Raw genomic sequence first — 124,993 nt, 5'->3', positions numbered from 1 at the left:
AGCTTTTAAGGGCACATCATGCAGGTCCTTTCACCAAATGTAACTGCAGGGCTGAAGGAAGAAAGTAGAGATGCTATCGCAACCTGCAACAATTTAAGTTTTCTCCAGGATCAAGACGGCTTTTCAGACATTCTGCAGCATAGACATAGGATTTTACTGCTTGCGTACAGGCAACTAAACTCTCAGGTTAGTGTGTCTAAGGAGCATTTGAGCAGATAGCTCAGTGTTTAACAGGTATCAGCCCTCGCTCTAGATTGTACACTCTCATCCCACTGCATTTTGGTAGCTGGATTTTCTTATGGAAGTGAAGGCCTGGCACTTGATTATTACTCACTTGAAGGCTGATTTTAGCAAAGAACTGTTAAATATGTTTTAATTAATAAGGTGCATTCATCAGAATAAAATTTTATTTATGCTCCATTAGGGTTCTCTGCTGTAGGAATTTGGCAGGCAAGATATATAACTTATGTTACACCAGTGCTACTAAAAGAAATGCCTTGCTGGGTCAAACCAAGGTCCACTGCGCCCATCATCCTGACCTGGGACCAATTTGATTTTCATAATATCCATGATGAATTTGCTACCAATACTGCTCTTTCCTATTTCTATAGCTCTGCTCGCGGTATGCAGCATTGTACAGTTGCACATAAGATGCAGTTCCTGCTTCGTGGAGCTTACAGTCTAGTCAATATGCATGAGATATATTTTCATTGGAAGCAGTGCAGGCAGATGTATTGCATCATTGTGAATAACCTGGAAACCAAAGCAATCAGAGGCTCTGCAGACTGGAGACTTTTAACTCTGGGATGCCATGATTTTGGTTTAATGACCCCTTTTGACAAAGGGCACGTCAGCAAAAAATCATATTTTTGTACAAATCTTTCTAGGGCTTGGCTTAATGCAAACTCAAAGAAAATGTGCCAATGTGGGGCCACTGGCTTATTATAAGCCAACGTCTATGCTTTATGGTGCATCTGAAGTTCTCTGTAGGCCTCCAGTTTAAAAAGTGTCTAGACCAAGTTCTGCTTAGCCCTCTAACCTCTCTAGGGTACAAATATATGGCTGACTGTCCACACAGGTCAATCAGTTCCAGAATACATTGCAATTAAAGCCAGAAAGTTACAAAAAATGTGCCGATAAGTATGGAACCCCCTTGTCAAGCTCTTTTTGAACAGATGCTGATAAGAACCTTGTTTTAAAAGCGTCAGTTTCATTTTAAGACAAGGTCAGGGCCACTTTAGAGAGGGAGAGCAGTCCTGTTGGTTATAATGCATGGAGATTTTAGCATTGCGGACCTTAAAGAGACGAGCAGCATAAACTGGCCCATCATGTAATTGCTCTTAGCCAAGAAATACAGAAATACTTGGTGTGCCTTTACAATCCCCCTGCACCCCCTCTGCCTTCCAAGTGAGTCACAGGCATCATTAGGAGAACCCAAATGTGTTAAAGGCTGAAAAGCAGCTTGGGAAGGCAGCATCTTAGGCTCTGCTTCAGGCTTGAAGGCCGATATGCTATCGTGCAGCTGGCTCCATAGAAATGAGCCCGTAGCACGTGGTTTCTGTGGCAGTGGCTCATTTACATATTACTGAAATCTTATTTACATGCAATTTGCAGCATGTATTTGCGATAAGGTCCGCAACAAGATTGCAGACTTTATTGGAAAAAAACTGCAGCTGGTTTCCTTGAAGAGTAATTTTTCTAATATTGAATTGCATGAATTTTCAGCTCACTAGAGCTTTAGCCCAGTCTTTGCACATGGCTTTGCAAATGCAAAATTACACAGTTTAAAACAGCAACGAGTATGCAGGAAATTTCACAAACACAATTATAACTGCTGTTTGCTGTTTTAACGTGCACAAATGCGTTTTTGAAGCTTAAGTCACAGTACATCACCCTAAACGGTTAGGGCCCGATATTCAGTAAGCTGGCAAGTTATCCTGCTGCTTCTCCTGGATATTCAGTGGGATGAACGTCCTGCTCGATATCCTTAATTAAAGTTATCCGGCTGCCTGTAGCCGGATACCTTTAAACCTAACCGGCTAGATTTTGACTATGTCCAATAAGGTTTAACGTTGTCCAGCCTTGTGTGGCCAGATAACCTGCCTCTTAACCAGATGTCTTCAAAAGACCTCAATAATACTCAAAGACAACCAGAAAATTGAACTGGAAAAGTATGTAACCTGGGAATAATTATAGATCCTGAAATCAATCTGAAACAACACATATCACTAAAAGTAAAGGAAGGTTATGCAAAGCTCATGGTACTCAGAAAACTTAAACCACTACTAACTCAGAATGACTTCCGAACAATTCTACAGGCACTAATTTTCTCTAGTACAGACTACTGCAATGCCCTTATGCTAGGACTACCTAATACGACATTAAGACCACTGCAAATACTTCAGAACACAGCAGCTAGAATACTAACCGGAAAAAGAAGGAGAGACCATATAACTGAAACCCTAGCAGAGTTACACTGGCTACCAATTGAACACAGAATTAAATACAAAACCCTATGCATCATTCACAAATTAATTTATGATGAGAAATCAGACTGGTTGAACACAGCATTACGGGTACACACTCCACACAGGAACCTCCGCTCAGCAGATAAAGCCCTCCTAACCATCCCATCAGTTAAAACAGCAAGACTGACACAAGTGAGAGAAAGAGCCCTATCACTAGCAGGACCCATAATCTGGAACTCAATGCCTCCAGAGATCAGACTACAAAGTGATTTCAAGGCATTCAAGAAAAGTTTAAAAACATGGCTTTTTAAACAAGCATTTTGCAAAGAGACGAGAGAATAGAGAGAAATTATTGAGGAAAGACAGAAAGGCACCAACACACAGTACTTAGAACATTACAGTAGATTAGTCTATGAACTCTACATTACAATAAGCATAACTATAATACTATGTGTGATAAAACCACCCGTGTAAGTACCTTGGAACAATTGGTCATGAATTACTTCGCTAAACAACTATGTACAATGATATATTGTAACCGAATCTTTGACAGCACCTGTTAGAATGTACTATAGTACACTTTCACCTACATGAAATATGTGCCTACATGTAAACCGTTACGATAGTATTTTACTTAGCAACGGTATAGAAAAGTTTTTAAATAAATACAAATAAATACCCGATTAAGTGGCCTCCTAGCCCGATTCCCAATCCCCCCCCCCCCCCCCCCCCCACACACACACACACACACCACCACCACCATTACTCTTTAAAAAAAAAAACCCACTTCTGGCTCTGCAAAGGAAAATGATTAATATTATTTCTTCCGCTCCCCCCATTCCATTTCTCTCCCCAGAAAATAATAAAATGAAAACAGGCTCCTTGCTAGCCACCCCCTCCCTCTCATTCATTTTCCAATCTGCAGGCCTGGAGCTACTCTCGATGGCATCAGACTGTGATCCCAGGCCTGCAAATGGGGGCATGAGTGAGGTGCTGGGGGGGGTGGGAGTGAGAACATGGGGAGAGGAAGGAATGGCTAGTTGGGGGAGGGGGGCTGTTTTAAATTTACTGTTTTCCAAGGAGGGATGGAGGAGACTGAGAAATATTGATAATTTCCCTCTTGGGTGGGAAGACTGCAGTTGAGAGATTTGTTAAACACAGGGGTGCCACTTAAGCAGAGCTGCTCTGAAGCGGGTCTATAGTCATCCGGCTTACTTAGCCATTATAATTAAAAATCGGCTAAGTTAGCTCCTCCCTGAAACTCCCCCCCCCCCCTTTTTTTTTAATCAGGCTAAAATCTAGCTGCCATGTGGTTCACTGCTCACAAGCTTTCCATTTAGATGGATAACTTGTGAGCCATCGGCCTAAATGGTTTTGAATATTGACCTGATGATTGCTGGAGGGAGGGGGGATCTTCAGTTTCTCTGGGAGAATGAGAGTGCTCTGCTTTTTACTTCCACACAGTACCCAATCTGTCCTTGAAAATTAGTTGCTCCTCTCCACTTCAGGGAGCCCCAGGGATGCAAAATGATGCTAATTAGTGCTCTATCAATCTCTGCTATTTATCTAAAAATACAGTATGGTGGGAGAGGAATGTCTGGGGCTATTATTTAAATGAGCAGCAGGGAATGACTGATTCTGAACTGCACCCTGTGGAGCTCAGTAAGTTTGGGACATTCATTAGCTCTGTTTTTGAAAGATCTTTAGCATCTCCCTACTCTACCTTCTGTAAAACTGGGGACAGCATAGTCTAGGGCACTGTCGAGCATTTTCTCTTGGGCTGGCTAGGTGGCTGGGATGTGCATTCTTTTCAAACAAATGAGGAGTCCAAACGAAAAAAGACCTTTTATTGGTTTGATTCGTTTTAGACAAAAACAAATCCATGGTAGCACCAAAAATTTTAGCGTTATCCATTTTGGGAAATAGTGCTCACTATGTTCGAACAGTACATGCTATTTGCAAATAGTATATGCTACACTATTCAGAAATAGTGTACACTGTTTCCCAAAATGAATAAAACATACACACACACACAAAAAGCCCCAATTCCATGAAACAAAATTTGGCCACAGCACCTCTTCCCCCCCCCCAACAAACTTAAACCCAAATGAAAATTTGAAAGCTGCACCCCCCCTACATAGGGATAGTGCTGCGTGCTGCCATGCAGAAGATCTGCGTTTCATGACTGGGTCTTATCTTCTGCTCCCTAGACCAGCCAGGCATGAGGATTCCACAGAAGCAGCCCATACAGAGCCCAGATTCTGTCATTGCTCAACAGTGGCACCTAGTGGGAAAACCTAGGGTCCATGTTGGCCAAGTTCTAGAGGAAGTCACAGTTTGTGGCCTCTGGCCAAAGCTGATTGTTGTAATGCCTTGAGAGTCGGTGAAGATGTACATGGGTCACAAGAGAAAACAAAGTCTGGCTGCACTACATTAGTGTTTCCTAAATCTAAAACCTAGAAATAAGTCAGTATGCCAATAATATAAGGTGATACCTTTTTATTGGACTACCTTAATTCATCACTTCATTAGCTTTCAGGAGTAAATACTCCTCTTATCAGGTCAAAACAAAATAAGCTGGTCAGAGCAAAAGCTGCTGTTGCCTGAGCTTACCAGTGAATGTCACACTGCATTACAAAGCTGGTGAGAAGGAGGAAAGTGTTAGCAGAGCGCTAAAGATGAGCAGAATTATGTCTGGTGTGGAGTTAAAATTCAAATCCTTGCAAAGCAGAATGGGTAAATTATAAAGGAAAGCATCAGTTTTGGTTGTCAAATCAACTGGTTATGGGGAAACATTTTGATCTAAAACTTTTACACTGAGAAAGAAATGTTAAACAGTGCAAATGATTTGATATCATGGTGGATACTCTCTGCCCTAGGGATATGCGCATGAATGGGTCCCAAACTTGAAAAAAGGTGAGGAACCACAGAGGTAAGTGCAAACAACATTAAACACTAGCCAAACACAGCTAATTTATATCAGATAAGCCAGTGCGTGCTAAAACCATTTAGTGTGCATAAAAACATTTAATGTGCGTTAAATAGCATACACTAAAATCCAAAAAGCAATCCACAATGAAAATTAAAATGAAAAACACTTTGCTAAAACATTGTGGCTTAACTGCTCCTTGCCTGCAGCTAAACACCAGTTCAAGGAAAACTGAAGAGATCTGACAACAGTACAGGTCTGCACTAGTGTGGAAATCATTTACGTTGTTGGTGGCATATACCTGTAGCTAATGAGCATATTCGTATGTACCAAAACGCATGGAACTCTCTCCTCCTCTCCCAATCTCAAAGTGAAGAAAACGTAAAAGTTACCTGGTAGGTGGTTGACCCAGAAAGGAAGCACGCGGCTGCTGTTGCTGACCAGGGAAAATCAGAGGGGTTCAGGAAATTTAGCCAGATGTCAGGAGCCTTTAATATATTAAAAAAAAGAAGAAAGACATTGAGAACCACTGCAATAACCAAATAAAATTATGGACTAAATGGTAATTGAGTCATAAGTAATTTTGAAAATCTTTTTGCATTCTTTCCACTAAGCTATATTTTGCTGTTGCATGAGTCTCATGCTCCATATACACAAAGCTTCCACTGCTTTTTATTGTGTATACAATGCAGTATCCGCTCTCTAAGACATGGAGATTTATTTTGCCAAGGACGATCAAAATACATTGAGTCAAGAGAGGAGGGTAAGAAATAGAAAATTAGACCCTTGTCATTAAGAATAATGAAAGAAAATAATTTATGTGCTATATTAGCTGGAATATATCAGATAAAATTTGGCTAATGTCCCAAGGTGTAGGCAGCATCTGGGCCTGAAGGCCTTAAAGTTGCATCACAGCTTTGAAGACTACACCATGAGAGATGAATTTCAAAGCATTCAAGCACCATTAAAGTTGATCGTCATGCCTAGATTGCCCTATCTGAAAACTGACCCACACATGCTCTTCCATAGCCTGTTTGCTGTTAGCTACACTGCAAGAAGGCATTTGCCAGAGGTGAGTTTACGTCAGGGGAGGAAAACAGCATGCACACACATATTTCCAAAGATACTAGTGCAATTGTATCCATCCCAGCTGCCCACATGAAAGACAGGAGCGCACTCTTACTGCACACTCTTTTTGCTAATTTTCAAAAAGAAACTAGCGGGCTCCTTTCCCTTTGAAAATTTGTGTAAAATACCTGCGCTAAAAGTGCCCATGTACTTTGAAAATTGATTTCTATCTGAGCATATCTGCAACTGCAGAGCGAGTACGTGGACCCATGAGCTCTACAGCAATGCACAGACATCAAAACATCTAATGACCCATCTGTAACAGGAAGAAGGTTAGTAATTTGGATTTATTTGAATTATTTCTGAATTAAAAAATATTTTTTCTGTCTCCTCAAAAGAATCTTTATTACAAAAAGTTGAAGAATCTGTGGAATGAGAAAAGGGCTCTTGGTTGGGGTATTGGTTAATGCAGTCCAGTTACAACGGGTGATGCATCACAGTGCATTTGAGATGAAGGACTGTTGGAATAACACCATGCATGCATAGGAGCTGACAGCTTACAATCAATATTGTGATCAGTGGTGCAAGAAGGAACATTATCACATCCCAGATATTACCCCTACATCTAGCATCAGCCTTAAGCATCTGCAGTAACAAGGCTATCTGAAGTGACAAGATCTATTATTCTTAACACAAACCTTGGGCTATCTCCTCTCCGAGAAAGGACTTCAAAATTAAACTTCGCCTTTGGATTGTAATAAAATAAATATATTCAAGTTTCAAAGGCACTTGGGAGATAAGAATTCAACCAATAAAGGCAAGACTGAAGCACCCAGAATTGAAGTTGTCATTCCTTGGGGTTTCCAGGTATCAGACGCCATTGAAGGTTATTAAAGCCTAAGCAATGACAGCAGCTGAAATGGGGAAAATTAAAATCTAGTGGCCATCATCACACAAGGTCTGACTGCTCGCCTTCCACACGGATCTGAGGCTTTCTTGAAGTATCAAGGAGCAGCCATGAAAACTCTAACAGTTAAGGGCTTGGCCTCAATCACGGAATGAACTTCCAGGAGTTGCAGCTGAATCGCAAACAAGGCAGGTGAGTTTTGCAGGCAGTGGCCGATCTGTGGCCCATTGGGGCGAGATGAGCTGATGGGTAAGGTCCTACCTAGATCACAATTTTTGGGAAATTGTGGCTTCCACACAATATAGGTTTTTACTACATTTGAAGCAGGGCCTTGGTGAGAGTTCTTCATCCTTTAAAAAGCACAACCAAGACCCATTTCCGAGTCTGGGCAGGATTTCTACAATCTGACTCTTCAGACCATATTTGCGGTACGAATGATTAGAAACGCCATTTTCATTCTCCCTCTCACTGTGCACCAGCTGAGCAGAGTTGCTCCTCATCACTATCAGGATAGTAGGGGGTATGCGTGCTAATTTTTTCCCTTTTATTTAGTTTTTTTTATTTTTCATTTTTCAGTTCATTTTTTTGTTTTGGTTCATTTATTTAAAACAGAAAATGAAAAAACATAATGAAATAAAAGATGGTGTCGAGTGCAGGGTAAAAATTTGTAACTTATCATTAAAATCATCCATTGTACCAGAAGACTGGAGGATAGCAAATGTAACCCCAATATTTAAAAAGGGCTCCAGGGGCGATCCGGGAAACTACAGACCGGTTAGCCTGACTTCAGTGCCAGGAAAAATAGTGGAAAGTGTTCTAAACATCAAAATCACAGAACATATAGAAAGACATGGTTTAATGGAACAAAGTCAGCATGGCTTTACCCAGGGCAAGTCTTGCCTCACAAATCTGCTTCACTTTTTTGAAGGAGTTAATAAACATGTGGATAAAGGTGAACCGGTAGATATAGTATACTTGGATTTTCAGAAGGCTTTTGACAAAGTTCCTCATGAGAGGCTTCTAGGAAAAGTAAAAAGTCATGGGATAGGTGGCGATGTCCTTTCGTGGATTGCAAACTGGCTAAAAGACAGGAAACAGAGAGTAGGATTAAATGGGCAATTTTCTCAGTGGAAGGGAGTGGACAGTGGAGTGCCTCAGGGATCTGTATTGGGACCCTTACTGTTCAATATATTTATAAATGATCTGGAAAGAAATACGACGAGTGAGATAATCAAATTTGCAGATGACACAAAATTGTTCAGAGTAGTTAAATCACAAGCAGATTGTGATAAATTGCAGGAAGACCTTGTGAGACTGGAAAATTGGGCATCCAAATGGCAGATGAAATTTAATGTGGATAAGTGCAAGGTGATGCATATAGGGAAAAATAACCCATGCTATAATTACACGATGTTGGGTTCCATATTAGGTGCTACAACCCAAGAAAGAGATCTAGGTGTCATAGTGGATAACACATTGAAATTGTCGGTTCAGTGTGCTGCGGCAGTCAAAAAAGCAAACAGAATGTTGGGAATTATTAGAAAAGGAATGATGAATAAAACGGAAAATGTCATAATGCCTCTGTATCGCTCCATGGTGAGACCGCACCTTGAATACTGTGTACAATTCTGGTCGCCGCATCTCAAAAAAGATATAATTGCGATGGAGAAGGTACAGAGAAGGGCTACCAAAATGATAAAGGGAATGGAACAACTCCCCTATGAGGAAAGACTAAAGAGGTTAGGACTTTTCAGCTTGGAGAAGAGACGACTGAGGGGGGATATGATAGAGGTGTTTAAAATCATGTGAGGTCTAGAACGGGTAGATGTGAATCGGTTATTTACTCTTTCGGATAGTAGAAAGACTAGGGGGCACTCCATGAAGTTAGCATGGGGCACATTTAAAACTAATCGGAGAAAGTTCTTTTTTACTCAACGCACAATTAAACTCTGGAATTTGTTGCCAGAGAATGTGGTTCGTGCAGTTAGTATAGCTGTGTTTAAAAAAGGATTGGATAAGTTCTTGGAGGAGAAGTCCATTACCTGCTATTAAGTTCACTTAGAGAATAGCCACTGCCATTAGCAATGGTTACATGGAATAGACTTAGTTTTTGGGTACTTGCCAGGTTCTTATGGCCTGGATTGGCCACTGTTGGAAACAGGATGCTGGGCTTGATGGACCCTTGGTCTGACCCAGTATGGCATTTTCTTATTTTCTTATGTTCTTACCCCACCAACATAAATATTAACAAATAAATATTAAACAAATACTAAACAAAATATATATATATATTTTCCAGGAGCCTCCCCTGCCTCTCCCCCATTCCTACAACCCCCTCAGACCCTCTCCCCAGTATCTTTCCCCATCCATTGGCTCCAAATAGGGAGGGAGCGATCCCCAGTTGCCTCTGCCCCACTGCTGCTAGTTTTCAAAATAGCACGGTGACCGAGGTTGGGGCCATTTACAGTAAAATGGCGCTGGCCTCAGGTTGCTGGTGCAGGAGCGCCTGGGGATAGCGCCTGCTCCGTTTGCAGCCAGCAGGTGGGGGTAACATATTGGGGGAGGCGGATAAGAGGAGCTCTGAGGAGCAGAAAGGGGCCTTGCATATATATATATTTTTTTTTAACCAAGCAAAAAGAAAGCAAATAAAATTCTATTCATTTTTCTTTTGTTTTCAAGCAAAAGGAAATGAAGCACAGTTTTGTGGCAAGCTCTGCTTTCGTTTCCAGCAAAAGCCCATTCCTATAGGATAACAGCCGCAGGTACAAGGACAACTTGGCTATATGAGTTAACGTATAGGTTGGGGGGGACGACAATGAACTGTCTGTGTAGGTGCAAAGCCCGTTCCTGCGTATGTTTCCTTTATAAATTGCCACGGAAAAACACAAGGATTTTGCATCTGCTTTCCATGCAGGTAAAATTCATTTGCAAAACTAAATCTAAAGTATGTGCAATCCCGTCTTAAAAATACCCCCCCACCTCCAACCGTGCTTCCCCTCAATCTGGCTACGCTCTGGAAGCCCGGGCACTGAGGAAGGGCCACGTTATCCACGTGAATTTCTTTGGTACTTGCTCTCCCCAGATCTGTTCTTGAGATATTTTTCGATAAGCAGCGTTTTGCTTTGGCAGACACAGGAGACGTCCTGGGAGGGAGGCAGTGTCCTGCTGAAGTCAAAGGGTTACGCTCACTTCCACGCCATTCCTCAATGATGATGATTGCAGGGTATCCTTAGGGGACCTTCATTTTCGGTTTTTTTTACTTTTTCCCAGGAATGTATCAGGATTTATTATGACAAGAACAAAAAGGGGGAGGAAATCAGGGATAAAATGGGAGTCATTATTATTCTGGGTAAACATCGGAGTTTATTATGATGGACGGCAGCCAGGACAATATTAAGCAGATTCACCCAGTCGGCACCATCCCTATTCTCTACTCCCATCCTGTACCTAGCATGTCCCTCTCTCTCTCCCCCCACCGCTGCAATAGCCCCAGGCTTCTCCTCCAGGAGCAGGTTCCTCAGGCTCCGCGCTCTGCACTTCTGCTTTTCTGTGGGGCCAGGGAGCCCGCTGGGAGGTGCTCCTGGCGGGCCTGGCGCACTTCAAACGCTGCACTGGTGGCATCAGGCCAGCAGGCGCTGCCTGGGGGGAGGAGCGGGAGACGGGTCTCCAAATGCCACATCAGCAACACTGGAAAGCGAGCACTATTGCTGGGGGGGGGGGGGGGGTGCTTTGATCTGCAGGTTCCAGCAGTTGCCGGAGGCCTTGAGACATGGCTGCTGCTGCTGCTGCTTTTTAATCAGCCAAAAGTGAGGGTGAAAATCAATTTAAACCCATTGTCAGTTATGGAAAAATCTGTGAATTTATGGGTGAAAATTGGGGTAAACAGAAATCAAAGGACCCTGTGTGTATCTATACTATAATCCTTGCCAGTAAGAACAGTTTAAAAAAAATAGTACCTTGTAGTAAGGCTGCCCTGCACTCCTGTGATATTCGCGTTTAGCTGCCTCTGAATCTAACTATGGAATTAGGGCCAAATCCCAGACACAAGCCATGACTGGGAAGCTGTCACTGCTTAATGTATTTAAACCCTAATTTATCGAGAGGTTTCCATAGGCTCAAAATGGAAGAAAACCTGTGACAAATCCAACCCCCATGTGCTTTTGATATCCTCCAGGCTGCGTCATTTCTGTTGTGCTGGCAGTGCAGGTCAAGTGATGCTTGGGGCTGTCAAATGCAATATCAATAAACTACTATTAAAACCGACATTTATTTACCTTCATATTAGCTGCGTGACCTTAATCTACCAAATGCTCTTGAAATTCAAGTGCTGAATAAGTAAAGAACTAGATGGCTCCTGAATCGTACGGGGCCGTGAGCTTGGTAATGCGGTCTATGGCGATAAACGGCCCTAAGCGAACGACGTCCTGTTCCGACGTCTTCAAGTAAAGTTTCTTTCATGTTTTTTGTTTTGTTTTTTTGGAGGAGAAGGCCCTGGCCTGCACAGAATAATTGAGTCACGACTCCCTAAAGTTTAGTAATCATTTAATCAGGACCGTGACATCCATTAGAATCATGGAATAAGTAGCTCATCCTTGATCCAAAGGCTTCCCCAAAGCTGACACGGAGCCTGGGGCAGTGCTGGGGGGCTCAGAACCCCAGACTCCCTGGGTCATAGCCCCGACAATGTGACAATAATCCTGCTGCATGCTGCCGGCCAGTGTCCCGTCGTGCGCGAGCGGAGATCACGCCTGCCCCATTGCTCACCACCCGCAGATGCAGTAAGATAGGTCTGGGGAGACTGGAGAAATAGGGTAAGGCCTGGAGCTGGGGGGGTGCGGTTTACATGTTTTATTTTTTTATTCTTTTGTTTTTGTTTTGCATTTGTTTTCACTTTGATGTTTATTTCATTTCAAGTAAATGAAACAAACCAAAATAAACTTCAAATCACAAGAAAACCCAATAAAGAAGATCAGAATAATGCAGAGCGAGGATGGCGCCCCCTGTTTGGTGTTGTAGGCAGTCACAATGGGCAGAACACGACTGGGCAGCCCTTCCCACCCCTGAACAGACAAAATGTCAGAGGTCTGCCTCTGAGTCCCAGGCCACCTCCTCTTAGGAATGGGGCAGGAGAGATTTTCTTAGGCGATAACAGATTGGAGGGGAAATGTTAAGAAGTTGTTTTTATAAGGAAAGTGCTTGATTCGACATTGCTGCATTCCAGCCTTTGTGCTCAGCTCCCTGAAAAGTAATAAAAAGGGGGCCTCCATATATTTCCACGACTGCCCAGCAGTCGTTTGAAAGGCATTAGACAAGTTAACAATACGAGGCAAAGCAGCAAGGAAGTGCATTTACCCGTTAATGTATTTTCTCTTGCTGAACACAGGTAGGGGCTGAGTGTTCTCCCCTGACAGGTTTTGCACCGAGGCCAAATGAGATCGGTTTATAGGAAACACAGCCACCACGCTAATGGCTGAACTGTTGTTGGGGGTCATCTGACATTGCTGCCCCAAGGCGATGGCAGGTAATGGTTGAGGAATGTCTCAAAAGAACCATGAAATTTACAAATTGCATTGATTTAAACAGCAGCGCAGCAATTGAACTAGTCAGCTAACATCTGGCGAGGACCTGCCGTTCTGAGGTGGCCTTGGGGCAAAGAACTTTGTCTTTCAAGTGCAATCTAATCTGTCATCCCCATTTATTCCCGTTATTTCCTGCCATTCTTTGGATTCTCACTCCCTGCAACAGAAAATATATATTTTTTTATATAACATTGTCTTGAGGACAATCTCCGTGCCCCAGCAGCAATAGTGATAGCTGGGGCTTAGACCTTTGATCATATTACTCCAGTCCTGCAGGAACTGCACTGGCTGCTGATCGAGTTCAGGCGGCTAATGCTGGTTTTCAAGTGCGCCACCTCTACAGGTGTGAGTGTGAGTGTGTGTGGGGGGGAGGGCGGTGTCAGTGAGTGACTGGAGGTCTAACCAGAACCCCAGGAGGGTTGCCTCATGGAGGGAGGGGGGAGGTTTCAGGCTGCATGGCCCTTTAAGAAACATTCCAGGGACGTCAAGGAGGCGGGTTAGTGTCTCGACGGCCCCGGGGGTCAGTTAGCTACAATTCCTGAGATTGCATTAGAATAACATGGCTTGCATTTTTTTTGAGGCAAACTACATTATTTTATTTGTACAGAATTACTTTTGCATTAACCGTTTGCATGCATTTAAATGTATTTATTTCATTTTATTTATATTCTGCTTTTCAGGCACATCAAACTGAATTACATTCATGCATGTAAATGCCTGCACATGTTATAAAATACGTTTCCCGCAAGTACATGTGAGCCGGATTTTAATGTCTGCACGCGCATATAGAGGCGGGTGGCCTCCACGCATGGAGAGGGGCGAATTTTAAAAGACAACGCGCGACGACGCAAGTAAGGGTTCCCCTATACCCCTACCTAACCTTCCTACCCTTTCCCTTCTCCTCCCCAACTCCTACCTAACCCCTTCCCTAGCTACTTATGGTTTTTTTGTATCGTTACTTACTGCTCCTCCGGCGCAGAAGTAACCTCCGCACACCGGCCAGCTGCCAGCATGCCTTTCCCTGGGACAGCGGCTAATGGTGCTGTCCCGGTCCGTTCCCCTCCTACCCCTTTTGCAGAGCCCGGCGCCTCTGTGTTACGCGCATGGCTGGGCCTGTTCTAAAATGCTTGCGGCTCTCGCACAAGGCCCAGCCGCACGCATAACCCCCATTTTTTATGCGCGCGGCCCTTTTAAAACCGGGCCTTCAGGGTACTTCTGAAAAACTAATGCATACAACCAAGCTTATATGTTCTCTATCTATTACAAAATCATGGCGAGAAAAATTTCAGATGAACTAATCATAATTTTACTTCTTATATTTCATTTCATCATCTTATTCTAAATCATGACTAAACTAACACGTCAGCATGACCCTAGCACTCATCGCAATTACATACCAGTGCAGCACATACAAGGAAACGCAGCATTATATCCATTTTCTACCACACATAATGAATTCTTCAACCTTGGCATAGTGGTATTATGCCTATCTAAGGATTGCTTAATCCTTCAGTATTTTACTTGGTGCAGGGATCAAGTATTGCAACAAATAATACATCTGGTTTTATGTAAGAAATAGTATTTAGAGCAAGAATAAGTAATAACCTTTTTACATTGAACAGAGAGATACAATAAAACCTTCTGACTTCAAACACCTTGACTCTATTACTACCACTGGCCTCCATATCTGTCCCAAACAGGTTTAAAACTTGTTAGCGTGCTGGCCCCCTCCGTCGCCGCTGAAGAGCCATTTCAGCCCTTGTCGTCATCTGTTTTAAGAACATAAGAGCATAAGCAAGGCCATGCTAGGTCCTATCAAGGTCCATCGAGCACAGCATCCCGTTTCTGACATTGGCCGATGTAAGTCGCAAGTACTGGGCAGGTCCCATAAAGTACATTTATTTCCTGTTACTCTTTCATAGGGATAACAATAGTTTTCCTTAGTCTAGCTGGCTAATAATATGTTATGGACTGTTCCTCTACGATTCTTACAAGACCAATCCTTCCTTTCATGCAGCGTCCCAGTCTTTGTTTCGGTCACGGAGAGAGAAGGATTCTGTGCAGGTTGCAATAGCTCTTATTGGGTCGATTTAAAAATTATACAGAAGCGATGATGCATGAGCTTTGGAGACCAATGTTGACCAGTTCCGCAGATGACACATTCTTCAGATATAGTCTCAAGACGCCCACACTACAAATCATCTTTGGGAAAAAATGGGTCATGTGCCCTGCAAGGAATCCAGCCAGACCTTTTCAAATACATGGCAAAGGTATCCAGGGCTCCGTTTAATTTTCAATCTCCTGTCCCATTTTTTTTTCTCTCTGACAGCATTCATTTGAGCTTCTAGGATTTCCATTTTCTTTTGAGGAATCCCAGCTTCAGCAACAGTGCCTGGCAATTTCCATAATAAAAAACGATAGACTCATCTGATGTCTAAATTTCTGCTTTTGTTTTTCCTTGACATCTTTTTGAGATACAAGTAAACGCAAGCAGTAAATATTTCCCTCGGAAAGTGTGAAGTTAGCTATTTCAGGATGATTTATTATTATACAAGCACCTTTGTAAAATGAGTAATTGGTAGACTACATAACATATATTAAGATCTATATTATTGTTAGGCTATCAATCTTAATACAACTCCATGCATGGATATAATCAATCCAGAAGCACAAGGCACCCCCATATAGCCTGGGGGTGAGAAGGCACAAATTATATACAGTAGCACCAAGCTGAGTTTCAATGGATTTGGCTAGGCAGCACCTTGTTAATTCTCCCTAGAGAATCGAGTGTCATGGCAGAATGGTATCCACAGTGATAAACTGTATGAGATTGCTCTCGGCTCTCTTCTTACCCCCCCCCCACCTCTTCCTTCTGCCTTCCCTTCCCACTCTTGGTGCCAGGAAGCTGACAGATTGATAGATGCCTTGCTTTGTGGATGTGCAGATCTGCGAATGTTGGATGTTTATATTTTAATGACAGGCATCTTCACTCTCCCTCATTAGTTCGGCTTTCATATCTGCAATGTGCGCAGATGGAGCAGGTTTTAGAGAGATGGAGGCCTTAAGTCTCAGGATGGACAGATCCAGGGAAGTTTAGACTGTCAGCAGATGATCTCAGTCTGAATACCTAATAACATATCAAAAAGAGATTTAGGCAAGCAATTTGCTGGTGCCACAGTGGCAGAGACCCATAATGGATGCAGCAGGGAACCTGCAGGAGGCCTATTGTTCCTCAGATGACCCATAAATCCTGAACATCACAGCAGGTCATCAACATGTTTAAGCGATTAGATTCATCATTTTTAGTGGGCCAACCACCCCCTCCCCCCTACACTCCCACCAGTTGAAAAATTAAAATTGGTTTGATGATAAAGGTACTCCCAGCAACTTCCTTGTGACTGTGTCTTCCTACATCTCCGCCAGGACTAGCAATTACCTCAACAGTAAACTGGCTTTCAGTGACAGTACAGAAAGCTCTTTACATTCACAGCACCTTGGAAATTCTCTGTACGGTGCTACCTATTGCACTGGATGCCACAGCTGAGGATGTCAGAGCTTGTTATAGGGTAGAGATGATGATGGGAAAACTGAAGTGTGGTATTACCAAACATCAGTCAGCTGGAGTCAGATTAAGACATAATGAGGCCCCATAGCATTACCAAAAATATGGAAAACTAGAACTTTAGAATGGTTTTATTTAGAGGCCATTCATAAACTTAGGTCCTACACTATAGCTTAATTAGGAGGTACCTAGCTGCTGGCAGAACTAGGATCAGAACTCAGGAAGCCTAAGCAACCAGCAAACTGATTGCACAACTGCGGTCTTAAGACGTTTTGCTGCATTTGAATAAAATCTCCTTTGTGCCCTTTTCCAAGCACACCTCAATTAGTTGCCTACATGTATTATATCTTACAAGCTCCAGAAAGAAACTCTGAGAGACTGAGATTGTACCCAACATGCCCTGCTTTATGAGAGAGTATCACTCCTGTCATGGTACTGTAAATGATAGTTGATAAAGACGAATTGGTCCATCCATTCTGTCCAATTGAGATTCTTCCTCTCTGGTTTTCTACCTCTTTAAGTAAATGAGCACACAAATTCCCATTCCTACAATGTCTCCTATCAGACTCCTCAACTCTGCTCCTACCATTAGCCCTCACCATCCATCCCAAGCATGTCCAATTCCAGACACCTCTGCTAGTAGAATACCCCTTCCTCTTTGATTCCCACGAAACAACGCACCTGAACACCAGGTGCCCTCCCATTCCACACTACTGAGCCCTCAATCAATCCACATAGCCACCAAGACCCATGAGGTTGTTATCCTAAACATCCGGTCTTCCTATGCTCATTAATGTTTGGGTTTTAAACACGGTCCCTCCATGCAGGTTACCCTACTCTTCTTGGAAGTTAGATGCAATTATACTGTGAGTCTCTGACCATTGGCTTGCACTTTCCCCTCATTCTCCCTCTAAAAGTACATAGGACTGCGCACTCAAGCACCTTCCCCCCCCCACCTGCCCTCACCACCGCACTCTGTCTGTCCCAGGCATGTTTAAATTCTTTCATTGATTTTGGTTGCCACTGCATCTGCCACCGCGCTCTCGGTAAGGAGGCATTTTGTCATGTCATGCTTCTTTTGTACCTTCCTCCCCTGCAACTTCATCTCATGACCTTAAATTTCCTTCCCAGCCTGTCAAATATTTGAGTCTTTCTGTCTTATTCCTCCATCGAGTACATTCTAAGTCTTTCTTTGCCTTGCAGGGCCTTGAATCATTTCAATAGTCCTTATGTGAACTGCCTCCATCATCAACGAGACAAGCAAACTCAGCAAAGAAGCCCAGTTCTAGTATGATGCTAGGGGAAAAAAAAAAGAATGAAAGGAAAACGTTCGTCACCACTAGGAAACAAATTGTTGGTAATTTTATTTATGTGCCCGAAAACAAGAGCAGCTGGTTTCAGAGATAAATGACCTATGCCAGCAAGCTAATCTACAACATGTGTTGGGGAAAGTCATTTTACTTCTGTGAACATCACCCGAGAGCCATTCCTCACCCTTTACCCCTAATGAATTGCACTTTAAGCAGCACTGCTGCTGATTTCAAGGCTTCTTTCTATCATAACCACATCTGCATATTCTGCTCCATTTACTGATAAATGCTTGTAATTTGTTTTTTGACGTGTCAGCAGTTTTTGCTGTGGATTTTTTTTTTTTCCTTATCTGTAATCTGCTTCTATTTTATGCTGTTTGTTTTTTAATTAGGTTTTTTGGTTTTTTTTAAAGAAGAAACAAACAAATCCATGCTTAATTAAAAATCAGTCATGCATCTAGGCAGCTGAATGTTCAATAACATAATTATTATGATGACGCAAATTGAAGGCAATCAATAAGAAAACCGGTGGTAAATTTTAGCCACTCTCTCTGGCAATACTTCTTCAGTTTGCTGGAAATATTAAAAAGTATTCTTTTTTTTTGAAATAGCGGTGTTAAGAATATGCAGATGAACCCTCCATCTCAAAAAAAAAAAAAAAAAAGGAAATCTTCATGTGCGCACTAGTTAAGATGTGGAAAATGTTGCCAGGGGAGGGGGTTCTGTCTCCGGATAGGCCAACTGGATTTGGGGTCAAATCCAAAGACTTTCCCCTTAGAATTTTCAAACTTGACAAAATCCAAAAATATCTTGAAGAGAAATTAAACCCTAGGACTTTTTGCTGTCTGGCACGACAGTTTGCTCCACCGGCCTTCACTGGGTAAGGCGCCATGAGGGGAACAGGTTTTTTTTTTTATATATCCTCCTCCCATCACAGTGGCGATCCTGGGCCCAGAACCATGATCCGTGCCCCCACTATAAAATCTGGCCAACATGGACCCTAAGTTTGGCTATTGAAGAATAGTAGAGACTCCTGCACCCCAGGAGCGCTGGATGAAGTCCTCTGCAGCACCTCCAGCCCTAGCCAGCCTGGGTACCAAGAAACGTGGCCTGGGAATTGAATCCAGGTCTTATTTTAAAGAAAAAATCTCGTCTGTCCCATTGCTCCCCCTCCTAATCTGGAAGATAACTTACACGAGAAACTTTTGGGGTCGATATTCAAAGGCATTTAGCCAGCTAAATGACAATTTTTTGAATACTGAGTCACTTACAGGGCTAAGTTTTAGACAGAAAAGTCATTATTGAGAGAGATCAGAGGTAAGATGTCGTCCTGGGAGGAAGCATGCTTAGATGCTGCTCGCACCTGGTTTCCTTGTGCCATGCGTCCCAGGAATGGAGAGCGAGAGATTTTTTTTATCCCTATTAGTTTAATTATTAGATGTGATGTGTCTGTTATTTTATCAGTATTCAGTAATTCTATTCATCATCTGTGTACGGAATCTGGCTTGTTGTGGTTTCCAGTTCAGTGTGTGTGTGTGTGAGAGAGGAAGCATATGTGTGGGTGAGAGACAGAGGAAGCACATCTGTGTCTCTCTCTCACATATACACGCTTCCTCTCTCTCTCTTTCTCACACACACACACACACACACACTCCCTCTGTCTCTCATCAAGCATGTATATGTATGTATGTGTGTGTGTGTGTGTGTGTGTGTGTGTGTCTGAGAGAGAGGGAGGGAGTATATATAGTGTGTGTGTGTGTGTGTGAGAGAGAGAAAGCATACGTGTGGGTGAGAGACAGAAGAAGTGTGTCTGTGTGTCTCTCTCACATATACACGCTTCCTCTATCTCTCTTTCTCACACACACACACACTCCCTCTGTCTCTCATCAAGCATGTATATGTATGTGTGTGTGTGTGTGTCTGAGAGAGAGGGAGTATATATTTTGTGTGTGTGTGTTTGTCCCCGGCTATGATAATCTTAGAATGACAAATAAGGGGAAAGGAAGATTTTTTAAATCCTTATTAGTTTAATTGTTGGGTGTTATTTGACGTGTCTGCTGTTTTGAAATATTTTATCAATGTTTAGGACATTTTAAAATTATATACGGGGGGGGGGGGGGGGGGGGGGTGCCAAAGGAAGTATCTGCCCCTAGAGCCAAATACTTTAAGTCCACCACTGCTTAACGGGTTTCCTAAACAAGAGCCATTGCAAAGGAGAACTTGCTTGCCTGGTATAGGAAGCTTGGTATTTGAAAACAAGACGTTTTATCGATCAGCTGGCTTCAGACGCATCGCTCCGAAAGATTCAGGAACATCGGCTGAATGGGAAGCAAGCCAGGGATGTGCATTCGTTTCAAAAACAATGGAAAAGTTTAACCAAATTTCCTGTTTTGTTTCCATTTGTTTTTAAAACAAAAGAAACATGAATGAAATTGTGTTTGTTTTTGTTTGTTTCATTTCTATAAAATACTTCCAGGTCTCGCCCTGTAGAGGAAAATTTCTTCACAGGATAGGAGCAGTCTCTTGAGTCTGGCCAGAACATTTTGGACAGCAAAAAGTAACAATGGTGCTGGCCTCAGTCTGCCGGTGCCATTTGAAATAGCTGCATCAGGTGGGCAGGTGTGACCAGAGATCACTCCTGCCCTATGAAGACATTTTCAACTACAGGGTAAGAGGCTCCAGGGTAGAGGGAGGAAGAATAGGGAAGGGGCCTGGGAGTGGGTTTTTTTTCCTAACTACAAACTCGATATTATTTTTTTTGTTTTCTTTAATTTTCTTTTTGGTTTTTTTTTTGGTTTTTTTCATTTTAAGGAAACAAAAATAAAAAAAAAAAACAAATGAAACAAAAAAAATAAAACATAAAGGAGGAAAAAGTAAAAAGACAAAAATGTCTAGCAATTGCCCTATAGCTGGTCACAGAAGGGATGAGCAGTAGCTAAGCACTGCAATGACCTCTGCCCTCATTACCCTGGATAGTGTAGACCATTGGCGTCAGCCACAAAGACAAAATGACTAACAAGGGATTTCATAGCAAACAATGAAGCTGGGAGAGTGCCTAAAAATGGCTTCTTTTGCCCCTCTCTTTAATCCAACTCTCAACATCAGCTCATAGATTCTCTAGTGCAAAACCTTTCTCTGATCTTAATGCAGGGTGACCTTGCAGCCAGTTGGGTATTCAGAATATCTGCAATGAATACGCATACAGTATATCTGCATATAGCAGGTCTCCAATTTATGAAAATTTGTCTCATGCAGATATCCTGAAAACTTGACAGGACAGATTTGGGATGCCATTGGTTTTATAATATTTAGGCCTCTAGATGCAAATGCAGTGTGGGTATGAGCTCCGGAAGCTGCCCCCTCCTCCCGGTGATGAAGGGATTCATGAGCCAGTCACACACGGGTGGGTCCAACTGCTGAGATTACAAATGTCAAAACACAAGTTGCAGTGTAATTTCTTTTCATTTATACTTTGCATTTTTTTTTTATGTGTCTGTAGATATGCTTTGTTATATATATTTACACATGCACACATACTGTCAATGTCATGAAATGACTTACGATATCAAAGACCAGGGGAAGCTGTCAACAGGAGGTAACCCACTATGTGATCCTCCAAGACACGTCTCCCTGCAATGAAAAAAAATACTTCTGCATCAAAACATTCACAGTAACAGCAAACTCTAGCCACGCTACTCCTACCCAGGTTTACCTCAGGCTTGGGCGGTCCTCTCATCCCATCTTGTCGGAACCATGGGATGTTTTACGCAAACCGCAGTGAAGACAAAATTGCATGGAAGTTGGCGGTATACAAGTTTTAAATAAATAAATAAAACAAACTCCAGCAGTGACGCCCTTACTAGAATGATATTCTTCCTTGCGTTTCATCCCACTGTTCAAAGCTTTCACACTCTTTAACTTTCATCTCCCAAGTGAAGAGAAGTGAATCCACAGACCAGCCTGCACAATCACTCATTTCTCAGACTGCAGGAAGCCGGACGTATATTACCATCCACTGGGAATACCAGAGAAGTGATGGGCCGAAGGGACAAGAAGCAAGAAAAATGACACTCATTCGTCAGAAGAGAAAATGTTTGCTTTTCGGCACATAGATCATCTATCAACAGTAGATTTTCTGGCTTGTGCCTTCGCTTCGTGATTTACGGTCCCTCTCATATGCACCACAAAAGGTCTTTGGCCTTAGATGGATTTTGACCTTCCCACCTCAGTGGTGGGCTTTCCGGGATGGCAGCTTAGGCTTTGAAAGACAGGTCACACCTGTCATTTAAAAGCCCATTCCCTCCCCTCCCCCACACACACACACCATGTCCTGCAGATGAGCAGACTGTGAGCCCATGTAACAAGCATGGCAATGCACTGCTGCAATGTATAAAAGCTTAGCCTCCTCCAGTGTCTTCTGTGCTGGAGCCGGCCTGCTAAGGTCACCCTGACAGAAGTATGGAATAAAGAGCAGCCCCGGTCCCGCAAATGATTAAACTTCGTGGCTTTGCTTCTGACCTTATAATACACTGGGGCTTACGGTACCTACAGGGTCTTGCCACAGACATTCCTTCGCCTATTTTGAGATAGCTGAAAAGATGCAGAGCAGGATTTGTGTGGCCATTTGCACCAACTAGAAATAAGATTGTCTGGGTGGCTCCATGTGTGGGATGTGCTCCTTTTACGATGATGAGTTTCAGAGACATCCTGTTACATGTCATCACAACAGAAGCTCACCGTAGAGGCTATGGAGCAGAGTCCTAGTAAAGACTTTTTAAAATTGTATTTTATCATTTACTTGCTTCTTTGTCTAGGATTTTGCTTTGTGATTTCTATTTTATGTTCACTTCTGTAATTTTTTTGACTTTTGCTTTACATTGTCCTTAACCCAGGCAGCTATGCCCCTATCCTGGTTTCAGAAGATCCAGACTGGTGAAGTCTGGGGATTTTCTGTTCACAAACCCTATATTGTTCTGCAGGGGCAGAGGTTTGATGAAACAAGACTTGGCCTTGGAGGTGAGTCCAGGGTTGGTATTCCTCATCACTGGTGATATACGGCGGGTTAAGATATCTCCAAAGGAGCTTTCTGTTTGCCACAGACCCTGAATCAGGATCAGATGTCGTCGATGAGGTGGACATGCAGCTGTATTGTTGCTTGCCTTGTCTGCACCAAATATTTGGTTTAGGAGTCAAAGTCCCACACAAGTAATATCTTGGAGTAAGGAATTGATAATTTTATAAGTACATCTGCTATTGCATTGTCCAATAGAATGTTTTGTCTGAATTGTTTCTAATGTGTCACTCTCTGTCTAAATATTATGTATTCTGTACTAACACCCCCCCCCCCCCCTTTTCATGGCATCAATAACTGTAATTTACATATGCACTGTATAAGGCACATTAAAAAAAAAAAAACCAAGGAAACTATAATACTCAAATGATTGCGCAAGACTGCGGATCAATACTGGCTCATAAAACCAAACCCAAAAGAGTGGCCCCCAGGGCATTGGAAATTGAAATGCACTGATCTGTTTAACGAGGACTACTTCACAGCTCACAGTCATTGCAGCTTCTCTCCACCCTACCCTTTTCTACTTTTAATGAACTGATAATCGATTTGCTTGGTAATTTTCCTATTAAAGTGTTCTCTGCTTACAGGGTTAACCCAAACTGGCAATGGAGCACATGAAAAAATTGGTTATAAAAGAACAGAGAATATACAGATCTAAGCTTATTGCTATGGGGGAAAATATAACTAGATTATGATTGATGTATTTTAGGGAAGAATGATTTCTGGGCATAATTAAATTATAGGAACCATTTAAAAGGAAAATCCAAATAAAAGCAATGTCATTAAACTGTGCCCTTGAAGGTCAGCCATGCTGGAGACATTCGTTGTGATGGGGACAGAGATAATCTCTTTGTCATACCTATCGCGTTTGCCAAGTTTGACATAATTTGCCTTGTAGATGTCTGAACCTGGAAAAGAAACAGATCACGCAGCACTGAAGCAGTAAATGCCCGGGAGAAAACCACGTACTTCCCCATCCACCCAGGAATTAGGTTAAATTCTGGCAGCCAGGAATGTGAAACTAGAGAAGAGACAGATTCTCGAGGAGCACACGGTAAGGACGTCTCTCACAGATCTCTTCTGTATGACTGCATCACTCCACTTCTGAATGCAGTCTTACAACCCAGCCCTGCTGCCTAGGAAAATCATTTTCCTTATGGAAGAATATCTCTTCCTGTTCCTCCTGGAAGGTGGAGGAGGAAAGCACGCCATGCCATGTGCTTTAGGGGTGGCTGCTATGGTATGCGGGGGTTTTTTTCTAACAAAAAAAATTAACAAAATGTATTGGTTTCTCTTGCATTTCATCTTCAGAATGAAATGAGAGGAAACAGGACATTTTGTTGAAATTCCTATTTTGTTTCAAACAAAAGACTACGTGTGTCAGTGACATTTTTGTATAGCACGCGTAACGACCATTGAGTGCAAGCTATTGCAACTGGAGCATGGACAAACAAAACTAAACTGAAGGCAATAACATTCTCAAGCAAAGTTTTCAATCATAATATTCACGTCTTCTAAGCACCCAAGTGCTCAGTCTGTTTGGCAGTTTCACCTGATGGTAGATCACAGACATCAGATGGACACAATCTCTACATAACGCATTTGTGCTTTACTGCATAGAAGAATGCCTAAAAATGAGTTGATGGCTATAGGTTATAAAAGTACTCTTTCAAAAGTGGTTGGCTATGTCTGATTTTCTCCTCATACATTCACACTCACATATATTTCCAAAGTCCTAACCTACTGGAAGACTCAAAAATGAAATGGCTAATTTACTGTCAGTGCAGCTTTCTTGCTAGCCAAATGCTGTTTTATACAGGGCTGTTCCTCTACACGTAGCCACCTCAAGTTAACGTGGCAAAAGATTTCTCATCCAGGAGGCAGACGCTGGACACAGTGCTGGTGAAGGCCTTGTTTATCATTTGATTTTGAAAATGATGTATGGCAATGTTGCACCATCTAGTGGATAAAACCAGGAAAAAAAAACACCCCAGCCATATATTCACTAGGGTGGAAGAGGCCTTCTTTGACTTGAAATGAATAAAATTGGGACTTGAACCAGTGAACTGAACAGACACACACTGGGATTCACAACTCCATCTCATACACACACTTACAGGAGTGTAATGCAAATTATTCAGTATGGGAAATCATATGCAAGGCAAAAAACAAACATACTGGGAAGCACTTGACTGGATCATCTAGGCAAAGGGTGGCCAGAGTAATTGTCTAGGAACCAAAGAAAATAGGGTTCAAATCTGGCTTCTCTCATGACTTCTTGTGTACTGGGTAAGTCACTTTTATAAGAATAACGTTCATAGGCCTGCATGCGGCCCCATATACACATGTATATATGGGCACATGGAAAGCTACTACAGTATCTGGTCCATGCAGATAATATAATATACATCCACCCCAAATTAGAAGACAACAGACAAGTCTGATATTAGAAGGTGTAAAATTGCATTTATAAGTTGCCTAATGTATTCACATAAATATCTTATAAATAGCAACTTATGCATGTACCTAGACCGCCCCTTTTGTGCACAGGAAAATGTGCACACAAAACTGAAAATATGCATGCAGTTTTGATGTTTATAAAATAGCAAGTACGCGAATGCAAGCCACTTACATGCATATGTGTTAGATTTTCACATGTAACCTTTAGAAAATTAACTCATTAGAATGAAAGCCCTCTGGAGAAGATACTTGCTGTACATGTATGTAATTTGGAGGAGCATGTTATATAAATACTGAAACAAATAGTTTACAGTATACTTTATTCATAGGCAGCATTTAAGCTTTCCTTTAAAATAACTTTTTTGATCCAATCATGGCAGTGATAGTCTTCAACTAGGAGCCATGTGTGAAGGCTACTTTTGAAACTCTGAAATCATGAGCTCTAAATCCAGCACTAGCTGCCACCATTAGGGATATGCAGCCTTTTTTTGTGTGTTTGTTTTAGGTCATTTGTTTTTTGGCCTATTTTCTAATCAAATTTCATTTTCTGAATGAGGGCTCAGATTTTCCAATTACTCATGTCATAAAATAGCACAGGCAAAAGTAGGTGCGTCATTACGCAGCGTGCGTACTTTTAACCAAACAGGTGCAAGAATACTCACTCAGAAGCGTGAGTTATATACGTAACACACGTGCACACCCACAGGAAATGCATGGGAGAAACACATTTTAACTGCATTTCTTCTTCTTTGCTTAAGATTTCTAAATGGACAATTTTGGGTGGGATTCCAAGAAAAAGCCCCCAAGGAAACAAAACTAATCATGACATGTCCTCAAAAGTCAGGACAAATATGGTATTCAAGCATGACTAACACATAAATGTAGCAGATTATATACATCTACCTACCTATATACACACACACAGAGAAAGAGAGCGCAGTCTTGGAGAAATAATAGCACACCCCTCCACATAATATTGAGCACAGTTAGGAAATTTGCTATTTAGAATCACATTTATTTGTTGACTTTCACCAGAAAAGGTTTTACAGTGGATTAGCATTCCATGGACCTTTTAACCAGTGATGGTCACGCCAGGTCACAGGGACTTGCTTCCATTTACCCACTGGGAAAAAGTGGAAGATGGAGGCTGCCACTGTCCCTAATTCGATACCTTTTCTGTTTAGAAAATTTCCACTGCTTTTAACCCGTGCGCCAACGGAAACGAAGTTCGTGCATCTAAGATACTTTTGGCACCAGCATTTTTTTGTTATGTGGTTCCATACGTCTCTCTCTTAGGGCTGTTCTATCATGATCAACGCACACTTGGGAGCGAGCGCAGCAGCACCAGTAGGGACTTGCCCAAGGTCACACCTAGTGTCAGTGGATTTCTGGTTTCCTAATCCATGATTTTAATTGTTAGATTACCTACACTCTCTGATTGCTAGTTTGCAAAGTATGACCAGGTGCTGGTAAGGGACAAAAATGTTAGGGTGTGCCAGGAGTGGTATTTCCAGTTTGAATAAAAGAGAGATAATAATCTGTCTGTACAAATTGGTGAGACCGCACCTGGAGTAGGCAGTACAATGTTGGAGACGCCATCTCATAAAGATATCGATAAAGGCTGGCCACAGATGATGCAGAGTCCGAAACCTTAAACCCTATGAAATAAGGCTGGACCTGAACGTTTACCTTAGGAAAGGAGGGGGGATGGGGAGGGGACTATAATAGACATTCAAATACCTCAAAGGTATAAATGCATAAGCAGCAAGCAGGAGGACCTTGCAAGACTTGAAGATTGGGCATCCAAATGGCAGATGAAATTTAATGTGGACAAGTGCAAGGTGATGCACATAGGGAAAAATAACCATTGCTGTAGTTACACGATGTTAAGTTCCATATTAGGAGCTACCACCCAGGAAAAAGATCTAGGCATCATAGTAGATAATACTTTAAAATTGTTGGCTCAGTGTGCTGCAGCAGTCAAAAAGGCAAACAGAATGTTAGGAATTATTAGGAAGGGAATGGTTAATAGAACAGAAAATGTCATAATGCCTCTATATCGCTCCATGGTGAGACCGCACCTTGAATACTGTGTACAATTCTGGTCGCCGCATCTCAAAAAAGATATAGTTGCGATGGAGAAGGTACAGAGAAGGGCAACCAAAATGATAAAGGGGATGGAACAGCTCCCCTATGAGGAAAGGCTGAAGAGGTTAGGTCTGTTCAGCTTGGAGAAGAGACGGCTGAGGGGGGATATGATAGAGGTCTTTAAGATCATGAGAGGTCTTGAACGAGTAGATGTGACTCGGTTATTTTCACTTTCGAATAATAGAAGGACTAGGGGGCATTCCATGAAGTTAGCAAGTAGCACATTTAAGACTAATCGGAGAAAATTCTTTTTCACGCAACGTACAATAAAGCTCTGGAATTTGTTGCCAGAGGATGTGGTTAGTGCAGTTAGTGTAGCTGGGTTCAAAAAAGGTTTGGATAAGTTCTTGGAGGAGAAGTCCATTAATGGCTATTAATCAATTTTACTTAGGGAATAGCCACTGCTATTAATTGCATCAGTAGCATGGGATCTTCTTAGTGTTTGGGTAATTGCCAGGTTCTTGTGGCCTGGTTTTGGCTTCTGTTGGAAACAGGATGCTGGGTTTGATGGACCCTTGGTCTGACCCAGTATGGCATTTTCTTATGTTCTTATGTTCTTAGCAACTGCAGAGGTGAGAGAAACTGGTCTGGAGTTCCCAGCCTCCTCTGCCCTCCACTTTTGTGAAGAATGGAGATCATCATCCAGTCATGGTTTTACATACACCAAAAACAAAAAGGTCCAATAAATATATATATTTACATTTGCTAACAGTTCTATTTGCTCTGCTTGCACAAGGCAGTCAGCCAAATGTGCAACTAATGAATGCACAAAAATCTTTACAGTGAGAACCTCACTAAACAAATCCCACCAATATTATTAGAAAACTACAATTGCACATTTTGTACTCCTACTAAAACAGGATGCACATCACCTGATCTGCAGTAAAATAGTGCAGTGAAACGCCAGCCTCAGGATTTCTAATTGCCAATGTCTGCACTAAAATAAATACACCCAAGTAATTAACTACAGCTAATGCAAGTTTAAAAGCTAAAGGGAATATTCCCACTAATTTAGGAAGCCATAAGGTCCACCCCTTTTCACCCCACATGGCACAATTGCAGCCCGCCACCAAACACCACAGCACACTTTGTTCGTTGGTATAACAGGGCTGCAGCTTTATTGCATATTTGTGTGTGTGACATTATAGGCCTCGAGCCAGTTCCGATTTTCTCCACTATGGAGACCTCTCCTTCCTCTCCTACCCCACAGCCTGCCATCTGGGACCAGCCAGACCATGGTAGCGGTTGCTGCGGCCCATCCAGAAGCAGACCGCACCCCCCACAAGTGATACTTGAAGGCTGATATGAGCCGTGCTCGTCGCACACATAAGCCGTGCATGCAGAAGACGTCCACCTGCCGATTCTCTGTATGGCTCTCCCCTTTGGCAGACTCCAGCGCACAGCCTCTGATGCTGCTCCTATTCGGAAGGACTGCGTCCCAAAGGCGCTCGGGATCCAGAGAGAGCGCTACCGACTGGTGCCGCCACTGTCATTCTTCGCCGATACCATCAGTTCACCAAGGCGGAGAGCCCCGGAGAATGCTAGGGAGAAGGCCGGACGGAAGAGCGTCGCTTCGAATGCAGGCCAGCACCTTACTGGGGGCTCCTCCCAGGCTGTCACAGTATCTCATGCGTGACTGGGCGCCTGCTGTCCCAGCGGGCTTCTTTGTTTGCCTGGCCCTTAAATAGTTTCTTGATGATAAAACTCCTATAGGGGTCACCCCAGCCCAAAGCTTTTGTAAAAACGGTGAAACCAGCCACCCATGTGCCACCGTTCCTCTGGCCGAGCCCCGTCTCCTAGCCTGCATGGTATAATTTACTCACACGCTTTCTCTAGCACCTGTCACTGCTCCCACCCCTGCGCCCTTAGGGAACCGTACATGACGTTGAATCCTCACTTGTACGTCTTCCATGTCGCCAGGGGAGACCGCTGTGCTCAGTAGGTCCCAGAGTACTAACGGTCCTCCGGTACTGGTGTGCTCCTCACGCTTGCTCTGGGAGACCGCTGTGCTCAGTAGGTCCCAGAGTACTAACGGTCCTCCGGTACTGGTGTGCTCCTCACGCTTGCTCTGGGAGCCAGCTGTGCTCAGTAGGTCCCAGAGTACTAACGGTCCTCCGGTACTGGTGTGCTCCTCACGCTTGCTCTGGGAGCCAGCTGTGCTCAGTAGGTCCCAGAGTACTAACGGTCCTCCGGTACCGGTGTGCTCCTCACGCTTGCTCTGGGAGCCAGCTGTGCTCAGTAGGTCCCAGAGTACTAACGGTCCTCCGGTACCGGTGTGCTCCTCACGCTTGCTCTGGGAGCCAGCTGTGCTCAGTAGGTCCCAGAGTACTAACGGTCCTCCGGTACCGGTGTGCTCCTCACTCTTGCTCTGGGAGCCAGCTGTGCTCAGTAGGTCCCAGAGTACTAACGGTCCTCCGGTACCGGTGTGCTCCTCACTCTTGCTCTGGGAGCCAGCTGTGCTCAGTAGGTCCCAGAGTACTAACGGTCCTCCGGTACCGGTGTGCTCCTCACTCTTGCTCTGGGAGCCAGCTGTGCTCAGTAGGTCCCAGAGTACTAACGGTCCTCCGGTACCGGTGTGCTCCTCACTCTTGCTCTGGGAGCCAGCTGTGCTCAGTAGGTCCCAGAGTACTAACGGTCCTCCGGTACCGGTGTGCTCCTCACTCTTGCTCTGGGAGCCAGCTGTGCTCAGTAGGTCCCAGAGTACTAACGGTCCTCCGGTACCGGTGTGCTCCTCACTCTTGCTCTGGGAGCCAGCTGTGCTCAGTAGGTCCCAGAGTACTAACGGTCCTCCGGTACTGGTGTGCTCCTCACTCTTGCTCTGGGAGCCAGCTGTGCTCAGTAGGTCCCAGAGTACTAACGGTCCTCCGGTACCGGTGTGCTCCTCACTCTTGCTCTGGGAGCCAGCTGTGCTCAGTAGGTCCCAGAGTACTAACGGTCCTCCGGTACCGGTGTGCTCCTCACGCTTGCTCTGGGAGCCAGCTGCCTGTAAAGCGACCGCTTAAAGTGGAAGAGAGCATCAGCTATACCGTTTCATTCCCCTGGCCTATACCGGGCCCCTGTTTAGATTTAAACAGTGAAGCGCAAACTCCTTGAGTAATGTGGTAACTTGCCTACACTTAAGTGCCTGCTTGTTGATCACCTCCACCACACCCAGGTTGTCACACCAGACCACCACCCTCTGGTTGGCCAATTTTGGGCCCCATATGGCCGGGAACAATTCCAAGAAGGCAATGCTCTTAGTCACACCTGCTTCAAACCGGCTTGTGGGCCAGGGGGCTGCACACCATCCCCCTGCCAGTAGACACCAAAAACACTTTCCAACCCCAACCCCCCCCCCCCCCCCGAGGCATGCGAGAACAGCTCTAGATCCTTGCTGGGTATCGGTGGCGCCTGCCAGATGGAGACCCCCATTGTACTCTCCTAGAAAGGACCCCCCCAAATCTGCAGATTCTCCCAAATACATTGTGATATCCAGATGTGATGACGACGCTGCCAAACTCCCACACCTTGGAAATTGCCATTCTGGGCAGGAAGATCCTGCCCATGGGAACCACTCTGCCCATGCAAAACTTAGATGACCAATCAGGGATTGCATCTGCCTTGAGGTCACCTTTTTTTGCTGCCGCCTCGGTCTGAACCAAGTTCCTCAGCTCCCCAAGCTTGCTGCTGGGTAGGCGAGAGTCTAATTCCTACCCTAAAAATGTTAGAGCCGTGGAGGGGGCCTTCCAGTTTTCCCTTTGCCACAGGAACACCAGAGTCCTCTGTGGCTGCCTGGAAGGAGTGCAACACCTCTCTGATAAGGCCGGGCCTACGGAAAAGAAATCGTCAACATTCCCAGCAATCTGCGCCGTCACCCAATGAGCAAAGGTACTGAAAGCCTCAGAGTATGCAGATGAGATCGAGCAGCCCGTGGGGGATGCACTTATCCACATTACACTGTCCCCGAAACTGGAAGCCCAGGAGATGGAAACCGTCGGGGTGAACAGGTGGTGGCCGGATGGCTGACTCGATGGCCGCCTTCACCTCTCACAAGGTTCACTGCTCTGTCAAAGGAAGCATGCTTGACTGAGCGTGAACTCGTGGGGCGAAAGGTCATTAAGCAAGCATGTCATACCCAGAAGGGGAATCAGTTATGAATGAGCCTAAACTTGCCTGGCTCCTTCTTGGGTACCATGGCTCGTGGGGAAACAATCAGGTTCGCACTTGGAGGGCCAGAGAATGGGCCGGCAATCTGGCCCGATCGCAGCTCCACATTTATATTGCCCTTTAAAGCGCCCTGCAGATGGTGCACTGCGGGAAGGGGTGCAGTGAGAGGGGATCCATAGGGAATTACACATCCACTTCTATAAGATGCCAGCCATGGGGTCATGCTCTGGCCTGGCCTTTCTTTCTGTGGCGGCATGGGAAGGGGGTGCACTTCCACCCCTTCCCCGCACTGGGACCGGGATCTGCCGGGGGAGAAATGAGTGTAGACCCTCCCGCTGGATATTCCTCGTCCCTACTTGACCTGCAGAAGGAAGTAACCTCCTTTTCAAGTGTCCGTGTCTTGAATGGGGGGTGGGTCAGGATGGCTGCCCAGTGCTGATTAGCCAGCCAAGGTGGTTTTGCTCAGTGATGTTGGGGCCCCTGTGAGTGGGGGAACATTTCCACTATTTTTTATCTGCTACTGCAGAGGGGCTGCTACAGCTGTGACCCTGCTCGCTCCTTGCCCAATGCCCTCTCAAGCCACAGGGACTACAAGGGGGACATGAGGTATAGGGAGATTGTAATCCTGCTCTGTAGAACCATGAAGGAGTAATACTAAATCATGCCCCTCTCCCCCGGCTCGGTGGCGTGGCTGTGCTCCTATCTCAGCTGCCCTCAGTACTGCAATGCTGTATCCCTCCATTCGTAGCACTAGGACCCAGGTGAAGCTGGGTCTGAGGGGCAGAGCTGGCCGAGGCTGCTGTTGTACCGTGAGATGAGCTCTCTCCCAGTTGCCTGAGATGCATAGTGCTAGGACACCAGAGACATCCCTATGTGTCAGGGAAAGGGGCTGCAGAGCTGGGAGCTGGAGGTAGCAGGAGCAAGGGATGTAACACAGTGGCTTGTCTGAAGGCAGATTGCAGGGAGGCTTGATCGCCTGATCGTGGGGCTCAGGGATGCATGCACGCTCGCATGCTCGCAGTGGCGGGTGCCTCCGCCTGAGCAGTTCTGTACCTGGGTGTGCCCACAGAGAGCGGTGGGATCAGAAGAGGGGGCTCAGAGAGTCGAACCACTGCCTGGAGGGATCAGTGTTGGGATGAAGGGCGGAGGGGGCAGGTGCAGGGCCCACTGCTCGCAGCTCTGAACAGCTCAGCAAGGGAAAAGACAATGTGCTGGCCAGAGGGGAAGGCAGCGGCCAGGGTAACGAGGGAGTCCCCAAGGGAGGAAGAACGGGGGGGGGGGGGGGGAATCCTGAATAAGGGAGGGGAAGGAGAGGGAGGGGCAGCCAAGGAAGGGGCTGAACCTGCCGAGCTTACACATGGCGAGCCCAGGGGAACCAGACTCAGCCAGCAGGAAAAGAGAGTGAGTCACCTGGTATATCCCCCAGCTGTCCAGCCTTCACCTGCAGACCCCACCCCAGACCTTCCCTCCCTGTTGAGCCTTTTAAAATCAGCTTCATGGTGCTGCCCCAAGAACACACACACACACAGAGGTCCAATACCAAATTTAGAAACAAATTAGAGATATATACCCTGCAGATGAAGGGAGGAGGGAGAGCCCCTATCCCCTCATCAGGTGGGCTATAGCGCCCTAGTTTCGCCTGCCCAGGACTCTGGCCTTCAGGGGGGCGGGGGGGGGGGGGGGGGTTCTCCTTCACATTACTATAACTGTAAAATATAAATAGAAGAACATAAGAAATTGCCATGCTGGGTCAGACCAAGGGTCCATCAAGCCCAGCGTCCTGTTTCCAACAGAGGCCAAACCAGGCCCACAAGAACCTGGCAAGTACCCAAACACTAAGAAGATCCCATGCTACTGATGCAATTAATAGCAGTGGCTATTCCCTAAGTAAAATTGATTAATAGCCATTAATGGACTTCTCCTCCAAGAACTTATCCAAACCTTTTTTGAACCCAGCTACACTAACTGCACTAACCACATCCTCTGGCAACAAATTCCAGAGCTTTATTGTGCGTTGAGTGAAAAATAATTTTCTCCGATTAGTCTTAAATGTGCTACTTGCTAACTTCATGGAGTGCCCCCTAGTCCTTCTATTATTCGAAAGAGTAAATAACCAAGTCACATCTACTCGTTCAAGACCTCTCATGATCTTAAACACCTCTATCATATCCCCCCTCAGCCGTCTCTTCTCCAAGCTGAACAGCCCTAACCTCTTCAGCCTTTCCTCATAGGGGAGCTGTTCCATCCCCTTTATCATTTTGGTTGCCCTTCTCTGTATCTTCTCCATCGCAACTATATCTTTTTTGAGATGCGGCGACCAGAATTATACACAGTATTCAAGGTGCAGTCTCACCATGGAGCGATACAGAGGCATTATGACATTTTCCGTTTTATTAACCATTCCCTTCCTAATAATTCCCAACATTCTGTTTGCTTTTTTGACTGCTGCAGCACACTGAGCTGACGATTTTAAAGTATTATCCACTATGATGTCTAGATCTTTTTCCTGGGTGGTAGCTCCTAATATGGAATCTAACATCGTGTAACTACAGCAAGGGTTATTTTTCCCTATATGCAACACCTTGCACTTGTCCACATTAAATTTCATCTGCCATTTGGATGCCCAATCTTCCAGTCTTGCAAGGTCTTCCTGTAATGAACCACAATCTGCTTGTGATTTAACTACTCTGAATAATTTTGTATCAGCTGCAAATTTGATAACCTCACTCGTCGTATTCCTTTCCAGATTATTTATATATATATTCAAAAGCACCGGTCCAAGTACAGATCCCTGAGGCACTCCACTGTTTACCCTTTTCCACTGAGAAAATTGACCATTTAATTCTACTCTCTTTTTCCTGCTTTTAACCAGTTTGTAATCCATAGGTTTTTATTTGCTGCACGAAGCAACTATTTAAGAGCTGCTACGTGCACATTGTGTGTTTTGTTGTTAAAATTCTAGTCGCTATTTGCTTGGAGCTTTTACATCAATATATTAATTTATGGAATGAAATCTGGGTTCAGCCTGATAAATATTCCGACAAGTAAATGAATCTCTACCAAATAATGGAATCAGGAAGTAAAATAGCTGAAGGGATTCATATTTATTCAAGATCAAACAAGGTAACCCTAAAAGTAAATTAATTATTAAGGTGAGAAAACCTATCTTCTCAACAGAGATACCATATCATATTCATATAAACGTTTTCAAAAATATCTTACTCGGTATTCCATATATCAACTTTTAATAAGACATACAAACATACATAAATGCTGACTACAATTTGTACACAATTATCAATTTAATTAACTTTATACAAAATTGTTAATTTAATACAAAATATTGCACAATTTTATGATTGCCAAACAAACATATTTTCAAGTGTATGTAAGACCCACATGTATATTCGTATACTTAACATAAGAACATAAGATATGCAATACTGGGTCAGACCAAGGGTCCCATCAAGCTCAGCATCCTGTTTCCAACAGTGGCCAATCCAAGTCACAAGTACCTGGCAAATACCCAAATATTAAATAGATCTCAAGTTACTCTTGCTTATTAATTAATAGCAATTTATGGATTTTTCCTCTAGGAACTTATCCAAATCTTTTTTTAAACCCAGTTACACTAACTGCCGAACCACATCCTCTGGCAATGAATTCCAGGGCTTAACTATGCGCTGAGTGAAAAAGAATTTCTTCGATTTGTTTTAAATGAGCTACTTGCTAACTTCATGGAGTACCCCCTAGTCCTTCTATTATCTGAAAGAGTAAATAAACGATTTACATTAACCTGTTCAAGTCCTTTTATGATTTTATTTTTTTATTTATTTAGATTTTGTAACTTCTATCATATTCCCCCCCTCAGTCATCTCTTCTCCAAACTGAAAGCAGAGTTGCTTACCTGTAACAGGTGCTCTCCCAGGACAGCAGGATGTTAGTCCTCACAAAACCGTTGGGTTCGCTTTCGTTTTGTTTTTTTTGGTCGTACTTTTGCTATAAAACGAGACTGAAGGGGGACCCCGTGTGGCAGCAGGGTTAGTGGCATGCTGGGCATGCTCAGTGTGCCAGTCAAAATTCTAAAAACTTTGACAAAAGTATTCCGTGACAGGGCGCCATCTGATGATGTCACCCATCTGTGAGGACTACCATCCTGCTTGCCCTGGGAGAACAGTTGCAACCTCTTTAACCTTTCCTCATAGGGGAGCCTTTCCATGTCCCTTATTTTGGTTGCCCTTCTCTGCACTTTCTCCAGTGCAACTGTATCTTTTTTTGAAATGTGGCATCAGAATTGCACACAGTATTCAAGATGCGGTCTTAGCATGGAGCAATACAGAGTAATTATGACATCCGCCATTTTATTCATCATTTCCTTCCTAATAGTTCCTAACATTGTTTGCTTTTTTGATTGGCACAGCACACTGAGCTGACGATTTCAATGTACTATCTACTATGATGCCTAGATGTCTGTCCTGCGAGGTAACTACGAAGATAGAACCTAACATTGTGTAACTACAGCAAGGGTTATTTTTCCCTCTATGCATCACCTTGCACTTGTCTTCATTAAATTCCATCTGCCAAATCTTCCAGTCTGACAAGGTCCTCCTGCAATTTATCACAATCTGCTTAAGATTTAACTACTTTGCATAATTTTGTGTCATCCACAAATTTGATCACCTCACAACATATAAAATCCTCTCATAACCTGACCCTATTCCCTACACTCATGCATCCACACAACCACCATTAAAATCCCTCTTTCATCTATATACACATACACACACACACCCCTCACATTATACACACTAAAAAAAATGTTTAAATCCATTTCTACTCATATATAACCCTTATCACATCTAATTCGCACATTGTTCAAACCAAACTGATATACCATCAATCGAAAAAGTTTAAATTGTATCACCAGCTCCTCATGCTTGTGATGATTCACATCAGAAACCCTCAACATTGCCGGGCTCTCTCACCCTGAACTCCAAATTAATTCACATCAAACCCTCTGTGTTCCAGGGCTATTCCCTTAGGTGTCAACGTTGTCAGTACGTTCACCGCACAAACCAGTTCACAATTAGATGTGCCAAATCTCGGAGCACCACTCCCAAATACATTTAACCTTAACAATTTTGTATAAAGTCGATTACATTGATAATTGTGCACAAACTGTAGTCAGCTTTGATGTATGTTTGTTTGTCTTATTCAAGACTGATATATGAAAATCCTAGCAAGATATTTTTTTAAATGTTTGTATGACTAGGATATGGTATCTCTCTTCAATGGCATTGTACTCAGGATCAGACATTCATGGACTTGTGAATATTTAATGCAACCGACAGGAGCAGCACCTCCTATTACCTCTAGCATTACTTCCAGTACAAACCTCCTAACACTTCAAACAGATTTTCTCCAGGGTACTGATCGTTTAAAAATAAATTCAAAAGCATTGTTAATCCCACCTGTATTCACTCATTTGTTTCAAATAGCATGCCACAAGCATGTAATTAAACCCTGAGATTTAGCTTAAGGACCTGTTACCCTGCTTTTGTGTGGGAAAGAGCTGGGAATGGATGGTGCAGGCGGGCACCCTACTGGGCCGGGCAGCTGCTTCCTCTGACTCCCTTCAGTCCTGGAAGTTTGGCAGTAAAATTCCCCCGTCTCTTGGTCCGGCTTTTCACAGGGAAATGTGGCCTTCCTGCTAGGACCACTTTGCATCGCGCTGCATGGAGCTGCACACCGCCATCAGCATTTAATCCTGGGGAAACAAATTGGGGAGAAGCAGCCCCGCAGTTTTTCCTTGCTTAAGTATTAAAATGCAAGACTACAAACGATCAAAGCAGAACTGAATCGTCCCCATACTTCTGCGAGCTTCTTCTTCCATAAACTGCCCAGGAAAATCTTCAGTCTGTATGTCTTAGTACAGAGATCCTGTTGGAAGTGTGAATTTCGAACATTTTTTAATTCATTTTTTGGCCCTTTTTTCCCCCCTCAATTTTCCCTTTTCTTCGCTGAGGAAATAATCTAACTTTTTTGTTTTAATAACAAACCCTTGTAATTCTTGCTGGTATGTATGAAATAAATGTGCTTCGACACAGTGGGTTTTCTTAATTTTTTTTATATTCCACCTGTCAATACTTCTGCATAAAACACGGTAGAAAGTGCTCCTGGCTGCTCGGATTTTACGTACTGAACTTTTCCAGATTTGCTGTTTTTAAATGTCAGTGAATCAGTCGATCTTCTGCATCTTCCCTTGGAAAGAGCAATGCCAGAGTTAGACAGTGCGGATTCACTGAAGTAACAGCTCCAAAACCAAATGCGATTTCAGACAAGTCTTTACTGATTTCCTTCAGAGAATGCGGTTTGCTCTGGTACATGTAGGACAATGAGAAAAAAAAAAGGCTTTAATTAGCCCATAGGGCAGGGAAGCAGGTGATTATACTTGCTAATTAGGCAGTATCCAATGTACTCTGCCTGGGACGTGCCAATCAAAGTAGGTGGACGTATATAGCTTTAGATCTGCTGGGACTGTCAGACAATTCCTGCATGCAGTCGCTCATCAAGGCTGGGTGGGTTTTTCACCAGATCTGACAGCCGTCTGAAGCCGCTGACCCACCAGAGCAGCGCAGATGGAGAAGCTGTGCGGGCAGAGCAGCAACTTCAGCACCACGAACAGCTCCGCCCTGCAGCCGCTGCCGCCGCACTACGCTGGGGGCTACCAGCCCTGCGACTCCCGGGAGGGCAAGGTGCTGGTGCCAGCCCTCATGGTGGGGATCTGCTTGGCCGGCTTTGCGGGAAACCTGTGCGTGATCGGCATCCTCCTCCACCACGCCAAGAAAGGCAAGCCCTCGCTGATCCACTCCCTGATCCTGAACCTCAGCCTGGCGGACCTTTTCCTCCTGGCCTTCGCGGTCCCCTTCCGGGCAGCGGCTTACTCGCGAACCTCTTGGAACCTGGGCTGGTTCGTTTGCAAGACGTCCGACTGGTTTGTTCACAGCTGCCTGGGGGCTAAAAGCGTTACCATTGCCATCGTGGCTAAGGCTTGCTTCATGTACGCCAGCGACCCAAGCAAGCAAGTCAACATGAAGCACCAAACTATTCTTGCAGTGCTGGTCCCGGTTTGGCTGGTGGCTGTCGTTTTACCCCTGCCAGAATGGTTCTTTACTACCACAAAGAAGATAGAGGGTACAACTGTGTGCATCTCAGACATCCCAACCTATGCCCACGAGCTCATGTCAGCTTTTGTGAAATTTTACCCCTTCCTCGTTTTTTGCATTCCTTTCCTACTGGCTTTCTTTTATTTTTGGAAGGCTTATGCTCAGTGCCAACGCAGAGGGACCAAAACCCAAAACCTAAGAAATCAGATCAGATCCAGAAGGCTCACCATAATGTTACTAAGCGTGACGGTGACATTTTCCATCATGTGGCTTCCCGAATGGATATCTTGGCTATGGATTTGGCACCCACATCAATTTGGTCCTTCACCGCCGCAAGCATTTACTGCCGCAGCTCAGCTTCTTATGTTTGCCATCTCGTCAGTAAACCCACTGATCTTCTTGGTTATGTCGGAAGAATTTAGGGAAGGTTTTAAAGGCCTCTGGAAAAGACTAGCCTCGAAAAAGTCCGCGGCCACGCCAGACAGCCCCAAAACCCAGCACGAGCACTCTGAAGCTCTCCCAGAGTCCGACCACTCGCAGGGGCAGCCAACGCAGCCGACGCCTACTCCAGAAGCTGAACTTCCGTGCTCCCCGCCTAGCCCCGGCAGCCCAGAAAACAAGAAGGAAATGCCTGTCCTTCCAGATGTGGAGCAGTTTTGGCACGAGAGAGAAACCCTCCCATCTGATCCAGACAACGATCCTACGCCTTGGGAACACCAAGATCAAGAAACAGTAGGTTGCAATAAATAAAACCTCCTACAGAGATATTCAGATCCCATATTGAAAAAACGGTAGCAAAGTAAATTGTATTTGTCAGTAAAGATTGGTTACTTGCAGGCCTTGTAAGGATTATATTGTACTAATTCAAACTTGTCAATAATGTTGCTGTACATTTTTTAAACAACTGTATAATTGTGACCAGAGGTATGCACTTTAATTTCTGTACGATGGTGTAATGCTTTCTAGCAGTGTTCAGACATTTTGTGAATGTCTTAATATTTGAAATATTTTAACTGCTAGCACAACTAAGAGTTGTGCAGTTTATCTAACCAAAGGAATATCGGGCACCTTTAAACACAGAGACTGCTTCACGCCTGTACTGCCATAACTTCTCTGCAGAGATATTGCTACAAGGACTATGTCACAAAGCAAAACAGTCTTACCCTTAAAAGATTAAGTATATTATCTTCCAAGGCTGTAACTTTCAAATACCAATCCAGACTGTACATATGTTTTGCTAGTCTGAAATGTTTTGCTTTACTTTGAACAATGCCTGCCAAGCATACTGAATTATTTTTCACCTGTGAAGAATAAACAAAAAAAGTCCTAAAGTTTGTTTTGCTTGCTTACAATGCAGAATTCAATCTTTTAAGCATAGGGAAAGGGCACCCACTGCTTTTTTCTCCAAATAGCAGGTTTTGCTGAATTTTACCTAAGAGAAAGCAGCAATTCTCTCGTCGTGGGATTGCAAGTAGTTGTCGTGGGATAAGGCTTCCCTGCCTAAGAAGATAGCAGAACCTTACTGCAGTTTCATGTTGGTTGACCTTGCCATTTTTTGGTGAAACATCTGTAGAACAAGCCCAGCTATAAATTTAATTCACTAGACAAGGAGGTGGATGGATGCCATAGGGCAAAAACTTAAGTAATTTTATTTTGAGATTGACCTGTTAAATGATAATTTATTTCAAAAAGGCTGGTTATGGCGATCTTTAAAATAGCCTGAAATATAAAGGACAATTTTCAACACCATTTACGTGGGTAAATACCGATTGCATAAATCGTCTGTCTGAAAAATCACCCGCCATAGTGGAGCAACGCGCACACGTTTAGCCGTATTCAGAGGCAGCGATGCAGGGGCATTTTGTTTGGGGGAAGAAAATAAAGCACAAGAATTGCATTTTCAAATCTCATGTTATTTTCCATTCAAAAAATACCCACAGAAAAAAAGCAGGTACGACTAAGTTTCAAAGTGAAAGAACAACTGCATTTTTTGCTCTGAAAAATGGAGCAACGTTGTGCACGAGAAAAAGTACCTGTAGACTTTGCCCCAAAGCATGGTTTGAAAATTGCCCCATAATGTACAGCAAAATCAGCAAACCATATAATTCGCCAAATAACCAAAAGCCGAGATACTTGCTGCAGAGGTAGGGTTCACAGACACCATGGGGGAAGGGAGTCATAGTCATTGCACAACAGCACCACCTAGTGGTCAGCTTTAGGACCCTAAGATTGCAGGTCCCAGGAAAGAGCCCTGCTGTGTGGCCCCCAGCCTAAGACTGCCCAGACAAATATAAGTTCGGGGGGAAAAATCCCTCAGTAGTTGCAAGTGAAGGCTCATGGGACTGATCCAAGCCCCAGTTACCACTGAGCTTTTTCTTCTGTGGACAGAGAATGAGGGAAAAGCCTTAGTGAATCAGGTCCAGTGTTTGTACATTTCATATCCCAATCAAGTATTCATTCATACAGGTTTTGTTGAGATGGAAGGTCTGGATTTAAGCACTTTCTTACGAACTGTATCGAAATACCTGCTAAAGAGAGAGAGGAGCATGTACTTCTGAAAAATATCGAAACTGGATGCCATTTTGGTACCTTGACAAACAGATTAGGAACTGCTCAACAGAAAGAAGTAAGAGAAACTACTCTCAGCAATTAAAAGTATCTAAAACCTGTGTCATACTCAGAAATATTTTATCCAGTCCTAGCTACAAAAAATAAACTACATTCATCATCCACTGTTCGAGCTAAATATATAAGGCACATTTTCAACGTTTCTGTTGGCATCTGCCATGGTTTAAGCTAGCACCGGCACGGGATTTTAATATAATGAATCTGCTTCTTCAAACATTCACCATTCATGTATAAAAAGGTTGGTTTATTGTAGTTCAAATACATAAACTGAACACTTCCAACGTTTTCAAAATGAAACTTTAGAAACACAAGTTTAACATTCAGACAGGAGTATACCGTTTTACAAGAGTTACCCAGCAGGGCAATTCACTGTCTAATACAGAAATCAATGAAGGATCACTTCATGGCGAATAGAAATGCATTTGTACAACCGTGCAGTGCTCGGTAACCCCTGGTTTACCTAATATACCCAATTCTGAGCAACAGTGAAAGGATAAATATTCTCTAGAGCAAACCCACCAGGACTGTCTACCATTCAGAGCAGATACTCCAATGGATCCAGGTGGCATTTGGTTCCTGCAGTCTTCACCTTTAAACAGTGGGCACTACAATACTTCAGCAGTTGTTTCTTTCCCTTGTACACTTACTTCGACCTTGGCTTCTCTGTAGCACTTCACTTGCTTAGCTAAAAGCAGGAAAAGTTAACAAACCCTTAGGCCTCAATTCTGTGAAATTCAAAACGAAGGAGCCATGTACAGGACTGAGATTTTAGTAGGACAGGGATAAAAAAAAAAAAATCCCCTGTGCCAACCGAAATCTCTCAGGAATTTGGCAGAATTCAGGTCCAAGGACTCCTAGAAAAAGCCACGAGTCTCAACGTTCTAGCGTTTGTACTACACCTTGCGTCAGGAATCTGAAATCACAGATTAGCATGTTAAGTGTTTATGCGGGTCATGCTACACAAAGAAAGGCATAAACATTTTAAAAGGCCTCTCTGCACAGAGAGGATGTTCATAAATCCTGCTTCTTTCGCTGCCGCACAGTTTGCTTTGTTTCACTTGTGATTTTCTTTTCTTTTTTATAAGTTGGATTACTATAATGCACATGTAAAAACCTGACAGGTGACTCATGCAAGGATTTTAAATTAACACGCATCCTTCTTGCGTTCTGAGTATTTCACAGGTTATTTTGTTGATCGTCTGGTAGGCTCTGATGCTGTGGGGGGCGGAGGGGGACCCCGACGGTCCAGGTCATCTACGTATGACACAATGAGTTTGCGTCTTTCCTCAGGCACACAGTCAAGTACCAGGTAACGCTTGTCATTCTGTAAAATCTTCTCAACGTCTTTCAGGTGCTGGTCTGACTCCTGGACTAATTTTTTAGATCTAAAACAAAAGCATAGAAATTTTACACCAAAACCCTCCCCATTTTCCTATCCACTGGCAGAGATACCATCAAGCTGCAAGGAGACAATGAGAGGTTTGTTTTCTGGTGAAGATGCTTCTTTTGATCCAGCAATTTCTCCTTGCTCTCTAGGGCTTCTAAGCAAAATCAGAAACAGGGCTGGGATCTGGATCCATGAGTCTTCATTTGCACCTGTCTGAGGATTGTCTTCCCTTACGTTATATCTGTTCCCCTAAACCCCCTACAGTCTGGGGTCCTGGACCAGGGGCCATGCACCAGGACTCCTTCCAGAACCTTAAAATCATGGGCTCTGAATCTGGCCACCAGATGTCATCCTTAAGCGATGGCAATGATTCTCTACTTTCCCCTGGGTCTGTGAACGCTGCCTCCACAGCACCCCCTGCCAACCCAGCGATCAAACCAGGAACCTTCTGGATGGTAGCACGCAACACTGCCACTGAGCTACTGGGTCAGCGTGAAGATGCATTTTTGTCATTTTACTAAAGGAAATCACATTGAGACTTTGCTCTCTTATGCAAGGCAAACTAGCGCATACAGTACAGATGCTACCAAAATCACTGGATACGAGGAGAAAATGAAAAGCAACTTCTAAATATTACAGGTAGGCACGGTCAAATCGCATTTCCATGAGGTAGAACTCAACATACCTGTAGGTTATAAATTTGGTCTCTTTCAAAAGCGTCCTGAAATCAGCTTTGGCGGTAATATATTTGTCTTTAATGTAGTCCTCAAACTCTTTCTGCTTTTTCTGTACAGAATACAAGAGGAATAGTTTATAAAAATGACTTGCAAATTCAGGACAACCCCCACTTGAACTCTCTGGAGCCTACCACGGATTTCAGTCATTGATACACGAAGGGAGGGAGACGGCACTGAGCAAAGGCTACCCTATGAATTTGGGTATAATTATAATGAAGACCTGGACTTATTTTCACCATATTTCACAAACAGGAAATAAACACCCCCCAAACTATATTATCCATTTTAAACACAATTACAGGGGTCAGGCGTAGACTGGTTTCAAGTCTCTGGGTCTGTCAAGGTCAGCAGGGTCACACAGTTGGTTAAGTTGAAAGAAGCTTTATTATAGTTGTACGATAAGGCAGAGTTCAATGATAAAGAAATACGTTAGCGGTCCCCGTCCCCCGGCACAGACCGCGTTTCGACAAACTGCATCGGAAGGGGCCAGATCAAACAGTCACTGTGCTCACTGAATTTAGTAACGAAGCATTTTCAGGGATTTGTACACACGGACTTGCAAAACGGAGCTTATCAAATATTTACAAGCAGCGGCTTTAGAGAGCAGCATCCGTGTCGGGGGATCGCTAATGTATTTCTTTATCGCTGAACTCTGCCTTATACAACTATAATAAAACTTCCTGAGAAGTGGTGGACGTAAGCTTTGATTCCTGACCTCCTATACTGCATCCACTTAGTGGTTTGGATTTCACCACCTACTTGGGTGCCTACGTTGAAAGAAGGCCAGAGACCCTCTCTCTATAGGGTAATCCAGAGGAAGGTGGAAAAAAAATCCCTGCATCTGCAGTCAATTTCTATAGCAATGAAAAAAATCCCCTCCCGGCTCCAGATATGACAAATGGCTCTGAACTGGCACTTTTCCTACTGTTTAGCTGTATCATAATTATCCACTCGTATCCTAATTTCGTCTGCCAGTGTTTGGTGTGAAAAGGAACCTGAAATGCTTGAAGAGGGAGAGGGAAGAAATAACAGGAGAAAAGCCAAAACAAAACAGAGTAATCTTTTCCCCAGACCCCTTGTTTTTCTTTAGCTCCACTCTCTAGACCAGGGGTGCTCAAACTTGTCCTACGGGCCCCCCCCCCCCCTCCCCCAAGCCGGGCGGTTTTTCAGGATATCCCTAATGAATATGCATGAGAAATATTCGCATACACAGGAGGTGGTGCATGCAAATAAACCTCATGCATATTCATTAGGGATATCCTGAAAACCCGACTGGCTGGGGGGTCCAACAGGACCAGTTTGAGCACCCCTGCACTAGACTGTCTGCCTGGGCAACTCTGGGTTCTCCTCTCTGTCTCCTCCAAGAATATTGCCTCAATATATCAGCCATCACCTTCTCTGCCTTCTCAGGATGGAGATTGTCACCTCTGTGGTCTGCCAGAGCCCTGCTAGCCCCATCAGATAGGACACTCAAAGACTAACGTCTTTCAACGTGAGCCACCGAGGTCAGCACCTTAAATATAGCACACTTTTAAAAAGAATACACATCTGCTTAAGGTAATATTACTGCAGAGACCAGAGGATGTTAACAATTTCCCTGCATATTCACCAGAAATTAGCATTGCAAAGCTGCCTCTTACCTTTTCACTGGAGGAAAACTTAATGCATCGTGGATCTTCCTTAATTATTTTCTTAACTTCTTTCCAAGTTGATGTTAAGGTAATCTTAAACATGTAAGAGGAAAAAAAAAAGAAAATTCTGTGTTACAGAAGAGGTGATGCGTATGACGAGAGCAGACACTGCCTCTCTAGAAATAAAGAGGAGTATTTTCAAAGGAACTTCTGCAAGTCAAGTTAGTGCATTAATGGCAGCAAGGACCCATTGGATAATTGCACAACCGATACACATGTAAAATTACTCACATACACACACTGCATTACACATGGGGGTAACCTGCACAGAGCTAGGCAGGCTGGATGGACCACTCTGGTCTTTTTCTGCCATTTACTATGTTACTATGAAAGGCACTCCAGAGAATGAGGTCTAGGTGGGGTTGGCACTTAAACAAAGTTTTCTGAATTTTTTTTTTTTATATAAAGTATGCATGTAGAGTCTCTTGGCAAAACCCCATTAAGCAGGTATAACTGTGCGCTTGCAGTTTTGCCAAATAATTTGCAGAACGGACTTATATGTACAAGTCTGCTTTGAAAACTGATGTAACTTGTGTGCACATCTGCTGGTTAACTTATCGCGATGTTACGACGTTAACCCTTACGTGAGCAGAAACCTAAAAAAGCAGGATAATATTTATTTATTTATTTGTAACTTTTATATACCGAGGTTCAATTAACAAGATTAATTATCGCTTCGGTTTACATTACACAGACATGCAAATACATACTGCAATATCTGAGCACTTCCTGAGCAATCTCTCTCTGTTCCACAAACTCCTCCTGAAGCAACTTCAGGAACTCAGGTATTAGTAAACAAGTCAAAGGTTTAAAAAAAACCAAAACAAGGCCGAGGGTAAAACATTTTACTTTTTGGGTTGAGGCAGCAGACAACAGGGTTATATTTAGGGCTTCCGATTTTCAATTAAAACTGAAAAATTCCGATAAAACATTCCTGATGGGGAAATTGGATTTTTCGGATTTAACCAAAAACCATGGAGGTGCTCTGACATCATCATCCAGCCACTGCAGTCCAGAGGTGGCATCCTGCAATGGCCACATGACATCATCAGAGTGGGACCAAAAAGAATACTCCATCCTGCCACTGCCCAAAGAGAGGGGGAGGCCCCGAGTGTGTGCGTGTGAGAGAGAGAGAGTGTATAATAGAATAATGCTGTGTGTCCTCTCTCACACACACACACGTTTGTGACAGAAAGGATACACAGCCTGCCACCAGCCCTGAAGCCACACACAGCTTGCCACCACCTCCACCTTTTCTAGCCACGCACACCCTGCCACTTACTCGACCCACAAACATACTCATACCCTTCCAGTCCCCTCAGCTACATACACACCCGTCACGCTCACCCTAATGACGTACACACACAGCGTGTAAATATTTTAAGATAAATCTCGTGTGATGAAAACTTTAACAAACATCTATTTTTAGTACCTGCCACATACACCTAATTGCCTGAAAAACAAACCCTTAAATCTGCAATTCATAAACCCCTAGGATCAGAAATCCTAGTTATATTATAGTGTGCTTGTCTGAACACAAATGGAATGGCTTCCATGTTTCACCTCTCTAGCAAGACCTTGCTGTATATGAATCCCTTCTCCCACACACACACAGAATGGAAGACATTTTTCAAATGATCCCCTTTCCTTGTTCATCTTATAAATCACTTTAGAAAGTAATGGAAAAGACACAAAAACAGAGAAGGCACCAGCAGCAAACTGGCCAATATAGCCAAAACATTTCCAAACTTCAAGTGCAGAAGCTGAAGCTTGAGGGCTGGGGAGAGAGAGATCTGCGTAAGACTCACCGCTGAGGTCTCGTCCAAGAGTTGCCGAAAGTGTTCCCGCTTCTTTTTGCTAAGTGCTTCAATGTGCTCGTTAAAAAGTTTTTCTTTTTCTTCTCTTTCTAGCAGGGAGCCTGACTCCCACCGATGATCCTTTCTTAGTGTCCTCCTGGTATCAGACCAGGAAACATCTGAAGATCGGACCTGACCAAGACAAGCAGAGGGATTACAAGCTAAGTCTGAGCTCCCAGCTTCACCAGGACTTGTTTTAAGAAGGGGGTCGGCAGGTAAGTACAGCACTGTCTAAAAGTGATCTGCTCCTGTGGAATGAATGCCTTTGCACATCATGCAAGATATTATCATGATGGCAGTAGGCTATGCACAGCCTCTGAGAATATAAACTGATTTTCACCGAGGATTAGGCATGGTCACATACTCTTCTTGTTTTCTCTCTCCATTTTTGGTATGCTTTGTAAAAATGAAATTATTATTAAGCACATTTCAAAATATCTCATTACTGATCAGGCGCAGCCCAGGTATGAAACAGGTACATAAGATCCTTAGGGCTAGGTCAACACTACAGCCAGGCATCAAATATTCTCTGCAGGACAGTGGGCAGAATGGATGAGACAGGTACGTTTAATCTGTCATCAATTAACATGCTTACAAGAATCCATGAATACTGTTAGTAAGGTATTCAGCCCCAAAAAAGCACTATTTTATTACACACACACACATAACCAGGAACACATGTAATAGCATAAAGATTAGAAGCATTCAAGCAGATTAAACAGTAAAATAAAGTCATTACCATATCAGACAGCAAAGCCTTGAAATTCTGGATGGCTTCCTCGCGCTTATGCTGCTCTCGTTCTCGGTCAATCTCCTTGGTCTGCTCGGAGCGGGCTTTCTGAACCTCTCTCTCTCGCTCCCGCAAACTCGCCTCGATGCGGGCTTGTCTTTCCAGCTCCTTCTCTTTCTCAGAGTCTAAATTCTAGCACAGGGAGAACATTTGATTTTCCATTACCTCACTGCTTATGATAGCATGGTTTCAGATCAGATGCTGAAGACCCACCCCGTACCTTCACTATTTTTTCAATGTACTGCTTGAAAAGATCTTCCCTCAGCGATGAGCCCTCTACTGCTTTATAGCGGGGATCACCCTCTACTTTGTCCTTCACTTTGCTCCAGCGCGACTGACTATCCAAATGGTGATTAGACAGCAAGTCAAAGAAATCCAATTTCACCTACATTCCAAAAGATGACAAAGAGAAGACATTGTGATGTCGGGGAAAAAAAAAGACCGCTGCATCTAAATGTCTGAAACATGAAAAACAACTCACTTACCTCACAGGACAACTGTACACATTCTATACTTTAAAACAGGATTTTGAATCTAGGGCAGGATAACCTCTAAAGTCTAGCCAGGTTCTGGGGGGAGATCAGTACTGCCTACCGTGACATGTGGGGGTCTATGGTGTATGTATGCCCCTGAGATAGATACTGGGAAATACCACGGTCAGGATAAAGAAACTACAAAAACCTGAGACAACCTTCTCGCAGGATAATTCAAAAGTAGTAACATATGCTAATGGCAAGCTGTATTCAGGGCTCTTCAAACAGGTCAAGCATTTAGCGCCAACATTAACATTTAATAGGTTCAGTATATGGAATATGCATGACTGTATCACCCTAGGATTCCAGCCAGAATAGCATTTGTTATTTATATTGTGTGGCAAGATTTATATAATTCTCTCTTTCAGACTTGTTTATGTCATTAAAGGAAATGCTCTGAACACATTTGCTGATTTAAATTTCTACGTTGGAAAACACCATCTAGCTTTCTTTGCAGTTTCTATTAAACTTGGGAGTCAAATTACATTTGAAGAAAAATATTTAGGACAAGTAAAAAAAAATAAATCTACATATTGTGGAAATCTATGGACTGGACGCAGAGCAGAAAATCAATTTTGGATCACAATCTAAAACTCTGCACAGAAATTGAGATATGAGATTAAGAGGACAGCAGTTTAAGACTGAATAAAAAGAATCCAAAACATCTGCAAGCTAAATAAGTCTCTGGATGTGTACTTAATTATTGCATAATTCTACTTTGTGGGAAACCGTTTCAGTGGATATTTTTGGGGGGTGAAGGGGGTACTCAAACATTGCTACAAAAGGTTTTATTATAAAGAAAATGTTTTCTTCAGTTTGGGCTTTGGACATGTACATTTACAGGCATGTAGAGGGGTTTTAATTTAACAATTAATATGCAGGGGATGCCCATGGTCTGATGAGGGACACTCTGCGAAGCTGGCCTTTAACATTTCAGGAACATAAGGAAGCCAGTTGTGTACCATCCGTCTTTGTGTGCTCCTAAATCCTAAATAAAGAGCTCAAATGTCTACATATATCCCAATTACAACTCTGTGCTAAATTTTACCCTCGTTTAAATACGAGATCAGGTTATGTCCAGAAATACATCACAATGAAGAAAGGTGTAATTTCATGTTAGATAAAAAAAAGATTAGTCTGTGAAGATTAAAACTAAATGTGTGGCAGCCCTTCCAAATTCTTGTTAAACTGTGGATGGTAAGTGATGAAGCCAACATTCAGCTTCTGATAGAAAGTAAATCATTGTACGTGCACTGCTGGACAATAAGATGGCACACGAGACTATGGATTAGAGAAAAGGGTCTGATTATTTATTGATAATATAATATAAAGCTATGAGCTTTTCACCTATCTAGAACATCCCAGATCACAAATTTATATCTACAGCAACTTCTGTGTCAGAGAGAGAACAAGATAAACATAAGTTGTGTGCGTTTGCCAATCTTCCTAAAAGTCTGGAAGTCGTGTGGTTCTTGGCTCAGAAGGGAACGAGAATGTAATTAGACATAACTAACCTGCGACGGCTAACTTTTGATGGTGAACTCCCCACTTGCCTTACAAGGCACAGACTGAAGGCTAATGCCGATGGGGACTTGCAATATGCAACCACCTTGGTTTCCCTCCTTGATCTGTTAATTTTTTGCCTTTTTAGAGGGCCACGGTCATGACTTCTTACCATCCCATCCCCCACCCCCGTCCCGGTGAGAAGTCTCCCCCAAGGGCCAATATCAATTATACCTCCTAGATGGAGGTGTTTGAGGAAACAGGGTCCATGTTTTAGCCCTAAAGGCAAAGTGTGCACCATACTGGACGTAAAACGTAAAGAGACACTCCTGAACTATACTCTCCCATCCTCCAGCTTACAAGTGACCTGACTTCCTGGGTTAACTGTGCAAGAAGTCAGTGCTCTTTATTTGCATCTGTGTAATCACCTTCATCATGCAGAACACAAACATTTTACTTTCTCTTTTTAATGCAGCAAAGTGAAAAGGTTTGTACTACTATCAAATAAAAACATGCAGGCACTATTAAAACATGAAGCTTTCTAAGCCAAGAAAAAGAGTTCGTCATCAAATAAATCTAGAATACCAGTACGGTATGTAACAATTTCTGAATGTTACCCATTCTCTTGGGATGTGGAATAAAATAAATCTAGCCAGGTCTTGATAATAAAGCAGAGGCCTGCAATATCTGCATCACGTTTTTAGATCAAAAATGGAATTGGAAAAAAAGATCAAAAGAGCAGCAAAAAGATGCTGGCGATCTGGGCTGATTTCCAGTTGGATCTTTAAGAGAAACAAAGCTTTGTGTTCTTTACTTAATGCGGATTGCATCTATAGCACAGGAATCTTTAAAAGATGGATGCCTTATATGATTAAAAAAAAAAGTCACAAAATATGAGTAAGTATTAAAATATATTGGCTTCTGTCCTACCCCTCTCTAATTGTGTTGAGACTTGGATTTCTCCATCTAGGCAAGCTCTGGATCAGGTGACCATCATCACCCAGGATTGTCGTCTTCAAACCACGAGAATAGGGGCCACCTCTTTTGCTAATTTCAGCTCACATGGTGCCGCAGCACGTGGAAACTAATGGGGCGTTTCAGCTTGGCCCGCATGATGTCAAGCTGAGGCGCCCCGCACGCATGCACAGACATTAGCACGGAAAGTGCTAGAAACTATTTAAAAAGGAGAAGAAAATCTCGGCCTAGCATGTCTATCAGAAAGCTGCAGCTGGGTTCTTGAGGGCTGCAACGCCAATGTGAAGCAGGGTTTTCTTTAGGGCAAGCAAACTCGAATTAGGATTCATTTTAAAAGTTATTTCTTCCTTTGGTGATGCATATCGTAATAGTTTTGAACTATACCTCTGCCTGGGATGAGAGAAAGAAAAGCTACTTGGAAGGGGGCATTTTAACCTAGCCAATTTTATTTAAGGGTTTTGCTACCGTATAATACGTATTTTGAAGATATATATTTCAGTAAACATGTGTGTGTACTATTACATTCTAGCAGTGGCTTTTCAGTAGGTGATAATCCATTCAATAGGAAATCAATAAACATAGAATTATGACTGTTAGGAAAAAAAAATCTCTATTCTGATTCATTGCTGAAGGGTGCAAAGGTTTTATCGAAGCTCAGGGGTAAATGCAGTAGGGGAGGCTGGCATTTCTCACAGGGTTGGTGGTGCTGAAAGGATTACAATATCCACCAACACTGTACAGGCGCCTGCTGTATCGGAACGCTCAGTTATAAGAGCCGGTACTAGGCTCTGGATTTCTGAATTCAGACCCTACTCTGTAGAAATGTGATGAATGCTTAGCTAGCTTGGATCCCGGTCCAAACATGTACGTGTCGCCCCTGCTTTGTAAAACTTTTCCAATCTTGGCCAGAAGCTCCAGACCGCGATTCGATCCAGAAACCGGTGTACGTGCATCCCTCAGTCCGGATGGGCCCGAGGAGCAAAACGGGGATCCAGGATCCGCATGGCGTGTAATGCAAAGCCCTTACTGCTGAGGCGCTGGGCCAGCCCAACTCACCATTTTTCAGGTAGTAGCACATTTCCACACTTTTAAAGATTTCTGTGAATAGTTAACTTTTTTCAAGCATGCCGGCTGAGAAAGCTTCATTTAATTTGCCATTTTCATATACATATATATATCTATCTATCTAGCACTGATTACAGCACTGCTGAATCATCAAAGCTACAGTTTTAAGTCTTGCATGTCTGATAAGCAAAATAAAGTAATGGTGCAAATCTTCTAGCTGTAAACTAGATGCAATATCTTTTTTTTTTTTTTTATTTCAGTTAACATATTCTGGGCACAACTCTCATCACTTCACAAGGAAAAAAACTAAAAAAATGTAAAGTACCGGAAGTGCGGGAGGCTACACAGAGAGATATCATTTCTTTCCTCACTAGGGAATCCCATAACACTTTGCGTGTCAGTGATTGACAGCTGTCAGACTGAACTGATTGACAGGCCGCACAGCACAAAACTGTAAAGACTAGCCACTTGTTATAAAACAGAATACATAAAATGGTTACAAAAGGAATGCTTCACAGAAGAACATTAGTTTCAATTGCAAACATCAATTTTTAAAAGCTTTTTAACTAAGGGCATGCAATAAAACAGTTACTTTTTTATTTAAAAAAAAAAAAAAAAAGGGCTGAGTAACAATAATCATTAAACATCACAGTCATCGCTATAATTACAGGATATGCAGTACAATGGTGCATTTTTCACCTGGCCCTCGAACGTCAAAGGTTGGCTAAGTTTCAGCTGCCGATGTTAGGCTAATTATCAGCTGCACAAAGTTGTGGCTGAAAATTTCCCTAAATCTAGGCAGCTAAAATTTGGCCTCTGAGGTTTAGACCTGCCCTTTGTGCACTGAGGGCCAGTGCTAGGTGACTTATTCTCCTATTCCTCCCCAACCCCAGGATGGTCTCCAGGGCTGCCCACTTTTTCAGCTGCTTACTGAAACTAGGCGTGGAGATTTAGCCTCTGGGAGAAGGGACCGCCCCACCAATTCCCATGGGATCCAGCTGCCTAGTTCTATAGCTAGGCGCCCAGATCCCGCTGACAATGCACCCCCCAACATATACTATTTTCTTGTAATTCAAGGAACTTCTTTCAGGAAGCATAATCATTCCCAAGGAGACAAAATATTTTAGAAGCAGTGCTGGAAAAAAAAAATAATCCTGCTGGGAAAGAGCAGAAGGCAAGAGATTCTGGAAAGTGAAGTCCCTTTTACCCACTAAAGGTCTCTGGCAGGAGTAATATCGCTCTTAGCATGTGAAATGTAGCCGGATGTACTCTGCAGAATAACTATTTGTGTGTCTTTTTTTTTTTTTTTTTTTTTTAAATGCCAGGAATGATTAGGCTTCCAAGGTTCTTTTCGACATGCACAGAGCACACAGGGACACATTCAGGAAAGTGGCTTCAGGTTTTGATGGTAACACGGCTGCTGCCATCTCCTTCCCAGCCTGCCTCCTCCAGAGGTGAGCTCTCACTCTCTGCTCATGACATCTCAGCCAAATGACATTTAGAGTCCATTAATCTTTAATGCTTGACCTTTCATTCTGATAAGCAGTAATTTATACATAAGACATGTTTGCTAAAAGATTATAAAGTCACTAAAATGCTGCCTTTTAGAAGGACAAGGAATAAGGCAGCTCTCTTTGAAATTTAAATGCTTCTTGCCGACAAAGAATTCACAATTCTTACAGTGACCACCAAGGCAGCAGGCATATAAGGGAAAGCTACGTGTTTTCCAACCAAAAAAAGGAATAGCATCCCTTTCATGATTAGTTTCCAATTAAAATGGCATAAAAACCTCACAGAATTTTGAGTGGGTGGATGTTAAAATTCATAAGGAAATACCAGTTCACAGACCTCAGTGTCTGTTCGCCTGGGGTTCTTAGCATTTTTAGTTTTATAAGGAATCCAGGATAAGAAACTCCATGAAAACCTCATCAAGCAAAAGGCTTTTTATCTTGTCCCGCACCATTCAAACTTTCAGCCCTGGGACTACAGTCACCTTACCTTCTCGCCTCTGTTCTTCGAATCTTCCTTCTCTTTCTTTCTTGCAGCTATGATAAATTCACTAAACAAGGCCTCTCGATCTTTCATCTTTTCAATTGCTTTGAATCGTGAATCTTTGGCATGTTTGGCTGCAAATTCACTAAATGTAGTTCTGTAACAGAATGGCAAGCATACCTGTTTGGTAGAGCCGCAAGGCTTCCATATAAAGACAGCCACATGCTAGCATCTCTGCTGCAGGGTGGAGAGATGCATAGTTAATGGCTGACCACACAAGTCATTACAACAATGCCGGCTGAATATACCTAGAGAACACAATTGCTTTCTGTAAGCCATGAACACACTGACTCAGTTTATCTTCCTGTTCATGAGACAAAAGGAAATGCAGGTCACACTGACCACATCACTGTGGTACAGAACTTGTCTGTAACTGTAATCCTAGCAAAACACAGTAGAGTTTTCCATAAGGCATTAAAGCAAATTTGAGGGGCAATCATTTTAAATTTACTAAAAAAAAAGGAAAGAGCAGACGAGAAAGTTTAGCAAAGACAGAGTGAGATAGTGTGAGCCCATGCTTAGAGATGCATTCACACAGTTATTTATCCCCCAAGTAAATTCATATCACAGTTGTAAACTTATTGCCCCCTCTCTCTCTCTCTACTACTCTAACCGAAATCTTCACAAAGTACTCAAGCACTCAGTCAGCTGCATCTCCTCTCATTCTTTTCTCCCTCTTCTTGTATTATTGTGCATGCCACTGAGAAACATTTGCATGAAAGATGCTGTGTACAACAGAACTGGGCCATAGAACGGTGACTCTATCAATAAAAAAACCCCACTTCCTTACTGGTTATGGTACATCTCTCTATACATATGAGCGCTCTCTCTCTCTCTCTCTCTCTCCAAATTTAGGGTGACAGAAACCAGCATTCAGAACCTCCTAGGTCAAGCCAGTGCCAAACTTGCTCTTCTGACACACCCAACTTCCATACAGCCATAAGCATCCAATTGTACAGAATATTAACAGCTATCTGGTAATTGTACTATCCCTATAAAACTCCTCACCCCTCCCCATGCTCGTAAGAGACAGAAAACCAGCTGTAAAAAGAAAATATTTCTAAAAGAGGAGCGATCTAGAAATCACATACTGCAACATTCATTTCTATTAACAACTGATGTACCAGCGGTACATATTCACCTACCTCGCACTAAACTTGGCTTCTTCCATCATTTTCTTGAAATCCTCCTTAGCTTGTAATATTTTGTTTTTCTTTTCCTTGCGTTCTTCTTCAGCCCTGGTTTTCACATACTGATCAAACACCTACAGGTTTATTAAACATGATGGATCTTTTTATTACTTAAAAGTAGCCCATGATGATGAACAACTTATGGTAACTGTGTCACTAACATGGAAAAAAAAGAATCCAAATGAAAACATTGGAAGATTGAGAGTGGCTCATTTAAAGCTCGAGACAGCCATGGCTCAAGGCTCAAACTGAGTCTCCCCAGTCTGTTGAGGTCAGCAGGTCATGTGTGATACCTTGCAGAGGGGAGGTCCCTACTGGCCAAAGGCAAGTATCAGATGAAGACCCCCCTCCAACCCTGGGATGGAGGGGCTATAAAAAGAGAAATAATGTATTTAAAAAAACAACACCACCACCTCAAAAATCTAGTTACATCACATCAAAACAAAAGAACAGATTAGATATTGCACAACGGTGACACTTCACAGGCAGACTCAGGATGCATGTGCGGCAGCTACAGGAGGAAGCCACTGGCTAATGGGGCCTAAAATATAACGGCTGGACAAGACAGAAAAGGAGTTAAATGTGAAAGGGTGCAAGCAGGGGAATCCCTGTCATGGCCCTGCAGCCCTAGCAGGGGCTTGTTTCCATTCAGCTGGAAGAAAAAGGTGGGAGACTGCTGGACCAAAAACATTTAATATATAAAATCTATCCAAACTTTTAGTTGTTTTCAACTGCTGACCAATCCAGGAGAGACGCCATTTACAATACTGTCATACTCTAATTTTCTATTAGTTTAAAGAACATAATTACCTGTTGTTCTTATTGTATTATCACAAACATAAGTCATGATCACAAGGTTAATCTGGAACTTACCAGTAGTGAGATATATATCTATACAAACACACTTAAAACCTTTTCTCTACAACATAAGATCATGCCATACTGGGTCAGACCAAGGGTCCATCAAGCCCAGCATCCTGTTTCCAACAGAGGCCAAAACCAGGCCACAAGAACCTGGCAAGTACCCAAACACTAAGTCTATTCCATGTTACTGTTGCTAGTAATAGCGGTGCTTATTATATAAGTCAACTTAATTAATAGCAGATAATGGACTTCTCCTCCAAGAACTTATCCAATCCTTTTTTAAACACAGCTATACTAACTGCACTAACCACATCCTCTGGCAACAAATTCCAGAGTTTAATTGTGCGTTGAGTGAAAAAGAACTTTCTCCGATTAGTTTTAAATGTGCTACTTGCTAACTTCATGGAGTGCCCCCCTAGTCTTTCTATTATCCGAAAGAATAAAAAAATGATTCACATCTACCCGTTCTAGACCTCTCATGATTTTAAACACCTCTATCATATCCCCTCTCAGCCGTCTTCTTCTCCAAGCTGAAAAGTCCTAACCTCTTTAGTCTTTCCTCATAGCGGAGCTGTTCCATTCCCTTTATCATTTTGGTCGCCCTTCTCTGCACCTTCTCCATCGCAATTATATCTTTTTTGAGATGCGGCGACCAGAATTGTACACAATATTCAAGGTGCAGTCTCACCATGGAGCGATACAGAGGCATTATGACATTTTCCGTTCTATTAACCATTCCCTTCCTAATAATTCCCAACATTCTGTTTGCTTTTTTGACTGCTGCAGCACACTGAGCCGACGATTTCAAGGTGTTATCCACTATGATGCCTAGATCTCTCTTTCTTGAGTAGTAGCACCTAATATGGAACCTAACATTGTGTAACTATAGCTCAACATGGTAACCACCACATGGCTGCAGGACATCATGGACAGGTAACTCCAGTGATTCACCCACTGTATCTATGGGACTTGTAGTCCTGATGTTCCTGCAAAGTGAAGTCATTCAACATGGCCAAACCAGTGACCCCAATGGCACACAGTAGGAGTGCATAGCAGCAAATGATGAGATTGACATAATTGGCATCACAGAGACTTGGTGGAAGGAGGATAACCAATGGGACAGTGCTATATCAGGGTACAAATTATATCGCAATGATAGGGAGGATCAACTTGGTGGGGGTGTGGCACTTTATGTCCGGGAGAGTATAGAGTCCAACAGGATAAAGATCATATAAGAGACTAAATGCTCAGTAAAATCATTATGGGTAGAAATCCCATGTGTGTTGGGTAAGAATATAGTGATAGGAGTATACTATCGTCCACCTGGACAAAATGGTCAGACAGATGATGAAATGCTAAGAGAAATCAGGGAAGCAAACCAATTTGGCAGTGCAATAATAATGGGAGATTTCAATTACCACAATATTGACTGGGTAAATGTAACATCAGGACTTGCTAGAGACATAAAGTTCCTGGATGTAATAAATGATTGCTTCATGGAGCAATTGGCTCAGGAACCAACAAGAGAGGGAGCTATTTTAGATTTAATTCTTAGTGGAACGCAGGATTTGGTGAGAGAGCTAACGGTGGTGGGGCCACTTGGCAACAGTGATCATAACATGATCAAATTTAAACTAATAACTGGAAGGGGGACAATAAGTAAATCTGCAGCTCTAACACTAAACTTTCAAAAGGGAAACTGATAAAATGAGGAAAATAGTTAGAAAAAAGCTGAAAGGTGCAGCTGCAAAGGTTAAAGGTGTTCACAGGCTTGGACATTGTTTAAAAATACAATCCTAGAGGCGCAGTCCATATGTATTCCACACATTAAGAAAGGTAGAAAGAAGGCAAAACGATTACCGTCATGGTTAAAAGGTGAGGTGAAAGAGGCTATTTTAGCCAAAAAAACATCCTTCAAAGATTGGAAGAAGGATCCATCTGAAGAAAACAGGATAAAACATAAGCATTGTCAAGTTAAGTGTAAAACATTGATAAGACAGGCGAAGAGAGAATTTGAAATGAAGTTGGCCATAGAGGCAAAAACTCATAATAAAAACTTTTAAAAATATATCCGAAGCAAGAAACCTGTGAGGGAGTCGGTTGGACCATTAGATGATCGAGGGGTTAAAGGGGCTCTTAGGGAAGGATAAGGCCATTTCAGAAAGACTAAATGAATTCTTTGCTTCCGTGTTTACTAATGAGGATTTTGGGGAGATATCAGTTCCGGAGATGGTTTTCAGGGGTAATGAGTCAGACGAACTGAACGAAATTACTGTGAACCTGGAAGATGTAGTAGGCCAGATTGACAAACTAAAGAGTAGCAAATCACCTGGACCGGATGGTATGCATCCTAGGGTACTGAAGGAACTCAAAAATGAAATTTCTGATCTATTAGTTAAAATTTGTAACCTATCATTAAAATCATCCATTGTACCTAAAGACTGGAGGGTGGCCAATGTAACCCCAATATTTAAAAAAGGCTCCATTTTTTTGAAGGGGTTAATAAACATGTGGATAAAGGTGAACCAGTAGAGGTAGTGTATTTGGATTTTCAGAAGGCATTTGACAAAGTCCCTCATGAGAGACTTCTACGAAAACTTAAAAAGTCATGGGATAGGAGGCGATGTCCTTTCGTGGATTACAAACTGGTTAAAAGACAGGAAACAGAGAGTAGGATTAAATGGCCAATTTTCTCAGTGGAAAAGGGTAAACAGTGGAGTGCCTCAGGGATCTGTATTTGAACCGGTGCTTTTCAATATATATATATAAATGATCTGGAAAGGAATAAGACGAGTGAGGTTATCAAATTTGCAGATGATACAAAATTATTCAGAGTAGTTAAATCCAAGCGGACTGTGATACATTACAGGAGGACCTTGCAAGACTGGAAGATTGGGCATCCAAATGGCAGATGAAATTTAATGTGGACAAGTGCAAGGTGTTGCATATAGGGAAAAATAACCCTTGCTGTAGTTACACGATGTTAGAAACATAGAAACATAGAAATGACGGCAGAAGAAGACCAAACGGCCCATCCAGTCTGCCCAGCAAGCTTCACATTTTTTTCTCATACTTATCTGTTTCTCTTAGCTCTTTGGTTCTATTTCTCTTCCACCCCCACCATTAATGTAGAGAGCAGTGATGGAGCTGCAACCAAGTGAAATATCAAGCTTGATTAGTTAGGGGTAGTAGGGGTAGTAACCGCCGCAATAAGCAAGCTACACCCATGTTTATTTGTTTTACCCAGACTGTGTTATTCAGCCCTTATTGGTTGTTTTTCTTCTCCCCTGCCGTTGAAGCAGGGAGCTATGCTGGATATGCGTAAAAAGGTTTCATATTAGGTTTCATATTAGGAGCTACCACCCAGGAAAAAGATCTAGGCATCATAGTGAATAAAATCGTTGGCTCAGTGTGCTGCGGCAGTCAAAAAAGCAAACAGAATGTTAGGAATTATTAGGAAGGGAATGGTTAATAAAACGGAAAATGTCATAATGCCTCTATATCGCTCCATGGTGAGACCGCACCTTGAATACTGTGTACAATTCTGGTCGCCGCATTTCAAAAAAGATATAGTTGCGATGGAGAAGGTACAGAGAAGGGCAACCAAAATGATAAAGGGGATGGAACAGCACCCCTATGAGGAAAGGCTGAAGAGGTTGGGGCTGTTCAGCTTGGAGAAGAGACGGCTGAGGGGGGGATATGATAGAGGTCTTTAAGATCATGAGAGGTCTTGAACGAGTAGATGTGACTCGGTTATTTACACTTTCGAATAATAGAAGGACTAGGGGGCATTCCATGAAGTTAGCAAGTAGCACATTTAAAACTAATCGGAGAAAATTCTTTTTCACTCAACGCACAATAAAGCTCTGGAATTTGTTGCCAGAGGATGTGGTTAGTGCAGTTAGTGTAGCTGGGTTCAAAAAAGGTTTGGATAAGTTCTTGGAGGAGAAGTCCATTAACGGCTATTAATCAAGTTTACTTAGGGAATAGCCACTGCTATTAATTGCATCAGGAGCATGGGATCTTCTTAGTGTTTGGGTAATTGCCAGGTTCTTGTGGCCTGGTTTGGCCTCTGTTGGACCCTTGGACTGACCCAGCATGGCAATTTCTTATCTTCTTATCCTAGAGGTGAATTTTAAGACCCTCCTTGCACGTTTACCGGCTCGCGCACATGGACGCAGTGATTTTATAACATATGCGTATATTTGTGTGTATATGTGCGCCAGTTATAAAATTGCCTATATGCATGTACATGTGTGCATGACTTAATATTGATGCACGCATGTGCACGCAAATGCTGCCTCGAGTGCGTAAGTGAGGAGGATTTTAGTAGATATGCGCACCGACGCAACTGCCTGTTTCCCCAGTTCAGGAGAGGACTTCCTAAACTCCCTAGTTAACTTGCCTCTCTTCTACCCTATAAGCCCCGAACCTTAAAAACCCGCTGACTACCTAGTTTTTATTATTTTATTAATTACATGCTATCCATAGCAGAAGTAAACTTACATACCCACACCCCACTCCTTTTTTAAACTTTTTAATTTGTGGGCGTACCAGGAGATACGCGCATACTTGCGTGATTTTTTTAAATCCGCAGGGCGCGCGCCAGGTTGAGTCACGTGCGTATCTCCCGGCTTTGGCGCACATTGGAGAAATTAATTACCTGATAATTACGTTTTCCTTAGTGTAGACAGATGGACTCAGGACCAATGGGTGATGCTCCACTGTCAGAAGATGAAGATGGAGTCTGGTTTCAAAGCTGACGTCACCCTATATATACACCTGCAGTGACCTCAGCCCTTCAGTATTCTCTTCAAAAGCCACTATGGACCTACTATCGAAAAAACGATTAAAAACGGATAACCGTAACTGTACACAACCAAACAAACCACTGAACCCCAGTAAGACTATAGATGCCCGGATCTATGGACTGGACGATGGCTTACCCGTAATCTCTTGGAATAGATATGCACTCCAAGGGCGAATCCTTGGCACCGTTCTTGGGCAGCCAGGAGCGGAATGCTGAGTCCATCTGTCTACACTAAGGAAAACGAAACTATCAGGTAAGTAATTTCTCCATTTCATAGCGTGTAGCCAGATGGACTCAGGACCAAAGGGATGTACAAAAGCAACTCCCGATAGGGGCAGGAGGCTGCCCTCAGTCTGGTTAATACCAGCCTTGCAAAGGCTGCGTCTCCTCAGGCGATAAAACCTGGAGGTCGGCAGATATCGATGAGGGACAGCAGTCTAACTTTCGCCTAAGAGACTGCCTGAGTTCTGATGGAACGAGCTTTAAACTGAGAAGGTAATGGCTTTCCTGCCTCCACATAGGCTCCCGTGACCACCTCCTTAATCCAGCGAGCTATGGTGGTCCGCAAAGCTGGTTAGCCCTGCTTCCTTCCACCATGAAGGACAAATAGGCAGTCCCATCTTTCAGACCGGTTCTGAAACTTCCAGATACCGCACCAAAAGTCTACCGACATTTAAATGATAGAGATGTCGGTATTCCTCCATTTCCCTTTGCTTATCTAGGGAAGGCAACGAAATGGACCGATTCAAATGAAAGTCTGAGACTACCCTGGGCAAGAAGGATAGAACGGTACGAAGCTGTAATGCTCCTGGAGTCCTCTGGAGAAATGGTTCCCAACATGATGCCTGCAGTTCACAGATGCAACGCGCCGAGCATATAGCCACCAGGAACACCGTTTTCAAGGTTAATAAACGCAAAGAAAGACCACGCAACGGCCAAAAGGAGGGCTCTGCCAAAAATTCCAATACTAGATTAAGATTCCACAAGGGAACCAGCCACCTTGGGGCTGGCCGAAGGTGCTTCACCCCTTTCAGAAAATGGGCTACATCCAGATGAGCCGAAAGGGAGGTTCCGTTCACCTCGCCCCTGAAACTGGAGCAACCTCCACCTTAAAGGAATTAAGAGCCAAACCTTTATTTAAGCCGTTCTGCAAAAATTCCAGAATTAGTGGGATTTTGACTACCCTAGGGGGGACACTGCATTCCTCGCACCAGGCCTCAAATACTCTCCAGACTCGCACACACGCTAGGGACGTAGAGAACTTCCAAGCACAGAGTAAGGTGGCACTTACTGCCGCAGAGTATCCTCGCTTCATCAGGCGAGCCCTCTCAGGGGCCAGACCATAAGACAGAAGAGTCGGATCCTCGTGAAGGACCAGTCCCTGCTGTAACAGGTCCCTATGCGGTGGGAGGCACAGGGGGAGTTCTCCACCAGGAGTCTCAGTATGTCCGCATACCACAGACGTCTGAGCCAATCTGGTGCTTCTAGTAGGACTAATCCCCTGTGATGCTCGATTCTGCGAATTATCCTGCCCAGTAAGGGCCATGGAAAGAAGGCATATAGCAATTCTTCTTCCGGCCAGGTCTGAACAAGAGCGTCGATCCCCAGGGACCACAGATCTCTTCTGTGTCTGAAGAATTGGGGAACCTTCACATTGTGAAATGCGGCCAGCAGGTTGAAAGATGGGAGGCCCCAGTGATCTACTATCAGTCGAAAGGCTTTGGTCGACAACACCCACTCTCCTGGATCCAGACTCTCTCTGCTTAGAAAGTCTGCTCTGACATTGTCCTTTACTGTGATGTGAGAGCCTGTAGATGTATTTCCGCCCATTCCATAAGGAAGTCTATCTCCTAATACACCTGCTGGCTCTTCGTTCCTCCCTGGCGGCTGATGTAGGCTACCGTTGTTGCATTGTCCGACATTATGTGGACCGCTTTACTCGGGAGACTGTGGCTGAATTGCAAGCACGCCAGCCTCACTGCCCAGGCTTCCAGGCGATTGATGTTCCAGAGGGCCTCAGCCTCTATCCAATGTTTCTGAGCGGTGAGTTCCTGACAGTGAGCTCCCTAGCTCCAGAGACTCATGTCCGTTGTAAGAATCTGCCAGGGGTATCCCGAGTGCAGACTCCCATCGGTTAAGTGGAGCCGAATCGAAAAATCTTGAGACTGCGGGTTCCAATGTGACAGCAGCGAGCGTTGAATTGGGCGCACATGTGCTCTCGCCCGCATTCCAAGGTTGCCGCCATCAAACTGAGATCTTGAAGATAGCTCCACACCATCGGGCATATTGTGTTTATCAACTGCTGCACCTAGGACATCAACTTCCATATCCGTGTGGTCGGGAAGAAGACCTTGCCCTGCCTGGTGTCGAATCGGACTCCCAGATACTCTGACTGGGAAGGCTTGAGACTGCTCTTGTCCAGGTTTACTACCCAACTGAATTCCTGAAGAAATGAGGTCACCCTATTGGTCACGCGGAGACCTTCTTCCACGGACTTGGCCTGGGTCAACCAGTCATCCAAATATGGGTGTGCCAGGATTCCTTCTCTTCTCAACGCTGCAGTCACGACCACCATAATCTTGGAAAATGTTCTTGGGGTGGTGGCTAGGCCAAAGGGCAGTGCCCAGAACTGATAATGGTGACCCAGTACGGCAAAGCATAGGATGGATGGATTGGAATATGTAGGTAGGCCTCAGATAAGTCCAGGGAGGTTAGGAACTCTCCCGGTTGTACAGCCATTATCACGAAGCGTAAGGTTTCCATGCGGAAATGACTCACTCGTGCGTGACGGTTGACTGAGGTCACTACAGGGGTGCATCTAGGGTGATGTCAGCTTTGAAACCCGACTCCGTCTCCATCTGCTGGCAGGGGAGCACAACCCATTGGTCCTGAGTCATCTGGCTACATGCTAGGAAGAGCGCTTATAAAATCCACTAGGGAGCGTTTCTCCCTGAGATACAGGCAGAGCAATTTTCAAAGGCATTCACATGGGAAAACAGCAATTGATATAAATAAAGTGGCTGCTGGGAATCTGAATTGCCCGCAACATTGAGTCCCACAAGTCCTTTTAGCTGGCGTTTCTGGGTATGCATTTAGGCTGGGGAAAGAAACATAGTAACACAGTAATGATGGCAGAAAAGGACCAAATGGTCCATCTGGTCTGCACAGCAAGCTTCTTATAGTAGTACCTGCCGCGCCATGATGGTTACCCCCTGCTCTCTCTTAAGGGTAGCAACTGCCGCTCCATGCAGTTATCCTCAAGCCTTATCATAACCCATAGAAAACGTACTACTAGCAACATTTTTATTGGGTAATGAGCCTTCTTGAAAATTCAAACAGTTGCTCCTTATTTTCCAAGGAAAAAGCATTTGCACAAAAAGCAGGTACAAATGCCCACAGGTTCTTTGTACCCAAAGCAAATTTTAAAGCTGAAGTGCACATGTAAAAAGAGCTCTCAGACTTTGTCCCATCGTAGACAGTTTTTCTTATTGCTGGGCATCTGCCCTATACAATGAAATCTGAGTGCACTGTTACTAATACAGTTTTGCACTGTTCATGTCCTTTTGTCTCCCCCCCCACACCCCTGGACATCCATATTTTAAGCATATTGTAATCCACCTTATGCTTTTCCTAGGAAACTGTGGAATATCAAATGAAAACAAACAAATAAATACAATTGCCTCCTAAATGGGTTTTCATCTAGTAACCCTACTAAAAGCTGGTGAACTGCCATGATTACTTGGTTTGTAGAAGGTTTTTCCTACTTCCTTCAGAGAAGATTAAGTTTTGATCCCTTTAACCTAACAGTTTTGGTTTTCAGGATATCCACCATGAATAATGCATGGGACAGACTTGAGTGAGATGCCTTCAGTGCATGCATATTCATGGTGAATATCCTGAAAGCCCTAACCTGAGACATTTCTACAGAATTCCTTTTAAAAACAGACCGCAGCTCATTACGGACCCTTGCTTGAAAAGTGAATGCTATAAATCTAACTCAAACACAAGAATGGGAAGAGGAAGTGACCAAGCACATTGTAACACTGAATACAAAACAGAAATTGCTATAATAGATATGAATTTTTACCTGTTTCCTTTCTTTAGGATTTAGAAGTAAGTATCGAGGATCAAAAACTATCTTGTGTAGTTCCTTTTCCCAGGTTGAAAAAGCAGAAACCTTGAAAATAAAAATCAGAATATCCAAAAACAAAGGATTGATTTCCCTGGCAATTAAATTGCTTCAAATGAGAAAAAAAGTTGTATAATTTGGCTTGAAATCTACAGGACATCTGTTAAAAAGAAGACATAACAGAAACCCACACAGAACTGCTCATCACTAATAAATGACAAGCTGTGGGAGGCTAGCATGGCAACTTTCCTCACTAATTGGCTCAGAACACTTCTACATAATTACATGGAACTAAAACACACCTAATTACTCATTAAAATAACCACTACTGAGTGACATTTAGAGATCAGCACATCAGAGGAATGCCTTGAAGCTCTGTATCTTGATTTACCATGCTTCAACCCTTTATAAAATGGCTTAGACGAACAAAAAAGGACAAATTTCTCAGGTACAAGTGGATCTTTAAATAGAAAAACCAGGGACTCCCGACTCAGTTATTATGGTATTAACGTTACATTTGCACAGATGCAAACAAGTGCCTTGCTATGGTGTTTGTTGTAGCTTTCCAGCAAGGTCACTGAATTTCATCTGATCAGGGACTTCCTACTCATTATAAAATTTGCACGGAAGAGTGTAAAAGGAAAAAGATCAGCTTAAATGATTTAGACAAACAAGCTTTTAAACTAAAGCAATCTGAACTAAAGGGGATGCTGGAGAATACCTTCAGGTCAGAAAGTCTCTCCCTGCTCCAGGTTTGGAAGTGACGACATTGCTCGGGAAGCAGTTCAAAGCATCCCTGCTCTTAGCTCTTTCTTTAGTTACATTGATCCTCCTGCCCCTAAATTTCAGTTATGCAGCAAATATGAGCACACCTGCAGCTTTCTGGGCAGTTTTACAGATTATTTCATCCGAAGAGCCGAACAGTTACAATACAATTCAATACAGTCTAAAAACGTAGTCCTGTTTCTATGGTAGCACGAGAGGGGTAACGATACCCAACACACCTTGGATCCCACAAGCAGAACGCACACATTTCACTCTGGTAGAACAGAAGTATAACTCCATTGTTATCAATACTGTATAAAATTTGAAAAAAATTCATATACATCTTAAAAGATGATTTTCTAACCCCTCTCTCTAGTAGCATATCTTTGAATTGTTTCATTCGCGCCTCGAGGGGCACAATAGCCCTTTCACGAGCAGCTTTGATTTCCGCTTCCATAGCTGCCTCCTTTTCCGAATCAATGTCTCTGTTATCGTCTTTCCTGTAAACAAAGAACGAAAAGAAAACATATAAATATCCTCAAAACAATTAGCTTTGCTTTATTTTTAGTATCCTCTGTGCTTGTGGAAAACGCTCTAAGCGAGGGCTTCCACCACAGTACCTCAACTCCTGTAGGAAAATCATCTCATGTTCACTCAGCCCTAGACTGCTTCGCTAGAATCATCATTATTCATCATCGTATATTTACTTCATGTCTTTCCAGCCAGAGAGAACTGTCAACTAAGGCGTCCAGGATATTATTGTCATGTGAACTGGAAAATAAACTAAGCTCACCAGCTCAGTTCACCTTGAGCACCTTCAGATGGCAAAGGCTTTAATTCACCACCAATTTGGGACCACAGAGCTAGAAGCAAAAGGATTATTGATCTCTTTACCAATCTAGAGGCATTCTGTCACTTTCTGCATGCTCTTTCCACTGGACTGGTCACTCAGAACACATCATTCTGCAGTCCAGCAAAGGCCTCATTATCTGGCATGCAAGGGGAATTGTCCATGCCAGTTAATTGGATATCTGAGATCCCACTGCTTCCTGCTCCAGGCCAGCAGGCTGCATGAAACAGGAGAGGAGGGGGTAGAGCTGAAGTGGACAGAGCTCAAAGCAAAGCAGAAAAAAGCCACTCAGCTCGCTAATCCAAACCCTCCCCCTCCCTTCCTGTCCATTGTACACAGAGCAGAGAAAAGCAATTCTGTTCCCTAATGTTAACTGGCATTTTGTTTAAATCTTCTTGATAGCAATTAACCCCATTGCTATATGCTATTTCCGGTTAGTTGAGTGCCAGATAATGGGGCTTTTACTGTATTTACCTTAGGTATAGTTTTAACAATCTCAAGTTTTCAAATTCTGTTCTAAAACAAATCAAAGCATATTTATGTTGTTTATTGAGTTATACAGAAGAGAAGATTTATACATTTGCACAGGACCTTCCTCCAGATAGTTTACATTTTTAAAAAGTGGAAAATGGAATGAAACAGCACTTCAAGTGTAACCTGCCAATGTGGTTTGGCTTGTTCAGAAAGGAGAATCGGTTAGGACCATCCCAATTAACATGCATATGGGACGCTACCAATACGGTAACCAGCACAACGTCAGCTACAAACGTGGAATTCACAATCAGTTTTGTTTAAAGGTTAAGCCTAGTCATGAAACGTAGGGAGCCTGAGCAACGGAGTCAGCAACTTACATTGACCTAAAATTAAGGGGCTTTCCAAGAAGAAGTCACAGGGAAAAATTCCTTTGGGATTATACGCTGAGACCTTTTTCTTTGAGAGGGATTTAACTTTCCTGTCTGAGAAATGGTAAACGGTTGCTATATTCCAATAACACAGCTGCACATTACAAAGTTTGTGACATTAACCACTACGCATCAATACTGGTCTCTCCTATTAAAATGTACTATTTATAAATTGTAGCAAAGAACAAGATTTTCGGAGCTACTTCTAATGCAGTTAATCCTGCACCAGTCTCCCATCCCCACCCCAAAACAGTCCAACATTTATCAACATCTGCAATATTTCAGTCCAAAAGTCATTACATTCAAATATATATATCTAGACTCAAATCTACCTCCGCTTCTTTGCTTTTATGGGTTCTTCGTCATTTGCTTCGTCTGCTGATTCCTGTTCTTCTTTCACTGGAAGACAGAATTTAGTAAGAAAGCATGTAAGAAAGAAGCCTGGAGAGTTATTCAACATCTTCTTCATGTCTTATTGATTAAAATGTAGGTGCAAGAGATTTACCTTTTCTAGACATGTATTGCTGTATCTAAATTATTAACAACCAATTTATGTGGACTGGCATTTAGGGAAGGGGCGAAGCTGATCCCTTCTGTTATGTTGCATTAGGAACAGAGAGACTGGCAGCTACTCATGAGTTACAGAGGCCTATGCAGAAGGAAAACTAACTTGTAAATGATTTCTTCTGAAATTCTGGGGTTGGCATGTAGTACGAGAACGTTTTCTCCCTTGCTAGATATGCTCCAGTCCCCCAGTGAAGCCTGCTAGTCAGTTGCATGCTTCCATAGCAGCTTCTCGTGAAAACCCAGCACAGCGTCGGAGAGTGGCTGGGTGTACCACCCAAGGAAGTCCCCCTAACTTCAGAGAAATGTACCTTTTGTGCTTTATTGTACTACCCTACATAGGAAGCATTTCAGCCTAGATGACCTCTGTGAAACTGATACTTTAAAACATACAGGGTCTTGCGCTGGAGCCTCAATACAAAGCATGATGATCCTGATCTCCATTTTTAGTTTCTGAAAAATCTTTTGGAGTACAGCACAGAGAAACAGAGAACCATGACGGCAGAAAAAGACTGTATGCCCCATCCAGTCTGCCAATCCGTCCAATTAATTTACCATTATAATTCTCAACACCTCATTACAGATCCCCTGTATTTACCCCATGCTTTCTTGAATTCAGATACTGTTTTGGTCTCCACCACTTCCACTGGCAGGCTGCTGCACACATCCACCACCCTTTCTGTAAAGAAATATTTCCTACAATTACTCCTGAGTCTACCCCCTTCCACCCTCTCCCTCCTACTAATCCTCACTCTCTCTCTCCACCACCCTCTCTGTAAAGAAATATTTCCTAAGATTACTCCTGAGTCTATACCCTTTTCAACCTCATCGCATGACCCCTCATTCTACAGTGCTCTCTATTTCCTATCTGATTCCCTTTGCTAGAGCTTTACCATAATTCCTAGTAGCACCCCGGAGGGTTAATTCCATTATTCTAACACAGTAGTTTTCTCATCCTTCAGCTCTTCAATGCTTTCCTTTCTCTCCACAATAGTCTTTACCATATCTAAATGCTTTCTTTTCACAACTGATCTTCCCTTATAAAATTACACTTGTTTCAGGAATCTCTGAAATTAGAAAGAACACAAATTTTCCTGCGGTGATGGCTGTGATAGCAGGCCAAGGGGCAAAGACCATAAAAAGACAGAAGTTCAATCATGCTATTGGTTTAAAATGTCCAGCTGAAAAACAAACAGGAGGTCATTTTAAAAGTAGTTACACATGTAAATGTAACATACTACTGTAGCAATTTTAAGTGCACTTACACATGAATGTCCTATGGACAATGCAATATATTGTAGCGATTTTCAAAAGCCCACGTACATGGGTAAAGTGCATTTATACATGTAAAACCCACTTTTAATCGTGGAATTGCTTTTTAAACTCAGGTCTATAGTCTGTAAATAACTTTCAAGTCTTGTTCACAAGACTTAGCTATTACACAATCTGGTGAAAATTTCAAAAAAGTGTTTTTGATTGTTTCACATCACTACCTATTAATGTATATTGATTAAAATATGTTACTTTTCAGTGGCATGACGTTTCTCTTCCTCCCTCATAATCTATCATTCTAAATGCTATTTTTTTAGTATTTCACTTTCTGCAAAAGCATGGCCATCTGGGGCTTTTTGTATATAATTCCTTTCCTTATTCTGTTTCAATTCTACCCATTTGGGTTGCTATCACTGTTCTCTGATAAACCAATAATCCAGACAACTTTGAATTAAGTCAAATCTTGGCGATAACTATTATTCTATGCTCAGGGGATTCAACCATCTTTTTTTTTAATATCCACGTACATTCTGAATGCCAGTACACTGTTGATTTTTAAGTATGATCTATTTATAAGTACTCACTCAGTTTCTTCCCATCTTCTGTTCCTCTTTTGTGAGGGGGTTCCTGAATAATTTTATCAACATCAGCTCTTCCGATCAGGTCACTGGGCCTATCCCACATAGAAAGCCGCGTGGTGGGATTGTAGAAGAACACTCGCTCATCTCCAGTCCACACCACACACCTAAAAAAGTTTTAATTAAGAAAGGCACACTATAATCATCTGCAGGCCGCCTCATAAAACACAGCCATTCATTTCATTTTTGAATTTATACCAATTTAGTTACTGTTTAAAAAGTTAACACAAAGTGGCTAAAAGCATGTTTATTAAAGCTCATGCCCTGTTGAGAACATTAGTTCATCAGACATGAAAATTATCTACAAATCCTTCAGGAACACAGAATAAAAACAGAATGAACAAATGAAACAAATTCTGTTATATTACAGTGGTGTTTTATCCTTAGACATCTGTTTAATGGTTCTTCAGCTGGTAGATCTAGTAATCTGGATTCACATTCATCACTTCACCTTAACATGCTCAAATAATATTACAGTTGTTAATGTTTCAGAAACATGTAAGTTGCCAGCACACCCGTGGATGGCCTTCCTGACACATCTTTATCATGTATGTTTTCAAAAGGAAAAGTGTAAACGGAACTTTATTTCTGCCCAATCAGAGATGGGTAAAATGAGGGAAGGGATGAAAAATGATTTGCCCAATTTCAAAATCCATTGTAGAGGGGAGTTCAAGTCATTCCCCTGAACTTCTCCCAACTTGATTCAATGGTCCAATTGGAGGCATTCACTTCCAGTCTTTCAAGAGCCACAAACTGATCCGGTTTTCAGGTCTAAGAATGAAGTTAATATGCATATTTAGCTATCTTGAAAACCAGGCCTAGTTGCAGCCCTCAAAGAATACAAGTAGCCTACGTAAAAGACACTCATTTGCAACTCATGCCAGATTAGTAAGAATTGGGGATGGCTATAGAAGATCAGTTGTCACACTGCTTGAAAACCTTCAAGTTGACTGGAGATGCACTGCGGTAGCCATAAAGGAGATCTGCCAGTCCTTGCTAACACATCAAGTTCACAGTATCAAGATCAGAAGAGGTAAAAGAACAGACATCCCAACAAGAACACAATACATTGCCCAATGCTACCATCAGCAGCTCACACATATGGACTGATTTAGCAGGGATCTTTTCCCATTTTGTGTCTATGGTAAAAAAAAAAAAAAAGAAAAAAAAAAAAGACACCAACTTCAGTGAGTTAAGTGCTTGAAAGACTGCACAATGTAAGTAACAAAAAAAAACCCTAGGTATCTACGTTTTTCAATCTTGGCTAACATTTACAGGTCTCTCACTGCCACCATCTGGGCACTAGGAAAATCAAAATATATTACAAATCAACCCCAATAAGCAAAAAGTTGTTAGAAGGGTTGTTTTAATTTTGCATGTAGTCTGGAAGAAAACAATACCTTTATATTATCTCTTTTCCATCGATAAGCATGGCTGAATTAGACATGATCTGTGGGTGATGTCATCCAGCAGCACTGAATGCACTTGTCTCTCCAAGCTAGTAGAGCTTTGAGCTCTACTGAGCATGTGCAGGAGTTCCCAGCGACTGTTGCCTTGAGAGCCTCCTCAGTCTATTTTTGCCCGTGTACAGCCCAGTCGTGTACTCAGTCTCTCCATTTATATTTTCTAGATTCCTTTAAAATTTTGTTTCTTTTTTCATTTTAGTTGCCTTGCTGCCCTGTAGCCCACACTACGGCTCTTTTCAGTACTACAACAAAAGGAAAAAAGAAAATACCTACTCAAAGTTGCTGAAGAATGACATCCTTGGTATGATGAAGTCCCTCATGATGTTATTCCTGCTTGCTTTGGATAGGGCAGTAGACCTGTCCATGTTCTCTTCCCTCCAAGGTGCAAAACCATGACAGTGCCTCAAAAGAGTCAGTGGATCCTTCCTTCTATAGTGCAACGTCATCTGCCTTGCTGAGAAATAAGTTGAGCAGCAGCTCCTCATTGCTTCCCCCACAGGACTAATCCAAAGCCTCAGGTTTGAGAGTCATAACTGCCCTGCATCGAGATGAAACCCGGGAGGAGGAAATATAAGTTGGCATCGCACGGTGCATCAATGGATGCACTCAACTCGCCATTAAATGCACACGACGCACAGTGTACCGATGATTTCCAGCACTTGAACACTCAATGCCCACGAAACATCAAGGCACTCGAAGCACTAAATGTGAATAAAGCATCGAAGCAAAGGGAGAAGATGTATGCCACTCTAGGCTGATTTTCAATTGCCTCAGCCCTCATTCATTCTAAGCTGATTGCTAGGAGCTCCTAATTAGATACTCCATCTCCCTTGCTTCAAAAAAAAAAAAAAAAAAGTTTTTTCTGCTTGAGTTTTCAGAGACAGACAGAATAACCCGATTCTTTTCAGCAATGCTGCAGTCTCGGAATCCGTGATACAAGGGTCTTGATCTTTTCACACAATCGCAGTGGAGTAATACTGCTCAGAGGTGGTTGTCCAGGATTTTTCCTCTCTAAGGCAACCAGTAGATCCCCCCCCTGTTCGCCTTCATCATCATTGGAGTCCTGGGTTAGTAAATCCTTACTTTCATGACAGGGTTCTACAGGTACACGCCACCTTCCGACCCATGTCCGGATATGCCCGACATCGCGCCAGAATATCTGCCATACTCAAGGTTTGTGGAACAGATAGAAACTAGATTTAGGGCCTGATTTTGCATACTTAGATCTGGGTTCTACATTTGTACATACACTTAATCTGTGTTAAGTAGCTTTTTTAAGAATTGCCACAAGATATGGTATTCAATTGTCCATTGTGTTACCCACGTTGAATGGAAAAATGGCTTTTGGCGATTGCTACAATAGTGTTACACTTACCTATGTAACTCAATGATCATTCACCTATTAGCATCAAAATCCCTTCCATAGCAATATTTTGGTCTTTCCAGTTATTGGCTGAACTGTTTGCCAATGAAAATTTAAATTACTTGTACTCACGTTTAAGATCCTTCTTGGCATTGGCCCCCCTCATGGGTCATAAAGGCTCAGTTGAAAAGCATCTACCAGGTATTTGCATTCACAATGTTGCCATCAACTACAAATTCCATCCCTGAGGATTTTTCAGCATGTTAAGCTGCAAAATAGGTCATTTCCCATGACTATGCCTAAGTTGTGGCACATTTCTGGATCTGAAGCCCTTTAAAAATATCTTCTTTGTTAGGAATTGCAGATATATTTCTTTCATACACATTCCTTTGCATACAAATTTGGGAATGCATATGTGCTCTCCGGTTGAAGGAACTAAATGCTCATAGATCTGTCCATCCTTCACATTGCTGCTATCTTCACTTGTCTTATCGGCAACTCTGAGAGTCTTTAACTATTGTCTTACCGTGGTGGCTGCATGCCTCTGTCGCCAGGGGATACATGTTCTTCCCTGTACCTGAACCATTGACTAATCACCACGAACTATCAAGAGTAGCTTGTTTCTTTCCCTGTGTAAGGCAGCATGTTTCTCTAAAAAATGTGGACTTTCTGTTCAATTTTCAAAAGTCAGCTCTATTATCAGCTGGTCAACGGAAATCCATTAAACCATGGATATACTCGCTGCTGCAGTGAATTTCTCATAACAAGTCGACTGTACACAGTGATATCGCTCATTCACAAAGCTCTCAGTGCACGACAGCTGGAGTGATTCTCATTACATCGGAACAAAGGGCGGCAGCTATTATGGTCCCACTGACTCGCCTTTATCTCCATGAGGATCTACACCCTCAACGGTATTAGCTGACCCAATGATTCTCCACCACAGTCCATGTTTCCATTCTGAGAGTTTTTTCCTAATGGTAAAACCCCCTCATAATTCAGTACAGGGTGCTGCCTCATATGTTTCCTCATTGGTTCTCACTAGAGATAGACACCACCTCGATAAGAGGGAGATGCTCACATGGAATCATTTTGTTCTTAGGGTGCTTGGTATCGAGAATGGAGTCACTATGAAAGCAAACTGCTAAATTAAAGGTGATACCATACATTCTTTCAAAGTTCATGCATTTTCTTTGAGAGAAGAGTATCTTAATTCAAATGCCTACTAGGTTGCCCTGTTTTATGACAAGAAATAGGGAGGTGCAGAATCGTAGCCTCTCTGCAAGGAAATGTTCAAGATGGGTGTGTGTGTGTGATGCAGGCCTCTTCTCTTCTGGGAATATCCAGCATACTGGCAGATCACTTCAACAGAGTGTTCTAACCACACGACTGGTCCTTTTCACAATTTTGGGGGTACAGATGCCATTTGCATCAATATAGAACTGGAAACTAGATCGCTTTGTTCGTTTCTTTCTTCACAGCGATCTCAGACTGATTTAGAGCATTTTCATCTCCACTGGGGGGATAAGCCCCGTTAACCTTTTTTTCCACCACTTCTGCTAATTGCCAGGTCAGTGCTAAGGTGGCTGCATAACCGTACTTCCTTACTTCTTATAGCTTCAGTGTGACCCAGACAGCTATAGTGGCATATCTCATACAACTTTTCCAACTGTTCTCTCATATACCCGGGGACACATCGTACATTGTTAACTCTAAATGAAAGAACGCTTTGTTATTTATTTATTTTACAGGTTTTTATATAAGAATTCTTCTGTACTTCAATTCTTCTGTACTTCAATCCGATGGTTAGATGTTACTCAGTACTTGCTCCTCTATCCTTGTCTAGAGCGATCAATAACAATTTGATTCCAGCTCGAATGCAATCCACAAGAGGTTCATCCCTTCCCATGGCTCATATATTACAAATGGGACCACTTTCTTCTGCGCACAAGCACTTGCTAATGTACTTGCTTCCCCTCTCAGACTTGGTTCTTCCACATCGCAGGTGAAAGTATATTCACAGTGACTTCCACATTCAAGTACACAATATCCCTGTCTACTCATCCACAGATTCTGGATTTGTGGAAGGCTTGTGTCGTTTTTACCCCTGACACAACTATTCCCCTTCCAGGTAACTTGAAAGTTATCAGTTTTCAACTCCCGGGGCCTCCTTTCAGTTTACTATGAAAAGAATTTCTTCAGTTTGACATGGGAAGTGGTATTCCTCACAATGGTTACCTCACCTCCAAGAATTTGCAAACTCTGAGCTAATGTCGATAAAGTCCATGCATACAACTATTTCCATTATTGGATAGTCCTTCCCCCTCAACCAAATATTGTCTCAACTTTCCATACCAATCAATTCCTTCTGTTGTCTACCTTTTCTTCTGAGACCCTGTGTCCGAGAGAGAAAATCCTTCATACCTTAGATTATAGTAAACTCAAAGCCCTCGCTAGCGTCGCCAGGCTTATCATCTATGGGTCACATGCCACACTAACTGACTTGACGTCAAAGTCATCTGTCGTCCACCAGCTTCGCAGAATGTATCCAGCTCTGCTCTCTGTTAACAGGATTGCTAACAACAGTCCTGATCGAACTTCATCAGCTCAGAGCTCTGACTTCTGTGGTGGCTCATCTTAGGTAAAGTACCCTTTGAGCATGTTTTCAAAGCTGCACCTTGATTGTCAGTTCACACCTTTACATTCCATTACTGTCTGGACAGCCTCTCAAGGACTAACAGTACCTGCGGACAAGCAATTTTGTGTGATCTGTTTTTGCAGAAGTCTACTCTCCACGAAGGAATCTGGATTGCTTCCCAAGTAAACATTCTGCTGCAACTCTCAGCTTGGGACTCCCCACAGATCATGACTAATTCAGCCCTGCTTATTGATGGAAAAAAGAAAGTTTGCTTACCGTAAACAGTGTTTTCATTAGAATGAATTAAACATGAGATACCTACCCACCTCCCGGGAGAGTTGACTACCTAGAAATATATACACACGTATTTATATTAGCTTTGTGATTCAGACTGAGGCAGCTCTCGAGGCAATGTGGGAACTCCCACACATGCTCAATAGAACTCGAAACTCTACTAGCTTGGAGAGACAAGTCCTTTTGGTGCCTCTGAATGATGATTTCACAGATCATGTCTAATTCCTCTTACTATCTATGAAAAACACTATTTACGGTAAGCAAACTTGCTTAAATGAACTAATGCGATAAGCCAATTTACGATTCTCCTCTCCATGTCAGATTATGCACTTGGGGGTTTCTGTGACCACTGTAACACTAACCTATTTGTGTCAGAGTGATTCTTTTGACTAGGATGGGAAGGAAACCAGCATAACTATAATAATCCATTCACTTTTCAGTACAATTTACCATCTATTAAATCACTAACCTTCTCCAATATCATCGAACAAATTCATCTTTACTTCCTCTTCCTACTTATTTCCCAGAGCAATAACTTTTGTAATTTTTGATCTACATGTTAGATTATTCCATAGTAGTCTTTATTCACCTCACTCACTCCTGTCACGCAGTTTTCAGCAAAGTGTGTTTTGGAAACACAGAACCCTTTAATGTAATAAAGGGTTGTCAATTTTTTAAAAACCCAAACAAACTCGGATATGGAACTTGAAAGAGATGATACATGTGTATTACAGGGTGGGGGTAATTGTGTATGCCAAGGCAGGCAGGAGATCTGCCCAATTTGAAAAGAGGCTGAATCAATCCACAAGGAAGAAAGGGTCTAACTTCTTATATGAGATAGAAAGGACTGGCTTGGGCCTGTGTATTGCTAAAGTGACCATAAAGACCAGGAATAGTCAACACCAATTTTCAAGTGCCACAAACAAGCCTGGTTCTTAGGACATCCCCAATGAATATGCAGGATATAGCTTTTCATGCACTGCTTCATTATATGCAACTATATCTCATGCGGATTCATTGTAGATATCCTGAATATCAGACCCATTGGAAGAACTCGAGGACCTACCCTAGTATAGACTAAAACAAGTTAAACGGATACATGACAAGTGCAGTAGATTTAAGAGAGTTTCTCATTGTAATTCTTTTTACTTTCAGTAAAGCACTGTGCACAAAAAACAAGATTTGCAAACAGATGTTTAACATGGTGTGAGTGCATAAAACGCGTGTTTTTCTAAATGACGGTTATAATAAATGCTCTACAACACTTACTGGAAGTGATGGAAATTACAGTCTACATGAAAACATGGTCTAGTGGTGATAAATACCATGGAGTGCCAGGAATTGGTGTGGTAGCCACTGGCTTTGCTCTCTGGGCAGCTTTTTCTTCCTCAGTCAGTTCTTCCTCTCTCGGCTCCTGAAGGAAAGACGACGACGTGCTTTTTAAAACACATACATATTGCCTCCCCAAAAGTTTCATGTGCACCATTTTAGCTAGCCCACAAAATGAGCATCTATTGTGAATGCCACTGTATGTGAACCTGTATAATCAGTGGAGAAATACTGACATCTACAACTAAAAACTTATAAAGTTTTAGCTGACCTTTGCTGCTGCCGCACTTTCACAACACTGAACATTAAAGTTTAACCCCATTATTGTGTGTGTATATCAAACCTTACATGGAAAAGCTGTGGTCTGTTGGTTAGTCTGGACTTCGTTGGATAAAGCATGGGGATGCGAATTCAAGTTCCCTGTAATACTGAGCAGCTCTGGGGGATGTTGCTTTACCTCTCTCTGCCTGTTTACCCAAGAGTAATTAGGCAACAGTATTCACATCGCTGTTTCTCCTCCTCTCACCTCTCTGGAGGTTTTCCTGCAGTCCAGGTGCCAAAAATGTGCTGCCAGGCCATCCATCCCAGAGGTGGCTGCATATATGTTCCTGAACTACTAAAATTATAAAGCAGGTGGGATCCTGTTTGGATGAAAGGCACTGTATGAATCCAATTTATTATAATTATTACTGAAAAGGGCATCCATTAAAACTCTTCTAATCTCATCCATTGAATATTATCTCAGAAATAATAATGTGGGGTACTAAAATGGTATCTCTAGGCTCAATGCTTTTGTATTTTTCTTCATTCTGTTTAGAAATAATCTATTACCATTTATGTCTGCAGGAACCTGAGAACTGAAACCGTTAAGACAATGACTAAAACACTGATTTGTATTGGAATTCCCTGCCACTGTTCTTCAGGTGCAGGCTTTGTGCCAGATAGCAGGTTACGCTCCCAAAATCCTAAGGCAAAAGCTGACACTCTCTTATTACCCAGAGTGACAAGCAAATGAAGCCATTTCATTTAGGAAACCTAAAACAAACTGGGAAAGGCTTCTTGTCACCTGCATTTGCCCTTCTTCAGAAGGACCAGACTCACGATAACAAATGATACAGTAAAGCAGTGGGGCCTCCTGATAACAAAACCTTGTTTAAGATAAACTGAGGCCCCGTTCCTTCCACCCCGGCTTGGAAGCTGTAGGAATAAGGGAGGGGGAACGTGAACTTGGCTTTTAGTTCACTACTAATCTAGCACTCTATGTAACAAAGGTTGTTTACTGCTGTATTTGGCTACAAAAAGTCCTTGGCTTCCAGGCTGTTATAAGGAGAGGTTACTGTATCTTCCTCACTTCCAGGATAAATCCCTCCCTTGTCATTATCAATGATTGCTAGGAGCTCTTCTGCCAGTTCCCTCTGCTAACCTGCTTGGGGTTTTGTTTTATTCTGAAACAGACTAGCCAGGCCATCTTAACATTTCCTCCTTTCAGGCCTTTTGCTGCACATTATTCTCTGAGCATGTTGTGCTCCGGCTGTCTGGGCATACTTGTGCATTAGACAAAAGGGGAATATCACAGATACAAAGACAGCTGAAGAAAGAGGATTATGACCCAAATCCAGTGATTACGGCCTTTCTTAATGGAAACAGACCTGATAAAGAGAACCAGCTGTCTTAGGCCCAACTGACCAAAAGGTAGGGTGGCTTTTCAAGAAAACATGATTACTGATAGGGGGGGCCAAGTAGTTTTACTAACTTTTCTTTATTTAGAAATACAAATTGCAGAATACCTCGAAAAAAGAAATTGGGATGTACATAAAAGAAATCCAAATCAGAGCAAAATCCATACGTATTCTGCATGCACACTCTTCCTCAGTCCTAAATATGCACTTTTATATCCTTAACGTCTGCATGGACACTCACGCACATACCTCCCCTCCCCCCCCATGGGCGCTCACACCCACACACACCTCCCCTCCCCCCCCACCAAAAGATAATTGAAAAGGACAATACCAAGAATGCAGTTGCAGTCTTTTACCTCCTTTATCTCTTTCGGAGGTTCTTCTTTTGCCTCTTCTTCCTCGGTCTCCATGGGTTGCGGCTCCTCAATAACTGCTTCCTTAACTGGCTCTTTGGCTTTCTCCACTTCTTTTTCTGCAAGGTGTTGGACAGTTTAACCCCATTTACTTTAGCAGACACAACTGAAAATTATCTGGGGGGGGGGGGGGGTTCTTTTCCTGGATATTACCGTGTACGTTAAATATTCTGATCCTAAAACCTGTTCAGAGTGCAGCGCATACCAAATGAACCCTGGACTGATGTGATCTTTCTGCTCTGCTGACAACTAGGAGAAAAACCTGCCCAGGCAACGAGTGCATTCAATTTTGGAAACGAAAACTAGCAGAACACAAACCACCTTTATTGTCCTTCTATCGGGTGGGCATGGGATCTAGAATTAAACTGATTTAAGCAAAGGAGGAAAACACATTTTCAACATAGCCAAATTCTGGGAATTCCCGCTAATGATGAGGATGGCTGTTCAGTGAAGGTTTCTGCGGCTTTTCCCGTAAACGAGAGAAAATGACTGCAAACAGCGACGCGGAGGTCTGGGTAAATATCAAGGTTTCTGCTGGTGAACAGAAGTATAAAGCTGCAGGCACTCAGGCATGAGGGGATGGGAAACAAGGACTGCATGTTGGGTGTCACAAACGGAGGGTAAAAAATACCAAATACATTTTGGGAAAACCTGAGATTTTCGGAGTAAAATAAACAATGGCTCTGAAACCAAAAAGTGCACCTTTTTCCTTTAGCTCGTGAGGCTTTTCCCAGGTGGATTCCAGTGTTCTGTTGTTGTAATAGTAAGTCTTCCCATCCGCTGTTTTATACTCAGTCCATTCGGAGACTATCGTCGCGCCAGCTAAAGTAGCAGGAGAAGCAGCGATAGCAACTTGGGGATGCATCATTGGTACGATGGGAGGAGCCATTCCTGGCAACACACCTAGACAGAGGAAAAAGCATACTTTATCCAAGATTAAACACAACCAAAGCATACTGCTTTCTGATACCGAATTAAGAAAATCCTAAATGCACTATTCAGTAGCTTGTGGTTTTGCTGCACCTCCCATTTGCTCAGATGGCAGGGTCCTTGAAACTTTGTAAGCTGCGATATTTTCTCACACTCCCAACAAGACAGATGTTCTGGTGGGTACTGATATCCAATCATTTCTCAGGGTATGACGTACTCTAGGTGAGCAGTCTTTTTATGGATACCATATCTAACAATTAAATGGTAGGATGTCAAATATCAGTCAAGACATTACACTCCCTATTGGATTTCATTTTGTTACTAAACTGAAAGCTTAATTATGCCTGGTCACAAACAAGATACTACCATGTACGTGGGTAAACAAAGTAGAAGTGGATATCCACTTGCTACCTGCAAAACCTTGACTCTCTTCCCAGGAATATGCCTAAGTAGCGCAGTCGTGTATGACAGGGCTGACTTTCAGCATTTTGCAGCCTAGCACTATGCCACTGCATCTCAATGCTAGTATTCAAAGCCTCTTATAAGCACAGACAGAAAGACAGTGGGCTTTATGAAGGTAAAATAATCCACATTAGGTTACCTACTCCCTTCAACTGTGACCTATAATTGTTTTCAGCTAAGGAATCTAGAGCTGCAGGATTTATAACAGCCTGCCTCCTTTAAATAAGTCATGCACACATTTTCAAAACAGTTCTCTCTCTCTCTATATATATATTTATAAACATGTACATACATTGGGTCACTAACATGTGATAAACTGTTTATAGTGATGTCTCTTAAAGATTACAAATTTGTAAAACTAAGAAACAATATTTACTGCAAGCAGATATTGCATTTTCTGAGGAAGTGTAGGACCCAACTAAACAAATATCACATGAAAGATTTTTAAACTCCATAAAACTTGCAATGGTTTCAAAACAATTTACACTAGAATTTACACCTGCACGAACATATAAGCAGAGCTGTATTAGCTTTACACAGAGAAAGGAAGATTTCTAAAAAAAATATAAAAACTAAACTCTCAATTACCAGTATAAAAGAGTCAAGATAATTATAAAAAAACAACTGGAGTCTTAACTTGTACAACTTCTGTAAAGATATGAAATTACTCCAAGTCAAAAAACTGATCAGAATGCAATTATCCCTGTTTATTCTATGAAAGGAAAATAACACCAAGTTTCATGAGTTTGGGCAAATGAAAAAGGATGAACAACATTCATTACATGCCAACTTACAGACAAAAGAAAGCTAGAATGATAGTAAAACTTACCAGCCTTGGTGGTAGCGACGGTCTTTACGTACGGGCAGCTGACGATTTGCATCATTGCTACACCTGTGAAATGGATAAGCAGGCATGTTGGAAAGTTGTCATTGCCGTCTGCTACTAGGGGAGGGGGAATGGGTTGGAGAAAACTGTCAGGTTACAAAGCCCTTTTCCAAAGGAAACAATATTCTAAGGAAAAAAGCAGATCTTGAAGCTAAGTACTGCCACCTGCAGGTCTATAGAAATTTCAGATGTCATTACAAGAAAAAACATTGGTAACCGAGGGAATTTGTATTTCTACCTTTCATTTCACATTTATGGCATGCTTTTAAACACAAGGCATATACTAATCCTGTGGAAAATAACACAAGTCTCAGTGTAAGGGGCTAGTCAGTTATGCCGTCTGGGCAAACACAATTAGATGAACACCTTCTCTTTGCCTCACACAAAAGTACAAAGCCTAAGTATCATATAGTGTCGTTGTGATGAGGTTTTGGATAAAAGGTAGGTAAGGTGATAATCTGGTTAATATGAAAACTGGAGATCACCTTTGGCAGAAATTTCGGGTGTGTCCGTAAGGTCACTTTGTCATGGTGAAATTGAAGATAAGGAGGGAAATGAACCAAGGCATGAAATTCACTTATCCGTCTCGCTGAAGTTAGTGCCACTAAAAAGAGCACCTTCCAAGAAAGGTAACGAAGGTGACAGGTTTCTAAAGGTTCAAACGGTGGAAGCATGAGTTGTTCGAGAACTGTGTTAATATCCCACGGTACTGGTAGTTTCTGTAAAGGTGGATGTAAGCGTAGAACTCCTTTCATGAATCTCGAAACTAAAGTATGACATGAAATAGACTCTCCATTAAGAGGGATGTGGTAAGCTGCGATAGTGCTTAAATGTACCCGCAAAGAGGAAGTGGCGAGTCCGTCACTGTATAGCAAATGAAGGAACGAGAGAAGTTGTTCCGAAGAGCAAGTGAATGGATCTGTTCCTGTCGATAAGCACCAGGAAGTATAGCGAATCCACTTTCTTTGGTAATTTAACCTTGTGGAAAGTTTTCTTGAGGACAGTAGTATGTCCTGGAGAGCAGGAGAGATGTTACAAATGCTGATATGCGAGCCTCTCAACCTCCATCCCGTGAGATGCAGGGAAGAGTGAAGGGGATGTAGTAGTGATCCATTGTCCTGTGAAAGAAGGCGACCGCTATCCCCTAGAGGTATCGGATTGCAAATCGATAGGCGTAGGAGGTAGCTGTACCATGGTTGCCTTGGCCATGCAGGTGCTATGAGTATCAGATCTGCTTGGTCCTCGATACATCTCTGAATTGTTTGAGCGATGAGAGGTATAGGAGGAAATGCGTATAGGAGATTGTTTTTCCAATTGATTAAAAAGGCATCCGGAGCGAGTCTGTGTGGACTCAGGTAAACTGATCAAAAGGTCTTGATTTTCGTGTTGATTTCTGTTGCAAAAAGGTCTATAGATGGGAGACCCCATACCAAGAATATGTGACTGATGACTTTTGGATTTAGCTCCCATTCGTGGGGGTGAAAAATCCTGCTGAGTCTGTCTGCTCTAGAATTGTGAATGCCTGGCAGATAAGTCGCCTGCAGGGAAATGAGTCTGCAGTGGGCCCATTCCAGAATCTGAACCGTTTCTTTGAAGAGGTTCCAAGAACCGGACCCTCCTTTGTTGATGTAAAACATTGTAACTTGATTGTCCGTGTGAATCATTACAATTTTTCCCTGAAGGTAGCTTTCAAAGGCTCAAAGGGCATAACGTACCACTCTCAGTTCCAAGAGGATGATGTGAAGTGTCTGTCGTATGAAGTCCATTGACCTTGTGTTTGTAAGTGGTTCAAGTGTGCTCCCCATCTTGTGGGGGACGCATCTGTGGTTAGTATGATCTGATGTCGTAATGGGCATAAGGGGGAGCCCATTTGTAGGGTTCCTGGAAGTATCCACCATTCCAGGTCTTGTTTCATACTGTTGGTTAATGAAATGGGTGTTGACAATGGTTGGAGAAATTGATCCCACAGATGTTTTACGCCCCATTGTAGATGTTGCATATGGAGGCGCGTATTTGGAACCACATAAATGGATGCAGCCATATGGCCAAGAATTTTGAGGACCTGGCATGCTGGCACTGTTGTAGTGTGAAGAAGAGTTGTAGCTAACGCTGAAAGAGTTAACGCTCTCTGATGCGGTAGGAATGCTTTGTCTTGGACTGTGTCTATGAGGGCTCCTATGAACTGTAAAGTTTGAGTGGGCTCCAGATTTGATTTTTCGTAGTTGATGAGAAGACCGAGAGCATCTAAGCACGAGATCGTTCGAAGAAGATGGTCTCGTAATAGTGATTGATTGTTTGCAACTATCAGCGAATCGTCAAGAAAAGGAAATATTTGCACCCCCTTTGGTCGAAGGTGTGCCACCACCACTGCTAGGCACTTGGTGAACACTTTTGGGGCAGAGGAGAGGCCAAATGGAAGAACTTTGTATTGGAAGTGTTGATTTTCCATCTGGAAACACGGTTAACATCTGGATCTTGGATGAATTGGTATATGTGCATATGCATCCTTCAGGTTGAGTGAACACATCCAATCATTGGGTTGAAGAATGGATTTGAGAGAAGTCATTTTGAATTTCTCTGTTTGAAGATATTTGTTGAGTGAATGGAGGACTAAGATTGGGCGCAGTCCTCCTGACTTCTTGGGAATTAGGAAATATTGGGAGTAAAACCCTAGATGTTCCTCTGGGTAAGGTATCTTCTGAATACAATTGTTTTGTAAGAGAAGTTGTATTTCTTGCAGAAGATGAGATTTGTGAGATGGGAATGTTTTTTGATGGATTCGATGTGGGAGGGTAGGTAGGGAGGAAAAATGGAGAGAATATCAGTGTTGTATTATGGATAGGACCCATTGATCTGATGTTGTGCTGTTCCAAGCTGGAAGAAAATTGGATAATCTCCCTCCCACTGGTGGTGGTGGTGGTGGTAGTGGCAGAGCAGGTTTTAAAAACTTGATGCAGGTTTTGCCGGCTGAGGATCAGTCGGCTGTCTAGATGGTTGGGGGTTTCTTGCACGCTGACGAGGTGCTGGTGGCTGATACGGCTGTTGCCTGGGTGGGTAATAGGTTTGAGGCTTGTAATATGGTTTATATGGTTTGAAGGATTGCTTTCTGTAAGGTGCAGGTGTAATGTACGAACGTCGTATTGTGGTAGAATGCTGAGGTGCTGTTAAAGAAAGGACCGCAGTTTTTTATTCCTTCAGTTTTGCGACTGTCGTAGTAAACTGATCTCCAAATAAATTATCTGGGCGACACGGCAGATTTGTAAGTTTGTCGTGTACATCCTCATGAATAGCACTGGAGCGTAACCACGCCAGACGTCGTGCCGCTAATGCATTTCCTGATGATTTAGCTGAGATGTCGAAGCCCTCGTGTACCAATCTTAAAAGGTGTCTTAATCCTTCTTCCAAATTATAAAATGGAATAGGTAATGTGTAATCATGAGACCCTTGTTGTAGGTGTGGCTTTAATGCCTGCAAGCTCTCAAATAAATATTGAGCTATATAAAATTGATGATTTTCTATCCTGGCATTCAGCATTGCGGATTGGAAGGATCTCTTAGCAAAATCATCAAGGGACTTACTTTCCTTAGTGGGAGGAGTGTTAGAATGTATCTTTGTCTTACGAACTTTCTGCATCGCAGATTCAACTACAACTGATTGGTGTGGAAGATGGACTATAGTGTGAAATGGAGAATCTTTCATTCGATATTTAATGTCTACTTTCCTAGATGTTGGAGGTGTAGATAACGGAGTGTCCCATGCTTTCTCCATTAAGGATGTTAAAACCTGGTGCTGTGGTAAAGCTACCGGCTCATTAGGAACATCAAATATCTTCAAGATTCCCAACATTTCCTGTCGGGGGTCCGAAATCCTTTTGGTTTCAACATTTAATATTTGTCCAAGTTTTTCAATAAATTGAGAATAAGAAAGGTCCTCCGGAGGGGAAGAAGGTTGCGGAGGCAGTTCTGGTGGGTCAGAAGGGTAACCCGTTGATGAGTTTGAGGAAGTAACTGTATCTGAAATGTCCTCATTTATTTGTAACTTTGAAGGTGGGAGGCCCTTAGGTGCCTTAGTGGGTATTGGTGGATCTTCCGGAACAGGAAAAGGTTGTTCTGGAGGTCCTGTAGGTGGTAATGTCAATGTGGCTACCGCCTGTAGGAGTTGATCAAGAATAGTAGTAATTTGGGACATTGCCTGTGTTGCTAATGTCGACGTAGATGGCTGAGGAGCTGGCGCAGGTCTAAACGGTGGTTGTGAAGGTAAAACCTTTCTTGGAACCTGTGCATCAATGGATGGTGCAGAGGCAGATGACGATCCAGGTGAAAAAGATGTATCCGATAGGTGAATTGGTGATATATCTTCTTCAGATTCTATTGGTAAGGGTGTTGAAACTGGTTTCTTCCCCTTATGACCAGAATGGTGTTTCTTCGGTAAGTTAAGAGCCGGTTGAGTCGGAGGGATCTCCAGTGTGTCGATAGGATCGGGTTGCGTCGCAGGATGCAACCCGATGCGTCGACGTCGAGTGCGTCAGGTCTATGCTTCTTCGACACAGAATCTTGCTTGCGTCGATGCTTCGGCCCGTCGATGCATCAGCGATCGCACTTTTCAATATGGCATCGGTTCTCTTATCGGTAGAGCGTCGATGCGTCACTGTAATGAAATGCGTCGGTGAAGCACACGGCCACGATGCCGCCGACGCATCCCACGCGCCTTGAACTGAGTCTCGGCCAGCAGTCAAGGGGCGATGTCCTGACCTGGGGGGGTCCACTGAAGAGGCTCTCCTCGATGACAGGTCCTTGTTTTTTCGTTTAGGACCTGGAGAGGAGCGAACAGAGGCTTCAGAAGTGGCATAAGAGCCTGAAGCTCTGGATTGTAAGTCTTGGATTCTTGCGGCTCGCTGTCTTTGAGCCCGTAGGGACATGCGTCTGCAGTCCCCACAATTCTTTTGATCATGTTGCAGTCCAAGACATACATAACAAGAAGAGTGGCCATCTGTGGCCGACATAATTTTACCACACAAACAAAATTTGAAGCCTGCACGAGGCATAGCTAAGCAGATCTCAAAAATGTTAAATTGCTGCTTTTTCTGATATTTTTTCTTTAAACGTTTTCCTCACAAATTCAGTTTCTCTCAGGAGAGAGGAGCTCCGTGAGGCTAAAGGTCGCGCAGAAAAAAACTGACTGAGGAACCTGAGGCAATCCAAGCAACAGGCAGGAGGGAGCCCCTGGCTGAAAAATTTTACTAGACAGAGACAGCTCCGCCACCTAGTGGCACGGAAGACTTACCCAGACAGCATGGCTAATTCAGATGCTTATCTACGTGAAAAAGTAGAATTTCTCCTTCCAAAAAGAACAATCCCTACAGGGAGAGGTATGTCCACCATCTGCTGGACACAGAGAATACTGGAGAGCTAAGGTCACTAAAGGGGTGTATATAGGGTAACGTCAGCTTTGAAATCTTACTTCATCTCCATCTGCTAGCAGGGAAGCATAACCCATTGGTCCTGAGTCCATCTGGCTCCATGCTAGGAAAGGAAGTAATTTACTAGAACTAGTTCAGAATTTGGCATATTTATATTCCACCTCTTGACACTTCAAAGCAGATTACATTCAGGCACTGGAGGCATTGCTCTGTCCCCAGAGGGCTCACAATGTAAGTCTGCAACTGAAGCAATGGAGGGTAAAGTGACTTGCCCAAGGTCACAAGAAGTGTAACTGGGATTTGAAACCCGATTTGTACCAAATTTTCAGCTATATTCATCTATGGAGAGTGTCAATAGATAGCTAGATAGATAGAGACAAACAGTCACAGCAACAGCAATAGGTGCTTTGTACTGATGAAATGCAATCAAAGCAAGGTTTGCACTGTTCCTCAGGGGTCAATCTGTCCCTTATGTCATATTGCAAAAGTATTTAGCAAACAAACCTCTAAAACAGAAAAAGTAAATGTTACATACTTTTATATTTTACCCAATTGGAACTCTGAAATTGTATACCCTTTTTCAAATGTTTCATATTTTAAAAAGCAAAGATATTATCAAAGGCAAAAGACAGTTCACCACCTCTATTTTGTGACATCTTTCCACAATAATGTTACTGTTGAAATCCATATGTCAACAAAAGCGTTTCCCTCCTCAACACCCTTTTGGATCTATCAGAGAGATGTTTCCGCTGCATTATGCCTAGAAAAGCCCTAAACTACAAATAAAATAACTACAGCAAATGCAGTTAAGTTGGAATGTATAAAACGGGGAGTGAAAAGGTAAATGATGAAGATTACCTGATTACATGCATGTGAAAACAAATCTATTGAAACTTAACATTGCCAGTGAAAGTAAGGTAAAGCATTTAAGGAATGTGAGTACTGTATAATCATGATCAACAAAAAGTCCCTTCCAGCCTGTAACAAACATGTCTTTTCTGGACCATCTTTCAATCACTCTGCTGTCCAGACATAAAATGAAAGGTACATATTTCTATATTATTTTATACAATTTAGAAATATGATTTGCTAGCACCAAATTATTCCAGGAATACAGTAAATAAGCAGGATTTTAACCAAATTTCAAATGAAACAGACACACAAGTGTGAACACAAACTAACCACTGGTTTGACAACTTACCAGGAAGTGGAATGGGCATGCCAGGAAGAGGGACACGAAATGGAGGTACCATCACGGGCGGAAAAGTTGGAAGAGTTGCAGTTGGCTGAGGCACTGCATGAGATAGGGTTTGTGGAATCGGCTGGGGAACAGTCTGTACAGTAGTGGCCACAGGGGCAGACGTTGAAACACTGACCGAAGAGGTCTGAACAGAAACAGAAGAACTTGAGGTCTGGTCTTGAGTAGTAGATGCTGTTAGAACAAAAACAAGGTTCCACGTTCAACCAATGTGATATATGTCTGAAATATATCATGTAAATCGTATTTTTTTCTGTATATACTCTAAATATACTAAGCCCTATCCTCCCCCAAATAATTATTTTCAGCTGTACACTAATTTTCTCTTTTAAGAAAGCTGGCTAATCGTGTTGGAAAAGCACCTCAGGATTCAAGGAACACCTGCAGCCAGCCTCCATGTCAGCCCCTTGTCTTCCTCCAGAAGGGGCTTTTAGCCGCTGGGCACCTGTATACTAGTAACGAACAGCACGGTGTTTAACTACTGAATTGCTTCACAAGAGTACCTCACCATCAAGTGCCCCTTTAAGCAACAAGACATATCAGGATTATTTCAAAATAAAGGAGCTCAGTCTAGTTATGATGCTGTACGGAATATATTTCTTATAAAATGAGTTAACTGTAAAGCAACTTATTTTTCAAGTGCCATGTTTAGAACCCAATGCAATGAACAGTTTTGTGTTTAAAATAGCAGTATACCTCAGAGCTGGGAACCCCCTCAATTCATTTCTCCTACTCACCAGTCACTACTTAGCTCTGGACAAGTCATTTAACCTGTAAGTTGTTTTGTTTTTTTTAACGCATTGACACTAGCAATTTCTTTCCTACAACACTACATATATTGGCAGTGATATAAAATTATTTTTTTAAATATACAGTTTTCATTATTGTTTTCTAAGTATTTTTACTGTTGGGATCATCAGATGGCTCAGTGGCATAGCAAACACAGCAATGCAGAAAGATGATGGCCAAAAAACAACAACATACGGCTTATTCCCTGTATGTAACCAGATCAGTCCAGACAGTGGGTTGAGCCTCCTTTCCAGCAGATGGAGACAGAGAAAAACTCAAAAGGTATCCTATATCAGGACAGTGCTCCCCCTGTGTCCCTTCAGTATTTCTCTGTCTCCAGCAGATGCAGAACCTGTGGATCCCTTTCTTTGTAGCAGTTTTTGGTTTGTGAAAGTTCTTCTTCCTCCTTCTCTAGTTATAAAGGATCAAGCAAGTATTGCTTTAATTCCCAGTGTTTAAAAAGTAAAAAAAAAAAAAAAGTTTAGTCATCAGGAGCTGTTTTGTTCTGACTCCTCGCTCTTGCTTGGGCCTAGGGGGGGTCCTGTCCCTTTGATTTATTCAGCCTAGGACTCTTTTCCCAGAGGCCTCTTGCCTGGCTCTGGGGTGATACTGGTGGTCCAGTCCCTCCCCCATTGAGACCCCTGAGAAGTTTCATGCCTCGGGTCTCTTGTCAGAGAAGTAAAATTCCTCTGTCACTTTAAGCTGTCTGGGGAAAAAAAAAAAAAGAGGAAAGGCTTTTACTTTTTATTAATCAGTACCCTGGACAAGGGCCAGCAGCTTACGGGGGAAGGAGCGGAGAGCAGTTTTCTCTCTCTCCGGGCAGCAGGGCACAGAAGGACTTTGCCGTTCCCGCAGCAACTCCTCACACCCCCCCATGCCTCGACCGCTATTTTGTATCAACATGTGGAGAGCCGGCTTCCTGCACATATCGAGCCTGTTTCTTTGCCAGGCGGGGGAAGGGATTGTGGAGTTCATCAATCCCCGTGGACTCTCCGGATTTGATCCTGGACCCTCAGGACGATATCCCCCCTCCTCCAATTCCAGGGAAAGCCCTTCTCATTTTACTACTGATTTTGTACTTTTATGACACAGAGCTTGTGTCGCTAGCTTGCTGCAGCAGGAGGATCCCCTCCAAAGACCCCCTAACTGCGAAGGTGCCCAGGGTATCTACAGACCAGGGACCCAAGCTCCCAGGGGACTAATCGGGTTCGGACCATACCAGGGGCGCAAAACCCGCCAGATCCTCCTACCCCACCTCCTCAGCTCCCGGAGCCTGATCCGGATGCAGATCCTTTAACTCAGAATCCACCGGTCGAAGGGGACGACCCGAGGGTCTTACGCTTGTTCCAACGGGAGGAGCTGGACCCGCTCATCCCTTTTTGTTCTAGCCAAGTTGGGCACAGATGCCCCTCCGGTGGAAGCCACAGGTACCCCGGTTTCCAGTAACGTGGACCCTGTCCTGGCAGGACTGAGAGTCCCTCCACGTACCTTCCCTTTTCATCCTGTGCTAATGCAGTTACTTCTCCGGGAATGGGAGGCTCCGGAATGCGGCTTACGAGTGGGCAGAGCAATGGCCAAGCTCTATCCCCTCCCGCACCACTGCCTAGAGATGCTCAGGGTCCCTAAGGTGGATGCTTCGGTTTCCGCTGTCACAAAGAGAACCACCATCCCGGTGGTTGGAGCGACGGCTTTGAAGGAACTTCAGGATCGGAAATTGGAGGTACATCTCAAAAGGATCTTTGAAGTTCTAGCGCTCGGTGCAGGTCTCAGGTGAGTTCAACAACTACTCAGCACCCAGGACCTCCCGTCTGCAGAGGCGGAACAGGCGGAGCGGCTGGAGGTCGGGGTTGCGTATGGGGCTGGTGCCCTCTATGATCTCCTCAGGGTGCAGGCCAGAGCCATGGTTTCAGCGGTGTCGGCCAGATGCCTCCTCTGGCTGCGAAACTGGGCAGCAGACTCCTCTTCTAAATCACAGTTGGGCACTCTCCCATTCCCCACATGGGGAGCCGCTATGCCTAACTCCGCCAGGACATGCGGGATCAAGGGACCTAGCTCCTCTTTGTGAAAAAGGCGACGCACCTTGGGATCATCACCCTCTACGGACGGGTCAGACTCTGCTTCCTCGCTCGGGTCCTGCAGGCCCTGATCCTGATCAGTGTCTGAGGCGCCAACCACCAGAGACAATTTCCCCTCCGATTCCTCAGAGGAGACCCCCCTCCAAATCCCCCGCCTTCAGAGGCACCTGGACCTGCCGAACCATTGTGGCCCCGGGGGCCTCTCTGAGAGCTTGGATCTCTTCCCCTTTGGGGGGATCAGTGGCCTGGTCCTTAGGAAAGGGCCGCCCTGCAACCTCAAGGGCTAAAAAAAGCTTTGTGCATCAAGAGCACGAAATCAAGCGAAAAAGGAGAGAAAGAATCCGGATGCTCATCCAGAGGATCCGACTCCCCCGCGGCCCCCCCCCCCCCCGGGGCCTCCTTGGGGCTTAAATCAGCTGGGGAAAGCGCTGGTGGGAGATCCCCCCCCCCCCCCCCGCCACGATCTGTGCTTTAGACACAGAGGTCCCCAAAACGGCTGGCACTGCCGGGGGGACGTCGCCGTGGGGCCCCCTCCCCCGACATGCCCTCACCGGACACAGCAGCCTGCCCGCGAGAAGCGTGAGGAAGCAGTCCCAAAAAACGGCGCATCGAAGCTCCCAAAGCATCCTGAGTCGCAGTGGTGACCACGCAGGCCGGGGAAGCAAAGGGGGAGAGCGAAAAAGAACAACTAACCCCCAAAGCGCTTCTCTGCACGATCTCCTCCTGCCTTTGTCCCGTTTTTTTTTAACTTTATAAAAACACAAACAGGCAGAAAACAAGAAAAAGAGCACAAACAGAAAAAAGAAGCAGGCTTAACTGAAGAGTGGCAAAGGAATCTTCCCCAGGGTCTTGGAAGTGAGGGAACCAAGAGCAATTTAGGGTCCCCAACCCCTGCTCGTTCCACCCTACTACCAGGAGGGATGGTCCCACCATGACCTGCCAACCTCCTAGGAGGGGATCTTCTACCTGCTGAAAGTTTCTCAGACTTTTTTTTTTTTTGAGGTTCAGAACTGCAGGTTTTGCACCTCCTCCCTCTGCTGGAGACAAGAGAAATGCTGAGGGGCTGTAGGTGCTACACCAGGTTATGTGCTGGTGGCTGTAAAAATGTCTCTGTCTCCCTCTGCTGGAAGGGAGGCAAAACCCAGGAGCCTGGACTGATCTGAGGATGTACAGGGAAGGTTTTTTTAAAGCCAGCTATGGTGGTCACCTTGTTCACTGTCTCCATCTGATGGCAGGGTGGCATAACTAGGTCAGTTCTGTTAGCCTAAAAGAGCAGAAAGAAATTGCCATGCCAATTCCCCTCCACCCCCAAAAAAACAACTTTTTCAGGTTTTGCTTGTTAAAAAGGTATCTGGGGGGAAAAACGCTTGTTGCCCTGCATTCATTACAAACAGATCCTTTTAATACTCACTGGAAACTGTCTGTAAAGCAGCAGTAGGCGTAGTGGTAGTTGTGGAGGCTGAGGAGCACTGAACAGCTGACATGGATGTGGATACCACACTTGAGGGACTACTGGCTGCAGATGTGGCAATTGCTGCAAGCGACTGAGCCTGGGCCTGTGCTTGAGCCTGTGCCTGAGCTTGAGCCTGAGCGTGAGCTTGGGCTTGGGCTTGAGCCTGAGCTTGGGCTTGAGCCTGGGCTTGGGCTTGAGCCTGAGCTTGGGCTTGGGCTTGGGCCTGAGCTTGGGCTTGAGCCTGAGCTTGGGCTTGGGCTTGGGCCTGAGCTTGGGCTTGAGCTTGAGCCTGAGCCTGGGCTTGAGCTTGTGCCTGAGCTTGGGCTTGAGCTTGTGCCTGTGCTTGTGCCTGAGCTTGAGCCTGGGCTTGGGCTTGAGCTTGGGCCTGAGCCTGGGCCTGGGCATGAGCTTGGGCCTGGGCATGAGCCTGCTGCACTTGAGCTTGAGCTGCCATCATCGGGGCCAGTTCTGACTGCTGAATGACCTTCACTCCATCTGGTTTACTCCACGCAGACTCCCGTGTGCGTGCACTGTAATAATAGACCTAAGAAGAAACAGGAAAAACAGATTTCAGATGAGTCCAGTAAATCATTCAATGTGAACAGCAGCATTAAGACTGCTGGAAAGATTCAAAATAAACAATTCAGTAAATCCCTGGTGAAGCTTTATGCACATTCTCCAGCACTGCAAAACTCCTTATGAACAGCTTGAAACTTTCCCATCTAGCACGCATCCTCCAAAACAAGAGATGTACATAGCAGTACAGCCAAAGTGAATGACCTCATTAGACAGTTCAACTTTTCTACTCGTGAGGAGCAAGATCAACTAAGAAACTAAGAATTGGGCCTTCATGAATAATCTGAAAAATGTAAACATGGATACTAACATCAGACACACGCATATTTTATAAACCCACAATCTGATCTGGACAGTGTGCCTGACTAGGAGAGCTCTTTACACCTGAAAACGACAACGCACCATCTGAAAATGCTGCTCATCACAGCAGGGGAAAAGGATTTTGTGCTGCTCAGCCCTTCAACATTTTGGCGACTCTGGTCCCTTATAGGAATAAACCGCAGTTCACGTTTTACCTTGCCATCTGGCGTTTTGTTCTCCACCCAGATTTCTTCATTAGGCGCTAATGTTGGTGCAGGTGCTGGAGCAGGAGTCGGAGTCGGAGACGGAGTAAGGGCTGGAGCAGGCGTCGGAGAAGGAGTAAGGACTGGGGCTGTGGCTGTGGCTGGGGTTGGGGTTGCAGTTGGAGCTGGAGTTGTGGGAGTAGCAACCGGAGGCATCCCTGGAGGAAACATCAGTCCTGGAGGTGGCGGCATGGTGCTTATGGGAGGCGGCAAGAATGGCGGCCTCTGTGAAAATGTTAAAATAGCAAGAAAATCAAGGCGCCATCCAATATTTTATCATGAACTGCTTCAATCAATTCTTCAGTAAGACATCTGCATTGAAGTCCTGTTTTGTTTTAATGAATTTTAATGGATAAAAAAGCCCTGAAGCAGATAAACAGAATACATTCTGAAAACTTCCATAAAGTTAAACATTAAGTGACAACACCTAATTATTCATTACTCCAGTAGGCCTGAGAGAGAAAGAGCTGAAGACAGCAGTGGTTTTCAAAGGAAAATTGGTTCTTACTTGCTAATTTTCGTTCCTGTAGTACCATGGATCAGTCCAGACCGTGGGTTGAGCCTCCTGTCCAGCAGGTGGAGACAGACCAAAACTGTGAGGGCATCCTATATCAGGACAGAGCTTACCCTACACCACTTCAGTATAAAGTACTTTCAAAGCAGATATAACTTCCCAAAGATCAAGCAAGCAATAAGAACAAACTAACAAATTGAACAAGTGAACAACTGAAAGGATTCTGTATGAATAAAAACGCTCTTGCATACAATTTTATTTTCATCTGTTAGATGGTTCCGGTGCCTTTAGTAATAGTAGACAACAAATCAGATAATTGAAAAAACCTGTAGAAAAAAACAGAACATTTGAGGGAACGTATCAGATCTAGAACGGGCGGGTGTCTGGACTGATCCGTGGTACTACAGGAATGAAAATTAGCAGGTAAGAACCAATTTTCCTTTCCCTGTACGTACCCGGATCAGTCCAGACCGTGGGATGTACCAAAGCTTCCCTAAACAGGGTGGGACAGAGATAGTCCAGCTCGAAGAACCTGCCGCCCGAAGGAGCCAAAAACTGGAGCCTGCACATCCAGACAGTAATGACGAGCAAAAGCATGCAGGGATTTCCAAGTAGCTGCCCTACATATTTCCTGCGGAGAGACAGATTGACTCTCCGCCCAAGAAGTAGCCGGAGACCGTAAGGAATGAGCTTACAGATGTAAGTCGACGCAATGGCCTCCTTTAGCCAACGCGCGATAGTAGCCTTGGAAGCCTTATTTCCTTATTTGGCCCACTCCACAGAACAAACAAGTGGTCAGAGACCCGGAACTCATTTGTAACCTGAAGGTAACGCAGCAAGACCCGTTTCACATCGAGGCACCGCAGATTACCCCCAGCTGTATTTGCTACTTCTGACGAAGAAAAAGCCCGGAAGTTCCACGGACTGATTGACATGAAAGAAGACACAACCTTTGGCAAGAAAGAGAGTACTGTCTTAAGGGATACCCCTGAATCCGAGAAACGTAGAAAAGGCTCTCTGCACGACAACACTTGGAGCTCTGAAATTCTTCTGGCTGAACAAATGGACACCAAAAAGACAGTTTTGAGAGTCAAATCCTTAAGCGTAGCCCTCCTTAAAGGTTCAAAAGGAGCTTCGCAGAGAACCTGGAGAACCAAGTTAAGACTCCACGAGGGACAAGTAACCCGGACCGGAGGATTCAAGTGCTTGGCTCCCTTGAGAAAACGGATGACATCTGGATAAGCCGCCACTGAATAATCGTCAATGGTACCTGAGAGAACAGAGAGCAGAGTCTTGCACTCGCAAGGAACTGAACGACAACCCCTTGGCGAGACAGTTCTGGAGAAAAGAAAGGACCTGGGAAACTGGAGACTTATGAGCCGAGATACCCGAGGCGACACACGCATTTTCAAAAACCTTCCATACTCGGACCTAAGCAAGCGAGGTAGTCGGCTTCCTGGCCCGCAATGGAGCAGATATAATTTCTTCCTTATATCCATTCTTTCTCAATCTCCGCCGTTCAAAAGCCAGGCCGCTAGACACAAGCGATCCACCTGATCGAAAAATACGGGACCCTGCCGAAGAAAATGGGAAAGATGACCAAGGCGTAGGGGACCGTCCGTGGCTAAATTCACGAGGTCCGCAAACCACGGTCTACGAGGCCATTTCGGAGCCACTAGAATGACAGGCCCGCGATGAAGCTCGATTCTTCGGAGTACTTTGCCCACTAATGGCCAGGGAGGGCACACGTACAGTAGAATGTCGCAGGGCTAGGGAAGGACCAGGGCGTCCACCCCTTCCGCGCAATGTTCCTGTCTGCGGCTGAAGAACTGAGGAGCTTTCACATTGGCCATGGTGGCCATCAGATCCAAGTGAGGGGGACCCCACCTGCGGATGATCAGGTTCATCGCTGCATCTGTCAATTCCCATTCGCCTGGGTCTAACCTCTGGCGACTGAGGAAATCCACTTGAATGTTCTCCTTCCTCGCAATATGGGACGCCACTAAGCGCTCTAGGTGACGTTCCGCCCATGTGAAGAGCCTGCTGGCTTCCAGAGCGACTAGGCAACTCCTGGTGCCCCCTTGTCGATTGATGTAGTCTACAATGGTGGAATTGTCCGACAGGACCCACACCACCTTGTGGAGGAGTAGGGGAAGGAAGGCCATGAGAGCCAGTCGGACCGCTCGAGCTTCCAGTCGAATGATGTGCCAGCGAGACTGGGCCAGAGACCAATACCCCTGAGCAGACTGGGTCTGGCATACAGCTCCCTAGCCGGAGAGGCTGGCGTCTGTTGTTACCACGATCCACTGCAGTGTCAGAAGTGACATCCTCTTCTGAAGTTGGGCAGGCGATAGTCACCACTGCAGTTCTGTGACGGTAGACTCTGAGAGCGGCAGGAGCGTCTGAAACTGTTCCAATACCGGTTTCCAGCGGGATAGCAAGGCTTTCTGTAACGGACGCATATGCGCAAAAACCCAGGGGACCAGATCGATAGTGGAGGCCATGGACCCCAGAACCTGGAGATAATTCCAGGCCGCTGGCAGGGCAAGAGAGAGAAAATTGCGCACTCGGTCCCTGAGTTTGAAGAAACACCCTGCCTACTCGAGTGTCGAATCGCGCCCCCAGGAATTCCAATGTTTGGGAGGGTTGAAGCTTGCTCTTGGGAAAGTTGATGACCCAACCTAGAGAGGTCAGACACGACAGGACCTTGCTGACCGCCAGTTGGCAAAGAGACTTTGATTTGGCCCAGATGAGCCAATCGTCCAGGTAACGATGGACTAGGACTCCGTCTCGACACAGGGTGGCTGCCACTACCACAATTACCTTGGTGAAAGTGCGTGGCGCCGTGGCAAGACCAAAGGGGAGTGCTTGAAACTGAAAATGTTGGCCCAGTATCTCGAACCAAAGATACCGCTGGTGATCGCAGCGAATCGGGATGTATACGTAGGCCTCCATCAGATCGAGCAAGGCCAAGAATTCTCCGGATCGAACTGCCGCTATCACCACCCTCATGGTTTCCATCCAAAAATGGGGAACCTTGAGAGTCCGGTTGACGCGCTTGAGATCCAAAATTGGACGAAAGGAGCGCTCCTTTTTGGGCACAACTAAGTAGATGGAATATTGGCCGGACCCTTGTTCTTCCACTGGGACTGGGACTATGGCCCCCAGTTCCAGCAGCCTGTGCAAGGTTTGTTCGACCGCAGGCCTCTTTTGACTTCTGCAGGGGGAGATCAGGTGAAGATCCGGTAGGTCTCGACCAAATTCTAACATGTAGCCTTTTTCTATCACCTCTCGGACCCACTGATCCGTCGTTATGGTGGCCCATTCCCCGAGAAACTGGGACAGTCGTCTACATAAGTCTCGAACGGAGGAATGAGCCGGCCCCATCTCATTGAGAGGAGGTCTTGGTGTCTGAGTGTTGCTGGCTACTATCCCTAAAGGGCCGACATCCCCGAAAGGAATGAGACCAGGATTGAGATCGGGAAGCATTACCCCTCGGGAGCGAGCCCCTTGCCCTGGTGGAAAAACAGCATTGCCCCCTAAATCTATAGTGAGAGGATAAGAAGGACTTAGACTGTTTTGGGTGGTTCTCCGGCAACTTATGAACCTTATTTTTTTCCCAGGGATTTGATAAGTTGCTCTAGGTCCTCACCAAAAAGCAACTGGCCCTTGAAGGGGAAGTTTCCCAACTGCGCTTTGAAAGAGACGTTCGCAGATCAATTTCTCAGCCAGAAGAGGCACCTGCCCGAGACCGCGATGACCATTGCCTTGGCTTGCACTCGCAGAAGATCGTACAGGGCGTCCACCGCATACGCAATCCGCCTGCTCCGCCTCTGCAGACGGGAGGTCTTAGGTGCTGAGTAATTGTTGAACCCAGCTGCGGCTTGCCCGCTGCATGAGACTGCCGCAGATTGTCGCCCGAACTCCCAAGGACAGGACTTCAAATATGTGTCTGAGATAAAATTCCATCTTTCGGCCCTGAACATCCTTTAGAGCCATAGCCCCAACCACTGGGATGGCGGTGTGTTTGGTAACTGAGTGACAGAGGAATCTACCTTGGGCATCTTAAGTAGATTCAAGCAGTCCTCAGGAAGGGGGTAGAGCTTGTCCATAGCCCTCCCCACTCGGAGTCCCACCTCATGGGACTCCCATTCCCTAAGGAGCATCAGCTTATGCATAGGGTGAAAAGGAAAAGTACATGGAAGAGCCCTAAGTCCTGCCAGGACAGGGTCAATGTTGGCAGGCATTGCGGCCGTTACCGTATCCGCCGGGGACAGCTCAATGCCCAGTTCCTGCAAAATGAAGGGAATGAATGGTTCTAGTTCCTCCTTTTGAAATAAGCGTAAAACCCGAGGATCGTCCCCCTCGAGGGAGGTGGGGGTTAGGAAGCAGCGGGTCAACATCGGATCTGGAATTGGGACCGGCAGCGGCTGTGGCGGATCCGGAGGCGGCAGGACCCCCAGAACCACCCTAACCCTAACCAAGCCCTGGCCCTCCGGTGCCTTCGGAGGTTGCGACGGAGAAATTCACAGGTTTTTTGGTGGTGGGGGGGGGGGGGGAGCCCAGGGATGGATCGTCCTCCTGCTGTAAGCTGGCTAAATAGGAATTGTGCATAAGAAGCACAAACTTCGCTGAGAAACAAGACTTAGACTTCCTGGGGGGGGAGAGGTAGGTAAGGGAAAGGTCAGGCACCCCCCTCCGGGGCATGAGGGGGCTCAAATCCAAAGGAGAAACTACAAAATCAGGCTCACCTTCCTCCTGCACATCTGATTCTGCATTTGAGCCTGCTTCCGAGATGTCCGCCATTCCCGCGGGTTTCCGGGCCAGGAACGGCCTGGCCAAGCGGTGGGGAACTCGCCCCCAGGTCACTGCGGGCAAGGGGACCAATGAGGGACCCTCCCCACCCTGAACAGAAGCCTCCGCGGGAAAAACGTGTGGCAGACTCTCCACATGCTGTACAGGCGCTGGAACTCCCAAGGACAGCGCTGAAGAAAAGAATTTGCTAAAAAAGTAAAAACAGCTGAGCTGTGCAGGGCTGAAGTCGGTCAGCGGAGGCAGCGACTGAACTCTGCACGCTGAGGGAGCTGTCCACGGTTCTTAAAAAGTAACAATTACAAGTAACAAATACAACCCTGCTTGTCCCCCTTTTTTTTTTTTTTTAAACTGCTCAGCTAAGCCAGGGGAAAAACACTCCCCGAGAGGGTCCTGTTTTACAGTGGACAGCTAGATAATGGGGGAGGGACTGGACCACCAGTATCACCCCAGATGGTCACCGGGGAAAAAGGGGCCTAGGATGGGCAAGCCCCCCCCCCCCCCCTAGGCTCCCAGCAGAGCGGAGAGACCGAACTGTCTCTGTGAGGGAAAAAAAGGAAGAAAACTTTCAAAGTCCTCTCTTGTTTTAAAAAAAAAAAAAAAAAAAATTTAATACTTGCTTGATCCAGACCAAAAGTAAAGAAAATCCCCTCAGGAAAACTAAGGGAAGAAGAAGAAGGAGAACCGTAGGTTCAGCTGCCTGCACCTGCTGGAGACAGACAAACACTGAAGGGGTGTAGGGTAGGCTCTGTCCTCACAGTTTTGGTCTGTCTCCACCCACAGTCTGGACTGATCCGGGTATATACAGGGAACCAGGGTTATATGTACCCCTGGGGGGTACACTTTGCAGGCTGCCAGTCCACCACTGCTGCACAGGAGAGGCAAGCCTAAACTGTGGGACACAATCACCTGCCACTGCTGCAGGAAACGCCAACCTTGCTCTCTTGGTGATCCATTTATCCACAGTGACCTGCATTTCCCTCCCTCCCTCCCAATCTTGTGCCAAAATGAGAGAAGCAGGAGAGGCACCCCAGTCATGGAACTAAGCAGAGGCACTGTGGGGAACAGCAAAAGGGTTACACGCTTTCTCCTGTCCTCCTATTGCATGGGCTTCCCAATTAAAAGTGACCCCCCCGGGGTAGGAGAGAGAGAAGGCTGCTATAGGGTCAGAAGGGCAATAATTTCACTGTACCCCATGGTGCCTGCTGCCACTCCTAAGTCCTGCTACTCTCCTGTTTTTTGCTTTCATGCTGCTCCCCAATTGCCAAAGGAGAGCAAGGGAAGATGAAGAGGTGAGAAATGGAAAAAGCTAATAAAGGAAATGGATGTTGAAGAGAACAAAGAGAAGTGATAATGGGCCGACAGGTGGGGAGACAGAGCAAGAGCATGGAGGGAAGTTTAAAGATAGATACTGGGAGGTGGGAGGGAGCCAGAAGGAATACTGGTCTGGGTGTGGGAGGTTGAGAAGAGCCAGAAAGGGAGAGAGAGCGAGACAAAGCGCTAGTGAAGAAGAGATGAAGGGCTCAGAGTGCTCAATGGGGAAAGAGTAAGGGTGGGAAATAAAGAGAGCTGAAGAGGGAAACACGAGGAGAAAGAGGATAGTGGTAAAGCATTTGTAATGAAGGGAGAGGAAAGATGAAGAGAAATGAGATTTTAAAGAGACATGACAAGAGAGAGAAATGCACAAGCAAAAAGAACCAGGTAATCAAATTAGAAGACAGACAAAATTAAAGCAGAGAAAAGAGTGAGGAAACAAAAAAAAAACTTAAACAACAAACACTTTATATTCAGCTTAGGTTTGGCAACATGACTTCCTGAATACTAAATTGTTTTATATTCTGATTTTATAAATTATGTTTGGAAGTACTGACAAATACCTAAAATACACAGTGCGCTATGGCTAGGGCAGGGTCCACTGTTAAGATTCCTCTCCCCACCCCATCTTCCTGAAGTGAGCAATGGCCATAGCTTCCTGCATGGACCTTCACACCGGAAGAGACAATAATGCACTGCAAGAAGCACACGAGCACCACCAGCTCCACCACACTGACGTCACTTCCTCTTGGCCTCGACTGGAATTCAGCTACTTGCGTGCATGTGTCAAATACCAGTTAAAATGTCATTTTAAAAATGGGCCCAAATATCACAGTGAAATGTAAATACACTGTTTTCTATGATTTTTGAATTTTTGTGACTTTGAGGGTATATAAAACAACTCAAAACCTTGAATTGAGAACCACTGAGCTCGAGCTGTCATTAACGAAGTGATGTAAGACTACTGGAGCTGTTTCCATTAGCAGTAAATCCAATTAGGAACAGGCAACCAGGGTTCAGGTACAAAGTTCTCTAAAGCTAGATATAAAGACCTATAACTTCTGACGAGATGCGAGTCTTCCCTTACGCTATCCTGCATGTACATACAATAATGCATTTTACAGCCCCTTCTCAGAACTCGTCTTACCAAAATATTTTAGTTTATGGCTCTTATGTTGATGTGGCTCTCCACTTAAACTGCAAGCAAAGCTGAAACAGCACAAAACCACGTTACCTGCAAATGTGGGGGTCCTAAGGGCGGCGGAATTCCCCCGGGGGGTGGGATTGGAGGCATGCTGGGATCAAAAGGAGGACGCCCAAACGGAGGCCGAGGTGGCGGTGGAGGGCCTCGCATCATGCCAAATGGTGGAGGTGGACGCATGAGGGGAGGTGGCCCCCTCATGACAGCATTTGGCGGGGGAGCCGGACCACGAAATCTCAGCGCCTGCTGCTGAGCCATTCTGTAGGAAAAAGGTTCCACAATTCATTTTCTCATTCACAGAGCTGGAAAATAAAAGTGCTTTCCCAGCAACAAAGGCTTTATGATTAATTCTAAGTGCAATACTATCAAGGGAAAGGATTTTCAGCGTGCTTAAATTCACCTTTGTTTTACTGATGCCCTCCAAACATAAGGTAAAATAGGATCTTACCTGCTAATTTCCTTTCCTTTAGTCCTAAAAGACCAATCCAGAACAATGGGGTTTTCCCTCCTACCAGCAGATGGAGGCGGAGGACCAACTCCTTGCCTTTATGCTGCCTCTCTATATAATACAGCCTAGTCGGAGGAGGTGTCAGTGGTCTATTGCTCAAGCTGAGTGTGTGTATTCCTGCCAACTATCCTTCTTCCACTGGATGTGTAGTCTGTTTCCATCTACTCTTTAGCCAGAGGGACACTCAAACATTTTCTTTCAAATGTACCAAAGGTCTGACAAACAAATGCATTCAGAAAACAAAATAAAAAGGACTTAAACCTTAATATCATTCTTCAGGTGTCTGCAGTGTAGGAAGTATTTACCTTTCATACTCCGCAGCACCAAGGCCTTTCTCTTATGTACATCATTATATGAAACGAAGCAGGAAAAATAAATTTCTCTTCTTCAGGCGAGTTCTAGACTGGTCTGTCAGGACTAAAGGAAAGGAAATTAGCAGGTAAGATCCAATTTCACCTTCCTTAACATCCTACAGACTAGTCCAGACCAATGGGGATGTACCGGAGCAGTACTTGTCCTGGGCAGGAGTGTCCTAGGGCTGTCTGCATCATTCCTCTGGTGAACACCACTTCTTTCCCTTCTTGAAGTTTAGCCTAAACTGTTTTGTGAAGGAATGCAGCACAGGACCAAGTAACTGCTTTACAGATATCCAGTGGTGAGACTGCTCCAGATTTTGTCCAAGATGCTGCTTGGACCCTGGTGGAGAGAGCTTTGAGCTCTTCTAGTACTTTCTTACCTTTGAGCATGTAGTCTGAAGCTATTGCTTCCTTAATCCACCTTGCAATCAAGGTCTTTTCCCTTACATAGCCCTGCGAACACCACAAACAACCTACCTGATTTCCTGAAGTGATTGATAATCTCTAGATACCTAAGAAAGATCTTTCTTACATCTAGTCCTTTCATGCCTTTCTTTTTCCCCTGTTACCCCTTCTTCGGTGAACTCTCACAGGACAACTGCCTCATTGATATGGAATCAAACCACCTTGGGTATGACTCTGACCTTTTCTCTGGAAAATGATAGGCACAGATCTTGGTAATATAGGGCCAGTAGCTCTGAGATTCTTCTAGCCCAACAGACTGCCACCAGAAAAAACTTTAAAGTGTCAGGTCCTTCACGGATGCCTGCTTGATTGGCTCAAAGGGCTCCTGCATCAGTGTCCTTAGTACTAGGTTCAGGTCCCATGATGGCACCTGGCTTCCCTAGGAGGGAGTACTTGATTTGCCCCTCTCAAAAACCTGCTTATGTCTGCATGTGCCTACAGGGACCTCTTAACTTGGCCTCTGAAACAAACAATTGCCTCTACCAGCACTTTTAATGAACTTATTGCTTTCTCTAGACCCGCTTGTAGAAATTACAGGATTACTGGCAATTCCGCCTTTCTTGCACTAATGCCGAGTTGTTCACACCATCTCTCAATGCATTTCCAGACTCTTAAATATGCTGGAGAGGTCGAAACTTTCCATGCTTTTAATAATGTTGAGATTTTTCTTGAGTCCCATTTCTTTAGCAATCTCTGCCTTTCAATAGCCAGGCTGCATAGAAAAAGGGTCTTGGGTCCTCCATGTTCACTGGGCCCTGATGAAGCAGATCTATGACAGAGTTGAACTTTATTGGCTTCTCTATGCTGTATCTTAACAGATATACATAAGAACATAAGAAATTGCCATGCTGGGTCAGACCAAGGATCCATCAAGCCCAACATCCTGTTTCCAACAGAGGCCAAAACCAGGCCACAAGAACCTGGCAATTACCCAAACACTGATGCAATTAATAGCAGTGACTATTCCCTAAGTATAATTGATTAATAGCCATTAATGGACTTCTGCTCCAAGAACTTATCCAAACCTTTTTTGAACTCAGCCACACTAACTGCACTAACCACCTCCTCTGGCAACAAATTCCAGAGCTTTATTGTGCGTCAGTCTGGAGCCACCAAAACTATTTTCTCTGGATGATTCGCAAAGTTCCTGACCACCTTGGCCACCCTCTGTCATGGTGGGAATACGTACAATAGTGCCCCTTGCAGCCAGGTCTGTGTCAGTGCATTCATTCTGTAGGCTAGGCTGCTCCTCAACCTGCTGAAAAAATGCTTCACTTTTGTGTCTTTGTAGATTGCCAATAAGTCCCAACTGGGACATCCCCATCTGATTGAAGGCAAAATCTGCTAGTTTCCATTCCCCCGGATCTAGCTTTTGTCGACTTAGAAAATTCAACTGTACATTATCTGGTACCGCTATGTGAGTTGTGAAGATGTCTTGCTGGTGCTTCTCTGCCCACTGCATCATCAACTGAGATTCTTTTGGGCCTGTTTGCTCCTTGTACCTTCTTGTTTGTTTTCATATGCCATCACTGTGGCATTGTCTGAGAAAATTCCTCCTGCTTTCCCTTGCAGTACTCACTGAAACTCTTATCACTGCCAGCCTGATCGCCCTTATTTCTAGGGAAAATATCGACCATCTTGTCTCACGCAGAATCCAGAAACCTTGTACTATGGGTGTCTTTCGCCGTTTGTCCCCACCCTTTCCTGTTATCATTGTCCACTAGGGAGTCTTTAGGTCTACCCCTTTTCTCCAGGTTGCTCTTGGATATAGGTTGCATCCTGCCCTTGCTGAAAGGGACAGTAGCTTTTGCTGCTTGTCCCTGCTGTAACCAGATCATTGCCCTTGCCTCATAGACCTCACAGATTGTGCTTGCAGGGATAGGCTAGCCAAGTCAAAGGATCTCTTCAAAGAATCCAGCTTGCGATCCTGCGGGTTCTTCAGTGCTGAACTCTTTTCTACTGAGTCTGTGGTCCTCCTTTGATAATGCTGCCACCATATCTACTTGCGGTGTCCAAAAGAATTTTTCTCTTTTTGCAGCGGATACAGCTTTTCCATCGTTCTGAAGTTTTTTTTAATGCCAGCTCTAGGGTTTCCCACTTGAATGGTGAAGTACAACATAAATGCGGTTGCTGGTTTTTTTGATGCCCATGAGGCTTGGGTTCTCCTTGAGCATATCCTTCTTCACCTGCCCCTCCTACAGCTGCAAAGCCTTAGAGACTTTGTAAATAAGAGCACTCATTTCCTGCTTCTTAAGTATTCCATCTGGGAATGCAGTTCACCCTCTTCTGGCTGCTCCCCTTTCTCTGATTCCCCTACGGGAATTTCTTCCTCTCCCCAAGGGCTCAGCTTATGGGAACGAGGTGACATTCCCCTTTCTGATGTCCATCATGCTCACTTTGATGAGGTGCTATCTTATGCCGTCAGGTCCCTGGGGCCGACCCTTCTGCTGCCCCTTCAATCCTAAATAGGCCTTGTGCATCTTCTTAATGAACTGCATTGAAAACTCCAGGCTCTGTGAACCTTCCAAACCCTGAGACTTTTGGCCTTCCTGCAAGAGCTCCCATATAGAGGGAGACCTATGCCTGCTTGACGTTCCCAGGGGACCTTTTACCAGAGGTGCGGATAACGATGGGGGCCAAAGGGTTAGGGTCAGAAAGGTTCCCTTCCTCCTGTGGGTGGAATGCACCTTTTCACCACTGCAGGTCTTGTAGAAGGAGCTTGTAATGCTCGGCGTACGCTGGGACCCGCACCGCCCACATTTCCTCCCCTTCTCCATACTTAAACTCCAAGGGAGAAGGGAAGTACAGGCAGAGTCTACCACAATACTACTCCGCCAACTTTTGCTCACTGGGGAAATCCAAAGGCCAACCCCTGATTGCCATGGAGACAGGGAAGAGCAGACGCCATTGGTTTTCGTCCCTGCTCACAATCCCCTGACTCAGCCCCAGCCTATGTGGGAAGAACACAACCCACTTCCTGGATAGTTATAGTTAAACTCCAAGGCCTCCATGTCTTTTTTTCCTCTTGCCAGACTATCCATCTACCATCTGCTGGAGGGAGAAAACTACTGATACCTCCTCCAACTAGGCCATATTATACAGCAAGGCAGCTTAAAGGCAAGGAGTTGGTTCTCTCCTGCCATCTACTGATAGGAGAGGACTGGTCTGTGGGACATTAATGAATTATACACACCTGAAAATACTCCAGAGGGAATCGGGTACAAAAATATAAAATATTCTCTGGGCAATATTTTAAAATTCTGCAAAATTTCTTTGTACTCCACTTGTCAAAATAACAAACTCATTATTAATCAAAGATAGTGATTAATTTAAAATACAATACAGAAAGGACAATATTTCTCAAAGATGTACAATTTTTAAGGCTTTAGTGCAGAATTCCCCTGAAGAGTACTGTAAAAGTGCACTGTAACTATAGCTTCTGGTTTTCAGGGATTCTAATCTGACAAGCTGCAGAGTCCAAGCTGTAGGCAGTGCTGACTTCTTACAGCTACCAGCAATGCAAGGTCCGATGTTGTCACAAATGCCAGCAGTTGCAAGAAGTCAGTGCTATTGGCAGCTCAGAGTTCTTCTCAGACTCCATGCATTGCCAAATTCCATGAAAACCAGAAGTCCTAACAATAAACCAATAGACCATTCTTCCCCACCCTACTCCCCCCCAGATCATCACAACTCCCACAGACCATGAGACTAGTACTAGTGTGCAGGCACCACATGGCCTAAACTTACTAAACCGGAAAGCATCAGCTGTTCCAGAAGTGATATGGGATTGACTGCATGCCCCAGAACAAGGGGGAAGGGGATTGGTTGACTGAGAGGGATGGGAACAGAAGATGGAACTGAGGATCCTGTCAATTTTACATCTCTCAGCCAGGCAGCCACATACATTTTGTGGAACAATTGTAAAATTATGGGGGGAATGGGAATACACTACAAATTCTGTATTGCATAGAAATCCCCCAGAAGTAACTTCACTATATACCTGAATCTGTGCTGGCCCAGTGTTAAACAACTAACCATGAGCTCCTCTACTTCTACCAATTAAGTGGTGAGGAAAGGCGCAAGAAATAGTTATAAGGTCTTGATGTTCCTTCTACATTGTCTATGAGTACTTACAAATGCATTATAGAAGTTTCTCTTCTTGTTGTTTCAGGATCCATAAAAAAGACTTACAGTCAAATCACAGAATGAAGCACCATAAAAACCAAAAGTAACAAAAACAAATGTAAATTATTAAAATACATCAGAGTTGAGAATCTGAGTGATTTGATTTTGTAGCATATCCAGCGATTATGCCGTAACATAACCACAGCTCTACTATGTTCCATTATTTACTAGTCCTACTGAAAGCATACACATGACATTGTTATGCTGTAAATGCCTAGTGCTGAGCAGAAAATAGCCTATTCAGAAATCAGTTGTCCATTTTTGGTCAATGAAATTTATAGCTTTGCTATCTCCAACTATGAAAGTAAACCAATAAAATACAAATAAAAAAGGCATTTCCTAAGTACTCTGAAATCTAATTCCAATTGTAAACTTAAATGAGGAGAATGCCAGGAATTTGTAAGCACTGTCTCACAGAAGACTTGTAGAATCACTATAATCCCTCAGTCACAAACTTTAATATAGCAGTGAACATAAACACCATGCTGGGTCAGGGTCTACTGTGCTCTATTATTTACTAATCCTACTGAAAACACACCAATCGAGCCCAGCATCCTGTCTCCAACCGTGGCCAATCTGAATTTCTAGGAAACCCCCAATAAATTCCAAAGAGTAGATCCATTTCTTACATAAGAGGTGCCATTCTGGGTCAGACCAAGATCCATTGAGCCAGCATCCTGTCTCTGACAGAAGCCAGTCCGGATCATAGGTACCTGGCAGATCCCAAAAGATAGACATTGTTACCTGCTCCCAGAGAAAATCAGTGGCTTTGCCCAATGATTGTTTATAAACTTTTCTTCCAGCACTTATACAAACCCCTTTTTGAATCCAACTATGCTAGATGCCTTAACCACATTCCCTAACAACAAATGCCATAGCTTAATTGTACGCTGACAGAAAAAATATTTTATCCAATTTGTTTTATATTTGCTACGCATTAGCTTCATGGAGTGACTTCTAGGCCTTGAACGATCTGAGGGCCTGATTCACTAAGCATTTTTCTCATAGACACAGCCTTAGTGAATCTGGCCCTGAAAGAGAATCTGTTCTAGCCTTCTTATTTTATAAGCCTCTGCATTATTTCCTCTGTTGTCTCTTCTCCAAGCTGAAGAGCCCTAACCTGTTAAAGCTTTCATCATAAGGGAACCATTCCATTTTATGTTTTCATCATTTGCTACCCTTTTCGGTACTTTTTCTCATTCTATAAACTGAATGCAATACCCAGGGTGCACCTGCACCTTTGATCTATTCAAAGGCATTATGATATTTTTCAAATGTGTTCTCCATTGCTTTCAGAATTAAATTTCTAACACTTCCTAATTTCTATATGCAAATTGCTTAAAATAAATTGTATCATGCATCAAGGCTGCAGGAAACACCACATTTTGAATTTTAAAGTAACTTTATTTTGTGGCTGGTACTATGACTTTATTATAACTTTCCAGGGGGAATCCTGAACAGAAAAGCCTCATCAGCAACAAATAAATATGAATTATGTTCCTTCTATAGGGGACACTAAAACTACATAAGAGACGTGAAAGCATGAGGACCTGAATATGCGAGTTGTAGGGGGTGCAACAGAAAAGGGAGTTAAAACGAGTTGGGGGGGGGGAGCTAGGAGGAGGAGTTGCACTCTCGGGGCGGGCAGGCGGGGTCGGCCCTGCTTCTCTGGGAGAGCCCCTTTCGTCCGTAACGGTCGGGGCAGGGCTCGTTCCTGACCAATGCTCCTAGCAGGGGAGCTTCCTCCCCCACCCGACAACGGAACCGGGGCCGAAGCTCACCCCGTGTTTCGGAGAAAGGAACTCGGGCTATAAGGCGCCAGAGCCGCCGGGCGAAAGCCCCCGACTCCGGGGGAGGCGTCCCCGGCCGTGTGCACGCCTGCCAGAGGCAGCGGCCGGGAAGGGGACCATTCAGAAGGGCGAGAGCGGGAGAGGCCGGGGCCCGCCGACTCGTACCCAAGGTGCAGGCCGCGGCGCTCCCCGGCCTCCCGCTCTCGCCGCCGAGGCCGCCACCCAGTCCCCCTAGGGCGCGGATCTGCGGCAGCTCCCTCACCTCAGCTCGTTATTGTACCGCTCCGACTCCGCGTCCCCCCGCTCCGCCATTACAGGAACTGTAACGACACCAAATCCCGCCCCCAGCGCGGGCTGACAGACCCCAAACTCCATTGGCCGAGAAGGGCGTCAGTCAGCCAGCCCAGGGGGCCGCGAACCATTCCCCGTCTTTCGATTGGCTGGGGGGTGAACCTTCGACTTGAACAGAGCAGAGCGAGATTGGCTGTGCGGTTGGTTGCTGGCTGGGGTCGGGTAGGTGAGACGTTTGACGCAGGCGCAGTGTAAGGCTTCCGGTTTGGGGGGGGAGGGGGCGAGGAGAGACACGTGTGTCAGTTAGCATAGCTTCCAAAGGCAGGCAGTGGATACTTGAATGGGGTTTAAGGGGAAAAGGATGTACGATGTCTCATTTATTATTTTTTTCCTTTCAGATTTTTCACGCACACGGTTTTGTCACTGTATGCATCTTCTGTGTTCCTTTGTGGTGCATCAGAAAGCTTGTTTATACATTGAAACAATATAGTTGGACTGCGCGTCAGCTACTGTCAGTCTTTGTAATGTAGTACAATTCAGTTTACTTGTCTAAAATTGTGGGGGGAAAAAAGGGATTGAGAGGGATAAACCTCAAGAGAAAACAATAGTCAAAAAAGCAGGTTGAGTCATGTTGTAAGAACATAAGAAATGGCATGCTGGGTCAGAACAATGGTCCATCGAGCCCATCTTTCTGTCTCTGGCAGATCCCACTAGGAAAGTCCATTCCTTATGGCTCACTCACAAAAGTAAGATATGGAGAAATCAGAGTCCCCCGCACCCTAGGGTTCCACATAGGCAACTTATAAACAAACTGAGCACCCTTGGAATGGGGCCCTAAAGTGACCGAGTTAGACACTGGTTGAGTGGGAGGCAGCAAAGAGTAGTAAAAGTTCACTCTGAGGAAAGGCAGTTACCAGTGCTGTGCAGGGGGGATCAATCCTCAATCCAGTTCTTAACATTTTCATCAGCGATATTGCAAATGGAGTATTGGAAAGATTTGCCTTTTTGTAGATGATACCAAAATCTGTAACCAGCGGCGGATTCCCGATGATGACCGGCCTGGGGATTCATCGCCCGGGCCGGTCCAGGAGATATCACGTGGTCTGCCGAGCATGGCTCTGTCACGGCCGCGCTTGGCAGACCACGCGACTAGTGCGACCGGCCCACCGGGGGATGCCCGATCGCACGATAGGCCAATCCGCCCCTGTCTGTAACAGAATAGACACCCTGGAAGGTGTGGAGAACATGAGGAAGAATCTATTGAAGTTTGAGTGATGGTTTAGAGTTTGAGAGCTAAAATTTAATGCTAATGTAGTGTTATTATTCAAGATTGAAAAACCTTACAGGTACATCTTAAAAGCATTGCTCGTGCAAAAACGGCCCCATACGTGCATTTGTGGGCCACGTGCAAGCCACATGAATTTTAAGCAGCCGGGAAGTATGTGCATACATATGTGTGTGTGTGTCAAGAATGAGGAGGCAGAAAGGGGGCAGGGAATGGGCGTTCCGGGTGCGTAACCCCTGAATTTTGCAAGGCTGAACATGGTGCGCAAGTCTATTGGGCCAGAGGGATCCTGAACACCAGGGGGAGGGGTTTGGGGGGGGCGGTGTTACATTGATCTGCCTAAGGCACAAGGGTCTATAGACCCTTGTAACACCACCTCCCCCAAAACCCACCCTGAGTTGAAAATGCTCCTCTTACAGTGGGAGTTTGAGTGTCAGAATGCCTAACAGAGTCTCTCTCTCTCTCTTCCCCCACCATGGTCACTTGTGAGTATGTGCACAATATAAAATCAAGTGTATTTTTACTCGTGCCCAATATGCATGTTTATGGGCACACACTTGCTCCTTTACCTGTTAGAGAGAGTATAGGGGGTGAACCTTGTGACTTGATGATCTAAACATGTACACCCTGGAAGAAAGGAGGGAAAGGGTAGTCATGATGGAGACATGTAAATTCTTCCAAGGAGTAAATGCACAGGAGATGGGCCTCTTTCAAAGGAAAGGAGGTTCTGGGATGAGGGTGAAAGGGTAAGACTCGGGAGTAGTCTGAGGAAGCATCTCTACAGAAAGGGTGGTGGACACATGGCGCAACCTCCTTGTGGAGGTGGTGGAGATGAGGATCAAGAATTCAAGAGAACGTGGGATAAGGACAGAGGATCCTCTGAGGGATAAGAAGGGACTATGAAGCTGAGCAGGAGATGTGAATGGGCTGCATGGTCTCTACCATTATATTCTATGTATCTGTGGGTCTATGTTTAATGGACCTGTCCTCCATAAACTTGCTCAAACTCTGTGTGGCTTTGACCACATTCTCTGGCAACATATTGTACAGCTTAATTGTGCCCTGAGCAAAACTATAATTTCTTAAATTTGTGTTACATCCAATATTCGTTTCAGGCAGTGTACCCTAGTCCTACTACTATTTGATAGTAGGACAGGACAGATGCAGAGAGTACAGATTAGTATGCATCATTCCACATGGCAATCTATCGAATGAGGTGTGCCACAGGGGTTGGCACTTTCTTCAGTGCTATTTCATTTCTCTTTCCCCTTTGGCTTCACTGCTACAGTTGTTGAATGTGCAATTTTTTATGTATGTGGATGATGTGCAGTTTTTGGACTGAATAGTGAGCTACAAGTTATTCTGAGGGGGTAAGGGGGTGGCTGATGGATCAACATTTGTTTTTAAATATCAAACAACCCAAGATTCTCTGGGTGGAAAGGGTTCTGATAGGAAGGCTCCGCTGGATGCCCTTTTGGTAGACTGACGTTCTATTCCCATTCTAATGGGAGTAAAAACTTGGGAGTCTTTTTGGACTCTCAGCTGCCCATGAAACAGTAAATACATCACATTACAAAGGTGACTTTCTACAAGCTTAGATTGGTGAGGCGTTGAAGTACCCGTTACCCCAAGATCTTTTCCGCACAGTGATACAGACTTTGGTTTTAAGTCACCTCAATTACTGTGGTGGCCTGTATTCAGGACTACCTGAGAAATTAATATATGCTCTTCAATTGGCTCAGAACGCTGCCTCTCGAGTGCTGACTGGTCTCACGAAAAGAGGGCATGTCACTCCTGTTTTGTGACATCTCCGCTGACTTCCGGTCAGGTAGAGAGTAAGGTTTAGGCAGTTAAATATTGTGTTCAAAATTTTCAGAAGTTCTTTCCCCTGCATGTTAAGAAATATATATTGATTGGTACGTTGTGAAACGGGTCCCACTTGTTGGCTATTCCTCTCTCTAATAAATATAAATGAGTTCAGATGAGAGCACAGGTTTTGAGTTCTGTAGCAATGTTTGAATGGAATAATAAATTGCCATTAGAGCTCCGTAAGCAGGGGATGTAAAACTGTTTAGGAAAGGCCTGAAGACAATCTTTTTTGAACAGGCATTTGGGTGAAGTTGGAATGTTTTAACTTTTTATGTCATATTTTAATATCATGTTTTATTGTTACGTTATTGTGATGTTTTATGATTATATTATTGTGATCTGCACTGGACAAATACGAGGAAGCTGCAGAATAAAAATGTTTAAAGAAATAAAATAAATAAATAGCCATATTAACTTGTTCCACATCACACACAATTTTATGAGTGTTTATTATATCCTTTCTCATTCATCTCTTCTCCAAGCTGATAAGGGGGGTGTTCCATTTGTATAATCATTTTTATTGCCCTTCTCTGCACTTTTTTTTCTAGTTCTGAGATTTTCTTCTTTTTTTTTTTGAGACGTGGGGACCAGAACTGCACACAGTACTCTAGGTGCAGCCACACCATGGATGATAATATTTTTTCTTTTATTCTCCATTCCTTTCTGAATCATTCCTAACATCCTATTTGCTGTTTTGACTGCCACCACACAGGATTTTAATATATTGTCCACAGTAACTCCAAGACTCTTTTCCTGGGTGGTGAATGTGATTCCTAATATGTTAACTTATACTGTAGTCAGGATTATTTTTCTCTGTGTGCATACATTTTTCCCTTGCCACATCAGGCTTCTGAAGACTCTTCAGGCAGTTTTGCTAGAGGATACTGTACATTAGCACAAGAAAGGCATGGTGTGTGTGTGTGTGTGTCAGAACTGCAGTCTTTTTCAGCGACACATCTTGATCTAGATTAGTTTTGTTTAGAAATTTAGTTAACTGGATCCGGGGATGGTGACATCTGGTATTCTCTTTTAGATTTCAGGCTGAAGTTTGGCATTGAATGAAATGTTTTTTTGCCCTGGGCTGTCTGCAGGGCTAGAGGCTGTAACCATTACAGCAGCTGCCACAGGAGACCCCCATGGGTCGAGCTCTGGATTCTGCCAGCAATCAGCCGCATTCCCTGAACTCAGAGCAGGGAGCTGTCTAGGAAGTAGAATATTTTTAAAGAATACTTTAGAATTGTGTCATATTTGGTAGCTGTTTACACCAAAATATCTTAATCAGTTAGGAATTTTGTACTGGAGGTAAAGGGAAGAGAAGGAAAAAAAAAAGAAATCTTTTTGCTATATTTTTTTATATTTCAATTTCTGACCACACAGAAATACATGATATCAGTACGCAATAGAAAACTCCTTGTGCGTATATATTGGACACAAGGGAACAGATAGGCAAAGGGGTTGAACTAGTACAATTTTGAAACTTGTGAACATTAGCTTATTTTAAGATGTTAACTTTTTAAAAAAAAAATCTTTGTATTAGAAGATTCCAGAATTTACAACAGCCGGCCCTCAACAGAGGGCAGTAAACATACGTCTGATAACAACAACGAATTAAAAAAATATATAAAGGGGGAAACAATACAGAGTCCAATTAGTTCGAGTCCAAGTAATTTCTGATGCTTCACGTTGTGTGACGATGACTACGTTTTTTCCTATTTTATTTTAGCCCCGTCCCGCACATCCGTTCATTCCATGCATACAAACAAACGCTCTCATCCCATTGCCATCACGCTGGCTCGCCAGAACACTCCCCATATTATTATTTTCAATAACAATAGTACCACGGTATTCTCAAAAAGTCCCTCAACCAAATGTTCGTCTTTCCCACAACTGAGACACCATTCACGTAGGTCGCTGCATTTCTCTCTTATGGGACAACTCCATTTTGACAGAATGAAACATGGACTCTTTTATAGAACACAATTGCTGAGTATTATTGCAGGATTTACTTGCATTTTGCAACTGACCAGTTGCACACAGAGGAGCAGTAGCACTAGAGAAATGATGAGTAAAATAAACTGGTCTGCACTTTCTACATCACACTCCACATTGTTTTCGTGCTCACTTTCTACGAAGCTTGCTTAATTAGTCCCTATCCTTAAATAACTTAAATAACTGACTGTCAACACCGTACAGAGTATAGGAGATTGTGATTTTGGAAATAAAATCTGCTTTAAAATTCAGTTCTTTTTGGATGGGACAATATTTGTATCTAGATTGAATGCAGTGCCCTCCTGTAATTCATTCCAGCTTCACTGCTTTAGTGGGAACTGGGCTTCTGTTGTCCCTGCAGGACCTATCTTGCATGGTAGCAATTTAATGTGTTCCTGATATTGCAGTATTGCATTTAAAAGGACTTACTGTACACCAGATGGTTGCAAGACCAAGCCTCCTATGGTACATGGGTACCAGCTGCTTTTACAGTCATTTTCTTTTGTTTTAAATTCTGCTGAGAACTCATTTCACTTGCAAACAAAGAGCCCGATTTACTAAGCTTTTTTTCTCCTGTAAAAGCCTCAGTTAATCAGACCCAAAGTGAGGGGTGGAGAGAAGACTCTGTAGATGTGTGAGAGAGCCCCAAACCCTGATTTTTCGGCTGCTTTTAGACAAACATTGCATCTGAAATCCTCTCCCTCTTCTTGGAAACCGAAGTTGGGTACCCCAAGTAGTTTTCCCATAGTCTAACATGGTGAACAAGCATTCTGTACATCTGGCCCTTAGTGGTAAGTCACTGAGGTCGGCACAGAGCACCAGAGGAGCTGTGCTCTTCAGCTTTTGCAACTGAGTTCAATGGGAGCTTCTGAACAGCTTCATTCCCCATTCCACCCTCACATCCCCACTTGAAAATGGTCGCATATTTGACTTTAATAGAAAAAGACTATTAGAAAGCTTTTTACTATTCTGATCTTCCAGCTCTGGTCCCCTTTCCCCTTTGTTGCTGCTGGCATTCTCTGAATTATTGATGCTCCCGGGTGCTGCATTTCTCCCGTTTTCCTCTCTGGTGTTCTTCCTTCTGTCTGCATCATCGCCTTCCTCTGCAGCACAGATCCCAGGTCAGTATAATTAACACTTTTACGTCGGGCTCTGGTGCCGTTACTGACTGTTTCCAGTTAATGACAGAGCTCTTCCAGTGCGCATGAACTTGCTATAAGGTTTTTGTTTTCTCCAAGTCACACCTGCGGTCAGCGGTCACCAGCTCGTTGGCGTAGGCACTCATTAGGAAGCTGTTAAGGTTTGGAAATCCAAGGCCAAGCTCCCTTACATTCCTGCGTGCACTTCTAGGCTGTTTGCCCTGTTATATGCAGTTAAGGACTCACTATTTCAGCTGTTAGTTTTGTTTGTGCTCATGGGAAGCCCTACCAGGCTTTGGTTTCAGAAAGCAAGCTTTCCACTTCACCCACCTCTATAATTCTGAAGATACCCAGGACAAAAGCCTTGCCTAAGGAAGGTTAAAGCTTTGTGCTCTCTGTCTCTACCACAAAACAAGAGACCAAGCTTTTCTTATTCTGAAACCAGGAAAGTGAACTGTAGCCATAAGAACATGCCATGCTGGGTCAGACCAAGGGTCCATCAAGCCCAGCATCCTGTTTCCAACAGTGGCCAATCCAGGCCATAAGAACCTGGCAAGTACCCAAAAACTAAGTCTATTCCATGTTACCATTGCTAATGGCAGTGGCTATTCTCTAAGTGAACTTAATAGCAGGTAATGGACTTCTCCTCCAAGAACTTATCCAATCCTTTTTTAAACACAGCTACACTAACTCACGAACCACATCCTCTGGCAACAAATTCCAGAGTTTAATTGTGCGTTGAGTGAAAAAGAACTTTCTCCGATTAGTTTTAAATGTGCCCCACGATAACTTCATGGAGTGCCCCCTAGTCTTTGTATTAGCCAGTTCCTTGGCTGCATTTTAAGCTCTTAACCTCACTGTTCCTCCTTTTGGGGATCAGTTTAGTGATTTAGTATTTAGTAAACCGATTGACTGAGATGACATGGTGCTGCACAGATCTCCTGTCTGCAGCTGTAAAGTCTTCTCATAGATTTCCCTTGCAGCATTCAGAGAACCTGACAGAAAGCTGCCCCTTTATTTTCACCTGTTTTGAATTGTCAAGCCTCCCATTCTCCAGAGGCTGCTGGTCAGCTGGGTCCAGTGAGTGAAAATGTTCACTCGGGGCTGGACGGAACCCAACAAACCCATATCACCTGGAAGCTTAGCTGGATTTTCAAGTGATAAACTACTGCATTCACTCACCAGCTCCTTGAACCTTACAATGCCTATAAAAAATCATAAACTATAACGTCTTGCACATAGTTAATCTTATTCACTTTATTAGATGACGGGATTTTACTACCCACAAACTCAACCACTGGGAAATAGACATGTTTTTGAGAAGATAATTTAATTTTTAACTTCTGTCTACATATATTATTTATTACCGAGATGAGTCTTACCTCTGTTTGTGAGCATAGTCAGACTTTAACAGCTTCCTATATTTTTGCATTGAAAAGGCACATACGTGAATTTGTGTGACTGAAATTGTATTTAAAGGACCATCACCAACCCCCTTAGGTATGATGAAGGTTTAAAGGGACTTCCAGGGTAGCAAAACACAATAACAGATAAATGTGGAATCTGTTGCTGATAGTAAGAACATAAGTGTCTTGTTGGGTCAGAATAAAGGTCCATTGAGTCTCTACTAATTTCTATTTATATCCTGATTTTTGGCAATTCAAAGCAGATTGCATTCAGGTCCTGGAGGTATTTCCCTGTCCCCAGCAGGCTTACAATAGTTAGTACCTGAGGTAATGGAGGGTACTAATGGATGTTTACTGTTATTTATTTATTTATTTATTTATTTATTTATTTTTATTTATTAATTGTTATTTTATCTATTTATTATTACTTCTTAATTGTTAAATTATTATATATATTTTCCTGTTATTTGGATTAACCATGTTCATTGTAAACCGCTAACTTGAAGCGATAGTTACTGTTCATTGTAAACCGGGGTGATATGTATATTATACAGGAACCTCCGGTATATAAATCCTTAAATAAATAAATAAAATAAATAAAGTGATTTGCCTAAGGTCACAAGAAGCAGCAGTGGGATTTGAATGCTGGCTTCTCTGGTTTGTAGCCTGCTTTGCTAACCACTAAGCTACTCGGAATTACTTGGCAGATCCTAATGAGGAGATCCAGTCCCTCTTGATCATTCCCAGGAGTAAAAGGTGATGATCCCCCCCCCCCCTTCCCCAAGTCTCTCTGTCCATTAGTAGTGGCAGAAATATTAACTGGGGATCAATCAGAATGACTCAGACAAAAGCAAGTGCAACAGCAGCACGTCACAAAATGTTTAAGCTCTAACGATGGCCCTAGTAACCTCCAGCAATAAGGATATGTGTTGTGTTCATCCTGCTAGCTCACAGCATCACATGGCTACTTCTCTGTTGCTGTAATTAAAATGCTTACCACGTCTTCCTTCTTGCATTATTTAAAAAAAGCAAAGGTTTGGGAGCAGGTTTGCTGTTTCACTTTGTCTTTGGCAGCTTTCTGTCAGGTTCTCTGAGTGCTGCAAGGGAAATCTCAGAGAAGACTTCACCAGGGATGCTCCTCTACCCACCTTGTCCTTAGCTGCCATTACTTCCATTATTCAAGCTTACCAAGCATTGGCATCCACCTAGGAATGCAGGGTTTCAAGGCAGGACATGGTCTTTTTTTGTGTGTTTGTATGTCCACTTAGTTTGCGTGCATTGGCAAGATGATCCTAGGACTGGTCAGCTCCAGTCCTTGAGTGTTGTATGGTCTGGATTGACTTATCTGAAATCTAGGCCTTACATGTAACCCTTGAAGACTGAGATTGGTCATCTTTATCCCAGTGATATTTTTCAGTGACTTCATTGAGCATTTGTTCAAAGGTCACTGTCTTGTATCTCCTATTGGCTTAGTTCCTCTCCTCTTTGATTTGGAAGCTTCATGCAGTCAATATGGGATATCTTCCCCAGATATGTCTGAAATCATCCGAAGGTCCTCCTGAGGAAAGGTCCTGAGTGGTCTCATGTAGTATGATACCTTTGGATTGTTCTTACATTGGTTATGATACCCTTTATTGAACTAATCAAGAAGCCATGCTTATTTAATCTGTGCTGTTTTACAAATTCTTTAATATGAAAATGCTGGACATTCATCTTTGGATCTTGCACTGTGTGCTGAGTAGCATGGCTTCTTGTCTGACATTTTGTTGAATTTATCAAGGTTGAACCATAGTATCACATGTATACACACTATATTTGAACATTAAGAAAAAGAGCAAAACAAATGGCTAATAAGGCTGATTATTATTGTAAATATTTTTTATTTGGTTAACAGCAATTGGTCATTGTAGAGAAATGGATAAAAAAAGTTAACATCTGGAAAAGTATACACTAGTACTATTTATACTATGGGAAATAAAGTCCCAGATCTTTACAGTCATTGAAGAGGTTGACTTGGGTAAAGTGGCAGAGTACACAGAGAGCCATGACTGGGAACAGACTACAGTCTGTTCAGAAAGTATAGGGGAGGAGTGGTACTATATATGTTAAAAAAATATATCACATCAGCAGAAATGCAAGGCTTTTGAGGTAAGGAGGAGGCCCCTGTGAATTAATCTGGAAAGAGGCAATGGAACATCCAAACTTTCACAGGCAGAAGAAATGGATAGAGATTTATTTAAAGACATTCATAAAATTACTCTGAAAGGAAAGGAGGAGAGGTGCTATTGATTGATTATTTCAATCTGCCAGATGCTGATTGAGACATCCCCCAACAACTGGTAATGGTACCCACATCTGCGGTTGTGTGTTACTGGACCTGGTACTTATAAACGGGGAGAAGTGTTTCTGATGTCATAGTAGGTGATCACCTGCTTGATGTAGGTCAGTGTTGGAGCACAGTCTATGGTGATTCATTCAAAGTCGAAGTTGATAGCATGGTTTTTTCTATTAGAAGCGGTATATAAAAACTTTTATAAACAGACTTCAGAAAAATTAACTTTGTTTAAGATGGGGAAATCTAGGAGAAGGAGAAGAGCAAAACTAAAAGGAGATATTGCAAGAGCAACAAACCTCTTTTATTAGGAAGTAAATAAAAGTAAGAGGAAAAAAAGGCTACCTTGATTTTCTAAAGAAGTAGTTGAAAAAGTAAGGGATAACAGAAGGGAAGGCAGGCAATAACACCTGGAAAAGCTTAAGAGAAGCTGGGGAAAGTAGGAGCGAGAATTGTGAATGGAAAAAACAACTGCTAATGTGTTCAAAGGGGCAAGGTTTTTTTTCAAGAAATGCTAATCGCAGGTGGTAGTTCAAAAGTGGGATTGTAAGACTCAGAGATGAAGGGGAGGAATCTGTAGTCTGACCAGAAAAAAGCAGAACTGCTTAAGGAATACTTCTGTTAGGGATGTGCATTCAATTTAAACAAGTGATGCATCCGCACCAAAAAAGGCAAAAATGAACAAACTGGAAATGGCCTTGCACGACAATACTCCCCCAACAGTTTTTTGTATTTTCATTTTGTTAAAAAAGGGTATCTCCAGCCCCTGTGGTCCCTGCTACTCTGTGTAAGTGAGACCTCACTTGGGAGTAATATGTAAAATTCTTGAGACCACACCTTCAAAAGGATATAAATTGGATGGAGCTGGTCCAGCTGATAAAGTAACCAATGGTCTTCATCATAAAAGATATGGGGACAGACTTAAAGATCTAAACATGGATACCTGAGAGGAAAGGATGGAAAGAGGAGGTCGGATAGAGACATTTAACTACCTCCAAGGATTAAATGCTTAGGAAGCTAGGGTTCTTTCAGTGGAAAGGAGGCTCTAGAATAAGGAGTTATGGAATGAGATTACTCTTGATTTTACCCCTTTTATTAAGGAAATATTTTCTTTATGGAGAGTGTGGTGGATGCATGGAAGAGCCTCCCAGTGGCGGTGGTAAAGAGAAGAACAATGTCAGAGTCCAAGAAAGCTTGAGACGAGCACAGAGGGAGAAGAAGGGATTGTAAAGCTAAGGAAGAGGCATGAATGGACAGATTAGAAGGGCCATATGGTCTTTATCTGTTAACATGTTCTATGTCTGAAGAAGGTCTGAGCCTCAGAAGAAGTTAGGCTCTGACCATCTTGTGTGCGGCTACTGTCAGGAGCTCACACCGGTAGAAAAGGGTTTGAGGAGAAACTGAAGGAAAACAGCAAAAAAGAGACTTCCAAGACCAACTTTTATTTAACCTGTGTGGAACTAGATAAGTCTACTCTGCTGCTTTTGAAATTATGAAACACTGTCGACATTTAAAAGGTGCTGAATAATTTGCATGCTTCACGTTGCCCAAATGTTCTTCTGTTTCGGTAGAAGGGGTCTTGGTTGTCCCCATTGCTCTCTTTCTATGACATTCAGTTCATGGAGATATATTGTCCTGCTAAATAATTCATAGAAAATAATCCACATTAAGGACTTACACTCAACCATGGGCTTGAATTTCAAAACAGGTAGTTAAGGACATGAGAAACCTGTAGCTGACTTTTGACAGTTTGCATTTCTTCCTCACACCTGACACGCCGGCATGCCACTCTTCCTGCTCTAGAGGGACCATGCCTCAGTCACTGACCATGTGTCTCCAGTCAGTACCCAATGTGACGAAGCTAAAATTCTAAGGTGCCAGCAGGACCCATCAGAAAGAGGGGAGCAGGATGATTATTTGACCTGGCTTCAAGCCAAAATGATGTACTTTTGGCATATCCTGTGCAATTTGTATTATGGCTAGAGGCCTCATAAGTCTGGACCTCTGAGAGGGCCTGGGGGCCAGCTATGACTGGTAGTCCTACTTTTGTGACTACATGAACGTTTGGAAATGGACTGAGACCCCCAGCTCACTTCACCATTGAGGCCAGCCTGCAGACAGCTATGGCACAGAGTCACTGATGAGTTGGCTCAGACTGGAAACAGTAATGTAGTGATGGGGGGCAACGCCTCTTCCTAGTTCCAGTCCAAGAAGACATCCCATCCTTTGTCTTCACCTTCTTCTTGGTTGCAGAGCCAAATCTTTGATGGTGAGGCAATGGATATTTCCGTTAACGCTGTGTGGGCCAGTGAGCTGAAAGCTGGAAGAACGGCAGCGAGAAGAAAGGTTTTGCTTAGAGCTGCAGTTCGTGACTTGTCCCTAATGCAGCATTAGGTGAAGCTGCTGACCAAAATAAATCCTCCTTTTTATGCCAGTGCAGGCTAATATTTTTACTTTGAAATCAATACATTTATTTATGGCCCCTATTATATTCTAGGGCTGAATTCACTAAACTTTTTTCCCATAGACGCAGAATGGGAGAAAAGCCTCCGTGAACCAGGCAACTAAGCGCTCTTAATGCCCAGAGGTAGCCTATGGCTATATGTGTTTAGCATCTCGAGATGGATTAAGCTGAAAATGCAGCAAGTGAAATGGAATGAATGAATGATTGTGTCCTCTTAACAGTCTCATTAGTAAGCTCATTACGAGAGAGATGAATTCAGAACCTATGATAATGTAAACAGAGAGCCACCATAAATATGCCACTTACATTTCTTTACTGTGACAATTTGGTAGCCATTTTATTTATTTATTTATTTATATATCCTTATATACCGACTTTCAAGTTCATTTCAAGGCAGTTTACAATAAAGTTGAGTTGCAGTAGCAAAACTCAAGTAAATACACAAACATATAACATACCCTGATGTTTCTTACATAGCCAATATATAATTAAACTAAAACATATTACAAAATTATCATAGAAAGCCACCCATTTATTTATTACTAGTAGAATTACCCTACTTTTTATACATTTAACCCCTCCTGTCATCCCTATTGTTCATAAGTTTACCCTTCCTCACCAAGCCCTTGTCCATCAAATCATCTCCCATTTCGCCCTTCTCCCCTTGCTATAGTTGCTATAACTGCTCCGTCTGTAAAAATAAAATAAGATCATGATTGGTTGGGAAAGGCCTGTTCAAATAGCCAGGTCTTTATTTGTTTCCTGAAACTATTTATGTTCTCTTCTAACCGAATCTGAACAGGCAGGGAATTCCACATCTTTGGTCCCGCCAAAGACAAGGATCTCTCTCTAACTGAACTCAAATGAGCCAATTTAGGTGATGGGATAGTCAATAAGGCCTGTCCGAGTGATCTCAAGTTTCGTATTGGGACATGAATGCGCAATGAGGCATTTAGCCAGTCGGAATTCCTACCGTAAATGACTTTATGAATCAGTGTTAAACATTTATATTGTATACGGAAATGAACCGGTAGCCAATGCAGACCCATCAATACAGGAGAGATGTGGTCAAACTTTTTGGTATCAGTTAACAGTCGCGCAGCAGAATTCTGTAAAAGTTGGAGCGGGCGGATAATTGACTGAGGTACTCCTAACCATAGAGCATTACAATAATCTAGTTTAGGTAGAATTAATGCCTGGACAACCGTTCGGAAATCATTTGGATGCAATAGCGGTTTTAATCTCCTTAAAACGCGTAATTTATGAAACCCATCTTTTATGATCGTCTTAACTGATGGTTTCATATTAAGTTCTGAGTCGAGGATGCATCCTAGATCTCTAAGATCGTGTTGGATCTTATACGTAGGGAGACAATTTACAATTTCCATATTGGTCTTACAAAAACGAGATTCTTTTCCAGCTCTGATGCCTTTCATTGAGCCAATATATGATGTGACCAGTTTCCCCCTGAACTAATGGGGCTACTCAGCTGGTTGAAAAGAAAGAGACATCTATATTTTTATTATTCTAGTAATATAAAGCACAGCAAACTCAAACCTTTACATCTGCCAGGCCCCTTTTTCTCCACTTTCTCCAAGATGTCTTCTGTTGGCCCTCCATATACCTCATCACCTCCTCTGTGATTCCCATAACAACACTGCTGCAGCTACCTCTGTCCTCGTCTCTCTTGCCTCTCATGTAAAGTATTTTCAGGAGAGGAAGCATCCTTACCTATTATAGTTGTCTGAGTTGTGTTAATTATTAATTGCATCTATATTTTTTCTCTAGTTCTGTGCATGTTATATAGAAATACAATAATCCTATTTATCATTTATTCAGGAAAATTCAGGAGGGATGCAAAAGATCATGCTAAGGAATAAATCTCTGACAGATCCATTTTATAACCTGCAATAGAATGACCCTGTTTTCCCCCTTTTGTGCGTGCAGGACCAGGCTAGATGCCTGGTCCACCTTAAATCCCGCAGAGAGAGAGAGAGCTCTGTGGATAGGGTACAGAGGGCAGGATAAGAGGGTAAACCTTAGCTGGCTTCAGGAGGCCTCCACGTCTCCAGGAGAAGGCAGCTCCTGTAAATCTATTCTGACCTAACTCAAGGGCGTGGGAAGTGTACTGCAAAGGTAGGCAGCCATTCTTATTGTTGAAGTGCTGTTGATGTGAACAAAGTGAAGTTGCATTTGAAAAGGCTGGAGTCAGTGTGGTTTTCTGCTCCAGCCAAGGTGAGTTGCTCGGTCACCTTCACACACCCATTAATGACTGAAGCTTCTCACACCTAAAAATAGTAATAAATCCAGAGCTTATTAAAATTAAAAAGTGAAAGAATCAGCACAGACATGGAGGCTAAGTTTTTACAATTTTATATTTACTTTTGAAACCCCCAGAACAAACCAGCCTATGCATTCTACTCAGAAATTTAGCAGCAGGAGGTGGTAAAATTTATTTTACAGCTCAAAAAAGTTATACAAATTTTGCTTTAAAAAATGAAAGTTATTGTAATTTTAGCCTGGATAATATTTTTCCAAGTTACGTCAGCGCCATGGGAGTTCATAAATGGAAGCTAGAAGAAAATCAAGAGGGAGATTATGTACTGGAATATTGTTTGTGATGTGCCCGCTATATACGATTTTTACAAACTAAGCTAAGCAGCGTGATTGGTCTAATAGCATCATGTGACCATGCACTGCTTGAGCCTAGATAGGCTGACACACCACTGCCTTCCAATTCTAAAGCAGTATTGAAATTCTAAAATCCAAGAAGTTTTCTTTAATTGTTTCTCAAATGAAGGTCCATACAATATACGCACTAAATCAGTATAAAATATCGATAACCAACATATTGATATAGTCATACTGCATCACCAGTCATCCCATATAAACCTTGTATTTGCATAACCGCTGCAGAAGGATTCAGGAAGCATGAAATGTATTTCTTTCTTAAATTACAGAACTTTAAACGCTACAGGCTGATAATAGTTCTGGTTTTACCCTTCCCTAGCTTTAATCTAGGAATTGGAATTGCAAGCTCACAGTTGCAATGTGGTAAAACCCGGACTGGCTCTGCATGTCTCTTATGACATGGAACTTGGTGACCTGACGAGACACGCGTGGGTATCCTATGCTGAGTGGTGGCAGTAGCTGTAAAAATAGTATTTGTGTGAAAGTGTGCCAGTGGCGTTGCGTGCCAGGCCTGGAATACTTTAACCCTTGCACAGAGTGCCACTGCCAGCTCCTCCTTTGGGTTTTGCCCTGTGGTGAGCCCTTACCCTAACCACTAATATGCAACTTTGCTGTGTGTTTGATGATGGGTGGGTGGGGGGCTTTTTTGCCTCTGTCTCTGATATCAAGTGTGCTCCTATTGATTTCCTCTCTGCATTTGTTTTTGTTTTTAATTATTGATGGGATCATTTTTCCATCATCGTGCATGAAGGCAAATTTTGTGTAAAAATCAAT

The 124,993-nt window shown here is 43.5% G+C and overlaps 2 protein-coding genes across 4 annotated transcripts; one reads left to right on the top strand and one right to left on the bottom strand.

Annotated features, from left to right (window-relative positions):
- Positions 1-38,286: 38,286 nt before the first annotated feature.
- On the top strand, positions 38,287-39,731 carry GPR151 (G protein-coupled receptor 151). Its single transcript, XM_029583248.1, has one exon. The coding sequence runs from the start codon at positions 38,287-38,289 to the stop codon at positions 39,562-39,564; it is 1,278 nt and encodes a 425-aa protein (XP_029439108.1). The 3' UTR covers positions 39,565-39,731.
- A 1,934-nt stretch (positions 39,732-41,665) lies between these two features.
- TCERG1 (transcription elongation regulator 1) lies at positions 41,666-109,191 on the bottom strand. Of its 3 annotated transcripts, XM_029583246.1 has the most exons (23): positions 109,016-109,102; positions 106,913-106,964; positions 101,483-101,708; positions 93,561-93,833; positions 92,428-93,013; positions 88,096-88,326; positions 81,419-81,481; positions 79,900-80,100; positions 79,141-79,256; positions 77,102-77,190; positions 69,962-70,122; positions 68,704-68,784; positions 67,874-67,940; positions 66,154-66,289; positions 64,983-65,072; positions 55,177-55,295; positions 53,978-54,128; positions 48,124-48,288; positions 47,853-48,035; positions 47,066-47,245; positions 45,207-45,290; positions 43,515-43,615; positions 41,666-42,827 (listed from the first exon to the last, which is right to left on the bottom strand). In XM_029583246.1, exons 2-23 carry the CDS (start codon positions 106,954-106,956, stop codon positions 42,626-42,628), a joined length of 3,549 nt encoding a protein of 1,182 aa, XP_029439106.1. In that variant the 5' UTR covers positions 106,957-106,964; positions 109,016-109,102; the 3' UTR covers positions 41,666-42,625. The 3 variants fall into 3 exon arrangements, with proteins under 3 accessions (XP_029439106.1, XP_029439105.1, XP_029439107.1); XM_029583245.1 differs by lacking the exon at positions 106,913-106,964 and having other exon boundaries at positions 109,016-109,191; XM_029583247.1 differs by lacking the exons at positions 68,704-68,784; positions 106,913-106,964 and having other exon boundaries at positions 109,016-109,187.
- Positions 109,192-124,993: the final 15,802 nt, after the last annotated feature.

The sequence above is a fragment of the Rhinatrema bivittatum genome, chromosome 18 (genome assembly GCF_901001135.1).
Source record: "Rhinatrema bivittatum chromosome 18, aRhiBiv1.1, whole genome shotgun sequence".
In the NCBI taxonomy this organism is placed as follows: domain Eukaryota; kingdom Metazoa; phylum Chordata; class Amphibia; order Gymnophiona; family Rhinatrematidae; genus Rhinatrema; species Rhinatrema bivittatum.
Note: the sequence above shows the minus strand (reverse complement) of the source record. Positions and strands in the feature narration are given on the sequence as shown.

Bases quoted from the DNA above. Each gene is read 5' to 3' on its own strand.
- GPR151 (XM_029583248.1), top strand. From the start codon at position 38,287: ATGGAGAAGCTGTGCGGGCAGAGCAGCAACTTCAGCACCACGAACAGC.
- TCERG1 (XM_029583245.1), bottom strand. From the start codon at position 109,128: ATGGAGTTTGGGGTCTGTCAGCCCGCGCTGGGGGCGGGATTTGGTGTC. The intron at 81,482-88,095 runs GTAAGTTGTCAA...TCCATTTCACAG, and splicing joins CATGCCCATTCCACTTCCTG to GTGTAGCAATGATGCAAATC. The intron at 45,291-47,065 runs GTGAGTCTTACG...TACATGTTTAAG, and splicing joins TCTTGGACGAGACCTCAGCG to ATTACCTTAACATCAACTTG.